Source organism: Heloderma suspectum, chromosome 1 (genome assembly GCF_057233095.1).
Source record: "Heloderma suspectum isolate Gila_16-S chromosome 1, 16-S_ref, whole genome shotgun sequence".
NCBI lineage: Eukaryota > Metazoa > Chordata > Lepidosauria > Squamata > Helodermatidae > Heloderma > Heloderma suspectum.
The window spans coordinates 87472054-87616232 of NC_139458.1; positions in this window are offsets into that span (position 1 = coordinate 87472054).

Genomic DNA, 144179 nt, shown 5'->3' on the forward strand with positions numbered 1-144179 from the left:
ACAAGGGGGTGTACATCTTATGGCAGTGAAAAACCTGCAAGGGGGGCAAACGCTCCACTATAAACCACTATATTTGAGGATGGCAAGGGACTGCAGCAGTCCTAAAAGTAGATCTATGAAAATAAATGCATGCCAATTTAAAAAGTTCAATAACACACAAATTTACACATGTATAAAACCACATGTGTAAACATATATACAAACAGTTCTCCGGGCTCACCATGATCCCGTTCAGTGAGCACCCAACATTTTTGCACCTTTGATTTCTATGTAAAAAGGAAGTTTTAAAAAATTACATATTTAAATATGTGCAGTTTGGAGCTGGGAAAGCTAAATAAGCACAATATTAGTGGTATAATTGTGCTTATTTAACTTTCCCAGCTCCAAACTGCGCATATTTAAATATGCACATTTTTTAAAACTTTTTTTTTTAACTTCCTGTTCTAGGTAGAAATCAAAGGTGCAAAAATGGCAGGCACTTACCAAACAGGATTGTGGTGAGTCCTGGAGAGCGCAAGCGGGCATGAGAGGGGGGTGAACAAGGAGTGTCTTGGCAAGTGCAGTCTGGGGGTTGCAAGCAAGGGGAGCCCGATGAATTCCCAGACCCAGCCAGGCATCCGCAACATCCCTACTTAAAGGGCACCCATTTAAAACTAACTGATAACAGTGAATTCTTTAAAAACATTACCAGTATTACAGCAAATCAAACATATAATGGCCAAACTTACTTTCTTTCTTTCTTTCTTTCTTTCTTTCTTTCTTTCTTTCTTTCTTGCTTTCTTTCTCTTTCTTTCTCCCTCCCTCCCTCCCTCCCTCCCTCCCTCCCTCCCTCCCTCCCTCCCTTTCTTTCTTTCTTTCTTTCTCTATCTACAAAGCACTATTGATAATGGTCCATCTTAATGTATGACCACCCAATTCATCTCTTCATTTTGGGCTTTAAAGTAAAAATCCAGAACAGTTCCCACTGTATGTGGTGCAACTGTTGTCCTTGAGTGACTTTGTCCAACCAGCAGAACTTCAAATCACTGAGATTATGTTCACATTCCAGGAAGTGTTGAACAAGGGGGGCTTACCCTATGATTTCTTATACAGCTTCTGTGTTCACTAATCCTGGTCTTAATGGCTCTTGTGGTCATTCCCACATATATTTTTTTGCAAGGGCAAATAATGGCATATATTATGCCTCTAGTATTGCAATTAAAGTAACCTCAGTATGGATATCATGCATTGTCTATAGGGTTAACAAACATTTTGCCTCTAACACAGTTGACACAAACACTGCAATGACCACATGGAAAGTTCCCTTTAACTTCTTCCCCTAGAAGTGTACTGTCTACTAATTTGGGCTTAGGTCTGCAGGTACCATGTACCAAATATCCCTGAGGTTCTGTTTTCTTTTATATGCAAAAATAGGACCCCCCTGACATCCAGGTATATCTTTCAAGAGGTGCCAATAACTGCGTTATAAACTAGACCACTGAGGAAGACATGTATGTCAAAACACATTTGGTTTATTTGGTATTGGTTACTTTTGGTATGGTTAGGCATATACAGCACAACACATTGTATATTCTCGCTTATTGGTTTCATGTATGTTTCTTTTACAGCATGAGAGTAGCATACTTTCTTGTATTGTTTTGATGTATATTTTTAAACTATATAGATAAAAAAAAAATCACTAGATTTCGCACCATACATATTTATTATCACCAATAAGCTGAATCCAGTTGTTTTAGTGGCTGCATTTCGTAAGGTTGGGGGATATTATCATATTTCCTGTTTTCTGTTTGGTCTGCATTGCAGTAACCAGTCCCTGGGCATTCTGAACTGGGCCAACTGCTTCAGATCTCATATCCTATCCATGCAACCCGCAGGATGTACTACTGCCCCCTGATTCCAATGACTGGAGCTTGGGCTCCTTTAGTGACCAGGGGGACCCTAAGGAGCAGTCCCCATCCAACTCATCATTCCTCCAACCTTTACTCCCCAACACTTACAGAAAAAGTTGCTAGCCCTTTAACAGCCACATGCAGCATCTGATGCGGTGGGGCTTCCAGAAAAACTCTCCTGGCCTGACTATAAATCCCTGCCAGTTACTGTCAGTACACTAGGAGAACTGCTGTCCTGAAATCAACTCAAAGTCCTGGTACCTGCAGGGCTGGCCATGTTACTAAAAGTGTTCCTGATTTAGCTGGTCATAGCCTTCCCAATACTTATTTATTTGTGTTAGTATGTTTATGAAATGTCTCATAATACTAGTTGTCTAGATTTGTTCAATAGTTAAACATTAATAATAATAATAATAATTAAATTTTTAACATTCCAGGTTTTTTTTTTTTTTTTTAGCTCTGCTGTCATAAATCTGCTGTTGTGTTTTAATATCTGCGCTGTTGCTAGTTTTACTCTGGTTGTATTTTTATTCTGTAATTTTAATCTATTATATTTTATATCGTATTTTCTGTTGTATTTTTGTGGTTTTAATTTAGTGAACCACCCAGAGAGCTTCGGCTACTGGGTGGTATAAAAATAAATAAATAAATAAATAACAATAAAGCAGACTTTCCCAACCTAGTACACTCTGTTTGACTGAGGTGTTTGACTAAAGCTCCCACCATCTTCAGTCAGCCCATGCAATTGCTATGGTATCTGGGCATAATGGGAATTGTAATCCAACACATCTGGATGGCACCGGGTTGGGAAAGGCTGCAATATATAACTGAAATCCAGAACAGTGTAACAACCCAATAAACACATACCAATGCAGCACAATAAAATACAGTTCAAAATACAAAACTAAAACAAAACATAAGGAGCTAAAACTATTGCACAGGGGCTACATTCCATTTTCCTAAGGATGTATGAGAATTCTGGTTTTGCTCACAAAATATGCCAGGCTGGCCCATTCAAAGCTCCTAATGCAAGCGCGAGCACATGTCTGCTGAAGGTATTTGCAAACTGTCAAAGACGTGCTCACATTCATCTAGTTCCCAATTCCAAGTTCGCTTTGTGCAAATTTCCTCAATAGACTGAATCAGCCTTGCTTTAGTCTATGGAGAAAAGTTGAGCAAATTTGAGGACATTTGCACAAATGTCCCATTTGATCACTGCTTGATTTGCACAAGTTTCCCATTTGCACAAAGTGAGCAGCAAACACAAATGGGAATTGAGCTTGAGAAGAGTGATGAGACAATGTTCGGAGAATCCTAGCATTCTCCAGCATCGTTTGTTCACCCATCCCTGCATTTTACATAGCAAAAAGATGATTCAAGCTCTGGCCTCTACAAATGTGTGTATAGAACAGGAAAAGGTTGTCAGTGGATACCTGTTAATACTATAGAGTTCAAAAACAATGTATAGTGATCACATGCAAGTGTGAAGCATTTGTGTCGCATTTTAAACATTGTTCAAGTTCATCAGCAAACCAAGAAGCTTGAGTTCTAGGATATATTGCCTTGTTGGTAAGTATGGACAACTGGACATGTATTTCAGTGAGACTTTTTCATTAGGCAAGCCTCACACAGATGGCTGTTTTTTTATTATATAATAAACATGTAGGTTGGTACAAGGGATCATTCACAATTCCTCTGCCTACGGCATCTGTTGTGAGGAAGTGGCACTTTCCATTTAATAAATGCCAGAGTTTTGCCAGTGGGATTTCTTTCCTCAGCTAGCATTTCCATTCCTGACATGAGTTCCTTGTGTGCAATGGTTGCATAAGTATCATGGACACCTGCTGGCTGACGCTTGTGTCATCGGAGTGACCAAGAATGGCACACTCTTTCCTATGTCCAGTCCATTTTGAGAAGTAAAACAAGTGAATCTACCTACTGAGAGGATGTGACTGTCTTACTGAAACTGGCTTCTGGTGTGTTTCCAGTAGGGATGTCGGAGAAACGTGCAACAGAACCAGAGTTCGGATTTTTATGAATCCGACCCGTGGATTCCACAGCAAACCAGCTTTCCCCCTGTCTGGCACTTTCTGCAGACTTGTGGACTGTTTTTCTAACCTTCAGGAATTTTGCACAAATTTCATCATTGAAAAATATGTGAAATAAGAAAAAAACTGCCTGAAAATGCACATTTCCCCCATTGGCTAAAGTGTCAAAATGCGCATTTTAGAGGGATTTGCTCATTTTGGAGGGATTTTCACATTTTTGCACATACGAATTCATGCAAATTTGGAAATTAGAAAAAATCCTATCCAATTGATGGGCAGACAATGGAATGAAAGGAGCCTGACGACCTGAGAAGCACAGACTGAATGGATTTTATACCATCGGTACATCCCTAGTTTCTAAGCCCAATTCAAAATGTTGGTGAAGACATTTAAAGCTGTTTTCATATTGGGACCAGGATATCTGAAGGACCATCTTCTCTTGAATGAGCCTGCACGCATATTAGGACCATCAGCAGAGACCCTCTTTCATATCCCAATGACCCCTGAATCCCTGGTTGCAGCTACTGAAAAAGCCCTGATTGGAATGAAGGAGAAGGACCTTTCAGTAACTGAAACCAGGTGTTGGAATCCCCTCCCTACTTTCCTCTGTATTTAATAGCATTTTACCACATTGTAAAGACCTTCCTTTTAGATAGGCTTTGGAAACTGTTTTCATTGTTTTATTGGTGCTGTTTGATTATTATTTGAATCTCTTCTGCTTTTATAATTTGTTGATTTTGCACCCCCACCCCTGATTAAAAAGACAAGTAGAGATGGGCAAAGCCCCCGATGTCCAATCTGGTGGGTGCCTGCCATGGGGAAATCTCGACCACTTGGGCCCCTGCAGATTTCCTCATAGCCCAGTTCATCCACCGCAAACAGCTTCAATTTACATAGAAGTAGGTGCTTTATGGCCGCAAATGGTGAAAATGCTGTGCCATCTGTCACTGGTTACTGGTGTGTTTCTGAGCCCAATTCAAACTGCTGGTTTTGACCTTTAAAGCCTTTAATGGTTTGGGACCAAGTAACTTGAAGGACCGCCTTCATGCATATCAGCCTGCTGGCACTTTAAGATCAGAAAGAGAGGCCCTTCTCATTTGCCCACCCATGAGAGCGGTCAGGTGGGTGACCACACATGAGAGGGCCTTCTCTGCAATGGCCCCACACTTTTGGAATAAGTTGCCATAAGAGATCCTCCATGCTTGCTCATTGTAGGCTTTTAAGAAGGCCTTGAAAACATTATTTTGCCATGGCCTTCTCTTGATATGACTGCTATTGTTACTGCTGTTAACATTGTTGCTGGTTTTATTGTTGACTTTTATTGTTGTTTAAATTATTTAAATGTTTTTATCACTTTTAATATTTTAACTGTTTTTATGTATTTTTGTCAGGAACGCCCTAGCTGCCTCTTACAGTCCCCTCCAACAGCCAACTCAAGACACAGACGACAAGGATTCTTTCCAAGGCTTTATTCCTTTATTACTTAATGACTCTTACAGATACTGATCACTAGCAACTAAGCAAGAAACTGCACTGGGGTAGATAGCAGAGTAGCCTAAGCTCCAGGTAAGGCAGTTGGTCCCCATTTGAAGGACAGCTGCGGGAAGACTCTGAACTTATGGGCTATGGAGAGATCCTCCCTCTTTCCCTTGGGTCCTCGGGACGTGACCATTGTTTTAGTGCCAAACAAGCAGAGTGCCTCCTTTCAGCGCCCTCCATCTGTCTCCGCTCCCTGCGTCTGCGCCGAGTGTCCAGAAAACACCCCTCCCCTGGTCTCTCACTGCCAGGGTCACTATCTCTCTCAGGAATGCTGGCAACTGCCATAATGGCAACTGCCATTAGCCTATTGCACCTTTTATAATGCTGGAGAGACACCCTGTTGGAAATCCGAAGGCCCTGGAGGTGAGGAAGCCAATCCACTGTGGACTCCACAGGTTGGATTCTTGGGAATCTGGCCTCATCAGAGCCTGCAGTGGATTTCTCCAGCATCCCAAGAGGCAAGACAACATTTGTTGGGGTTTTTGAGTTTTTCTGGTTTTTTCTGGTATTTCATTCTTTTAATTGGCTCTTGTTAGATGCTTTGAAGTCTTTTTGAGGAATGGTGGGATAGAATTGTATTTAACATTTTTAATTAAATAAATAAAGTAACATTTCAAGAAGACTAGGACAGTTTTACAGTGATGTTCATGCTAGCCCTGATTTTTACAGTCCAGTCCATTTCAGCCTATTTCTATTACTCAGACGTAAGTTCATAGAGTGAAATGAGAATTCCCAACTAGGGATATGTGAACTCACCCCCGTCCAGGTTCTCCAGAGTCCTGCCCAGCCCTGCCCCTGCTTGCTGGTCCCTGGACTGTGCTTGAGCCCCTCCCGCTCTTGGCGAGCAGCCTGTTCTCACCCCAGTGGCCTCGCTGAGCTCCACGGTCTCCATTTCTAAAAAATATAAAATACCGATCGCAAAAATTGGCATGTTTTTGTAGGTGTGAAAATGCACATTTTTGTGAATGTGTCTATTCTCAGGTGTGAAATGTGCATTTTGGCAAAGGCATACATTAGTGTGTGTACAAAAATGTGCATTTTTTAAATTAAATACTCATTTTCGCTCATACGCAAATGCACGCATTTGCAAAATGTGCATTTTCTTGTGTGTGCAAATTTGTGCATTTTTGTGATTGCCATTTTATTTCTCAGAAAATGGTGACCATGAAGCTTGACAAAGCTGCCCGGGTGAGTGTAGGCTATTAGTCAAGCAAAGGGCGAGCAGGGCTCAGGGGTGCTGGCAGGAGCAGGTCTGCCAGTTTCCCGGACTGAATCGGGTGCCCGTGCCATCCCTATTCCCAACAATCACTGTAAAGATTGCCAGCTTAGTTCTGAGTAGTATGTATTTATCTTGCTTTCTCTTGGGGTAGTATTTTTTTTTCGCATCATCAGCATGCCTGTGGCTGAAAGGCAGTATGAAAAAAACACAGGGAGAGACAGCTCTCTAGCTAGTGCTTGAAAGTACCAATTCATTTGATAGTTCACTGCAAAGCAGTATATACATTGATGTCATAAATAAAAATAAATAAATACACCTAAAATATACTGGCATTTCGGTCACACCCTTTTTGCCTTAGTCCCCACCCATGACTGGAATGTGGCCCCCAAGAGCATCACTGAAATGGAATTCAGCTCTCGGACTGAAAGCGTGTCTGTCCTGAGGCCTGCCACTTTCTTTGATGTATGTGTGTGTGTATGTGTGTGCTGCCATACTTTCTTAATGTACAAAAGCAGTGGTAGTTTTGCTAGAGCTGTGCACAAATGGCCTCTAAAAAATTCTCCACCTTATTTGCAGGCAGATATATTTGGGAGAAAATTTCACTGAGTTTCTCCAGGGGGACGAGATATTCTCAACTGTTTCTCATAGGAAAGGTTCCCCAATGGCAGGGCTTGTAACACAGCTTCTTTCTTTTTTCCATAAGGGGGTTTGGGTTTTTGTTACGGCAACAGTGTCAACAGTATTGGCAGAGTGGCCCCCATTTTGCATTCACTACAATGAGTGTGTGTGCATGCATGCATGTGTGTGTGGGGGGGGGCAGTGTTGTATCTAGCTGAAGGAAAGAGGTACAGTTTGTGCTGAGCCAAAATTTTTCCTCTAGTTTCCTGGAAGTTTTCTTTTCCCATCAAAGAGGCTTCCATTGTTCTGCCTCATTCTCAGAGCATTTTATAATTCTTTTTTTTTGTGTGTGTGGTGCTTCTGAGCTTACCTAATCACTGCTACCCTCCCAGGCTGCCTGCACCTCCTGATCTGAAAAGGCCCTATGGGAGGAATTACCTCATGATGCCTTCCACTGAGCTTCAATTGAAGTGAAGGAAGCTGAGGAGGCTACAGGCTGCCAGAGAGAGGATTGTACAATGAAAAACAGGACACTTGTGCTCACTCCTCGGCCACCTCCTACATAAGGTAAGCCCAAGAAACGCAAACCCGACCTTTGAGAATTTCTCTGAAATTTCTTCACCATTGGATTTCTTCTCGAAAGCAATTTCTCTTCTATCAAATTAAGTGAGAATGGTCAAAAAAATGTGGGGGAAATTTTCAGCACAGCACTAAGTTTTACCTACTTAGTGTTTCTGTTATCTGCCTAGAGCATCTTCCATGCTTCCCAGCCCTGCTGCCCAGTCTACTATAGAACTAAGAAGGGCAATAGTTGTAGCTACCCTTCCATTCCTCTTAGCCAAAGGAAAAAGAATGGTTCCTTCCTGAAAGATTATTCTCAGGATTTCTATTTCTCTCTGAAATCACTGCAGAAATCTATTTTCCATTTAGTAATTGAAGAAATTGAGTCCACACTTGATTGAGAGAAGCAGCGGCAACACATCTTAATGTGAATGTTGTGAAACAGCTGACATTTCCACGACAGTCGAGGAACTGTTGTCATCTCTACAGGTGCACCTTGATGGATGAAACTTAAATTACATCAGCCAAAAACATGTTTTGATACTAGATCTAACTGAGTTGTATCAGCAGAGCTTGAAGTTCTCAACATTCAAGACCAGCAAATGCAAATGTAAATGTATTTGAATTTCAGAAATCCATCACATTTTTAATGTGGGTAGCATGTTTAGACACTAGTATTTACATTATTTATGCACCAGCTATACCGGACTAAAGTATACTAAGGGCACAATTTTATGCATATTTACACAGAAAAAAGTCCTACAACTCCCAGTATTCCCCAGTCAGCCACTCTGTCTAGGGAATGCTGGGAGTTATAGGACCATTTCCTGCCTGACATGTATAGGTTTGCACCTTTAATATTTTAGCCAGTTCAGTCTTCTCCCAGGTCCTTTCATCGATTCATAACATTATTCCCTAGATTATTATTATTTTTATAGACCATTATTCCCTATAAGAAACCATTTTTTTTGAAATAGTTATTAGACAGATCATACTAAGAGCGATCAGTTTAGGGGTGTCCTCAAAAATGGCTTGTTCCATTTGTACAGTTTGAATAAAGGATTCCATTTCACCAGTCCCAGAAATACAGACCATTGATTGACTTGACTAATCCTCCTTATCTTTTGTGTCCTGAAGGGAAGAAGATGAATAAAATAGAAAAACTCATTCAGACACACACACACTCATGCACACACAAGTCAGTTTTCTTAGAAATCTTTTCTACAGTTATTGTGTACTTCTAAATATCTGAGTTGACAACGCTAAAGCCTTTGATTGTGTGGATCACAACAAACTGTGGCAAATTCTTAAAGAGACGGGAGTACCAGACCACCTTACCTGTCTCCTGAGAAACCTGTACGAGGGTCAAGAAGCAACACACAGTAAGAACCGGACATGGAACAACTGATTGTTCAAAATTGGGAAAGGAGTATGACAAGGGTGCATATTGTCACCCTGCTTATTTAACTTATATGCAGAGTACATCATGAGAAACACTGGGTTGGATGTATCACAGCTCGGAATTAAGACTGCCGGGAGAATTATCAACAACCTCAGATATGCAGACGACACCACCCTAATGGCAGAAAGCAAAGAGGATCTCAAGAGCCTCTTGTTGAGGGTGAAAGAGGAGAGTGCAAAAGCTGATTTGAAACTCAGCATTTTAAAAAAAAGATCATGGCATCTGGCCCCATCACTTCCTGGCATATTGAAGGGGAAGAAATGGAAGCAGTGATAGATTTTATTTTCTTGGGCTCCAAGATCACCACAGACGGTGACTGTAGCCATGAAATTAAAAGACGCTTGCTCCTTGGGAGGAAAGCTATGGCAAACCTAGACAGCATAGTAAGAAGTAGAGACATCACCTTGTCGACAAAGGTCCGTTAGGGGTGCACGAAAGCCACTTACCTGGTCTCGCAGCTTTTCGCGGTGGGGGGGAGGCGCTTCGCTGCTCCCCCTGCGAAGTTCAGGCCTGGGGGGGAGGCTTCCCACCTCACCCGGCCGAAATTCAGGCCGGGGAGGAAGCGCCTCGCCTCGCCCGGCCGCGAAATTAAAAGTTAAAAAAAAAAACGCCCCCGTGATAGGCTACGTGACGATTAACGTAGCCTATCACGGCTGACTTTGCAAATCTAGCCATGATAGGCTACGTTAATCGTCACGTAGCCTATCACGGGGGCATTTTTTTTTTCTTTTATTGGAATGGCGGTGGCGGCAGCCGGTCGAAAGACTGGCTGCCGCTCCTGCCACGGACGAAGACCCGATGAACCGCCGGCCGGACCCACCGCCGGGAGGGACATTCGCCAAAGGTAAGTCCCGTCCCGGGGGGGGGGGGTGCGGAGAATTTCTCCCCGAAACTTGTTCGGGGGGCCGAACATGTTGGGACTTGGCCCCCCGAAGTTTCGGGGAGAAATTCTCCGCCATCCCTAAGGTCCGTATAATCAAAGCTATGGTTTTCCCAGTAGTAATGTATGGCTGTGAGAGAGAGCTGGACTATAAGGAAGGCTGAGTGCCGAAGAATTGATGCTTTCGAACTGTGGTGCTGGAGAAGACTCTTACAAGTCCCCTGGACTGCAAGGAGGTCAAATCAGTCAATCCTAAAGGAAATCAACCCTGACTGGTCATTGGAAGGACAGATACTGAAACTGAAGCTCAAATATTTTGGCCACCTAATGCGAAGAGAAAACTCCCTGGAAAAGACCCTGATGCTGGGAAAGATTGAAGGCAAAAGGACAAGGGGACGGCAGAGGATGAGATGGCTAGATAGCATCACCGATGCAATGAATATGAACTTGAGCACACTCTGGGAGAGAGCACAGGACAGGAAGGCCTGGCGTGCTATGGTCCATGGGGTCATGAAGAGTTGGACATGACTTAACGACTGAACAACAACAACATATCTGAGTGTTTGAATAAAGTGTGGGGAATAGAGTGTGACTCCTCTTTAAGATTTCTTTGATTCTCACTGGAAGTGAGCTTAAAATCCCATATATTTTGCTTCTGGCAAACCTACTTGGTGGAAGGGTCTCTAAATTTCCTGGCAAAGATTTACTAAATGTTTTGGCTATTGGGTGGTATACAAACAAATGAACAAGTAATTGCAGTGCTTATGTTGAACCTGCTGCCCATTCATCCATGATGGGTTTGAATGTCTTCAGGTAAATGATGACTTGCATGTCTGAAACAGACATCTCAGGTACACACACACACACATACAGAGGGAGAGGGAGAGGGAGAGAAAGTGAGAGGGAGAGCAGCGGAGGCTGGTGGCTCCGGATTTGGTGGGGCTGTGAATCCACTCTGGGTTTCAGTCAGACCCAGCCAGAACTCTAAAGGAGCTATCCAAGGTGCTGAACCCTATCCCCAAAATAGGTTCAGTACCTTGGATAGCTCCTTTTGAGTTCTGGCTTGTTCTGACTAAAACCCAGAGCGGATTCACAGCCCCACCAAAAGCAGAGCTATCAGTATCCACTGAGGGATAATGTTTATAAAAAGCATGACGCCATCTCTCCAGGCCAGGGGTGGGGAACCTCTTTCAGTCTGAGGGCCAGTTTGGGAGAAACTCTTGGTGGCTGCATTCCAGTGGCAGGCATGGCAGAATGCAAAAGGGGTGGGGCCAAAGGCAAAAGTGGGCAGGGCCAAATATCAGTATATTTTAGCTTAAATCTCTTACTGCCAGTTACTCAGCCTAAGGATAGGCATTCTAATCCTTTGGAATGGGGAGGGGGAATAGCAAAAAGCTAGAAAAGCACCAAACAATGTGTGATTGGAGGGAAGGGGTCATGGCCATCTGGGGAGGCATGCAGGGCTGGGTGGGCTGAATTTGGGCCCCAGACCTGAGGTTCCCCACCCGTGCTTTAGGTCTATCAATATCTCTTAGCCATCATAGCTTAAAATGGAACTTCCATATTCAGAGGCAGGATGGGGGGGGCAGCTCAGTGTGACAGAGCACATGCTTGGCTTGCAGAAGGTCCCAGTTTCAATCCCCGGCTTCTCCAGGTGGGGTGTGAGGAAAGAACCCTGCCTGAAACCCTGGAGAGCTGCTGCCGGTCAGTGTTGACAATACCGGGCTAGAAGGGCCAATGGCCTGACTCAGTATAAAGTAGCTTCCTATGTTCCTATATCTATATATCTATCTATACCTCCAATTACAGGAATGGTTATCCCCATTCAGTCCTGCTTTTGGACCTCCCAAGCATCTCTGGTTGGTTACTGCTAAACAGAGCCCTGGACTAGTAGTAAATAAATAGATCTTTGATCTATAATAGACCCAGGAAAATTCATGTCTTCATATATGCTTTCTAAGTGGCTGGGATGGCATTCTGGAAGACTGTGGGCTGTTTCACTTTATCTCACACTCGATGGGCATCCCATGCCACCAAGTGGCAAGCAATTCCAAAGGATGTTGGATGCAGGTAGATTCCCATATATATTAGTACATAAAAGCAATGTGTCTTATCTGCACAAGGCCCAAACCGTTTGGAAAATACTTCATTTTTTTCTTTTTCTTTTTCTGTTTGCTGTTTTGTGGATATAAAAGCTAAATGCAAAAAAAATTTCACTTTGGTTTGGTTCATGTTCCTATTTCCAAATCCATCTTCTCTGGGAAGAGGGGCACTAAGGAAAAATGTATAGGTGCATCAACACTTAATACTGATGAAAGTATATCTGCACTTGAAGATTAGAAATGCATAATAAGTTGAGCTCCACAGAGCTGGTTGACATCATCAATATTGTTCAGTGGAATTCTTTAAAGAAGAGGAACAAGGGTAAGCTAGGGATAGATGAATCTGTCAATTTGATTTTTCTAAGTTTCTCATTTTTCCAATCCTAAGTTCAGTTTGTCTCGAACTTTGCAAATTTCTCTAGTCTTACATTTAATTCATCCCAAATACTGAAAATGTCTTTTTAAAGTTTGAATGAAAATCCTAAGCATTTTCTGCACATTTCTCCTAATTAGGGATGTCCGGGAATTTCTCCACAGACTCCATTGAGGCTGGATTCTTTTGAATCTGGCCTCTGGAGTCCATGGCGGAACAGGTTCACTTACCTCTGCCTCCTGCCAGACCTGCGTGGAGCCAGTTCCTCCTCACCAGCTGGCTCTGTACAGCAAGCGATACGGTTGCCATTGCCGTGTGTATTGCTCAGCACTCACTGCAAGAAGGGATCCGGATGCAAATGGTGTCCACTATGCCATTTGCGGATGTAAAGGTCTTAGATTAAACTAAATGCAGCTGTAAATGGCTTCATTCAGGTCAATCTAACAGCTTTACAGCTGCAAATGGCATCCACTATGCCATTTGCGGATGTAAAGGTCTTAGATTAAGCTAAATGCAGCTGTAAATGGCTTTATTCAGGTCAATCTAACAGCATTACAGCTGCAGATGGCGTCCGCTACGCCATTTGCGTCCCTGTTTTTTACGTGATAGGCTACACAATAAGATTTACGTAGATATTTGCGTACCTTATCGTGTGAAAAAATAGGGATGCAAATGGCATAGCAGACACCATTTGTGTAAGGATCCCTTCCTGCAGTGAGTGCTCAGCGATACGGCACAGCAATGGTGGCCTTATCGCTTGCTGTAAGGAGCCAGCTGGTGGCTCCATGGATTCGCCGCTGAGCGGAGCTGGCTGGCCAAGATTCCAGGGGGAGGAACGGATCACCTCCCCCCTTGCGGACCCCCTCCCCTGGACTGGCAGGTAGGGGATTCATACATCCCTACTCCTAATACATGCATTTTTCTATGCATATTTGCCTAAGATGCACACTGTCGTTTTGACTGGAAAACTAGGGATGGCAGAGAATTCTGCCACGGATTTCAGTGAGGCTGAATGCACTGGCATTTGCCCCACTGAAATCCGTGGTGGAACAGCCTGCCTCCCCCGCCCCCCCCCGCAGATTCCCCCCAGGACGAAGCTTACCTGGGGCGGATGTTCCGGATGGCGGCGGCTCTGGCAGCGGAGGCTGGTCTTTTGACCAGCTGCCGCGGCTGCCATTTGCATCCTGGCCTTTGCTGTGATAGGCTGTATAAGTATTTACGTAGCCTATCATGGCAAGCCAAGCTATTTGCGTTCCTTTTTTTCGCCCCGTTTTAGCCTACATAAATATTTACGTAAGCTATTATGGTGGAAAAAAAAAAGGAACGCAAATAGCGTCCACTACGCTATTTGCATTCCCCTTTTTTTCACTGTATTAGCCTATGTAAATACTTACGTAAGATAAAACGGCAAAAAATAGGGAACGCAAATGGCGGCCGCTGTAGCCGCCGCCATTTGCTTATGCTATTGTTGTTTTTTTGCCCAGCTGTGATAGGCTACGTAAATACTTACGTAGCCTATCACGGCAGCCTGGCTGGACACAAATGGCAGCCGCTGTGGCGGCTGCCATTTGCATCCACAGCAGCCCGTCCACAGCTGGAACTCCGGCTGCGGACGGCCCTGGCCAGCTGCTCCACGGAGCCACTGCGGAGCGGAGCTGGCCGGGCAGGATTCCGGGGGGGAGGACCGGATCGCCTCCCCCCCATCAAGGATTCCAGGGGGAGGGATGGAGTGCCTCCCCCCCACCGCAAATCAATTCCTTGAAAAGGTAAGTGACTTTTGTACATCCCCATGGAAAACCTCATTGCAAAATTCGCAACAGTGCAAATTTCAAAGAAGAACTGAGTTTCAGTTTGCGTACTGGTTCAAAAGTGCAAAATTAGGTAAATTTACATTAAAATGTGAACTGCACAAATCCCCTCCCTCTGCATACCTAGTGTAAAAAGATTGGCACTAAATGTAGAGAAAGATATTCTTCTTTGTAATTGGGGCAGTTCTTGATAAGCTGGTTGTTTATATGCAAGACATCTGCAGCTCCTGCCTTCAGGAACAGCTAATTAGTAATTAGTACAGCTAATTCAAATTCTGGGTAAAATCCAACAGAAGCCCCACTTAGAGTACACCCATTGAAATGAATGGGACTTAAGTTAGTCATGACTAACTTAACTCCCATTCATTCCAATAGGTCTACTCTAAGTAGGTCTTCTGTTGGCTCTTATCATCTGTGTCCAAGAGCCTGGCATTTTATGACATTAACACTTCTGGAACAAGAGCATGGTTCTCAGCATTCCTGAACATTGGCCTTGGTAGCTAGGGCTGATAGGACTTGGGGGGGGGCAGTTTGGAGGGCACCATTTTGGGGAAAGCTGCTGCACTGCAATGGTTCTTCAAGATATCCAAAGCCATCACAAGTCTGATGCGATGCAACTATGTAAGTGTACTCATGGCCAGCCTCATTGACCTCAATGGTACTTCGCTGCTCCTTCTGCACTTCATGACAAAATATCTCCTGAGTGATTGGCAAATGTCCATATGCATACACCATCTGCCATCCATATGCGTCCACCTGCAGTATGAAGCTGGTAGCTGGAAGTGAAGTGTGTTGGCACTACGCTGTTGCATTAATAAGCAATAACAAGTAAACAATATTTCTGAAGCTTGTCTTCAGAAATAAAAACACCACTGTCTGCATCTATTAATAATTACTGGAGTATGCTAAACACAGCTTTCAGGTTTTTCTTAGACGCTAGGAGCTAATTTCAGATGCTGGCCTTTTTATTACTCTCACCCATGGAGATTGGTGAAGACTAGGGATGGTGGAGAATTTCTCCACGAATCTCGGGGAGGCTGAATGCCAACGCATTCAGCCCCCTGAAATTGGCGGTGAAATTCTCCCCCCCCCCAAGGATGGGATTTACCTCCCTTGAATGTCCCTCTCAGCGGCGGGTCCCGGCGGCAGTTCGGCGGCGTTTCGGCGGGGGCGGGGGCGGCGGCCGGTCTTCCGACCGGCTGCCGCCACCGCCATTTGCAGTCTTGTCTTTTTCTTTTTTTTTACAAGACGTGATAGGCTACATAAAGATTTACATAGCCTATCATGGCCGGGTTTAAAAAAAAACAAAACAAAACCACGTACGCAAATGGCGGCGGCTACGGCTGCTGCCATTTGCGTTCCTTATTTTTGGCCATCTTAGTCTACGTAAATATTTACGTAGACTAAGATGGTGAAAATAAGGGGAACACAAATAGTGTAGCGGACGTACAAACAAACAAACAAACGTACGTGCATTTTTTTTTTTAAAGCCAGACGTGATAGGCTACGTAAGTCTTTACGTAGCCTATCACAGCTGACTACAGGGACACAAACGGCAGCAGCTACAGCTGCCACCATTTGCGTCCCTGCTAGCCAGTGGCTGGATGTTCGGCTGCTGGTGGAGCTGGCCGGCGGCTCCTTGGAATCCCCACGGAGCGGAGCCGGCCAGCCATGATTCCGGGGGGGGAGGCGTGGAGCGCCTCCCCCCCAGCGAGGATTCCAGGGGGAGGGACGGAGCGCCTCCCCCCCCAGCGGAACCCGGCGGAGCCAGGTAAGGGGGATTTCGTACATCCCTAAACATGCTGCAAAGATAGCTAGTGCTCTAGGAATTTTACTTTGTGTAAAGCTGACATGTGATCAGACAGCTCGAGACCAGCTGCTGGTGTAAAACCTTCGTAATTCCACATAGGTTGCTTCTTTGGCCTCTTGTTCCAAAGCTGGGTGCACACTGTCTGCCAACACAGCCCTGCCTATCACGTCATGTCACTTAATTTCCAACAGAACAGAGTGCTTCCTTGTATGTATACATTTTTGACACTGAGCAAGTGTAAGTTTACTGAAAAGCAACTCGGGTTAATTTATTAGGGAAGCAAAACAGGCAATGGTCTGTATCTGTATTTCAGCCTTCCATGCTCATTACATCTTCCTAAAAATGGCACAATAAAATGGACCAATAGCACAACCCTATGGATGTTTGCTCAGAAAAGAGCTGATGACAAGTAAGTGTGTGTAGGACTGCAGCCTAAAACATGGCACTAAGTAGGCTGAAGGAGGAAATCCTGTTGTTTTGTCTTCTTCACTGAGGCCACTCATTGGATCCTTTCTTCTTTTGGGCTTGACAGCTTTCATTGACATATGCTCAGATTTGAAGACTGTAATTGGCTTTTTTTTTTTTTTAGGACAGCTGTCTTTTTGTGACAAATGGCTGCTTCATGTATAGGTTTCATCTGAACTTACCCGGATGAATTCACCCTAACTCACTGGGAAGATATAGCAGAGTAAGTAATTGCTTGATCAATGTCAGTGGATTCTTTTAGTAGCTACTTCCAATGAACTGCCATTAGGGTGAATTCACCCCGGCATATTCATTAGTCAGTGGTCACAGCATATGGTAGCCATGAATCATATATCAGTGGTGGAGATTTCATACCACCTTACATTATGCCAAAGAAAACTTTTTTTTGAAGGTAGGATATGAATTTTCAGCTTAACCCCATTTAGATCCACTTGAAGAGAGCAAGAAGGGAGAGCAAAGGATAACAACTGCATGTTTTCTTTCTTGTCAGAAGGTTCAGCATGGTCCCTTCCTGGTGGTTACACTACTGGCATATTTCACAGATGTGTGCCAAACAGGGATGGATGGACCCACCCCCATCCCAAATATTGCATCATATCCAACATTAGTCCTACTTCAAGTAAACCAACTGAAATGAATAGGACTTAAATTAGATGAACATGGGGTACAACTCTCTAAGGGTGCAATCCTATGCAAGTTTAGACAGAAAACAGGCCTACAACTCCCAGCATGCCTCAGACAGAGCATGCCTATAACTCCCAGCATGCCCCACCCAGAGGCTGGCTAGGATATGCTGGGAGTTGTAGGCTTTTTTCTGTCTAAACTTGCATAGGATTGCATCCTAATATGCTGTACATTTTTACATCCTTTGCTGGCTGAAAGAACATGAGTGTAGAAACATGAGCTTGGTGACATGTTCCTCAAAAAGCTTGTACTGCTGAGCCTTCCTGACTCAACAACCAAGAATGCTTTATCATTTAACACACATGGAGATTTGTCTTAACAGCAGCTGGATATAACTGGGTGAAACATCACCAAGGTTCTCTGCATAACAGCTTCCTTTATGTCCTCAAGTCTGGGTTCTAAACTTTGAATATGCCAAAAAAGACCTTTCTCTAATTATAATTTCACACTGATTTTTTTTAATCATTCATCATCTTCTTAATCACTTTTTCACATCATTAGTGGTGCGTGTCTTGAATCTAGCTGAAGTTTTATTAGGAAACTCCAAGAAGGTGAGCTTTGCCTGACAGAGAGGATTCTGCAAGACAAGTTTTGTTTTCCATATGATTATTGCTCTTTGGCTTTCAAAGATAAGGAAAGGAAATGGAGCAAAATGCTGAAACTAGTAGGGAGAAAAAAAACTTTACTAATCAAGATACCTAGAGGCTGTGTTCCCCTGACCCTTTTCATCTGAGTGGGAGGGCTGAATATGAAATAAGAAAAAGTGTGGAATGTCTAAAAGAAAGTACATTCCCTATGTTTTTGATTAATATTTAATATCCTTAAGCTTTTTTTTTTAAGAGATGATTGTCTAACAACATGGATATTTCAGTATTTTACCATCAAAGAACAGGAACAAGCTGCTCAAACCTGATAGGTGTTTTTCTCCATTACCAAGGACTTGTTCTCTCACTGACAAGTCTGTGTCATGTATGCAGAGCTTATGTGAACAATAAAGTATTCCATTTCCAGCTTCAGAGACTCCACAGGCAGTAGATGATTACCTTCCCCCAATGACTATGTTTGAAAACTACAGACAGTTTTTCAATGACTATAGTTATTCTTCAGAGTAAAAGGAGAAGGAAGAACAAAAGAAAGATATCCAGTTCTTGGGTTGGATCCAGATTTGATCATAAATTCCACAATGTAAACAGGTTCTAAGGCTAAAGCCTGGTGGCCTCTGGGTATTTCCTAATTTTGTTGATTTCTCTCTGATGGAAAATGTCGCCATCAGCTTGACTTATTTGGTGTATCTCTTTCTGGGGAAAAAGAACCAGGATCCTAAGGGCTCCAAGTGAAATGCTTCCTGCATATGAATCCTTCCAGAACTCTTCAGGACCCCCTTTCTGCTACATTCTTCATGCCTGTGAAAAGATGTTCCTGAAGGTTAGGGGTGTTAAGAACGGTACTTTGCTAGTGTTATAAATTTATAGTTACAGTATTTAGGAAGACTTTTCCAGTCTATCACCTGTAGCTGATTCATACACAATTCTACAAAGGATTCACCAAAGGTTGCTCAAGGCTGGCCTTCTTCCAGTGAAATGGAAACTACTAGCAGAATGAGTTTCCCTTCCTCCCTGCAGCTCCCTACAGGCCCCCCAAATCTGCTCCAGAGGGTCACCCAAACCTCCAAAGCAATTTGGGGGGTATGTGGGGAGCTGCAGGGGGAGGACAGCAAGCAGAAATCTGGTTGTTTGAGTGTAGATTCACTCATGCAACATGGATTTAACCCCAAGAATTGTTTGGTGGATTCAGTTCTGGGTTTGTGCCAGGAAGAATCCTTGAATCCATTTTTCATTTTCATTCTTAAATCTACTTCTTCCAATAAAACATAAACATCACAAAATAACATATACCATAAGATAAAAACAGAACAATAGTTCCCAAACATCCCCTGTAGCTAAAGCTTTTAAGATCTTAATAGGAAAGCTTTTATCTAAGTCCCAGGTATCTCACTACAACTTTTCATAAGACTGCTCCAGCTGAAAGTACACAGCCATGGAACTTCAGATGTTAAGGAAGCTGACATGATGCTAGATCCAACCCTTCCAAGGGAGGAAGCCCACTTGTACAATGGGACTTTTGCTCATGTTACAGGACTTCCCCATCCTCTCCTTTCCCTGCAGTCCCCTATGCATGGCCCAAATATGCTCTGGAGGGTCAAGGCCAGCCCTAGGATAAATAGTGCCCTGGGCAAAGAGTGCCTTTGGTGCCCCCCTCTGTGATAAGCTTTGCAGGGCCACCCAGAGGTTTTATGGGGCCTGGTGCAGGTGTGATGTCCATCAAGAATGACATTGCTCAAAACCTTGATCTCTCAGCCATTGTGCTACAGTTTGCACAAGCCAAGCTCAGGAAAAACCACATTCAGAGCAGTGGAATGCACTATGCAACACAGCAGAACTATCACAGATTTTACTTTTAATATTTTTTTTTTGTAGCAGTTCCTATCTTTTGGTAAGCATTTTTTATTTTAGAATATCCATTATTTTTTATCTTTAAAAGTAATGCAAAAGTTACAAATAAAAAAGATACCCAGCTGACCTCTTTCAGTTGTTGTTGTTGTTGTTGTTGTTATTATTGTGCTTATAGTGTTTACAGTATTTGAAGTACTAAGTGCTCGGTAACATTGCCTCAAAGTAAAGCTGTGTTCCACTGATTTTTACCTGATGCAAATGACATTCAAGCAGAAATTGAAAAGGAAACACACTTTAAAGCCATTTGAAGGAAGATCATTTTTGTAGTTAGTACCCAAACAACCTGTATGTCAGGAGTGCCCTAGTGGCCTCTTTCAGTAGACTCCAATAGCCAACTCAAGACATAGACGAAAGAATTCTTTTTAAAGCTTTAATCCTTTTACAACTTATTGACTCTTTCAGATGCTATCACCAGCGACTAAGCAATGAACAGCGGAGTAGCCTATGCTCCGGGTAGGCCGTTGGTCCCCATTTGAAGGAGAATCACTTGAAGACCCTGAACTTATGGGCTAGGGAGAGATCCTCCCTCTTTCCCTCAGGTCCACGGGAGGTGGCCATTGCTTGTGCACCAAATGGGTGCTATGCCTCCTTTGCGCGCCCTCCATCGCTCGTCGCTCCCTGCGTCTGCATCGAGCATCTAGCAAGCCCCCCTCCCGCACTCTCTCACTGCCTGGGTCACTATCTATCTCAGGAATGCCAGCAGGAGGAATCTCTGCCAGCTGCTGTGCCTGTGAGGGATGAGCTGCCTCGTCTCCCACGGATTGCTGATCCTCCTCAGAATCAGAACTGCTCTGGGGTTCTATCAGCTCAGTTTCCACCCTGACACTGTAGATCCTTGAAAAAAAGGTTACAGACACTTGCTTTTTGCCACTCTAGCTCACTGCAGACAATACATTCACACACACACACACACACACACACACAGCTACTGAGCTCAGCTTGCCCCCTTTCCACTCAGGTTGGTGCCCTCCTGAGCTCAGCTCAGTGCCCCAGGCAGCTTGCCCATCCCTAAGGCTGGCCCTATATGAAACTCACTGCTATGGTTTTTAATAGTTCCCAGTTAGTCTTCACCGTTAGGGAAGGGAGCCCTGCGGAGGGTCCCCCAACCCTCTAGATTAGATTTGGCTACATGGGGAGCTGCAGGGGGGAAGGGGAAATCCATTCTGCCAACACAGTTCCTTTCCGCTGGTGGAACAACACAATTGGATACAAGCCAGATCTGGGAATTAGTTAATTTTTATACATGTTTTTTGCTCAAGGATTACCTCATATTGTCATCTTCTCATACCTATCTTATTTATTAATTTATTAATTAATTTATTGAATTTATTAATCGCCCATCTGGCTGGACACCCAGCCACTCTGGGCGATGTACAATAATAAAAACAATTTAAAACAATAAAATTCTACATTTAAAAACATATTTCTAAAAATACCCTAACCCACCCCAAATGCCTGCCTGAACAACCATGTTTTTAATGCATGGTGGAAGCTCATTAAAGAGGGGGCATGGCAGAGTTCCCTAGGGAGGGAGTTCCACAGAGTGGGAGCCACCACAGAGAAGGCCCTCTCCCTCATCCTCACCAGTCTAGCTGTCCTGGCTGATGGGACAGAGAGAAGGCCATCCAAGGCTGATCTTCGCCCCAGGTAAGCTTTCATCCCGGGGGGAATTCTGCAGGTGTGTGTGTGTTCCGCCACGGGTTTCGGGAGGCCGAATGCCAGTGCATTCGGCCTCACTGAAATCTGTGGCAGAATTCTCCGCCATCCCTAATTTTTCTACAACTAAATTTGTGTAAAATTCCAGAAAGTAAAAAAAAAAAAAAAAGAAGTCCAAAGGTCTACAGAATCTGTGCAAATTGAGAAAAGCTGGTCTGCTGCAAAATCCATGAATCAGATCCATAGCAATACAAACTCATTTGGTTCCATTGCAGATTTCTCCAACATCCCTGCATCATTGACCATTAATTATTGACCATTAACTGATGAGAAAAGGTTTAAGTACACTTTTGCTCTTGAATGATAGATTGGCTATCCAATAGGGATGGGGGAGAATTCCACCACGGACCCCAACAAGGCCGGATTCCAAAAATCCGCCCCCTTTGGGGCCCATGGTGAAATGGAACACTCACCTCCATGCCCCTCCAGAATCCGTGCAGGTCGGCTCCCTCTGTGTGTTGATCCTGCAGAGCCGGCCACCGGCTCTGCTGGCGATACGGCCAGCCACCATTGCCGTGGTGTATCGCTGGGGTAGGGTAAGTGAGTCTCCAGACACAAATGGTGTAGTGGGCACCATTTGCTGCCATAAAGCTGCATATTTGCGTAGCCTATCGTGGGGAAAAACGTATTTGCATTAGGGATGGTGGAGCATTCTGCCATGGGTCTCAGTGAGGCTGAATGCTGGTGCATTCGCCCCCCCTCATAATCCTTGGCAGAACAAAGCCCCCCCTCCCCACCACCCCATGAAAGGCACGCGAAATGGAGCACCTACCTGGTGCCGTTTGCTCTGCTTTGTGAATCGCGGCGGCATCTGCGGCCGCCATTTGCTTCATGATTTTTCCTGTGATAGGCTACGTAAATACTTACACAGTTTTTGCATCCCTGCAGAGGCCGTGATAGGCTACGTAAATATTTACATAGCCTATCACGGGAAAAAAAGGGAACACAAATGGCGGCTGCCATAGCCGCTGCCATTTGCGTTCCCTTTTTTCCCTGTGATAGACTACGTAAATATTTACGTAGCCTATCATGGTGAAAAAAAGGGAACGCAAATGGTGGCAGCTATGGTGGCTGCCATTTGCGTCCCAGCGCAGCCCAGCAGCGGCGAGATGTCGCTGCAGGTGGCCCTGGCCAGCGGCTCCGAGGAGTTGCCACAGAGCAGAGTTGGCCAGCGAGGATTTCAGGGGGAGGGACAGAGCGCCTCCCCCCCACCGTGGATGTCATCAAATGGAACAGGTAAGTCGTTTCATACATCCCTAATTTAAGTAGCCTATTGTGGGGAAAAATATTTGCGTAGCCTATCGTGGGGAAAAACAGGGATGCAAATGGCATAGTGGACCCCATTTGTGGCTGTAAAGCTGGTAGATTAGCGTAAATGCAGCCATTTAAGGATGCATTTAGGCTAATCTACCAGCTTTACGGCCGCAAATTGCACCCTCTACGTTGTTTGTGTCCGGAGACTCACTTACCCTACCCCAGCGATATGGCACGGCAATGGCGGCCAGCCATATCACCAGCGGAGCGGAGCCGGTGGCTGGCTGCACAGGATTGCCACAGAGCAGAGCCGGCCTGCAAGGATTCCGAGGGGGAGGGATGGATCGCCTCCCCCCCATGGAACCTCCGTGGACTCAAGGTAAGGGGGTTTCACACACTATCCAACAAACTTCAGATAAACTTGTGACCTTGAACATTAAGAATTTTATAATTTATCTTTGAGTGAGTGATAGGTTTTTAAGTCTACGTTATTCTTTCTTTCATAGAAGTTCTTGTGCATCCATTTTTATACAAGTTACCAAGAATTCACTGTGAACTTGCATTATGTCTTTATGTCTCCCTTTAATACAATCACCACTTTTTACTTATTCATATATTCAAATTGTTAATTATTTCTCATTAAGCATTTTCAGTTTACTTGGCATTTCACGTGGCATTTCATAACAAGGCATTTCATATCATTCTGAGAGAGGTGAACTAGCAAATCCTCCAGTAACCTTACTTAGCCCATCTAGAAATGCTTGCTAAATCAGCAGTTCCATCAAAATCTATATCAGGGGAACATCTAGAATGTCATGCAATGTCATCATGCAAGCGGCTGCAGAGAAATGGGAAAATCAGGTAACCCCAGCCCATCTCCTGTGCATGTGAGAGGACTGTTTGTGTGCACATACAAGCCACTTCCAATCTTCGTCAAGAGTGCTATCCAGGACCACAAATATGAGTGATATGTGTGCAGAACTCAGAAAATCCATTTTCTGGTCATTCATATTCTGCTGAGAAGTACATAAGATGTTCTAGCCTTTTCTATGTTCACTCCCATTGTAAGCCGAGTGCAAATATTGGTGTTATTTGTGTTTTTGTAAAATTATTTACAAGTATAAAAGCTAGAGATGAGGAAGCAATCAGCAAGATAGTACTATTATTTAAAGCAGCATTTGTTTCTGCCAAAGAAAGTTACTTTTGGAACCTCTTCCCCAGTTGCTTCTTATGATCCATATATATGTGTGTGTGTGTGTGTGTGTGTGTGAGAGAGAGAGAGAGAGAGAGAGAGAGAGAGAGAGAGAGAATGGTGTGGGCGGGTGTGTGATAGCCATTAATATAGGGGTGGGCAACTTATGGCCCTCCAAGTGTTTTGGCCTACAACTCACATAATCCCACACCATTGGCTATGCTGGCTAGGACTGATGGGATTTCTGGGCCAGAACATCTGGAGGGCAACACCCTGAATTAATACTTAACAAAGGCCTAGATTATTTTTAAACATCTCCTTAAGTGATTAAAACAATACACTAGAAGCCTTGAAGGATTAAAAATATGAAGTTATTCTCTTTTTCCCACTCTCCCACGGGTCTCAGGTATTAACTAGATTATTGTTTGATTTTCATTAAGGGATTATATGATGGGGATTCCTACCGATGAAAAACCAACTTGCATGCTGGTGAAGTTGTGATGTTCTTAATATTAAAATAACCTCTGAGCTTGCATGTGTTGTTCTGGAGAAATGTGGGCAATGGAATTGCCAAGAGTGTAATTTACAGCAACTGGATCTAGCCTCCCCAGTCACCCTTCTAACACTAATGAGAAGGCACCTCCAGGGAAGAATCGATGGCTGGAAGGGGATGTTCGACCTTTTTCTGAAAATACCCCCCCCCCACACACACACACCATTTTTCCAAGCTGGGCTCTGACACCAAAGTAAGAGGAAACACAGTCTGGGATGGGATATTTTTAGGGAAGAATCTGTGAGTGTGAAAGGCACCTTTTCCTCTCAGCTGCCAATCCCCCCTGCCCCCCGTGAATGCTTCTGACTCCCCATATTCCTAGCAAACATGGGTTTTGGAATACCTATTTTCCTAGTTCCTTAGTTATCTTCGTCTGCAAATAAGTTTCAAGATGAAGATGATGAGGAATCTTTGCAATGCAATTGGATGGCCCTGTCTTTTTGGAACTCTCTTTCCAGGGAGATAATAATATCCCTCTTTATTGGTTTTTAGGAGAACCATTAAAAACGTTTTATTTTAATTATAATTCTGGTCACCTTTTGGATGGTTTTAGGGTTAATTTGATAAGTAGTTTATCTGCTGCTGTTATTTTATATTGCTATATATTGTACATTGTTATGTGATTATTTTTAATAATTGGTCATTGGCATTGGTTGTTATAAGCTTTTCTGTGAGGCGAGACACCATAAAGGGCTGGGCATTAAATAAATCTATTAAATAAATAAATGCGAAATAATTCTAGAGTTAAACTTCTTTTAGCCACAGATTCAATATCACTGCATGTTTCAGAAGCAGCATTTCCAGAGAGAGAGAGAGAACATGAATATTTCATTTTATTCATAATACTTAATCAGTAGTCTTATTAATCAAGGTTCACATTTTCTGCAGTTTCCCTTGGGCTGACAGGTGTGTTTGTGGGGATTTTAATGAGGGTCAGATTACATGTTCCTCATCAGGTTGTTCATAAATACTTTTTTTTTTCCTGCTTAGCTAAAAATGTAAATGTTTGCTCCTGATGGAATTTCAAACCTGCTGTTCTGGAGGGTGGGATCCAATTGTTATTAGAGTATCTATTGTTGCTGCTGCTGCTCATGCTCACTCCTCTATACTTGGCTCCAAAAGAACGAGAAGGATAGTTATTGTATTTTAAATTCATACGAATTTACTTTCCCATCAAGTTATATTTGACCATCATCTCTACCAGTGCTGATCAGTGTCAGCTGAAATGCTGATCATGTCAGCTGAAGTTTATATACAACTTGCTTGTGGTTTGTTGTCCAGGTTGTCAAACCCAGGCTGAACATTTCATATTGCTCAGTTCAATATCAATCTTGTCACAGAGTCAGCAACAGTTTAACCTGATGTGAATCATTTACACACATCTAGGGATGTATGAAAATCACTTACCTTTCGAGGATTATGCTAATGGTGGGGGGGAGGTGCTCCGTCCCTCCCCCCAGAATTCTGGAAGGGGGGGAGGCGCTCTGTTCCTCCCCCCCCTGGAATCCTGGCCGGCCAGTTGTGCTCCGCAGTGATTCTGCGGAGCCGCCAGCCGGCTCCACCAGCAGCCGGACATCCAGCTGATGGCTAGCAGGGACGCAAATGGTGGCGGCCGTAGCCGCCGCCGTTTGCATCCCTGCAGTCAGCCGTGATAGGCTATGTAAATGTTTACGTAGCCTATCATGGCTGACTTAAAAAAAACAGCAACGCGCATACGCAAATGGCAGCACCCATGGGCGCCGCCATTTGCGTTCCTTATTTTGGCACATCTTAGTCTATGTAAACATTTACATAGACTAAGATGGCGAAAAGGGGAACACAAATAGCGTAGCATCTACGCTATTTGTGTTCCCCTTATTTTCGCCATCTTAGTCTACGTAAATGTTTACGTAGACTAAGACGTGCCAAAATAAGGAATGCAAATGGTGGTGGCCATGGCCGCCGCCATTTGCGTACGCGCGGGTTTTTTTGTTTTAAGTCAGCCGTGATAGGCTATGTAAACATTTACGTAGCCTATCACGTTTTTTTTTTTTTAAAAAAACTTAGCTGTGATAGGCTACGTAAATCTTTACGTAGCCTATCACTTTTTTTTTTTAACGAAATGGCGGTGGCGGCAGCCGGCCGGAAGACCGGCCGCCACAGCCGCCGGAGCCGCCGCCACCACCACCACCAGGAAGATCCGCCCAAGGTAAGTCTCATCCCGGGGGGGGGTGGCAGGCCATTCTGCCACCGATTTCGGGGGGCCAAATGCGCTGGCATTCGGCCTCCCCGAGATCCGTGGTGGAACTTTCGTACATCCCTACACACATCTTGATCCAGTAGCTGTGCTATGTACAGAGGAAGTCCATCAGTCACAGATCTCTGAGTATGCACCTTTGCAAAGTTTGCATTGTGCCCGTCGTGTTTAGGCTACTCGTGGGCAAACTGGATTTCAAACAAATGATTAAAACTAGGGATGTTGCAGGAGTCCAAGTGGGGGGTGGAGTCTGGAGGACTCCCCTGATCCCCTCCACTCAGCCTCCCAGACCCCAGTCCGCAGACCGCCTCCACTTACCTGCCCGTTTGACTCCCTGGGTGAGCCACTGGGTGGTCCATGGGCACCTGGCATGTGGCTGCTCCATGTCTTAGCAAGCCACCATTTTGCATTCATGCCCGTAATCTTGTGTAAATGGCTACTTTACAGCCACCATTTGCATAAAAGACCTTTTATGTAAAACAACAGGATCCCTTTTTTATGCAAAATGGCAGCTTGTTGAGGGGTCTGGCAGCTGTGTGCCACTCACCGGTCACTGGGCACCTGCTCACCACTCACCAGATGACCATAGACCATGCAGCAGCTCATCCAGTGAGCTGAACAGGGGCAGGTACGTGGCGGTGGTCTGGCGAGCAGTGTGTGGGGCGGGCATGAACATCTAATTCAAGAACCTGAAAGTATAAAAAGCAACAAACAGATTTATTAAATAAATAAGGTAATTGAGAACTAGTCATTGGTTCTATTACATTCACTAACATGTTCAGATTTAGTAGGGTCTGAATACTGATGCATTTCTTTTAGAGAATTTCTATACTGCTTTTCATTACTTAAACAAATAAATAAATCCCAAAGCAGTTTACAAGATAAAATCATGATACAATAAAACTGCTCATTAAACAAGAAAACAATGATAAAAACCATGTCATTAAAATAACCAGGGGTAGCTGACAATGCTAGTGTCAGGAAACACCCAGGCAAATAAGTGTGTCTTCAGTTGTCAGCAGAAGCACTCCACACTAGGAGAGTCCACCAAATCTGAATGGGAGACCATTCCACATCGTAAGCACCACAATTGAGAAGGCCCTGCTCTGTACCATGGCCAAATGAACCTCAGTAGGTTCTCTACTGTCTTCCCCATCATGTAGACAGTGGGACAGCCTATAAGGGAACTTCCCCAGCTTGTAATGTTCAGATGTATTCTGAGGAAAATTCTGTTGTCCTAACATACTTACTGTGCTTGGAATGAAAATGAGACCATTGCAAGTTTATGTGTTGCAGTTGGCATCCATTGGGCTAGGCACTCATGTCTGGGAGTGGCTGTTGGTGCATGCTCTGAGGGATTACTTTAACCCCTTATTCCTCATGCCATTGATTGCTGAAACTGATTAAAATAAAACTTTTTTTTTTAAGGGAATGAAATGTACTGAACAATACTTTAGCTCCTGAGCAATCCATTGGCCCAGGGATTTCCAAATCTGAAAAAGTCAGGTACTCCCCAAGGGCATGTAGCATACAAATGTGACCTTTAAAGTAATGCACAAGCCTTTCTGTTGGAAGAAAAACCCTTGCCTTGCTAACTTCAAAATAACTGATATTAAAGTTTGAAAAAGTTATATACATGTCAACGTGCCAACCTAGAACAACCAGTCTTGTAGGGAGCATAGTAAACTGCATGAAAGAGACAGTGATGAATGAAGAGAATATTTGTAGGAGGAGCCATCTGCCTGCCAGAGGCAGTGTGGGAAGAAGAACACAGATTTTGTTGTTGGCTGTTGTTGTTCAAGGCTCTAGGCCTCTATTGTGTATTATACTCAAATAAATAGGAAAGGAAAGGTTCCTCCTGTGCAAGCACCGGGTCATTACTGACCCCTAGAGGGACGCCGCTTGCGCTGGCGTTTTCCTGGCAGACTATAGCGGGGTGGTTTGCCATTGCCTTCCCCAGTCATGGCTACCTTTCCCCCAGCAGGCTGGGTGCTCATTTTACTGACCTCGGAAGGATGGAGGGCTGAGTCAACTTGAGCCGGCTACCTGGGACCCAGCTTCCGCTGGGATTGAACTCAGGTCGTTGGGAGAGTTTTGGTTGCAATACTGCTGCCTACCACTCTGTGCCACACGAGGCTCTACTCAAATGAATAGTTTAAGTTAATTCCTGTCACAGTGGCTATTCTCAGTGGACGCCAATGAACACTACTGAATCTCTGTTACAACAAGAAGGGCGGAAATCTGAGCAAGGAAGCAATATTTTCCAATTGCTACATTCTATGGATGTTTTAGGGTAGGGCTGTAGCTCAGTGGAAGAGAAAATACTTAGCAAACAATTCCTGTTGAGCCCCGACTGGTAACCAGCAATTGCCCATACTCAGTCTTATCCAGGGAGGGTAGGTGCTGATCAAATGGCAAATGCTGGGGCAGGGAAATGGAGCTGGCATATATAGCCCCTGTCAGCCCACCCCTGACATCCTCACACTAGGACCCTCACGTGCCCACCTCTCAGATTGTAAAGCAATCTGTACCAGACTTTAAGGGTGCAATCCTATGCATGTTTAGACAGAGAAAAGACCTACAACTCCCAGCATGCCCCAGCATGATGGCTGGGGCATGCTGGGAGTTGTAGGACTTTTCTCTGTCTAAACATGCATAGGATTGCACTCTAAATGACTATTTTTCAGCTACAAACTTTTTGCTTTTTTTACTTAAGCAGCTGATGATATATCCAGCAAAAGTTTACTTGTTAATGAGTGTCAGGGATATTCATATTTAAATTCCATGACATGTTTCTGCTATTACATGAGAAAATTATTTTTAATGCCTCATTTAATGGAAATGAATCAGTCAGTCAGATATACCCAGGATAATAGGAGTGCTGCAATTACAAGGCCTGTATCAGGAGGGTTTTTTTTTTTCTTTTTAATAAAACAACAACTTAATCGGAGCATCCTTTCCTCAGTGTGGATTTTCAATTACCCTGCATTGATGTGGCATATAATGCATACACATTTTTACTGAGAAGCACTCTCTCTCTCCCTCCTCTGGCTGATGAAATGCAGCAGATTGAAGAATTATTTGAATCTGATATGCAAAGGGTGATTCTTCAAAGGACTAGGCCACATTAGCTAATTTAGAATCTGAATAATAATTTAAAAATTCTTATACTATTCAGATATGTCATAGTCCCGATCAGTGGAGACATATGCACTTGATTTGGTGGTTAGTCATGTGTTCATGTTTTTGGGGGATGAGGAACTTTGAGTTGGGCTTCCCATTATTGTCACAGTAAGCAGACCTGGTAACAGGGGCCAGTATCTATGCGCACCTGCTAAGACCCATGCCTCATCAGGGGGCCGACTGCCAAGCACTAGAGACCCCCTGTTCCTAGCACAATGTGGGATTCTTCCCCTCCACAAAGCAAATACAAGCTTCAGAAGGGGCTCAGGACCATAGCATGAGATAAAAGGGATAAATTTCTTCTCCATACCAGCTCAAGTCCCATTAATTGTGGCTTAGTGGTTAAGATGCTGAACTGCAGACTGGAAGGTCCGCAGGTCAGCAGTTCGAGACCTGAGTGCTGCGTGACGGAGTGAGCTCCCGTCTTCAGTCCCAGCTTCTGCCAACCTAGCAGTTCGAAAGCAAGAAATTGCAAGTAGATAAATAGGTACCGCCTCGGCGGGAAAGGTAACAGCGTTCCGTGCACCTCGGTGTTCAGTCATGCCGGCCACATGACCATGGAAGCATCTTCGGACAGCGCTGGCTCTTCGGCTTAGAAACAGGGATGAGCACCGCACCCTAGAGTCGGACACGACTGGTTGGGGACACCTTTACCTTTTTTTAATTTGCATTTAAAAGCCAAAGTTCACTTTAAATGCAAGAACACATTTAACACCACGTAAAACTTGGCCCTAAGATGCATAATTTTTTAAAAAGCCTTAGTTTTAAGGATTACATTTTCAGAAAATATTACCTTCCAAAGTAGTTCCACAGGTTTAACAAGACAAATCAAAAGTGCTACCCAAAATAGAAGGGTTTTTTTGTTTAATGCCAATTTTCTTGCATGGCAGGAAAATCCCAATAATCATTTAGATCGCATTGGGTTGGATCCAGATGAGTTACCTCTACTAGGGATGTATGAAATGTACTTACCTTTCTGTGGATTACGTTTATGGTGGGCGGGGGAGGCGTTCCGTCCCTCTCCCTGGAATCCTTGACGGGGGGAGGCAGTCTGTTCCTCCCCCCCGGAATTCTTGATGGCCGGCTGTGCTCCGTGGCGGCTCTGCAGAGCAGCCAGCCAGCCAGGCCCAGGCCAGCACCGTCCGCAGCCGGATTTCTGGCCGCGGAGGGCTCTGGGTAAACAAAAAACAAAAAAAACCCTGCATACGCAAATAGCGGCGGCTACAGCCGCCGCCATTTGTGTTCCTTATTTTTGGCCGTCTTAGTCTATGTAAATATTTACATAGACTATGACAGCGAAAATAAAGGGGAATGCAAATAGCGCAGTGGGCGCTATTTGAGTCCCTTTTTGATTTGCCGTTTTAGCCTATGTAAATATTTAAGTAGGCTAAAACGGCGAATCAAAAAGGGACGCAAATAGCACCCGCTACGCTATTTGTGTTCCCCTTATTTTCACCATCTTAGTCTACATAAATATTTACGTAGACTAAGACACCAAAAATAAGGAACGCAAATGGCGGCGGCCATAGCCGCCGCCATTTGCGTACGTGGGGTTTTGTTTTGTTTTTTACCCAGCCATGATAGGCTATGTAAATCTTTACGTAGCCTATCATGTCTTGAAGTAAACAAACAAACAAACAAACACCACAAGTCTGCAAATGGCAGCGGCGGCAGCCGGTCAGAAGACCAGCCACCGCAGCCACTGCAGCCGTCACCGGAGCTGCTGCCTGGAAGATCCGCCCCAGGTAAGTCTCGTCCCGGGGGGGATCCGCGAGGGGGTGGGGGGGTGGCAGGCCATTCCGCCACAGATTTCGGGATCTCACCGAGATCCGTGGCAGAATTCTCTGCCATCCCTACCTCTAACAGAGAAAGTTGCCTTCTGATGTATAAAGCTCTTCCGCCTCTTCCAGGTCCAACTAATTGACTCTATTATCTATACTATGTAGTCTGGAAATAGTTATTATTATTTTGTTTAAGAGCCGAGGTGATAAGAAAAAGCTGTCATTTCCCATGGTGAGTACCAGCTTTCCCCAGCCTGGTGCCCTCTACTTTTTGTACTTCAATTTCCATCAGCCCCAGCCATCACAGCCAATATGTTGGTATATAAATTCATTTCTGTGATGCTACTGTTACCTTTGGTCAAAAAGGTTTTACAAGTTTTGAAAGCTCGACAGAAATGTGCAAATCAGATTAATGGAGATGACAGTGTACACATTAGGGATGTGTGAACCCACCCCTGTCTGGGTTCTCTGGGCACCCACCCAGCCCCTGCTCCTACTCACTAGTTCCTGGACCATGTTCAAGCCCCACCTGCTCAGTGAGCTGCCCTCACTCACCCCAGCAGCCTCGTCAAGCTACGCAGTTGCCATTTTTTGAAAAAATAAAATGGTGATCACAAAAATGCGCATATTTGCGTATGTGCAAAAATGTGCATTTTTGCAACTGCAAATATTTGTGTATGTGTGAAAATGAGCATTTTGGCAAAATGCGCATATTCGCGCATACACAAATACGCACATTTTTGCAATTGCCATTTTATTTTTCAAAAAATGGTGACTGCGGAGCTCACCGAGGCCACTGGGGTGAGTGCAGGCTGCCTGATTCTGGACAGAATCGGGTGCCTGTGCCATCCCTACTCCACACTGAGTAACGTACATAATCAGTGTACGAGAGCACTGATCCCTCTTTCAACCATCTCCAGCCCTCTGTCCCAGCTGTCTTCCGTCTTAGTGAACTGATGTAAGATTAAAGCTTATTGTCAGCTTTGTCAGAGTAGGAGTAAAATTCTCTTTCAGGTTTATTCCTCTTTTTGAGGAATGCAAAACAATATGGCCCTATTTAGAAATCCCCTCCAGTAGGGAAGCTGGAGAAATTCAAGATGAACTAAAATGAGCTCGGATTTCTAAGGATCCAACCTGTGGAATCCACTGTGGAGCAACTCCCTCAGGCCGCATGGAGTCCATGGACTTTTGGATTTTTTTTTTTTGTTTACTTTCCTGAAAGTTAAGCATATTTATTCATAGGAAAATATGCAAGTTTCTGCTGAGGAAAAGTTGAATGGAATGGGGGATAATACACTAAATGTTACATACTAAGGTAAAGTATGTAAATTCCTACAAAATCTCTTATGTAATTATTTGCGTACTTTTCTGCATGATGAAAAAAAAAATCCACATCCATCTGTGAATGGACGATGGAACGAAAGGTGCCTAACAATCCATGAAACATGGACGGAGCAGAGTTTACACGCTCCGTACAATCTAGCAGGTGGTGGTGTAGAATATCAATATGCCTTCAAGAATGATGCTTGCATGTCTTTCTTCCCTGAGGTTGACTTGGTAACGCCACAAAAGTGTTGCTACAATGATTGAAAGCCCAGTTACCAAAAGAGCAAATGATGAATCATGACAACTTCTTTCTTAAACACGGTAATTAAATCTCAAGTTCTATTGTAGGTTGAGAGTACTACTTTGGAAGGTGCTGTACCACAATGAGCTCTAAGGATGAAGCAGAGTTCACCATCATTTATCAGAATTCATGAAGCCAAGAGTCTGAAGGCCAAGCTAGACATGAAATTATTATCTTTAGCCCTTGTGTGTGGCTGTTTATTTTTATTAAATAGCCAGTGTGGATGGGAATTAGCTTTCCTCCCATTGCAAATATCAGCATGTGGCCCTCCAATTGAGATTTGGACTGTGGCAAAGCATTAAAATAGGGGTGAGCAGGATGGAAGCCAAATGTCTTCCCTGCTGCCACTGGTGCAGCCCCTGCCATCTCCCCCAATTATTATTTTTAATGAACAAAATTATGTCCGAAGCAACAACAGAGCACCAAAAGGCTCTGTAGCACCACAGAACAGTTTGCTCCTGAATTCCAGGGGCAAATGGGTGGTTTATTAAATCATTTATTTATTTATTTATTTATTATTATTAAATTTATTAATCGCCCATCTGGCTGGTCACCCAGCCACTCTGGGCGATGTACAACATACAAGAAAACAGTTTAAAACAAAAAAATTCTACAATAAAAACATTTTCTAAAATACCCTAACCCATCCCAAATGCCTGCCTGAACAACCACGTTTTTAATGCATGACGGAAGCTCATTAAAGAGGGGGCATGATGGAGTTCCCTAGGGAGGGAGTTCCACAGAGTGGGGGCCACCACAGAAAAGGCCCTCTCTCTCGTCCACACCAGTCTAGCTGTCCTGGCTGATGGGACAGAGAGAAGGCCATCCGAGGCTGATCTTGTTAAGCGGCCTGTCTGGTGCTGCTGGAGGCGCTCCTTAAGATAGGCTGGGATAGCATATAGGGTTTTAAAGGTCAAAACCAACCCCTTGAATTTGGCCTGGAAAACAACTGGTAACCAGTGCAACTCCTTCAGCACTGGAGTGATGTGATCTCGCCAGCGACTGCCTTTAATCAGGAAAGCCGCCGTGTTCTGTACCAGCTGCAGCTTCCGAACCGTCTTCAAGGGTAACCCCACGTAGAGCGCATTACAGTAGTCTAAACGAGAGGAGACCAGGGCATGTACTACTGATGGGAGCAGATGTTCAGGAAGGAAGGGGCGCAGCCGCCGTATCAGATGGAGTTGATACAGCTCTGTCCGGCTCACAGCTGACACCTGAGCCTCCATGGACAGCTGGGAGTCCAAAATGACCCCCGGGTTGCGGACCTGGTCTTTCAAGGGTAGCCGTACCCCATTCAACACCAGGTCAACATCCCCTAGCCTCCTCTTGTCTCCCACCAAAAGTATCTTGGTCTTGTCAGGGTTCAGCTTCAGCTTATTCCTCCCCATCCAGCCACTCACTGTCTCCAGACATTTGGACAGGGATTCTACGGCCAACCTTGGTGAAGATTTGAATGAGAGGTAGAGCTGCGTGTCATCCGCATATTGATGACACTGCACCCCAAACCTCCTGATGATAGCCCCCAGCGGCTTCACATAGATGTTAAATAGCATCGGGGATGCTATTTATTTGTACCCTGCCTTTCTACCAAAAAAATACCACTCAAGGCAGTGGATTCAAATGGCTTTGGATTCTCTGAACACCACCTGCATCCATGCATTAGTGCAAGTGTGCGTTAGCACTAACTAGCAAAAGTACAATGGAATTTAGTTAAAAAATAAATAAAATCCAATTCTATCAATGAACAGATGAAAGAACACAAGATGTCTGGAAATCTGGGAAACACAGATGGAATGGGTTTAACAAAATCTGCACACCTCTTGGCACCTCACAAACTGTGGAGTACCCATGGAGTGTGGCCCTTGGGGGGAACTCCAGGGGGTAAAAATGGCATCTGGATCCCCTGCAGCTGCCCACCCCTGGATTAAATCATCTCTGTACCCCCCTCCCCTCCTGTGGTCCTAATCTGTCTCTTCTCCCACACACAGCACTGGCTAGCTATTAAAAAAACAATCAATCGTGCAATGGCTAAAGATGTAAATAATGTCATTGTCAAGTCTAGTTTGTCCCTGAAAAGAATTACAAATCTAAAGGAGGAATCATAGAACACAAAGTCAACATTAGTTAATGTGGGAATTGCTGTCCTGAAAGAGAGAGGTATCATTTTATTTTCATCCCCTTCCATTCTCCACTGCTATCCCTATTGTGTGATCTCCAGGGAGGAAGGTGGAAGTTAAAAGTAAGGCAAGGTGAAATAATGAATGTCAATTATGTACATCTACGGAGAGAAGAAGACAACAAAGTTAATAGAAAACTTCTACGGTGTTTTACGGTGATTTTCACTTTTACGGTGATTCACGGTGGGGGGGAGGTGCTCCGTCCCTCCCCCTGGAATCCTCGACAGGGGGGAGGTGATCCGGTCTTCCCCCCCAGAATCCTGCCTGGCTGGCTCCGCTCTGCGGTGGCTCCACGGAGCAGCCAGCCAGGGCCATCCGCAGCCGGAGTTCCGGCTGCAGACTGGCTGCTGCGGATGCAAATGGCAGCTGCCATAGCGGCCACCATTTGCATCCAGCCAGGCTGCCGTGATAGGCTACGTAAGTATTTACGTAGCCTATCACGGCAGGAAAAAAAAAACTGCGTACACAAATGGCGGCGGCTATGGCAGCAGCCTAGGGATGGCGGAGAATTTCTCCCCGAATCTTTGGGGGGCTGAGTGCCAATGCATTCGGCCCCCTGAAATCGGCAGTGAAATTCTCCGCCCCCCCACACCCCCCGGGATGGAAGTTACCTTTGGCGAATGTCCCTCCCGGCGGCGGGTCCCGGTGGCGGTTCGGCGGCCTTTCGTCGGGGGCAGGGGCGGCAGCCAGTCTTCCGACCGGCTGCTGCCGCCACCATTACAAAGTAAAGTGTAAAAAACAAACAAACCCCGTGATAGGCTACGTAACGATTAACGTAGCCTATCACGGCTAGATTTCCAAACTCAGCCGTGATAGGCTACGTAAATCGTTACGTAGCCTATCACGGGTGACTTTGAAAAAAAAAAAAAGAGGGCGTACGCAAATCTTTATGTAAATCTTTACGTAGACTACCGGGACCAAATAAGGAACACAAATGGCGGCGCCCATAGGGCACCGCCATTTGCGTACGCGCTTTTTTTTTTTCAAAGTCACCCATGATAGGCTACGTAATGATTTACGTAGCCTATCACAGCTGACTTTGGAAATCTAGCTGTGATAGGCTGCGTTAATCGTTACGTAGCCTATCATGGGGTGTTTTTTTGGGTTTTTTTTTACACTTTTTGTTTCACGGCCGGGGAGACGGGGCGCTTCTCCCCGGCCTGAATTTCGGCCGGGCGAGGTGGGGCACCTCCTCCCTCGGCCTGAATTTCGGCCGGGCTAGGCGGGACACCTCCCCCCCTCGCCTGAAATTCAGGGGGAGAAGCGAAGCCCCTCCCCCCCACCATGAAGCACTCCTGCGAAAAGGTATGTGACTTTCGTACATCCCTACGGCAGCCACCATTTGCGTTCCCTATTTTTCACCATTTTAGCCTACATAAATATTTACGTAGGCTATTACGGCGAAAAAAAGGGGAACGCAAATAGCGTAGTGGGTGCTATTTGCGTTCCCCTTTTTTCCCGCCGTAATAGCCTATGTAAATATTTACGTAGGCTAAAATGGCAAAAAAAGGGAATGCAAATGGCGGCCGCCGTAGCCGCTGCCATTTGCGTACGCTGTTTTTTTTTTTTGCTTGCCGTGATAGGCTACGTAAATACTTACATAGCTTATCACGGCAAACAGCAGATGCAAATGGTGGCCGTGGCAGCTGGTCGAAAGACCAGCTGCCGCCACCACCGGAGCCACCGCCGGAGCCGCTGCCGGAGCCGCCGCCACTGCTGCAGCCACCGCTAGAACATCCACCCCAGGTAAGCTTCATCCCGGGGGGAATCCGTGGGGGATGGGTGGGGGGGAGGCTGTTCCACCATGGTTTTTGGGGGGCTGAATGCCAGTGCATTCGGCCTCACTGAAATCCGTGGCGGAATTCTCTGCCATCCCTACCTCCTGCCTGTTCAGCCATCAAGGACCACTAGCCATCTCCTGCTCGTGAGGAGGAGATGGCTAGTTAGTGGCTGGAGCATGTGCTGCCCTGCTGATTGGCTGTCCTTGACAGCTGACCAGGTAGGAGGAGGAGGCACAGTTCACACCCCTGCTGCTAGCTGTCTCCCGCTTACGAGGAGGAGACAGCTAGTGACTGAGGCGTCCTCCTCCTCCTCCTCCTGCCTGGCCTGGGTGATTCACGGTGCTTTTTGCTTATAAGTCTATGTGCATACATAGACTTATACACAAAAAGTGCTGTGAATCGCCCATATACTCAAGATTCACAGTGCTTTTCAAGTAGAAATCTATGTGTACATAGACTTCTAATCACCATGTTTTTAAAAAACATGGTGATCACAGCAGAGGTGGAGGGACTGGTGAGCGGAGCAGGAGCTGGATAGGCAGGCAGGGGGAGGTTCCCACATCCCTAAGTAACACCACCAGAATGATCTCTGTCTCTGAAATGCAGCCATCTTTCTCCAGTTATTCAGTCTCCCCCCCCCTTCCACCACTGTCACTGATTTGGAGATGGCTGGGTTATGTTCAGTCCTGATTTGGCAACTAGAGTTGCCATTCACCAAAGGTCTCTCCCTCCTCCTCCCCCTCCCCCTCCCTTCCCTGCTTGCTCCTCCTCAACCCCTTGCTGAACTTTCTCAAGTCAATACCTTTGGCGCCAGGCTGTCTGGGCTGCTAAGAACAAATCACCAAGTTGGGCGAGGTGCTTCGTATACAAGCCACTTCACTTTGGGGTACCTTGTTGCTGTTCTGCTCTGCGTCCTATCACATTGAAGCACATCTGAAGCAGCCCTCTTTGAGTCATTATTCGGGTTTTGGACTGAAGCAGTGCACAGCCCTACCTAGGACACAGTAAATGAACTGCAATTAACAGAACTGCTGGTAAAATGTCAACACATGCCAGGCTTTTTTGACATTTACCATAACATATATGAAATCTGTAATTCCTCCCTAATGCCTGCTCTAGCTAGGGGTGGATGAAAGTCACTTACCTGTCCTCGAAGATTTCCCACGGTGGGGGGGAGGCGCTTAGTTGCTCCCCCCGCGAAGTTCAAGGCCAGGGGGGGAGGCTTCCCGCCTTGCCCGGCCGAAATTCAGGCCAGGGGGGAGGCTTCCCGCCTTGCCCGGCCGAAATTCAGGCCGGGGAGGAGGCGCCTCGCCTTGCCCGGCCGCAAACTAAAAAGTAAAAAAAAAACAACGCCCCCGTGATAGGCTACGTGACGATTAACATAGCCTATCACGGCTAGATCTGCAAAGTCAGCCGTGATAGGCTACGTAAATCGCCACGTAGCCTATCACGGGTGACTTTAAAAAAAAAAAAAAGCGCGTATGCAAATGGCATAGACTACGGCGAAAATAAGGGCAACGCAAATAGCGTTGCCCTTATTTTCGCCGTAGTCTACGTAAACATTTACATAGACTACAGTGACCAAATAAGGAACGGGAATGGCGGCTCCCTATGGGGGCCGCCATTATCTGTACGCGCTTTTTTTTTTAAGTCACCCGTGATAGGCTAAGTGACGATTTACGTAGCCTATCACGGCTGACTTTTTTTTCTTTTATTGTGATGGCGGCGGCGGCAGCTGGTCGAAAGATCAGCTGCCGCCCCCGCCCCTGACGAAGACCCGACGAACCGCCGGCCGGACCCGCCGTCGGGAGGGACATTCACCAAAGGTAAGTCCCGTCCCGGGGGGGGGTGCGGGGTGTGGGGGGGGTGGAGAATTTCTCCCCGAAACTTATTTGGGGGGCCAAACACGTTGGCGCTCAGTCCCCTGAAGTTTCAGGGAGAAATTCTCCGCCATCCCCTAGAATGAGAGATCTGGCAGCCTTTCTGGAGAGCCACCAAAGCCCAAATCCTGTGATTTGAAGGGTCTTTACTAAGCAATGCAAGGCATTGCAGGTTAGTAGGGATGTACGAAAGTCACTTACCTGTTCGCGGATTATGTTGATGGTGGGGGGGGTATTCCGTCCCTCCCCCCAGAATCCTCACCGGGGGGGAGGCGCTCCATTCCTCCCCCCCGGAATTCTCCGAGGCTGGCTGTGCTCCACGGCAGCTCCGCGGAGCAGCCGCCCCGTCCCGTCCAGGCCAGACCCGTCCGCAGCTGGATTTCCGGCCGCGGAGGGCTCTGGGTAAAAAAAAACACAAAAAAATGCATACACAAATGGCGACGGCTACGGCCGCTGCCATTTGCATTTCTTATTTTTGCCCTCTTAATCTACGTAAATATTTACGTAGACGATGATGGTGAAAATCAAGGGGAACGCAAATAGCATAGCAGGCACTATTTGCATCCCTTTTTGATTCCCTGTTTTAGCCTACATAAATATTTTTTTTTTTAACCCACCCAGCCATGATAGGCTACGTAAAGATTTACGTAGCCTATCATGTCATGTGTTTTTTTTAAAAACGTAGTCATGATAGGCTACATAAATCTTTATGTAGCCTATCACGTCTTTCTTTCTTTCTTTCTTTCTTTCTTTCTTTCTTTCTTTCTTTTTCTTTCTTTTTTTTTCTTTTACAAGAGTGGAAATGGTGGCGTCGGCAGCCGGCCGGAAGACTGGCCGCCACAGCCGCTGCTGCCGCAGCTGCTGCCACAGCCGCCGCCGCCGCAGCTGCCTCCACAGCCGCCGCAGCTGCCGCCACAGCCGCTGCCGCCCGGAAGATCCCCCCAGGTGTCTTGTCCTGGGGGGGGATCCACGGGTGGCGGTGGGTGGCTGGCCGTTCCGCCATGGAGTTCGGGGGTCTGAATGCACTGGCATTCGGCCTCACCGTGATCCATGGCGGAATTCTCTGCCATCCCTATAGGTTAGTTTCCCCTGGAGACTGCCTGCACAGGCTGTCTCCAGGGCTACCATGCCCACAATGCCTCGTCTTGAGGAAGGACCCCTCAAAGTGCAGCATTAAGACCTGGGCAGCTCACCAGATAAGCTGCCCTCCCAACTCTCTCATGTTGAGTAATGGGGCAAGCAGCTTCTCCAGGGAGCCCACCTGCCCAATCTCCCAGCCTCCAAGAGTGAGCGAACTCTCTGGGAGAGTTCTTAGAGTGAAATGGGGGTGGGGTGCTCCAAAGCATCCTGATGGCCACTGTCCTGCTGTGGCATTTGCCACAGCAGAAGGGCATGGCCAGTGCAATAACAGCTGTGGCAGTGCCCACAGGGACCCTGCCAGAAAGCCCTCCTGATCTGCTGTCTGAGCAGGGATTTCACCTTGCCTCATGGGAGGGCTAGCCCTGCTCCTCCCCTCAAGTAAATGCACTCACCAGGAGCAACTATATTCCTTACTAAGGCTTACTTCAATTGTGTCCTTTAGTACAGAGCTTTAGTTTCTTCCATTCACTTCTGTGGGGGGAAGTAGAGCTGCATTTGGGGTCACAACTGTGCCAGGGAGAAAGCCTGTTCCTTGGCACTGGGCAGTTTGTCCTTCAGTGAGTAGGGATGTCAGAGAATTTTGCCACGAATGTTGGGGAGGCTGAATGCCAGCGCATTCAGCCCCCCGAAATTGGTGGCGAAACGGTCTGCCCCCCCACCCCACCCGGGATGGGACTTACCTTGGGTGAATCTCCCTGGCGGTGGCGGTGGCTCCGGCGGTGGTTCGGCAGCGGCGGCAGCGGCAGCCGGTCTTTTGACCGGCTGCTGCCACTGCCATTTCCAAGTTAAAAAAAAAAAAAAAAAGTGATAGGCTACGTAAAGATTTACATAGCCTATCACGGCTAGATTTTTAAAAAAATACTGTGATAGGCTACATAAATCTTTACGTAGCCTATCATGGCTGAGTAAAACAAAAAACCAAAAACCGCGCGTATGCAAATGGCGGCGCCCATGGGCGCCACCATTTGCGTTCCTTATTTTGGCACGTCTAATCTACATAAACATTTATGTAGACTACGGCGAAAATAAGGGGAACGCAAATAGCATAGCGTCTACGCTATTTCTTTCCCCTTATTTTCGCCGTAGTCTGCGTAAATGTTTACGTAGACTAGACGTGCCAAAATAAGGAATGCAAATGGCGGTGCCCATCGGCGCCGCCATTTGCATACGCGCGGTTTTTGGTTTTTGGTTTTACTCAGCCATGATAGGCTACGTAAAGATTTACGTAGCCTATCACGGCTGACTGCAGGGACGCAAATGGCTACGGCCACCACCATTTGTAGACCCGGCCGGTCAGGATTTGTGGCGGGAGGGACGGGGCAACTCCCCCCCGGCCAGAATTTGGGGGGGAGGGACAGGGCGCCTCCCCCCACAGCCAGAATTTCGGGGGGAGGGACGGGGCGCCTCCCCCCCACCTCGAATCACATTTCGTCAAAAGGTAAGTGATTTTCGTACATTCCTATCAGTGAGAATAGTCCCATGGGAGCCCAGTGCTCCAGTCTTCTGCCACTCCACACTGGTCATGGTAGAATTTCACAACTGGAACATGGTGAGAAAAGTTGCATTTTGCTAGTGTGCATAAAAGTGCCGTAGTACAATTGCTCCCCCTTCATGGATCACTGCCTTGTTGTGGCGAAGGGGCTTGTGTAACTCAGTGAAGCCATAAGCTATGCCGTGCAGGGTCACCCAAGACAGACAGGCCATGGCAGAGAGTTCTGACAAAATGTGGTCCACTGGAGAAGGAAATGTCAATCCATTCCAGTATCCTTGCCAAGAAAACCCCATGGAATGTATCACAAGGCTAAAAGATATGACACTGGAAGATGAGCCCTCGGGTCAGAAGGTGTCCAATATACTACTGGGGAAGAGCAGAGGGAATTTCCAAGTAGCGCCAGAAAGAGTGAAGCGGCTGGGCCAAAGCCGAAAGGACACCCAGCTGTGGATGTGTCTGGTGGTGAAAAGAAAGTCCAATGCTGTAAAGAACAATATTGTTTAGGAATCTGGAATGTAAGGTCAATGAACCAAGGTAAGCTGGAGGTGGTCTAACATGAGATGGCAAGATTGAACATCGACATCTTGGGAATCAGCGAACTAAAATGGACAAGCATTTAAACCACAAATACAGCTTATAAACAATATAAAATATAAAAGCTTAAAACTACAATATAGCAGTACAACCAGAATAAAACCTACCAGCAATGCAGAGATTTAAAATACAGTAACAAATTTAAAACAACAGATCTAAAGGACTAGAATGTTAAAATGCTAAAACTCCTGGGAAAATAAAAAGGTCTTCACCTGGCACTGGAAAGAGTACAACGTAGGCACCAGGCGAACTTCCCTTGGGAACTTAATCCTCAATCAGGGTGCCACAGCACACATCATAAGCACAGCTCACATCATACACATCAATGAAAATATAGGTATTTTCTTTGGAAATGCTCTCTTGATATATGCCTTTGCTAGTAGCTCTTGGTTTTTCAATTTGCTTAGCATATATTGATATCCTATTGGAATATTTGGATATTAAGTATTAGGTTGAAATGGAGCTCAGATAGATAGATTATAGACAGACAGATGATAGATAGATGGATAGATAGATAGAGAGATAGATAGAGAGATAGAATCAAATGCAAAAGGTAAACATAATATCCATTGTAGGTGACAGAATATGTGCATTTGGAAATCATTTTTCTTCAAGTAATGTTAAAAAAAGTCTACCTATTGATCAACCTGGGAAGATCTGTAAACAACTCATTCTTCAAGAACAATACTGCTGCTGATAAGGATGGGTGTGAGAGAAGCTCCTCTTTGCTTCCCATTTTGATTTGGTCTGCTCATGGGTTATGGAGGAACAGAGACGTTATGTGATATCTGCACAATTTCATTGCTGTCATTGGGAAATATACATTATGTGTGAGTGTGTGTGTGTGTGTGTGTGTGCACGTGTGCATGTGCGGGGGGGGGATATAAATCCACAACAGGGAGAGAATAAGTATGTGTACACCTTTCCTAGTTTGCACATGTGTGTGTACAAAAGCAAGTAGCACACAGTTCATCTATAGCTTGCAGGCAAAGCTTAGCGAATAGGAGAAGTGGAAAATCTTTCTTTACCCCTCCCAGCTGGTCAGGAGAAGAGGAACATGCAGGCAGGGGTCACATGTAACACTGGGACAGCTAGATGGATGTACGAGAGATGGATTTCCAGTTGAGAGTAAGGGATATTACATGCCCACCGGCCATCTGGGCACTGGGAGGCAGTGAAGAGGGCTCCATCTGGTCCCTCCTGCATTCATAACTGTACCTCTGGTGATGAGCATTGCACATATGCATTTCTGCATTCTCAATAGGAAATTTTAAAATTGACAGTGTACTGGAGTGAAAAAGATCCCGCATCCCTGAAATAAAATGTGTGCTCTTATACTATTTATTTAGTCACATGGCATCCCAGTAATCTGTAGTGCTTCCCAAAACCCTTTCGATTACATTTGATAGGATTAGTAAAACAGCCGCCCAAATGTATGTATGTGCTTTACTTATTTTTCCACCTTTATGAATTTTAAGATTGCCCTTTGGCCCCCCCAAAATACAAAATTGAGGTCTTCAGGATTATTGGAGATGAGAGCACACATCATGGGAAATGTTATTTTCTTCCCAAGGCTGTTTGCGATTGCTGTATCTGTTGGATTAAGAAAAATCTGAATTTGATGTCTGTTGCTGCAAATTGAGAATGCTTTCTTAATTAAGGATTTACAAGATGATTGCATTTGATTAAAACATAGTGAGCTCAGTTTCACTTGATTGGTAATTAAAGATTTTTTTCTGGCTGTTCCAGTTTCCATTAGCATTTAGTGGTTAATCACTCTGCAGTATCCTGGAACTGGAAAGTTTAAATATAAAACCAGGGGCAGGTGAGTGAGGTAGATTTTGTACAAAACACAGAGAAATCACATGGTTTCTACCCAGCAGGTTTTCAGCCTACATAACATAGATAGGACAAGAGTGAATGATCTGACCAAAGGTTAGCAAGGACTAAGATTAATCAAAGCAAACAGTTCAGACAGATGATTCCAATGTGGTCTGTGAATTGAAACAGTATCTTGGGGAAATGGCATTTGAGGAGGGCTATAAAAGATGACAGGGAAATGGTATGGACAGAGCAGGTTGGTGCTCTAGGGCCTTCTCAGTGTTTGCACCTACATTGTGGAACATTCTTTTACCAGTAGGGATGGACGAACTTACCCATGCCTGCCCTGCACGCTGCTCACCAGTCTCCTGCCACTTGTCCAGCTCCAGCAGGCATGCAGGATGAGCCACTGGATGAGCAAGAGCTCATGGCATCCCATTCATCTGTGAGCCACCATTTTGCGAAAAACCGCAGGTAAGCTTTTTACGTAAATCGCCATTTTCCACAAAATGGCAGCTGCAAATAGCGCCATTTATGCAAAATCACAGGGGTAAATGGTCTAATTAGACTTTGGGACAAACCAAACTTAAGACTGGAAAAATGAGAAACAAAGAGAAACCAAAATGGACAGATTGGCGTATCCCTACTCAATAGTTAGTGTGCTTCAGAGTGTCACTTTGCAGGGCAATACTATGCATGTTTACTCAGAAGTCAGCCCCACTATATTTGGTAGAGCTTACTTTCAGGTAAATATGTGCCCAGGAGTGAAGCCACAATCTCACAATTGATCTGGCTGTTGTTTTATTTTCATGAAATTTTATTTTATTTTGAAATAAAGTTTACAAAATAAAGGCAACCAAAAAAAAATATACATAATAATAAATCAAGATAACTAAACAAACAAAGGAATTCAGTCATTATAATTCTTAGTCTATACCAATATGCTTATGGAACACCTACAGTAAAATGGTCTAAGTAGGAGCTAAATATCTGATGAAAGAATAAAAATACAATTTATACAGCATATAAAAGCCTAGGAGCATGTGCAAGTGTGTGTTGTTTTCTGCTTATGTGTGTATTAATCAGAAAAAAATATAGGCAACTGTTCTTTCAACAAATACAATGAATGTTATTTCTCAGGAGCCCTTATATACTGAGCCAGAGCCCAGATGGTTCTATCTACCATTCTTATAGACCAAAAATGGCCTTATGCATGTCCAGGGCCAGGGTACAATGCCCTTTAAAAGGGAGCCTTCCTTATTCTGTATTGATAACATTGCTATGGCTATTCTCTCTCTCTCTCTCTCTCTCTCTCTCTCTCACACACACACACACACACACACACACACATATATATATAGATGATTGCAAGAAATGGTCTCAAAGTATGATGGCTGGAAACTCATGTTTGCTTCCATGGGGGTGGGGTGGGGTGGGGACCATCATCTAAATCGAACTCTGCTCAGCAGAAAAGGAGGGAGGTGACTTTCATTCATTTCATTTCCCCTTCCTCCTGTGGCCCATGAGCTCCCTGAAACTCTGCTCTGGAGTGTTAGGGATCCTCTGGAATACTGGGGAATGCAGCGGGAGGAGGAACCAGGAAACATTGCGTCCCCACTTCCACCAGTGGGATCCTCTGCTGAATCTTGGTCTCTTCCATGCACAGAGGTCACCCTTCCGTTTATGGAAGCTGAGTTAGGATCCAAGCCACTAGGGGTTTTGTTTGTTTTTGACAATTTAAATTGGAATGTATCAATGATCAAGCCTTTGGATCTTCTGGAATCTTATCCCTCACCACAAAGACAACAACCTCCATCTTAACTCCACTTCTAAAATAATAATAATAATAATAATAATAATAATAATAATAATAATCTGGAAGGATGTCCACAAATGCAGGTAGGATTGCCAGAAGGAAATAAAGACAGAACAAAGGCAGATGAGTGTATGTGGACCAGAGGGAATGAAAGAAAAATAAGATGATGACTTGGGGTCTTGGATAACATTTCTTCTAAGGGAATGCTTTTAGAATGATTGCATATGGTGGTGGTGGAGAGACCACTGAACATTCACATAAAGGGCTACTAGATTTCTGCTTTCTCTTATCCTTGAATTTTTCCTTTAGGGAAAAACCAAGGAACTCATAAATATTCATGCACATGACTAGTGCCACTGGAATATTTTCCATATGTTTGCCTCCTTAGGAATCATTTCAGCACCACACACTTTAAGAGGAAATTGTTAAGTCAGAATAATTGCCCCCTGGTCTCAAGCTCAAAGATGGAGATTCTCCAGTGAAATGGAAGCTTGAAAGTGGTACCCAAAGCAAGATGGAGTCAATGCAGAGACCTACAAAAAAGGAGGAATGGCATGATCTTAATGATAGGAGAATAAGCCTGCTGAATTGGAGAAACAAAACGGAAAGCAAAGCTAGGAGAGAGGGAATTGCTGTTGAAATAAATACCCAAGGTATATATGGGTCAATAGCTGGCATGAAGCCCCTTCATGGATCACTGCCTTGTTGTGGCAAAGGGGCTTGAGTAACTCAGTGAAGCCATAAGCTATGCCGTGCAGGGCCACCCAAGATGGACAGGTCATGGCAGAGAGTTCTGACAAAATGTGGTCCACTGGAGAAGGAAATGGCAACCCACTCCAGTATTCTTGCCAAGAAAACCCCATGGAACGTATCACAAGGCTAAAAGAGATGACGCCGGAAGATGAGTCCCTCAGGTCGGAAGGTGTCCAGTATACTACTGGGGAAGAGCAGAGGGTATTTCCAAGTAGGGCCAGAAAGAGTGAAGCGGCTGGGCCAAAGCCGAAAGGACACTCAGCTGTGGATGTGTCTGGTGGTGAAAAGAAAATCCCATGCTGTAAAGAACAATATTGTTTAGGAACCTGGAATGTCAGATCAATGAATCAAGGTAAGCTGGAGGTGGTCAAACATGAGATGGCAAGATTGAACATCGACATCTTGGGAATCAGCAAACTAAAATGAACAGGAATGGGCGAATTTAATTCAGGTGACCATCATATCTACTATTGTGGCCAAGAATCCCTTAGAAGAAATGGAGTAGCACTCCTAGTCAACAAAAGGGTGGGAAAAGCAGTACTGGGGTACAATCTCAAAAATGATAGAATGATCTCAGTACGAATCCAAGGCAAACTATTCAACTTCACAGTAATTCAAGTCTATGCCCCAACCACTGATGCCGAACAAGCTGAGGTTGATCGGTTCTATGAAGACCTCCAACACCTTCTAGAACTAACACCAAAAAAAGATGTCCTCTTCATCATAGGGGACTGGAATGCTAAAGTAGGAAGTCAAGAAATCACCGGGATAACAGGCAGGCATGGCCTTGGTGTACAAAATGAAGCAGGACAAAAGCTAATAGAGTTTTGTCAAGAGAACACGCTGATCATAGCAAACACTCTTTTCCAACAGCACAAGAGACGACTCTACACATGGACATCACCAGATGGTCAATATCGAAATCTGATTGATTATGTCCTTTGCAACCAAAGATGGAGAAGCTCCATACAGTCAGTAAAAACAAGACCTGGAGCTGACTGTGGCTCAGATCATGAGCTGCTTCTTGCAAAATTTCGGCTGAAATTGAAGAACTTAGGGAAAACCACTAAACCATTCAGGTATGACCTAAATCATATCCCTTATGAATATACAGTGGAGGTGTGGAATAGATTTCAGGGATTAGACCTGATAGACAGAGTGCCTGAGGAACTATGGACGGAGGTCCGTAACATTGTTCAGGAGGCAGCAACGAAATCCATCCCCAAGAAAAAGAAATGCAAGAAAGCCAAGTGGCTGTCTGATGAGGCTTTAAAAGTAGCTGAGGAAAGAAGGGAAGCAAAAAGCAAGGGAGAAAGGGGAAGATATATCCAACTGAATGCAGAGTTCCAGAGAATAGCAAGGAGAGACAAGAAGGCCTTCTTAAATGAACAATGCAAGGAAATGGAGGAAAACCACAGAATGGGAAAGACTAGAGATCTCTTCAAGAAAATTGGAGATCTCAAGGGAACGTTTTGTGCAAAGACGGGCATGATAAAGGACAAAGCAGGCAGGGACCTAACAGAAGCAGATGAGATTAAGGTGGAAAGGATACACAGAAGAACTATACAGGAAAGATCTTAATGTCCTTGACAGCCATGATAGTAATGTCCTTGATAGCCATGATAGTGCGGTCACTGAACTTGAGCCGGACATCCTCGAGAGTGAAGTCAAGTGGGCCTTAGGAAACATTAGTAACAACAAAGCTAGCGGAGATTACAGTATTCCAGCTGAGCTATTTAAAATCCTAAAAGATGATGCTGTTAAAGTGCTGCATTCAATATACCAACAAATTTGGAACACTCAGCAATGGCCGCAAGACTGGAAAAGGTCAGTTTACATTCTAATTCCAAAGAAGGGCAGCACCAAAGAGTGTTCAAACTACCGCACAATTGTGCTCATTTCACATGCCAGCAAGGTGATGCTCAAAATCCTACAAGCTAGGCTTCAGCAGTATGCGAACTGAGAACTACCGGAAGTACAAGCTGGGTTTCGAAGAGGCAGAGGAACTAGAGATCAAATCGCCAACATTCGCTGCATCATGGAGAAAGCAAGAGAATTCCAGAAAAACGTCTATTTCTGCTTCATTGACTACGCTAAAGTCTTTGATTGTGTGGATCACAACAAACTGTGGCAAATTCTGAAAGTGATGGGAGTACCAGACCACCTTACCTGTCTCCTGAGAAACCTGTATGAGGGTGAAGAAGCAACAGTAAGAACCGGACATGGAACAACCGAGTGGTTCAAAATTGGGAAAGGAGTACGACAAGGCTGCATATTGTCACCCTGCTTATTTAACTTATATGCAGAGTACATCATGAGAAATGCCAGGTTGGATGAATCAGAGGTCGGAATTAAGATTGCCGGGAGAATTATCAACAGCTTCCGATATGCAGACGATACCACCCTAATGGCAGAAAGTGAAGAGGATCTCAAGAGCCTCTTGTTGAGGGTGAAAGAGGAGAGTGCAAAAGCTGGTTTGAAACTCAACATTACAAAAACTAAGATCATGGCATCTGGCCCTATCACTTCCTGGCATATAGAAGGGGAAGAAATGGAAGCAGTGACAGATTTTACTTTCTTGGGCTCCAAGATCACCGCAGTCGGTGACTGTAGCCATGAAATTAAAAGACGCTTGATCCTTGGGAGGAAAGCTATGGCAAACCTAGACAGCATAGTAAGAAGCAGAGACATCACCTTGCCGACAAAGGTCCGTCTAATCAAAGCTATGGTTTTCCCAGTATGGCTGTGAGAGCTGGACTATAAGGAAGGCTGAGCGCCGAAGAATTGATGCTTTCGAACTGTGGTGCTGGAGAAGACTCTTACGAGTCCCCTGGACTGCAAGGAGGTCAAATCAGTCAATCCTAAAGGAAATCAACCCTGAGTGCTCATTGGAAGGACAGATACTGAAGCTGAAGCTCAAATATTTTGGCCACCTAATGCGAAGAGAAAACTCTCTGGAAAAGACCCTGATGCTGGGAAAGACTGAAGGCAAAAGGAGAAGGGGACGGCAGAGGATGAGATGGCTAGATTGCATCACCGATGCAATGAATATGAACCTGAGCACACTCCGGGAGAGTGCGCAGGACAGGAAGGCCTGGCATGCTATGGTCCATGGGGTCATGGAGAGTCAGACACGACTGAACGACTGAACAACAAGCTGGCAAAAGAAAGGAACGTATAGATTTTAGAAATACAGAAAATGAAGAGTGCAATCCTATAAACACTTTCTTGAAAATAACCCTTAATGAACACAGTGAGAGTTCTGAGTAAACATGCATAGAATTGTGATGCATGGAGCATGATTTTGCAATGAGCTTAATGCGTGTGGTGGATGTATGTAAGTGTGTGTGTGTGTGTGTGTGTGTGTGTGAAATGGAGGAGATGGCAATCCACCCTCAAGGTTTCATTTGAGATAGAGAAGACATCAATAAGTTTACCACAGTAGAGAAATGGAAGAATTAATTCATTGTTTGCAATTGACTTTACTCATCAGTACATTAAGATTGGATTATATCTCTTGTATCTCTGATAGTGCTCATTCTATTTAAGGGAAGGAACTCCACTAAACAGCACCACAGAGAGTCACTATGAATTAGTAAGTGTCTGGGTTTTCTTTTAATCTATCAGTGCCTGTGTATTTAATTTTCTTATGCTCTCTTAGTTATATGACACATAATAAGACAGATACCTTCACTGTATGTATGAATTGATATTAATGAACTAATATTAGTTCATACTAATGAACTTCTTTCTATATGTAAGTCTTCATCCAAATAAAGTATTATTATTTAGGCTTTGATAATATGGTTCCTGGGAGCAATATACGTCCAGGGTTCTTAGGATGGAGAAGATTTACCTCTGCACCCATGGATAGGGAGGTTCTCAGGTGGAGAAGGAGGTCTGACTTCACAAGCCTCTGTGTAGCAGGAAAGGAAGCCTCTAATGCACTTGCCACTCTACCATCAGTGCTCTGAGGGTGGCTACAGCAAAAAGAGGGCCTTTTAGGGGCATTCCAGGGCCACATGGAGAGAGGTTTTGGATCCAGCTCTGAATGTAATGGGAAAATCACAGGGCCCAATAGTATCACAAGGCCCATTTATTCAGTGGTTGCTGTACAGGACAATAGACGGTGGCCAGATTACAGAGAGATTTTTGTGCAGAAAAAAGCTTAAATAAGCACCTCCACTTAAAAGGTCTCAGGCAACAAGGTTGGGAAAAGAACTCACCCCAAGACCCCAGAGAGCTGCTGCCCATCACAGTAGATGCACCAATGGACTGACTAGAAGACAGTTCCTGATATCCTGTTAAGAAATGCAGTATGCTTGTGTCACTCGGGAAGTATCTACAGATAGGTAATAGGTAAAAGTGTAATAAAAACCAGTGATATTTACTCCTTAATGCAGTTCCTTTTTCCAGGGCATGCACTTGCTTTGAAGATTGATTATGCTATTGTGCAAGCTTGTAAAATGTAAAGTGATTAGATGTATAGCTACTGCTTAATCCCATCTCTGTCACTCTCTTAGTCAACAGTGGCACAGTCATAGTGGCTTTGCATGTACTCGTACGGAAAGGTCACATTTAGCCATCAGCGCTGAAAAACAATCTTGAAGGGCAACTTATCTGCATTATAATGAGGGCTGGGAGCACCTTGCAGCATTCCAACTTCAAGATGATGCACAAACTTTTCTTTAAAAAGAAAATCAATATGGCGGCAATAGCATCTCTCAGTGCTCATATTGTAGCTAAGTAAATCAGGAGCTTCTCTCCTGCCTGATCCTGTCCCAATGGAAGCCATATTGTGATACCCCCATCACAGGAAGTATTTGATTTCTACACACCTATCCAACCTAGTATAGATTTCTGCCCCTATCATAGAAAACCAGTGTGGCATAGTGGTTACACTGAAGCCCAACCTACCTCATTGCGTAACCCACCACACAGGATTGTTGTGAGGCTAAACTGGGTGAGGGAAAAAAGTCACTAATACCATCCTGACTTTTTTGGAGGAAAGATGGCATAAAAAGGAAACAGAAAGGACAATAGGCAGTACATTATTCCTACAAGGAGTAATACATACTCCTTTGTATTAGAATGTACATTTCTAATACATCAGAAATATAGTCAATATTATTAGAAGGTGTGCAGTCAGATTGTATTTATATATACATACTGCCCAATAGCTGAAGCTCTCTGGGCAGTTGAAAGAAATTAAAACCACAAAGCACAGCATGACACAATATAAAATATGAAAGCTTTAAACCACAATATAACAGTACAACCAGAATAAAACCTAGTAGCAATGCAGAGTTTTAAAATACAGATTAAAACCACCAGAGCTAAAAGATTAGGAAGCTAAAATGCTGAAATACTTGGAGAATAAAAAGTCTTCACCTGGCGCTGGAAGGAGTACAACATAGGTGCCAGGCAAACCTCTCTAGGGAGCTCATTCCACAGCCGGGGGGCCACAGCAGAAAAGGCCCTCTTCTTGGTAGCCACCCAACTCACTTCCTTTGGCAGGGGCTCACAGAGAAAGACTGCTGAGGATTTTAGGGTCTGGGCTGGCACATATGGGAGGAGGTGATCCTTCAGATAACCTTGCCCCAAGGTGTTAAGGGCTTTGAATTTTTATTTATTTATTTATTTATTTTTATTTATTTATTTATTTATTTCTATACCGCCCAATAGCTGAAGCTCTTATGTTAATACCAGCACTTTGAATCGGGTCCAGAAATGGATTGGCAGCCAGTGCAGCTGGAAAAATCTCATTGGCCAGTTCCTGTTAATAATCTTACTGCCCTATTTTGGACTAGCTGAAGTTTCTGGACTGTTTTTAAAGGTAGCCTCATGTATAACATATTGTAGTAATTCAGATGAGAGATTATCAAATCATGGATTACTGTAGCTAGGCTATTTTGTCCAGATAAGGGCATAGTTGGTATACTGGCCTAAATTGGTATAGGATTGGTCCATACTTTCATCTCTAGTAGGAATGTTCAACAGTGCAGGAGGTTTGGGACATAATTGCTGATTACTGCCAGGAATATCTCTACATTAGGCCATTGGTCAGTCCTAAAGTTAGGTTTCTTCATCCTTTTGAACCTAATGACCCTGGATTCCTGTATAAAAACCTTCTAGAGCAATTATATACAGCTGCAAAGTCATGTATAGCATGTAATTGGAAATCTCCAAAGCAACCAACTAAACAGCTGTGGGTTGATAATATTTGGGAGAACATGGCTATGTATAAACTTACTCAGCAAGTGCAGCAAGCAAGGAATTCTAATTTAATATCTTAAGAAAGATATTATGTCATCTTAGTTTCTATTTATTTCCTGTGTTGAAGCCCTTCACATTTTTTATCAAATTCCAACCAAGTACAGTTGCCTATATATTTTCTGACTGATACACACACACACACACACACACACACAGGCTTCTTATATATGTTGTATAACTTGAATTTTCGTCCTTTCATTAGAGAACAGCAGTTACTTAGGCTGATTTACTGTAGATTTTTCCATAAGCATATTGATAATAGACAATGAATTATAATTAATGTTTCTTTAATGATCCTGTTCTATTATTATTTATGTTATTTTTGTTTCTTTTTTAAATTTATTTCAAAATAAAATAAATTTTCATGATAAAAATACAATAAATAGATGTCCCATAGTTGCAGCAGATCTGTTAGATTTTGACCATTTAATCAGAATATGATCAGACATATAACACATTCAGATGGCAATCCTGAACTTATTTATGTGGATTTGAGTCCCACTGAACCCATGGGGAACAGTTTGCATTTTAGGATGGGGAACAGTTTGCATTTTAATGAGAATTTACCTAATCTGCACTTCCCTGACCAATACATGAACTGAAATTCAGTTATTTGTTTGTTTGTATTCACACTTCTCTACATTTTGAGATACATTTTTAATGTATATTTTAGGGAAATGTGCATGCAAAAATGCATATATTAATGAAAGCAATTTACAAAAATGCATTAGAGAGAGAACAATTTGCAAAAAAAAATGTGCATTGGGCAAAATTGCATCAACAAGCATATATTAGGAGACATGTGCATGAAAATGGATACAAGTTTTTGTGCAGACCCTTAGAAAGAGTTTTTTGCAAACTAATGCAGAAACAGGACCAAATGAACTTAAGATGGGAAAAATGTGGAACTAAAATTGAGAGATTCATCCATCCCTAGAATTCAGTGAGGCTTACTTCTAAATAGACACATAGGAATTGCATTGTCAAGCCTGGATGTTTCGACTGCAATGCAACTTGTTCAGTGTCAGAGTATTTATACATTTCTTTCAAAGTAAGTCATTCTTGGCATATCTATACATATCTAAACATAACAGGTTTTTAAAATTAATGTAACTGCAAAGAATCCTGGCAATTCATCTCATTCATTCACATATCAAGTCACTGATAAATGTTCCCAATTCAGAGATGTGGAAGCATGGGTGAAAGTGGATGACTTGAACAACTATAATTTAAATCCAACTGATTTTTTAGCTTCTGCTGTCAAATATGCATAACATTCAGATCAGAACATAAAAATACAACACATGCCACTGCATTCAAAATATGAACAAAAGTGCATTCAAGCATGCAGAATATAAATACGGCTAACAGTTAGTAACCATCTCCTATTTTTTGTATAAAAGATATTCAATATAAAGTATAAAAACGCATGGAAAATATAACAAATACGATCTCTGTTTTAATACCCCATACATTTGATCACATCTGCCTCTTTTATGTAATGTTGGGTTCTCACAAACAGCAGATGAAATGGTAACACTTCTTTCTACACTTTACCCTTCAGACTGGGGCTCACATGATCAAATGTTCCTCTTCACAAAAACAAACAAATCACCAAACCCTGCACATTAAAAATGAAAAGAAAAAAAAGTGTGTAAGCAAGAAAACTATGCTAGTAATAGGCATAGCAAGCCCTCTGATAATTTCCATGAATTACCTCAGGCTGTATCTGGGTTTTCCAGAAGAATTTTTTTTAATGCATATGATGAAAAGGAAATCAGAAGTCTCTTGTGTTGTGTATGATATTCTGAGATACAACAGCTTGAACCCTCAAAGGCGCCTGTGACCAGTTTGCTGGCCATTTTGTGGTCAGAGTCATTCAAATACATGCCAGCTTGGATACCACTGTTTTGACTGAGTCAGAGAAGGACCGGACTAGTGTATATCTAGTCATATTGTTATGGATACTTTTCAGCTTGCGAAACCTGAGGACATGGGCAAATTGCTTGGAGAACTGAGGCCTATTATGTGCTTTTTACATCCTTGCCCATCCTGGCTTGTGAAATCAACCAGAGCTGGACTGGGTATCTGGACCTCAGAGGTGGTCCAGTTGCCTCTTTGAGGATGATGAGGTCCCTGAAGCTTCAAAAGAAGCAGTGCTGTGGCCCCTATTGAAGAAACCAAATGTAGAGCCTGCGCTTTTGGACAACTACCATGCAGTGTTTGCCATTCTTGGGCAAGGTGCTGGAGCATATGGTGACCTCTCAGCATATACTCCAGTCAGTGCTGGATGATACTGACCATTTAATTCAATTCCAGTCTGGTTTCAGACCAGGTTATGGGATGGAAACAGTCTTGATCACCCTGGTTAATGGTCAATGCTAGGGAATGGATGGGAGGAGTGCAACCCTGTTAGATCTTCTGGACCTCTCAGTGGTTTTCAGTTGCAATCAACCATGGTATCCTTCTGGACCACTTATCTGGGTTGGGCTTAAGAGGCATGGTGTTCAGATGTTTTTGATCCTTCCTGGAGGAGCAGTCTCAGAAGATGGTTCTGAGGGTCTTCTGTTTCATCTCGTGGATGTTTTACTGCTGGTGTTTGTTGGTTTTATTTCTTTTGGCTGTTTTGTCATTGTTATGGGATTTCATTAGATGGGACTTTATTGTGTAAGCCACCCTGGAAGGGCTTTTGCTTTTAAAGGTGGTTTAGAAATAATATTCCACGAGCCACTTTAGACCAGCAAAGTGCTGAGCTGATGGGCATTTTGCTAGAGGGATAAATAAATTTACAGCAGATCTACTTAAAGGTTTTAAACACTTTGGTACAATAAGGATGTCATTTACAGCTTTCCTAGATAACATAGCTCCATTTTTGTTTTCTTGAGTATGTCACCTAACTACTTCAGGCACATACATAGTTTTTATAAAAAAACCCAAGGTGCCTTGAGATCTTGACTTTAAAAAGATTCTACCGAAGCACCACATTTTATTACTTCTCTTTTAGGCATATGACGAAAGGGAAATCATAAACTGTTTTGATCTAGATAAGGAAGGTGATGTCTGACAGTTGGTAAAACAAGCAATATCCCTTGAAAAGTACAGTTTTGAAGGAATTTACATTTTGTTTGTCAGAGCATTACAAGATGAAAGTTTATTCTCGGGGGGAAAAAAACCCCAACAATGTCAAATAAACTGTAAAAACATAAGGTTCAATCTACAATATCCTCCTCATGATCTGCTGTAATAATGCAGACCATGGGGGGGTCTTTAAATGGAATTATATAGGGAAACAAACAGCAATTGTACAATTCTGAGGAGAACTTCACATTTTGCAAAAACGGAATGGTAATTAGCAATGATGACAATGTGATTTATACTAATTGAGATTAAGTCAGACAAAACGGCAACATTAGTAATCATTTGAAGTACTGTATTACTCATTATACTGTGCTTTGTAAACATCTCTCTTGAAATTAAAAAGTAATTAGTATACCATTTTAGTCATTGAATTCACTATAATCAGGATTTTAGAGAAACTACATCCTGGCTGTTGAAAGCTTTTACTGTTTGATTGGAGGAAGTCCTTTTCTTTGTTGTTGATGCTTAAAACTTTCTTTTTATATTGATACATCCTTCACAAAACGAACAACCAATTGTATAATTAGAAGCATTTCCTGGAGATGGTCAAGCATTGACATTCCAATCTATCTTAATACGATAGTGAGTTTTGGCTAGATCAAAGAAATTAAGCTTTTTCATAGCTTAATTTCAGTCAAATGAGAGAGATCAGAGAGATGGTCTTTTTGATGGTTGCTAAGATAAGTCTGCAGTTTGCCTATCTCTAAACCTACCATCAGCACAAGGGAAGATGCAGGAGTCGTAATATTACTGTTAAAGCCAATCAGTGGCTGAAAGTCATGATGGCTATATATTCAGCCGTTATCAGAAACAGTATGCCTCTTGATACCAGATGCTGGAGACAAGTTCCGAACCCTGGAACTTCCTTCCAAGGAAGGCCAGTGTAGTTCCATCTTTCTTGTCCTTCCTCCATCAGGCAAATACATTTTTATTCAGACAGGCTTTAGGCCTTTGACTTGTGTGCTGAAGTAGGTTTGTGTGGCATTCCTACCCCTTCCCAGTGAGAATTCCCTTTCTCTTAGACCTTTCTCACTCAAGCAGGAAACATCTTCTCCACACACAATCACACTACCAGAACCTTTAAGGCTTAGGTCCAAGCCTTTACTCTGTCCTTGAGCTGTGAGGACATAGTTGCTTATATTTTCGCCTATATTGTTTATATTGAAACTTTATGACCCTCTCCTTACATAGACAAGAGCAGAGGGTGTAGGATTTGGTTAAACAAATAAACTTTATTAACTACATCAAATAAATTGTTGAATAGAAAATACGTAACTCTTAATGGTTCTATTAATGTATGTTCTGTCATACACTATACTCCAGATCATACAATCAATCAATCAATCAATCACTTCACAAATCACCACAGACCTCCCTCTCTCGCTCAGTGCTCAGTGCTCAGTCCTAAAATCCTATATCCCTATGTCTGTTCTAAGCCCTGCCTGACACACAAAAGCACAGCACCCAGCTTTCATAGCACACACACCGCATCCCCCTCTCACTCACTCAGCTGATCATTTCACTCTCCCCTAGAGATACCCAGCATAAACATAGACTTATAACGGGAATACTATATATATATATACACACATTTAATGTCACAGTTTGAACTGGTGGGTGCTGGGTTTTACCCCTTATTATTGATGTGTTTCAAATTGTGTTTTTCATTGATCAGTTTTCATTGATTTATTTGCATGCTTTAATTATAATTTTGCATTTTATCTATGTTTTATGTTGTTGTTAGCCACCTTGAGTGCTGATTTTTGTGGAAAGGTGGGATATAAATAAATAAATAAATACATACATACACAAGCAGGAGGGTGGTATTGCACACATGTCTCACTTGTGGGTTCCCCATAGGCGTCTGGTTGGCAACTGTGGGAACAGAATACTAGACTAGATTGACCTTTGGTCTGATTCAGGGCCATGACAGGAGTATTGTCTGAACCGACCCACTATCAGGCTTCCATTATGTGCCTGAGAGATAAATTCCTAGGTAAGCAAAGCAGATCTTACGAAAGGGAAAAAAACATGAGTTGCCCCAGCTTTAAAAAGTTACCAAAGTGGAACTCCAGCCTCATGTTCCTGCCTTCTTGTTCATCAAGCTAACTCTAATGAGAACCAATGGAATTACCCAATAATGGCAAAACTGTTTCCTTCTCACATCCCCCAAATAATCAAGGATTCTTCTGCACTAAGGGCACATGAGAAATTTATTTCTGATAATTTTTGACAAGATATTATCCAGTTTGCATTTCCCAGAACCCAACACAGACCCAAATGCAACCCACAATCTGAAACCCATATAGTTCCAACCTTGCAATGTGATTTGTGCAAGGAAAAAGCATTTGAAAAATGTGCACATCTGAAAAATGTACACATTTTCTCATGCACATTTGAAAAATGCACGCAAGCATGCTTTAGTCAATGGGAGAAAGTTTCATACATTTAAAAAATGCACACAAATTTTCATATTGAAAAAGAAATCCCCACACAAAATTCACAATCCAATACAGATACTAGTTGGAACAAGCTTCAAGGTGGAAATTGATGAGGTCACATTTTGCCAGATTTGCACATTCCTGTTCTTCATCGAATTCTGCCTGTCATTTAGGGATGTAAGAATTCATCCTAGCTCGGTTTCTCCAGGTGCTCGCTGAAGTGGCGCCCGTGCTCGCACCCCCCCGGACCCGTGTTCGGCCCACCCACTAGCTCAGCGAGTTCAACAGGCTCACCACAATCCTATTTGGTGAGCACCTGCCATTTTTGCGCCTTTGATTTCTATGTAAAACTAGGGATGGACGAAAGTCCCTTACCTGGTCCTGCAGCTGTTTTCGGTGGGGGGGGAGGTGCTCCGTTTCTCCCCCTGAAATTCTTGGTGGGGGGGAGGCGCCCCATCACTCTCCGCCAAAATTCTGGCCGGGGGGGAGAGCCCCGCCTCTCCGGCCGTGAAAGAAAACAGTTATGTAACAACAAAAAAAAAAAAGTGATAGGCTACGTAACGATTTATGTAGCCTATCATGGCTAGATTTTCAAAGTCAGCCGTGATAGGCTATGTAAATCTTTACATAGCCTATCATGGCTGACTTTGAAAAAAAAAAGCGCGTATGCAAATGGCGGCGCACATGGGCGCCGCCATTTGTGTTCCTTATTTGGGCACGGGTAGTCTACGTAAATATTTACGTAGACTACGGCGAAAATAAGGACAACGCTATTAAACATTAAAACAATGTTTTAAACAACCCTCAACATTAAACGCTCAACACCGCAGACGGTGACTGTAGCCATGAAATTAAAAGACGCTTGATCCTTGGGAGGAAAGCTATGGCAAACCTAGACAGCATAGTAAGAAGCAGAGACATCACCTTGCCGACAAAGGTCCGTCTAATCAAAGCTATGGTTTTCCCAGTAGCAACATATGGCTGTGAGAGCTGGACTATAAGGAAGGCTGAGAGCTGAAGAATGGATGCTTTCGAACTGTGGTGCTGGAGAAGACTCTTACGAGTCCCCTGGACTGCAAGGAGGTCAAATCAGTCAATCCTAAAGGAAATCAACCCTGAGTGCTCACTGCAAGGACAGATACTGAAGCTGAAGCTCAAATATTTTGGCCACCTAATGCGAAGAGAAAAGTCACTGGAAAAGACCCTGATGCTGGGAAGGATTGAAGGCAAAAGGAGAAGGGGACGGCAGAGGATGAGATGGCTAGATAGTATCACCAATGCAATGAGTATGGATTTGAGCACACTCTGGGAGAGAGCGGAGGACAGGAAGGCCTGGCGTGCTATGGTCCATGGGATCATGAAGAGTCGGACATGACTGAACGACTGAACAACAACTGTGGAAATGCCCTTGGTATCTACTTGTCCAGTGTTGATGGATAGGTTTCAGCATCTTTTGGCTAGGATGTGGACAAACTGTTTGGCGGTTTAAATTTTGGCTGACCACATGCCTTTTCGACTCTTGCCCTTCCTGACTAATTAAATTGGCCATATGATGACTGTGATGATGAATGTTTCTTTGAAAGAGGAGCTCTCTTTCAAAACAATCTGTGCTGAAAGAGGTAATGCTGGAAATTACCGCTGGAGAAACAAAACAAAACAAATCCTTCACTGGTCTGGAACGCACATAATTCTTCCACAAGGTAAATGTGTGTGGAATGAGTGGGTTGTGATGGCCTAACATTTTGATAAGATAGGACAGGATCTCTTGATCCATTCAAGTCTGGGTTCCAGACTAGTTTTAGGACTGCAACTCCCTTGGTTGCTTAGTGTCTGACATAGAACAGGAGCTGGACAGAGCTCTGTCCTGTTGTTGGAACTTTCAGTGGACTTCAGTACCACTGGCCATTGCTTTCTTCTTGGTGGTCTGGCTAGGATGTGCTGAAAGAACACTGTTTTGCAGTAGCTTTGGTCCTATGGACAGTATGTTCCAGAACAGGTGCTGGGGGCCTGCTCTTTGGCTCCTTGGCCATTGACCTATGGGGTTCTTCACAGTTCCATCTGTCCCCCACATAAAAATACTGGAGAGGTCATATGGGGATCATCCTGCTCCATCTGAGATTCTGTCATCTGCTCTGGGTGACAGTTGACTGGATCTGGAGCAGTTTTAATACTTCAGCCAGCACCATAGATATCAGCCCAGGTCTTGAGACTGATTGCAGGAACATGGAGAGCAGTGTTGTAGCTAGAGTACTGACAAATTACACCAGCACTGACTGTGAGAAACTGGCTCACTTGCTCACTGCCTCACTGATTTACAGTCAGGCCAGGAAAGCATTTCTGAAAGCTTGGACCCCAGGTGCTGTATCTGGCTCTGGAAGTTCAATGGCCAACAGCCTTTTTCTATAAGCATTGGCTACTCCTGGGGAGTGAATGTTGGAGGAGTGAAGAAACTGCTCTTCAGGGTCTCTTCTGGAATTCAAGGTCCACCTCTCAGAGTCGAGGTTAGTGGGACCTTCTGGGCATCGCATGATTAGGTTAAGAGATCCAAGGCAGTGGATTTCAGTTCAGAAGGACCAGGGATTGGTTCCGGTGCCTCCTCAGATTCATAGGGATATATGAAAGTCACTTACCTTTTAGCGAAATTGATTCAAGGTGGGGGGGGAGGTGCTCCGTCCCTCCCCCTGAAATTCTGGCCGGGGGGGGAGGCACTCCGTCCCTCCCCCCCGAAATTCGGGTCAGCTGGCTCCATTCCTCAGGGATTCTGCGGAGCCGCTGGCCGGCTCCGCCAGCGGCCGGACATCCGGCCGCTGGCTAGCAGGGACACAAATGGCAGCAGCCATAGCCGCCGCCGTTTGCGTCCCTGCAGTCAGCCGCGATAGGCTATGTAAATGTTTATGTAGCCTATCATGGCTGATTTAAAAGGAAAAAAACATGCGTATGCAAATGGCAGCGCCCATGGGCACCGCCATTTGCGTTCCTTATTTTGGCACATCTTAGTCTACGTAAACATTTACGTAGACTAAGATGGCGAAAATTAGGGGAACGCAAATAGCGTAGCGTTTATGCTATTTGCGTTCCCCTTATTTTCGCTGTCTTAGTCTACGTAAATGTTTACGTAGACTAAGACGGCGAAAATAAGAGACGCAAATGGCGGCGCCCATGGGCGCCGCCATTTGCATACGCGTGTGTGTGTTTTTCTTTTAAATCAGCCATGATAGGCTATGTAAACATTTACGCAGCCTATCACAGTGTTTTTTAAAAAATCTAGCCATGATAGGATACGTAAATCTTTATGTAGCCTATCATGTTTTTTTTGTTCTTTGCTTTTTTTAACTGGAAATGGCAGTGGTGGCAGCCGGTTGGAAGACCGGCCGCTGCCGCTGCCAAACCGCTGCCGAACCACCACCGGAGCCGCTGCCACCAGGAAGAACTGCCCAAGGTAAGTCCTGTCCCGGGGGCGGCGGGGGGGCAGACCATTCCGCCACCGATTTCAGGGGGCCAAATGCGCTGGCATTCGGCCTCCCCGAGATTCGTGGCGAAATTCTCTGACATCCCTAATTATTGATAGAGATTTCAGTCTCTGAGGGCTTCTAGTCCTGGACTGTGATGACACGGATTTGGGGTTTGGTGCAATTGGATACCAGGGAGACAGTGGAGGTCCTGAATTGATATCTAAGCATAAATAGGTGACCTTCAGAAAATAAAAGGCTTGCCCAAATGTGGATAAGAAAAAGGAATAAAAACTAAGGCTGTGCACTGCTTCCGTCCAAAGCTCAAATAATGAGGCAAAGTGGGCTGATTTGGAGGTGCCTTGTTTTGCTACAAAACAGATCATAATAGCACCTAGGTGCTCTGAACCAAAGAGGGGCACCTACGAGTAGGGATGTTAGAGAATTCCGCCATGGATCCCAGGGTGGCCGAATTCCAGTGAATTTGGCCGCCTGGAATCCATGGCGGAATGGAGCCCCCCACCCCTCCACCCCGCGAAAGCCCCGCAAAATGGAGCCTACCTGGCTGCAGCTGTGGCTGTGGCAGTGGCGGTGGCAGCGGCGGCTCCGGCCACTGCCAGGCTGCTGCGGCCGCAAATGGCGGCCGTTGAGGCGGCTGCCATTTGCATCCCTACACCGGCCCATGATAGGCTATGTAAATATTTATGTAGCCTATCATGGGCTTGCGTAGGGATGCAAATGGCGTCCCCTACGCAGGAGACCATTTGTGTCCGCACCAGCCCAGCAGCAGCTGCAGGCCCTGCTGCAGGTTGGCCTGGCCAGTGGCTCCCCAGCTTGGCTGCGGAGTGGAGCCGGCCGGGCAGGATTCCAGGAGGGGGGAGGAACGGATCGCCTCCCCACACCTGCAGAACCCAGAGGAGCCAGGTAGGGATGGCGGAGAATTTCTCCACGAATCTTTGGGAGGCCGAGCGCCGAGGCATTCGGCCCCCTGAAAGAGTTGGGGAAATTCTCCGCCTGCCCCCTGCCCCCCCTGGGATGGGACTTACCGTGGCCGAATGTCCCTCTTGACGGTGGGTCCTGGTGGCGGTTCGGCGGCAGTTCAGCGGGGGCGGGGACGGCGGCCGGTCTCCTGACCAGCTGCTGCCGCCGCCATTACAAAATAAAAAAGTAAAAACAAAAACAAAAACACACACCCATGATAGGCTACGTGATGATTTACGTAGCCTATCACGGCTAGATTTCCAAAGTCAGCCGTGATAGGCTACGTAAATCGTCACGTAGCCTATCACGGGTGACTTTGGGGGGAAAAAAATAAAAGCGCGTACGCAAATGGCGGCGGCCCATGGGCGCCACCATTTGCATTCCTTATTTTGGCACGTCTAGTCTACGTAAAGATTTACGTAGACTATGGCGAAAATAAGGGCAACGCAAATAGCGTTGGAGATTTGGAAATCTGACTTTGGAAATCTGGCCGTGATAGGCTACGTTAATCGTTATGTAGCCTATCACGTTTTTTTTTTTCAGTTTTTCTTTCATGGCCGGGGAGATGGGGCGCTTCTCCCCGGCCTGAATTTCGGCCAGGCGAGGCGGGGCGCCTCCCCCCCAGCATGAATTTCGGCCAGGCGAGGCGGGGCACCTCCCCCCCTCGCCTGAACTTCGGGGGGAGAAGCGAAGTGCCTCCCCCCCACTGCGAAGCAAGCTGCGCGACAAGGTAAGTCCCTTTCGTACATCCCTAGAGCCAGGTAAGCAGGGTTTTGTACACCCCTACCTACGAGGCCCCTTGGTGCGCCTCATATGTTCGGAACTCTTCTTATGCCTTCTGAGCAGTCCATACAGGCTGTCTCCAAAATGTATCAACTTGTGAAAGATCATACGGTGGGGAAGAAGGAGGAGGAGGGAGGGGGAAGGGGAGAGCAGGCGGAAGCATCAAATGTATCAATTTGAGAGAGATCCAGCCACCGTGACGGGCAGAAGAAGAGGAGGGGAGGGGAGAGGAGGTGGTGGTGGTGAAGGAGGAGGAGGGAGTAAGCTTTGGTGTTAGCCTCTGTTTGTTCATTGTGAGAGAGGTGGTGTTACTGGAGAGGAGAGGACTAGAAGCTACAGCAGTCATCTCCAAACTGGAGTGCACACACCCCAGGGGGTGCACAAGGTGATCCATTGGGACGTGTGAGCCACCTGATAATTGAGCAGCCTCCCTCTGCCCTGATGAGTTGCCATTGTGTGCCATGATGGTGGTGGTGACAGCGGCAGCAGGATGGCATGGGAGCCAAGAAGAAAGCTCCATGGCATTTCTCTCTCAGCTCTAGTCCTCTGCTGCAGCCACTGACAGCAACTGTGCCGGTCTCTAGCAGGCATGGCAAAGGAAGCCGCGGCACCAGATCAGCTGGCATCCTGCCAAAGGAGAGTGGAAAGGAGATTAACTGAATGAAGCCAAGAAGAAAGTGTGTGCTATGACAGCTATGATAGTCTCCCCCCACCCCACCCTTCTGTAATAGGTTTAATATTCATTCTTCTTGTTTGTTCATTTAAAAATTGAGAAAATTTCACTATAGTTGCTTATCTCCCCCCACACTTTTTCAATTATCTCTCAATTATTAGTTTGCCATGACTTTGCTTCTGTCTGTCTGTCTGTCTGTCTGTCTATTCCTTTCCTTTCCTTTCCTTTCCTTTCCTTTCCTTTCCTTTCCTTTCCTTTCCTTTCCTTTCCTTTCCTTTCCTTTCCTTTCCTTGTTTTTGGCTCCCCTCCACCACCCCTCCTCAATGCCTGTATTCCTCCCCTTCCCATTTTTTTTTAATCTCTTTTTCCTAAAAATAAATAAATAAACATCCTTTTCTCTTCTGTTAGGATTATAGATAGTTCCCCCACCCCCCTTTGCTTGTAGTTTAGTGTTTGCTTTTCTTTTGCTCGTGTGTGTGTGTGTGTGTGTGTGTGTGAGTCCTTGTGCTGTGTGGCCAAGCAAACAGTGTGTGTCAAATGACTACACACAGTCCACATTTCCAGAAACAGTGGACAAAGCACTACACACATCAACAGCTATTATTTAAATAATATAATACTACACTGTGTGTTGCAGAGCAAGCAAGCCCAATATGGGGTCTTTGGGGTCTTGGCAGGGGCAGAGGTGGTCGAAGCACTGCTGTGCCCTCCTGGAAATGTTGCTGTGTTGCTTCCTATTTCTGTCAGTCCAGCAGACAACTGTCATTGCTCTTCATTCAAGTCAATGTGCCCACCTGGCAGGGTTGTTGTCATTGCTTCCTGCCTACCAGCCAGTGTTTTCCCAGGCAATTCAGCCAAAGTGATCCTGAGGTTATTGACTGTGAATGGAAAGTACTAGTACTATTTGCACTTCAAAGAAACGTACAGCAGAATTTAGGGATAGTGACCTCCTGACTGCTTCAACACCCCTTATGAACGTTGGTTTGAGTTTCTGAGAACAGCACATTTTACCTGCACCTTGCACAAAATCTAGTGGGCCACACTGTCAGAGATTTGGCAGGTCAGATGTCCTCCAGGGAGGTTGTACGTTCCCCAACTTTCATGCACTTCTGTATAATCAGTGAAAAGTTATAGCTCTTTGCTTTGAGAGATTTCCTTGACAAAATCAAATTTCACCTGCACCTAGCACAAAAACCAGTGGGCCAAACTGTGAGATTTGGCATGTGGGATTTCTTCCAGGGGGGAGGGGGAGAGTTCTCTAAATTTTGTGTATTTATCATGAAAAGTGAAAAAGTTATGGCCATTTGTGTTTTCCCATGCAAGTCAACGGGAAAACGCCAAAAATGAGTAATTTGGATGTCCGAATCTCACTTTGGATTTGGGTCAGAGTCAAAGCAGATGGGGTCTGAATCAGTCCAAAGAGAAGGGGGGCCACTTTGGGAGGTCTGAAGCGGCATCCAAAGTGAAGCAGCGGGTCTGTGCACAGCCCTAATTCAAACATGCCCAAAGGAAATGCACACAGGCAATGAGTAGGGATGTACAAAATCCCCCTTACCTGGCTCCACCGGGTTCCACTGGGGGGGAGGTGCTCCGTCCCTCCCCCCGGAATCCTGGCTGGGCGGCTCCGCTCCGCAGGGATTCCGCGGAGCTGCCGGCTGGCTCTGCCAGCATCCGGTCATCCGGCCACGGGCTAGCAGGGACGCAAATGGCGGCTGCCATAGCCGCCGCCGTTTGTGTCCCTGTAGTCAGCCGTGATAGGTTATGTAAATACTTATGTAGCCTATCACGTCTAGCTTAAAAAACAAACAAACGCGCGTAAGCAAATGGTGGCGGCTATGGCTGCCCCCATTTGCGTTCCTTATTTTTGGCCGTCTTAGTCTATGTAAATATTTATGTAGACTAATACGTCGAAAATAAGGGGGAACGCAAATAGCGTCCGCTACGCTATTTGCGTTCCCCTTATTTCACCGTCTTAGTCTACGTAAATATTTACGTAGACTAACACGGACAAAAATAAGGAACGCAAATGGTGGCAGCCATAGTCATCGCCATTTGCGTACACATTTTTTTTTTAAAACCAGATGTGATAGGCTATGTAAGTCTTTACGTAGCCTATCACGTCTTGTAAAAAAAGAAGACAAGACTGCAAATGGCGGTGGTGGCAGCCGGTCAGAAGACCGGCGCCGGCTGGAACATCCGCCCCAGGTAAGTCTCATCCCGGGGGGGATCCGCGGGGGGGCGGGGGGGCAGGCCGTTCCACCACAGATTTCGGGGTGCTGAATGCACTGGCATTCGGCCTCACCGAGATCCGTGGCGGAATTCTCTGCCATCCCTAGCAATGAGAGATTTTTTTTTAAAAGCATTTTGAGGAGCATATTGCCAACAACATAAAAGCCAACAATAAAAAGTTATTTAAATATATCAGAAGCTGCAAACTAGTAGGGAGGCCATTGGACTGTTGAATGGCAATGGAGTTAAAGGAATACTAAAGAAGGACAAGGAGGTTGCAGAGAAGCTGAATGAATTCTTTTTGTCTGTCTTCACTGCAGAAGTTGTAGGACAGATACCTGTGCCTGAACTGATGTTTACAGGAAGCAAATCTTATAAACTGAGCCAATTAGTGGTGACAAAAGATGAAGTTGTCACCCTTATTGAGCAATTGAAGCCTATAAATCACTGGACCCAGTTGGTATCCATCCTAGAGTTCTTAAATGTGAAATTGCTATACTTCTAACAAAAATATGTAATGGATCCTTAAGATCAGCCTCTGTACCATAGGTAGAGATGGATGGACTCACCTCTGTCCATGGTCACCAGCGTGCGCTGAGCCACCGCCATTGCCCTGGGTTGCTTGCTGCTCCACACAAGCCCCTGGATGGTTCAGCAAGCCAGTAATGTTGCTTAAATGGCCCCTCTGTGGCTGCCATTTATGCAGAATTACTTTTAGGGAGAATCTCGAGCTGCCATTTTTATGTTAAATGGGAGCTCACTAAGGGGATGGGAGACTGCTGGGTACTAATGGACCACATGAGCGCCAGGTGAATGGGCCCAGTAAGGTGAGTGGGGTCCAGGGGGGCCAAGCGTGGGAGGGGGGAGAATTCCACCAGACTCTACTGCCCTCTCGGACTCCTGCGACATACCTAACCGTAGGACTGGAGAATGGCCAATGTAACACCAATTTTAAAAATGGGGGTGGGATCTAGGAAATTACAGGCTGGTTAGCTTAATGTCTGTTCCAGGTAAATTGGTTGAATGAATTATTAAAGATAAAATTAGTAAGCCTATAGAAAGACATAGAGATGGTGTGGGTGCCTGATTCTGTCTGGGAATTTGGTGGAACCCCACTGCCCATACCCCCGAGCCCCACTCCCCAAGGCCCTGTTCCCACTCACTCCCTGCCCATGATTGGAGAGAGGACCACACTCATCCTGGCAGCCTCGTCAAGCTCTGTGGTTGCCACTTTTTGAAAAATTAAATGGTGATCACAACAGTGTGCATATTTGCATACATGTGAAAATGCACATTTGTGAATGCACATATTTGTGTATGTGTGAAAATGCACATATTTGCAAAAAAGGGCATTTTTGCTTTTGCAACTATGCACGTTCACAAAAGGCTCATTTTCGCACATGTGCAAATATGCACATTTTGGTGACACCATTTCATTTTGCAAAAAATGGCAACCACAGAGCTTGAGGAGGCCGCCAGGGGGAGTGCAGGCTGCTTGCTGAGTGCAGGAGGGGCTCGAGCACAGTCCGGGGACCAGTGAGTGGGGGCAAGGACTGGGCGATCACCCAGAGAATTTGGATGGGGGTGGGTTCACACATCCCTAGAAAGACTCTGTTTTTAACCTCCAATGAGTAGAGGACCAAGCAGGCTACTCTAGAACAATCAGAAAACTAGACACAAAAAGGGAAAAGAGACTATGGGAGGACAAGACTCTCCATGGTGGTGACCTGCAAGGGTGTGCAATGTTTGTTTCTTGCCTGAGAAAAACATGGTCTACATGTGCAACAAGTGCAAGTTCATCACACTGCTGGAAGAAAAGGTAAGAGGACTGGAGCGGCGACTGTCGACCCTCCAGGGAATAAGAGAACATGAAGAGTTCTTGAACAGAACGGTGGAACTACAGCAGCAAAGTGAAGAATAGAAGCTTGAAAAGCAACAGCAAGCTGAGGTAGGGATGTCAGAGAATTCCGCCACAGACTGAAATGGGATTGAATCCCCTTCAGTCTGTGCCACGGAATCCTCTGCAGAACGGCACCACGAGGTCCTGCAGAGCCAGCAGTCATGTGGCTTTTTTTTGTCATCTGCACAGAGTCACAAAATTTTCGTAAATAAAAATGCAAGGTAGTATATTCCGATAATGAATACGTAAGTTTTTTTTTTTAATGAATTGTGCTCACCGCCTTGTTTGTGGGTGTTCTTTTTTAATTGAAATCCTCCGTCTCCTTTTACCGTTTACAAAGCTGAGCAGAGAGGAGAACCAACTCTGTGCATGTCGACTCAGAAGTAAGTCTTACTGAGTTCAATACAACTTACTCTTACACATGTCAGCAACCCTCGAAATCCATTGCAGAATGGCCTACCACCCCCCTGCCCCCCACGGATCCCCCCTGGGATGAGACTTACTTGGGGCGGATGTTTTGGACGGTGGTAGCTCCAGCGGCGGCTTTGGCGGTGGCGGTGGCGGCGGCTGGTCTTCCGACTGGCTGCTGCCGCCGCCATTTCCAATCTGTGTTTTTTTCTCCCCCCCCAATAGACGTGATGGGCTATGTAAAGACTTACATAGCTTAGCACATCTGGGTAAAAAAAAAAGCGTACGCAAATGGCGGCGGCTACAGCCACTGCCATTTGCGTTCCTTATTTTTCGCCGTCTTAGTCTACGTAAATGTTTACGTAGACTAAGATATGCCAAAATAAGGAACCCAAATGGCAGCACCCATGGGCGCCGCCATTTGCATACGCATTTTTTTTCTTTTAAATCAGCCATGATAGGCTATGTAAACATTTACGTAGCCTATCACGGCTGACTGCAGGGACGCAAACGGCGGCGGCTACGGCCGCCACCATTTGCGGAGCCGGCCGGCCAGGATCTGGGGGGGGAGGGATGGAGCGCCCCCCCAGCCAGAATTTCGGGGGGGAGGGATGGAGCGCCTTCCCCCCTACCGCGAATGTCACCCTTCGAAAAGGTAAGTAACTTTCGTACATCCCTAGTTTTGGGAAGCCCAGAGGAGGAGGAAGTGTTTTGGCTGAAAGTAATTACTGCACGTCTCAGAGCAGGGGAAAAAATACATAAATATCTACGAAAAATAGCTTTTCTTATGGAAGTTATGCAGAATTACGGCTGTCGGTATGGATTTATCTTCGTAATTCTTGGAGCGGAAAAAAAAGAGGAGAATTCTTAGGGCTTGCGATAGGGATGGGGGAGAATTTCTCCTCGAAACTTCGGGGGGCCGAGTACCAATGTGTTCGGCCCCCTGAAGTAGTTTCGGGGAGAAATTCTCCACACACCCCCGCCCCCCGCACCCCCCCGGGACAGGACTTACCTTTCCCAAATGTCCCTCCCGGCGGCGGGTCCCGGCGGCGGTTCGTCAGGTCTTGGACGAACCTGACGAACTTTCAGGGTCGCCGCCATTCCAATAAAAGTAAAAAAAAAAACACGCCCCCGTGATAGGCTACATGACGATTCATGTAGCCTATCATGGCTGACTTTGCAGATCTAGCCGTGATAGGCTACGTTAATCGTCACGTAGCCTATCCCGGGGGCGTTTTTTTTTTTAACTTTTTATTTCGCGGCCGGGCAAGGCGAGGTGCCTCCTCCCCGGCCTGAATTTCAGCCGGGCAAGGCGGGAAGCCTCCCCCCCCCAGCCTGAACCTCGGGGGGAGCAGCGAAGCGCCTCCTCCCCACCGCGAAGCAAGCTGCGAGACCAGGTAAGTGGCTTTCGTGCACTCCTAGCTTGCGAACGACGGTACGGAGCACTGGCCGCAAACTGCGGAAGTCAAGCGGCACGGAAGGTACACAATTCGTACATCCCTAAGCTGAGGCAGAAGAGGAAAATGCTGAGGTGAGGAAAAATGAAGTAGAGGATACTCCTTGGAAAAGGAGTTAGGAGCAGAAGTACTAGAAGCCACTCTGCACCAGTAGAAGCAGTGAAGCTATGGAACCATTTCCAGGTACTTGAGGATGAGTCTGGAGGACGGCCTGCAGAGGAAGAATTACAGGGGAAGCTGCATGAGAGTGAGCGAGAGGCTGAAGGTCAGTCAAGCAGAGGCAATGAAATCATAAAATCATAGAATAGTAGGGTTGGAAGGGGCCTACAAGGCCATCGAGTCCAACCCCCTGCTCAATGCAGGAATCCAAGTCAGAGCATCCCTGACAAATGGCTGTCCAGCCTCGTCTTGAAGGCCTCCAGTGTGGGAGAGCCCACCACCTCCCCAGGTAATTGGTTCCATTGTCGTATTGCTCTGGCACTCAGGAAGTTTTTCCTGATGTTCAGCTGGAATCTGGCTTCCTGTAACTTGAGCCCATTATTCCGTGTCCTGCACTCTGGGATGGTCAAGAAGAGATCCTGGCCTTCTTCTCTGTGACAACCTTTCAAGTACTTGAAGAGTGCTATCATATCTGCCCTCAGTCTTCTCTTCTCAAGGCTAAACATGCCCAGTTCTTTCAGTCTCTCTTCATAGGGCTTTGTTTCCAGTCCCCTGATCATCTTTGTTGCTCTCCTCTGAACCCTCTCCAGTTTGTCTGCATCCTTCTTAAAGTGTGGTGCCCCAAACTGGACACAGTACTCCAGATGAGGCCTAACCAGTGCTGAGTAGAGGGGAACTAGTACTTCCCGGGATTTGGAAGCGATGCTTCTATGAATGCAGCCCAAAATAGCATTTGCCTTTTTTGCAGCCACATCACATTGTTGGCTCATATTCAGCTTGTGATCGACAACAATTCCAAGATCCTTCTCGCTCGTAGTGTGGTTGAGCCACGTATCTCCCATCTTGTAACTGTGCATCTGGTTTCTTTTTCCTAGGTGCAGAACTTGGCATTTGTCCCTATTAAATGCCATTCTGTTGTTTTCTGCCCAGTGCTCCAGTCTATCCAGATCACTTTGAATTTTGTTTCTCTCTTCCAAAGTATTCGCTATCCCTCCCAATTTTGTGTCATCTGCAAATTTGATCAGCATTCCCTGCACCTCCTCCTCCAAGTCATTAATAAAAATGTTGAAGAGCACTGGGCCCAGGACTGAGCCCTGCGGTACCCCACTCGTTACCTCTCCCCAGCTTGAGAAGGTCCCACTGATAAGCACTCTTTGAGTCCGATTCTGTAGCCAACTGTGGATCCACCGGATCGTTGTTTCATCTAGCCCACTTCGAGCTAGTTTGCTCAACAGGATATCACGGGGCACTTTGTCGAAAGCTTTGCTGAAGTCGAGGTATATGATGTCTACAGCATTCCCACGGTCTACAAGGGAGGTGACTTGATCAAAAAATGAGATCAGATTTGTCTGGCAGGACTTGTTTTTGACAAATCCATGTTGGCTTCAAGTAATCACGGCATTGTTGTCAAGGTGCTTCCAGATGGATTGCTTTATCATCTGCTCCAGAATTTTCCCAGGGATTGATGTCAGACTGACTGGTCTGTAGTTCCCAGGTTCCTCCTTTTTACCCTTTTGGAAGATAGGGACAACGTTAGCCCTCCTCCAGTCATCTGGCACTTCCCCCGTCCTCCATGATTTCTCAAAGAGAATAGACAGCGGTTCTGAGAGTTCTTCTGCCAGTTCCTTTATGACTCTAGGATGCAGTTCATCTGGCCCTGGAGATTTGAACTCATTCAAAGTAATGAGGTGTTCCTTGACCATATGCCTGTCGATCTCAACCTGTAATCCTGCCCCTTCAGCCTGTACTTCGCCTTTGCCAGGCGGGTCATAGATCCTCTTTTGCAAGAAGACTGAGCCAAAGTAGGAATTGAGCACCTCTGCCTTTTCTTTGTCATCTGTTATCATTTTTCCATCCTTATTTAATAGCTGAACCACCATTTCTTTCCTCTGCCTTTTACTATGCACATAGCTGAAGAAAGCCTTTTTGTTGTTTTTAACATCCCTTGCTAACCTCAGCTCATTCTCAGCTTTAGCCTTCCTGATGCCATCCCTGCAATTCTATGCTATCTGCCTGTACTCTTCCTTAGTTACTTGGCCTTCTTTCCACTTCCTATATGTGTCCTTTTTTGTTTTCAGGTCATCCCTAAGCTTTTTGTGAAGCCACGTTGGCTTCTTCTGTTGTCTTCCACCTTTTCTTCTTGTTGGAATTGTTTGTGATTGTGCCTTGAGAATTTCCTTTTTTAAAAGCTCCCACCCATCTTGGACTCCTTTTCTCGCTAGCATCGCTTGCCATGGGACCTTACTGTTCATTGTTCTGAGTTTATTAAAATCAGCTTTCCTAAAATCCAGGGTAATCAAGGGTAATCCAGGGTAATCAAGGCCTACAACAGCAAGAAGAGAAGAGTAGTAGTAGTGGGAGACTTTTTGCTGCGTGGGATCGAAACCCAAGTATGTTGCGAAGACCCATGGACTCGCAAAGTATGCTGTCTCCCGGAATGACAGATTAAAGAAGTGGCTGAAGGGTTGCCTGCACTCATAAAGCCCACTGACAGGCATCCCTTTCTTCTTATCCATGTGGGAACAAATGATACCACCAAGCAGAGCTACGAAGAGATCACGTCAGACTTTGAAGCCTTGGGACAGAAACTCAAGAACTTCAGGGCCCAGATAGTTTTCTCATCCATCCTTCCAGTAGTTAGAAGAGCGATAGAAAGGGAATGAAAAATACTCCACGTGAATGACTGGCTATGAAGGTGGTGCTGACAAGAGAGATTTGGATTCTGGGACCACGGGCTATTCTTCCTGGAAGATGGACTGTTGGCAAGGGACAGGTTGCACCTCACAAAGGCTGGGAAGAATGTGTTTGGCCACAGCATGAAGAACTTCATCAGGAGGGCTTTAAACTGAATCCTACTGGGAAGGGAGATGTAAAGTTGGGGGTAACAGTGGATGAAGGCTCATGCACCGCAACAGAGAGAATAGCTCTAATAGTGTCCAATAATAGTCTTCACAGACATGTAAGAAGAAAGCCAGACTATGAAGCATATGGTCTTCGATGTCTATATACTAATGCCCAGAGTATGGCAAATAAACAAAACAAACTTGAACTCTTAATACAGGAAGGAAATTATGATTTGATAGGTGTAACTGAGACTTGGTGGGGTGACTCTCATGACTGGAATACAGCAATTGAAGGATATAACTTGTTCAAAAAGAACAGGAGGAACAGAAAGGAAGGTGGGGTTGCACTATATGTTAAAAATACTTATCTCTGCACAGAAATACAGGAGGATGAACTTTGTAGCCTCATTGAAAGCATCTGGGTTAAAATAAATGGAGCAAAAAATAAAAGGAACATGGTGGTGGGATTCTAGTACCGGCTACCAAATCAAGGAGAAGATGAGGATGAACTTTTGAAAAGCAAATAGCCAATGTTTCAAGGAAGCATGATGCAGTAGTATTTTGTTGTTGTTGTTGTTGTTCAGTCATTAAATCGTGTCTGACTCTTCGTGACCCCATGGACCATAGCATGCCAGGCCTTCCTGTCCTCCGCTCTCTCCCGGAGTGTGCTCAAGTAATTCATTGTGTGCTCAAGTCATTCATTGACTTGCTCAAGTCATTCATTGCATCGGTAATGCTATCTAGCCATCTCATCCAATGCCGTCCCCTTCTCCTTTTGCCTTCAATCTTTCCCAGCATCAGGGTCGTTTTCAGGGAGTTTTCTCTTCGCATTAGGTGGCCAAAATATTTGAGCTTCAGCTTCAGTATCTGTCCTTCCAATGAGCAGTCAGGGACAGGGTTGATTTCCTTTAGGGTTGACTGATTTGACGTCCTTGCAGTCCAGGGGACTCGTAAGAGTCTTCTCCAGCACCACAGTTCGAAAGCATCAGTTCTTCAGCGCTCAGCCTTGCTTATAGTCCAGCTCTCACAGCCATACGTTGCTACTGGGAAAACCACAGCTTTGATTATATGGACCTTTGTCGGCAAGGTGATGTCTCTGCTTCTTACTATGCTGTCTAGGTTTGCCATAGCTTTCCTCCCAAGGAGCAAGCATCTTTTAATTTCATGGCTACAGTCACCATCTGTGGTGATCTTGGAGACCAAGAAAATAGAATCTGTCACTGCTTCCATTTCTTCCCCTTCTATGTGCCAGGAAGTGATGGGGCCAGATGCCATGATCTTAGTTTTTTTAATGTTGAGTTTCAAATCAGCTTTTGCACTGTCCACTTTCACCCTCAACAAGAGGCTCTTTAGATGCTCTTTGCTTTCTGCCATTAGGGTGGTATCGTCTGCATATCTGAGGTTGTTGATAATTCTCCCAGCAATCTTAATTCCGACCTGTGATTCATCCAACCCGGTGTTTCTCATGATGTACTCTTCATATAAGTTAAATAAGCAGGGTGACAATATGCAGCCTTGTCATACTCCTTTCCCAATTTTGAACCAATTTGTTGTTCTATGTCTGGTTCTTACTGTTGCTTCTTGACCCTTGTGATTTCCCTGATATTTGTTGGGAGACAAATTCCGCTAAATATGGCCCCTCCAGGAAATTCCTGACTTGTGGGGTGGATAACTTCCCCCTACAGAAAGTAGAGGAAGGAACTAGAAGACTGGCTATCCTTGACTTGATCCTAACTAACAGAGATGATTTCGTGGATAAAGTAGTAGTTACAGGAACTCTGGGAGAAAGCAGCCATCTTATACTTGAGTTCTTGGTTCTAAAAGAAGCAAAAGCCAAGTGTAGCCAAACGCGTACCCTGGATTTTAGGAAAGCTGATTTTAATAAACTCAGAACAATGATCAGTAAGATTCCATGGCAAGTGACTCTAACAAGAAAAGGAGACCAATATGGGTGGGAGTTTTTAAAAAAGGAAATTCTAAAGGCACAATTACATAGGGATGTCAGAGAATTCCACCACAGATCTCAGTGAGGCCGAATGCCAGTGCATTCGGCCCCCTGAAATCCATGGCAGAACAAAGCCCCTGCCCCCCCACCCCGCAAAAGGCAAGCGAAATGGGACACCTACCTGCTGCCATTTGCGCTGCTTTGCAAATGGTGGCCGCGTCTGCGGCCACCATTTGCTTCTTCACTATAGCCGTGATAGGCTATGTAAATACTTACACAGCCTATCACGGCAAAAAAAGGGAACGCAAATGGCGGCGGCTACGGCGGCCGCCATTTGCGTTCCTTTTTTTTTTGGCCATGAGAGCCTACGTAAATATTTACATAGGCTATTACGGCAAAAGAGAGGGGTGCAAATGGCATAGTGGCCGCCATTTGTGCCCATCCCTTTTGCCATGATAGGCTATGTAAATATTTTTGTAGCCTATCATGGCCAAAAAAAAAAGGGAACACAAATGGCGGCTGCCGTAGCTGCTGCCATTTGCATTCGCTGATTTTTAATTTTTTTTTTTGCCGTGATAGGCTACGTAAATATTTACGTAGCCTATCACGGCAAAATATAGGGATGCAAATGGCGGCAGCTACGGCAGCCGCCATTTGCGTCTCTGCAGGCTGTCCACCAGCCAGATGTCCAGCTGTGGATGGCCCCGGCCGGCGGCTCTGCAGAATCGCCATGGAGTGGAGCTGGCCAGAGAGAATTTTGGGGGTAGGGACGAAGCACCTCCCCCCCCCATGAATGTCACTCTTTGAAAAGGTAAGTGACTTTCGTACATCCCTACAATTACAAACAATTCCAACAAGAAAAAAAAAGTGGAAGCCAACAGAAGAAGCCAACATGGCTTCACAAAAAGCTTAGAGATGACCTGAAAAAAAAAAAAAGCACACATATGGGAAGTGGAAGGAAGGACAAGCAACAAAGGAAGAGTACAGGCAGGTAGCACAGAATTACAGCGATGGTGTCAGGAAGGCAAAAGCTGCGAATTAGCGGAGTCTAGCGAGGGATGCTAAAAGCAACAAAAAGGCTTTCTTCAGCTACGTGCATAGTAAAAGTAGTCAGAGGAAAGAAATGGTGGTTCAGCTATTAAATAAGGATGGAAAAATGATAACTGATTACAAGGAAAAGCAGAAGCGCTCAATTCCTACTTTGGCTCAGTCTTCTCCCAAAAGAGGGTCTATATCACCCCCCTGGGAAAGGGGAAGTACAGGCTGAAGGGGCAGGATTGCAGCTTGAGTTCGATAGGCATATGGTCAAGGAAGGAACAACACCTAATTACTTTGAATGAGTTCAAATCTCCAGATAGCATCGGTGATGCTATCTAGCCATCTCATCCTCTGCCATCCCCTTCTCCTTTTGTTTGTTCAATCCACATGTCACATTTTTAGTTGCACAGTTAAAACTAAATAGGTCATAGGTGTGCACCTAACAATGTAATGAAGTAGTTTATTTATTTATTAGATTTATTAGCCACCCATCTGGTTGTCCTACAAATATTCTGAAAGATGGAAAAATACGACGTAATTTTCCCCTTCATGCAGGGTGGATTACACAACACCCAAGGATTCATACATGCCAATTTTATATTAGCTTAAGCTAATCAAGACAAAATGTGTTTGTTTACCTAATAAGGACATAATGCTGACAAAAATGGTCAGAGATGGCAGTCTCTGACAACTGATTTGGTAGGAACATAATTTGATGGATAATAAAGAATAGTATAAAAGGCAGCAACCATGTGCTCCACACTCTTCCCTTCAGTACAGCTCAGGAATCATGACAGTGACACTAGCTTTAGTTAAGTGCTTTCTTTGCCACCCCAGAGTGAATGCTGTGAGAGAGTCAGCTTAATTTACCTCAGGACTCACGACTGGCAAAATTTCACATCGGCCCTGGATTTGCAACTGATTTGGGAAGAGAAAACCACACTGTAATGGATGAAATCCATCTTCCTTTCAATCTGAATCAGAACCTTTAATGAGAACTTATACTGGTTCAGCTTGAGGGCTTTCTTGCAGTGATACAAAGCCAAAGAATAAATTTGTATCTAACTTGAATAATGTATTTGGTACTTAGCATACTGTTAGCGCATTGCAATTAATGCAGCCTGACAAGCCAAATTGACATAATTTGTTCTGCAATAATCAAGGATCCAACTGTCAGGTTTCTTGTGCTTTGCCCCTTGCCTTGATTAAAACGAGGGCTGTATTGAAAGTTTGCCCAGTTAGATTTTCAAAATCCCCTACAATACCCAAATGTTGATGTTTTGTCATCCCTGTTTGCTGTTATTGTTTTACCCTCTGATACTGTTACTTAGGTACCTCTGGGTGTTTTTTTGCTTAAGACATATTTTTCTATGGGTTAATCTCACAAGTGGCCACTAGCCATTTGAGGATCATATTGTGACTCAGATGAAATCACAATGCTATAAAACCAATCAAAATTTGGCATCATGACAACATCATTGAGGACCAATAAAGCCACTTCAGAGTGAGGGCAGTGTTTCATTCATCAGCATTGCCCTCCTTCTCAATGGGCAAATACATTCACCTCATTTTGGAGCAGATCCTCCTCAAAGGTTGCCATAGGGGGCATGTTTTGCTGGTACCAAAATTGTTCGGGGGGAAAAAAAACCCCTTCCCCATTTCAGCACACACCTAATTAAAACACTTTCTTCATGCTACCCACATTTCTCTTCTTTCCTTATCCCAGGCAATCCTTGACCAGCTTCTGTATAGGAGATAATAGTCAGTATTTAAATAATGAATGTCAGGGCAGTGGGGCCAGGAAGGGGGCAGCAGATTCAGTCAGGATTTTAGTGGTCCTTTACATGAACCTGGTTCTTTGCCTCGGAGAAGCTGTGCTTGCTTGTAATTTTCAACACATTCATTAATGAAAAGTTCAACATTGCTCTGGTGCATCTCGGTAAAACTGCCAAGCCTATTTAGCACCTGCCAGACATGCACAAATGGGTTCATAACAAATAAACCCTGAGTCCAATTACTCTGGTGTCTTTGCAACTCACCTGAGGAGCTGAAGATCAATAGCATAAAACTGAGCTTGGTTTTTGTTGTTAATGTTAATACCTTTGTAGCAAAAATGTTATTCCATTTAACCAGAAGCAATAGAAACAAATAGGTGATTTGCAGTCGTGGTTGTGCAGAAGGAATTCTGATGTTAATGATAGCTTGTAGTTACACACGGTGGATAGGCAACTTGTGGCAGTCCAGGGGTGTTGAACGTCCTTCCACCTAAAGGACAAATTCAGTTTTGGAGAAGCTCTCAGGGACTGCATTCCAGTGCTGGATGGGGCTCCAGGGAAAAGAGGCAGGGCCCAAAATACCAGCATGTTTTCGCTTGAAGCTCTCACCACCAGTAACTAAGACTTAGGAGAGGCATTTCAACCTTTTAGACTGGGGAAACATGCTCAAAACCTGGAAACCACTAAATTGTAGATAGTCAGGGGAAAGGAGATGGCACCAGGAGAAGGTTTATGGCCATCTGGGGAAGTGGATTTGGCCCATGAGCCTGAGGTTCAACACCCCTGCTATAGACCAAAGTGAACACAAGCAGAGTTGCTGTTTGGCTTGCCAGTTGCTCAGTATCTTTCTCACTTGCCCTTACCACATTGGGTACCACTCTTAATAAGAGGAGCAGTGCTGGATCAGACCAAGGGTTCATCTAGTCCAGCATTCTGTTCACACAATGGCCAACCAGCAGCCCACAGGAAATCCACAAGCAGGGCATGAGCGCAATAGCACCCTCCCAGCCATGTTCCCCAGCAACTGGTGTACATAGGCTCACTGCCTCTGGTACTGGAGGTAGCACATAGCCATCAAGACTAGTAGCCATGGATAGCCTTCTCCTCCAGGAATTTATCCAACCCCCCTTTTAAAGCCATCCCAATTGGTGGCCATCACTACATCCTGTGGTAGCGAATTCCATAGTTTAACTATGCACTATGTGAAGAAGTACTTCTTTTTATCTGTCCTGAATCTCCCACCAATCAGTTTCACCGGATGACCCTGGGTTCTAGTATTGTGAGAGAGGGAGAAGAATGTCTCCCTATCCACATTCTCCACACAATTCATAATTTTGTAGACGTCTATCATGTCTCCCCTTACCCTCCTTTTTCCAAGCTAAACAATCCTAGATGTTTTGACCTTCACTCGTAGGGGAGATGCTCCAGCCCCTTGATCATTTTAGTTGCCCTTTTCTGCTCTTTTTCCATAACTGAGAACCTTCCTCCTTCATTAGTTAGAGTCAGTGTGATGACTTGGGGAGGGAAACTCCATTTCTTCTTCATACCTGTCCAGGTTGGACATCTACACTCTAGCTTCCTCTTCATAATGCAACCACCACTTGAAGGGAGGCAGTGGCTCCTCCCTCATTTTCCTTCTCAATTGGCCCGACCTTCCTCTTATGCCTTCCTTCCTTCACCATAACAGACTGCCCACTTCCTGTGAGCATGTGAGCTTATTCAGCCTGACTCTCTCTATCTAGATACCAGTTGGCTAAGAAAGAGTGCTGGAGTCTTGGATACTATGGTAATGAATGTTTTGAAATGTATTCTTACCATCCCTGACAACATTCTGGGATCCATGTTTTGGCTATTCAGCCTCTGTAACTATAAGTGTATGCAATCTTTGCTTTTTATGTAATTACAGTTTGGGATATTTTATACTCAGTCTTTTGATATTCTTTCTTGACATTTCATGGCAACTTGAAACATTTTCTCAGTAAAATTCAATCTGAATTACAGTCATTATTAAATCACTTCTTTGGATACCTAGAACTAAGAAAATTGTAAGGAACCTCTGTGCCCACTGATGTGAGCTTCAGCAACAACTGGAGAGGTGGGGAGAGTGGCAGCTGGTGACTCCAGTTCCAGGGGGCTGTGACTGCATTCAGGGTTGTAGTTTCTACCAGCCCAAACACTAATGGTTCTATCCAAGGTGCTGAAAGGTGCCATCAACGGTGCCAAACCTTAACCCCAAAATGGGTTCAGCACCTTGGATAACACATTTCAGCATCTTGGATAGAACCATTAGAGTTTTGGGTGGTGGTAACTAAAACCCTGAATGGAATTACAGCCCCTCCGGAACTGGAGTCACCAGCCTCCACTGGGTGGGGTGGATGGCAGTACATAGCTGCCACCTCTGAGTGATGCCCAAAAGTGAGGGGAGCCCTGAAGCCTTCCCAATGGGTGGCTTTTGGAGGCCTGCCTATCTCTCTGGTAACAGGTGATGATTGCTTCTCCCTCTGGGCAATATATCCTGGCCATCCAGACATGGGGCACACCTCCACTGTCATTCTGTGTGTGGCCAGCCCCACCAATTCTATTGTGCCAGCCATCTCCACTGTTTGCACAACCGCGATCTAGCACTTCCATGAGTGGAAATGCTCATTTTTAGAACGGAGCATGTCAGCAGACCTCCCTTATGCTCCACTGACCTGCCCCCTTCCAGAAATGAGAATTTCTGCTTATTTCAGGTTGCCCCCGGAAGCACTAAATAACTGTTGCACAAGGGATGGGTGCTGCTTCTGCAACAAAATTGGCAGGACTGGACGCATGTAGCTGGTGACTGTTAGATACTGCCATCTGGGCCCAAGTGAGTAGATGTTGGTACCAGCAGGGCGGAGGAAGAGTTGGGCCCACTCAGGATGGGGGCCACTGAGAGCATCTTGCCCAAGGGTCCTCCAAAACCTGTAACTGACACTTACATACTATGGGGGTTAGTGGCTTATGGGTGGAAGGAGCAAGGCCATGGTCAGAGAGGCTAAATCAAAACCACAACTTAGCTTAGATTTGTAATTGAAATGAAAGCTCCCTGTAAATCAGCATATATTGCAAGATTGTCACCCCTCTGAATTGTTATTTTTTACTGATTGTAAAAATAAAATAGCTACACTTCACGATGCAGGGATGGTAATTGCACTACAGTTAAATTACAGTTATGGTATCAGTCTAAAGTGCAATTCATAGAATTAACTTTGTGTTTAGGATTTTTGCAATAGCTACATGTGCCACATGTACCAATTCAGGATAATTACAAGTTAATGTATTAAGTATGACACTACTGGGGTAATTATAAGCAATTCTCTCATTTAGTTAACCTTCTTGTTTCATGAATTAGTGGCAATTACAGAGAGGAAACAAAAGCACACACAATATACATAATATTGGTAATTTCATGCCAACCCCCCTCCCAAATATGCTTAAGAAAGGTGTAGAAGGAAGACCAGTAATGCCAGAATAGGGATGTGGAGGCGCATTTGCATATGGATTCGAATGCACATCCCACTGAAAACCATTCATTATTATTTATTTCATTATTTTATTTAAAATATCTATTGGTCACCTTTCAGGGCAGGAGCCCTCCCAAGGCAGCATCCAACAAGAAAACTCACATAATAAAAATGGATGCAATAATAAAAACAGTAAAAACAGTGACAGCAGCAAACATTCTAAAAAAGACAATGAACCCCAGCATAAAACAAAATGTGAAACACACAACTGCCCCTACAACCCTGGCCGCGTCTAGTAGAACTAATTTCATTGTTTGCTCTGTAGGAGCTGCAGAATATTAGTGCTGTGAATTAACAACTGGGACAGTCGATGGGAGGGTTAATGCAGACTTACCAAGCCAGAAACTCCAATGGGCAATAGGGTTGGCAGAGAATTTCTCCCCGAAACTTCGGGGGGCCGAGCGCCAATGTGTTCGGCCCCCCGAACAAGTTTCGGGGAGAAATCCTCCGAACCCCCCCGCCCCCCACACCCCCCCCCCGGGACGGGACTTACCTTCGCCGAATGTCCCTCCCGGCGGCGGGTCCGGCCGGCGGTTCGGCGGGTGTTCGAGCGGGGCGGGAGCGGCAGCCGGTCTTTTGACCGGCTGCCGCCACCACCATTGCAATAAAAGAAAAAAAAAACGCCCCCTGATAGGCTATGTGACGATTAACGTAGCCTATCACGGCTAGATTTGCAAAGTCAGCCGTGATAGGCTACGTCAATCGTCACATAGCCTATCACGGGTGACTTTAAAAAAAAAAAAAGCGCGTACGTTAATGGTGGCCCCCATAGGGAGCCACCATTCCCATTCCTTATTTGGTCGCTGTAGTCTACGTAAAGATTTACGTAGACTACGGCGAAAATAAGGGGAACGCTATTTGCGCTGCCCTTATTTTCGCCGTAGTCTACGTAAAGATTTACGTAAAGATTTACGTAGACTACAGCGACCAAATAAGGAACGCGAATGGCGGCTCCCTATGGGGGCCGCCATTAGCGTACGCGCTTTTTTTTTTTTAAAAGTCACCCGTGATAGGCTACGTGACGATTCACGTAGCCTATCACGGCTGACTTTGCAGATCTAGCCGTGATAGGCTACGTGAATCGTCACGTAGCCTATCAGGGGGCGTTGTTTTTTTTAAAAAACTTTCGCGTTCATGGCCGGGCGAGGCTGGAAGCCTCCCCCCCGGCCTGAATTTCGGCCGGGTCGAGGCGGGAAACCTCCCTCCCCGGCCTGAACTTCGCGGGGGGAGCAGCGAAGCGCCTCCCCCCCACCGCGAACGTCCTTCGAGGACAGGTAAGGGACTTTCGTCCACCCCTAGCAATGACACATCACTGCTGCTTGGCTGTCCTTGGGAACATCTTCAACGAAGCAGGACTTGCTTATGAGCAGACGTTCATAACAAACCCTGCATACCCCACATGCACGCACACATTCCTGAGGTGGGCAGGCAAGCAGGCAGCCGCTGCCTCTGGAGATTGAGCAGGCACTGAGAGCATGAAGTGCTTCTGAGTACATGGTTATGACTATCATCCGCCCTGGCACCCCCCCTTTCTCAACTGTGCAGGTTCGAATCAACAGGCATCCACCGTTTCTCAGCTGTGTTCCTTTGTAGCTTCACATCTCCATTCTCAAACTCAACTACTTCAAGTGAGAGGCAGAGATGTGGAACTGAAGGCAATTAGTTACTTCCCAGTAGACATGTTTACCCCTCTGCTCTCCCCCCGCCCCCACCCCAGGCTACTTTCCCTTCCACCAATCAGTGCAGCTTCCACAAGCCTGCTTCTTCATGTCTCTGTAACTGTGGAGCTGCAAAGGAGGGATGTGGAGGGGTGAAAAGGCATCACATAGTGACGCCATCACTAATGACACTGCGATTTCAATCCGAGGAAGGGACAGACAGCTCAACCCCCTGCAGTGAACCTGAAGCAAGTGAAAACTTTGCAGCAAATGGACTCTGAGAAAATCTGGATTTCTCTGTGAAAACCACAATTGGGCTGCAAAGCAGCAACTGCGTCATCTGTCACAAAGATCTTCCCTTCGAAGCGTCATCAGGGCAAATGGCTCATGTAGATGGGGCCCCAGTCCACTGGGGAGGCCAGAGTAAAGCAGCAAGTTTTCATAGCCTTTCTAAAGCCCATAAACAAGACATCCCCACTGAATGTTGCATTGGGATTTTCATGGTTTCTGATCCAGGGAATGGAAACCTGCTGGATTCAATGCTAGTGTTGTTTTTAAAGAAAAAGTTGTGGAAAGATTTTCCTTCATTCACTTCAGAAAAGAGACGAGAATATCATACATCAAGCTGGCAACCTTAAAGGTCATTTTAGGATGAAAATGTTAGGCTTAATGAGTTTTATGAACTATTGTATAAACCCTATATGGGGCTAGTATGCTGTAGACTAATATATTTCTTGCCCTAGATCAATAGGTCTTGAGCAGAAGGGGAAGTAAGTGTACTTTGCACCAATAAAAGTACACTTCTCCAAAGTACATAATCCAGCCCCTCCAATTTTTGAGCAAAAAAATGGCAAAGAAACTCTATGCAGTCCCAGCTACACCACAGTCCAGTCAAGAGCAGCTTAATGATCTGCACCAAACCAACCTCTCAGCAGAATGCAGCCATGGTTATGTTTGTGAGGTTGAAGCAGAACCCGCATTTCCACCTGATGTGAATGGATGCACATTTATTGGTTTTAATTCCTTTACCAGGGAGAGAAAGATTGAACTAGATCTTTGAAGATCTAATTTTGTGTGTTCACATACCAGAGGAGCTTGGGTTGTGCTTTGTGCAGGACTTCCTCTGGCAGGAGCTTCAGCCACAGTCACAAAACCACTCGCTGGTGCTTGAGAGAGAGAGAGACTGCATTGATTAATTGGTGTTGAATGCCCTCTTGAGGTGAATCGTTATGATAAACTTGGACACAGTGATCCAATTAGAGTAATATTCTGCAAGATATGAGAGGAAGGATTGCCTTAGTTCACCCACTATGACATCCTATAGACAAAGGCATGGACAGCCTGATCCTCATAACATCATTACAGTTTCCAGGGACGCAAATGAGAGTTGAATAGACAATATTTTGGTAATTCTATCTTAGGGTGCAATCGTATGTAGCCAGCTATGCTGGCTGAAGATTGCTGGGAGCTGTAGGACTTCCTTCTGTCTAAACATGCATAGGATTGTGCCCTTCATAACTTAATCCTATGCTTTGTCTACTGAGCATGTAGGACCTGGTATATGTGGGCATGAAGGGACATATTCTTCATTCATGCGAATTTTGTACCCTGACCCAGGCCCTAGTCCCTACCCTTACCAGGCCTGTGATTCTCCTTTGATTGATATGGGTGGAAGAGCAGGAGGGTTTGTTCCGTAATCCACGGTGCACAAAACATAGCATGCAAGGTAGGCATAGCACAGGTAAGCTTTTTTGCATGTCAGTTCAGTCTGGATGTCTTTCTTAAGGGCAGGGGGGATCATAGCATGAATGGGGCAGCTTCCTGAATCTTACCTCCATGTGAAGCACCCACCACACCAGTTATTTGTGTGGTGAAGGGGATTGTGAGAAAAAGACCAGACTTCATTAACTTGGCACCCTCCAGATGTGTGGGGGATGATGGGAGTTGCAGTTCAACACATCTGGAGGTCATCAAGTTGAGAAAGACTGGCCTAGACTCTCATGTCAATGTAGTAGCACCAGTCAGCACTGCTGCACTGGGTCTTTCCCCATGATTCCATTAGGGCATTGTATGCAGCTGTGAAGTACAGACGTCACCAGGTATCCAAAACTCTAGGGTTCAGATGTGAGTTTTGGGGGTTCATAATTCTCATCTTGAAAAGAGAAAAAAAAAGAAAAAAAATCCTGACGTATTTTCCCTCTCAGGTAAAAACCTGCTCTAGAGAAGAATTCCCATCCAACCCCTCCCATGCAGCTCCTACATCCTCTTTCTAACCCATTCCCACCCCCAGTGCCCAAACCTCCTCTTTTAAACACAACTTACCTGGCTACCATACCAGGTAAGTGGCAGCAAACAGCCATGAGGAGAGGAAAAGGAGGGGCCATCTCAGAAATGGGAGAAAAGGACTCAGAAATGGGAGAAAGGAAAATACCTCCTTCTCTTCCCTCTCCCTATTGATTTGTATTGCCCCCAAGGGCAAACAGCCTGGCACAAATATGCACTAGCCATAATCACTAGAAAGGTTAAAGTCTATAGGTCTGAACTGATGATAAGTGGGATGTCTGAGCCAGCTGACTTTGTTCAACACCCCAAAAACAGAAGTGCATTTTTCCTGTGGCATGAGAGCTATTGCTTGTGTAACTGAAGCTTAAGGCAATCTAGAGTATCAGGGAGCCTACAAACAAAGACACTACAAGGACAGGATGCCAATTGTTTATGGAAAAGTGATGGCAAGTTTTCATTTTGTTCCAAAGTAGTAATCTCAACATTTAGGCTCAAATTATACATTACATGTAAAAATGTGCAATTGTAGATGGGTGGTCTTTTTGGAACAGGAAAAGCAAACTCTATGGCAAGACAGGGATCAGAGTAGGGATGGTGGAGAATTTCTCCCCGAAACTTCGGGGGGCTGAGCGCCAACGTGTTCGGCCCCCCGAACAAGTTTTGGGGAGAAATCCTCCAACCCCCCCCGCCCCCCGCACCCCCCCCGGGACGGGACTTACCTTCACCGAATGTCCCTCCCGGTGGCGGGTCTGGCCGGCGGTTCGGCGGGTGTTCGAGCGGGGCAGGAGCGGCAGCCGGTCTTTCGACCGGCTGCCACCGCCGCCATTGCAATCAAAGAAAAAAAAAACGCCCCCTGATAGGCTACGTGACGATTCACGTAGCCTATCACGGCTAGATCTGCAAAGTCAGCCGTGATAGGCTACGTGAATCGTCACGTAGCCTATCACGGGTGACTTTAAAAAAAAAAAAAAGCACGTACGGATAATGGCGGCCCCCATAGGGAGCCGCCATTCGCGTTCCTTATTTGGTCGCTGTAGTCTACGTAAATGTTTACGTAGACTACGGCGAAAATAAGGGGAACGCTATTTGCGTTGCCCTTATTTTCGCCGTAGTCTACGTAAAGATTTATGTAGACTACAGCGACTAAATAAGGAACGCGAATGGCGGCTCCCTATGGGGGCCGCCATTAGCGTACGCGCTTTTTTTTTTTAAGTCACCCGTGATAGGCTACGTGACGATTCACGTAGCCTGTCATGGCTGACTTTGCAGATCTAGCCGTGATAGGCTACATGAATCGTCACGTAGCCTATCAGGGGGCGTTTTTTTTTTTTTTTTTAACTTTCGCGTTCGCGGCCGGGCGAGGCGGGAAGCCTCCTCCCCGGCTTGAATTTCGGCCGGGGCGAGGCGGGAAGCCTCCCCCCCGGCCTGAATTTCGGCTGGGGCGAGGCGGGAAGCCTCCCCCCCCGGCCTGAACTTCACGGGGGGAGCAGCGAAGCGCCTCCCCCCCACCGCGAACGTCCTTTGACGACAGTTAAGGGACTTTTGTCCACCCCTAGATCAGAGAAAGGGTGGAGAGGATGGTGGTGCATAACCTTTCCCCACTCCAAATAACCCCCAAGTTTCCTCCTCTCCTACCACTTCTCTGTTCCCAATCACCTGTATCCAAAGTGGCTTTTTGTTTCCTGAAAGGGCCAAATCACCAGTGGACATGTTTATATGCAATGTATTGTTTGGACCTCACTTTGTACACTATAAATCTTCCTAGTTGCCCTAGAGTTTAAACCATGCTAATGTTCCAAACTATAATTCTATCACCCTGTGATCGTATTAGGAAAACCTGTGACAGCCTGTATATTTTAATGAAATGTTGTGAAGGCTTTGGGCATTCAATTTTCAATATATTTCTTGTTTACACCAAGCTGATTCTGATGGATCGCCAAAAATGTGATTATTCTTTTCACGGGATTAACGGGCAAGAGTCACCACAGTCACCCAGAGTTTTAAGGGGCCTCACAAAAGTAATTTCTATAAAATAGTGTAAGTTCTGTGCAAAACATTTTATGTAACTCAAGACTATAAATTAAATAAACTTCATTTTAGAAAGTGCTGTCATTAGATGAGTCTTTTTTTTCTGTTCCTAGTTTGAATGACTGTAATAATACCATCCTTTAGGTAATCTCTTGGACTTCCTGACATGAGGGGTCACGGTTTCAAATGCATAGAGGATATAATTTAATGAGTAGTAAATAATTTTATGGGCAGCAGTAGGTAGTGACTGCCTAACAATGAACCTGAATTCTAATGTGCTTTAAACAGATGCACTCAACTAGGCAAGTTAGAACTATGTCAGAAATTATGTATCTATATCTGCGCTACAGTCTTTTGGCTTATATTTCGGTTGACACAAATACCACCTTCTGTAAGGGAAAACCATCTCCAAATCAGGCTATTCATCACAACATTTCAAAGAAGGAGCAGTGGCGGCTGGCGAGGTGGTTCACTACTAGGTGCAACCTCCAGCAGCTACTATAGTGTGATGAGAGGAGGAGGAAGGAAATTCTCCTCTTACCTTTAAGCACCAAGATGGAGGTGGGTGTATAGCCAGCACCATGAAGTCCACAGTTCCTGAGTGAATAGGAGTCAATGCAGGACAGACTACCTCAGACAGCAAATTACTTCAGAGAACAAATCCTTCTTTCTTTTCCCACCAAACAGAAGAGCATTCGCTGGATTGGGTCCAGATTTATGCTGGATCAACCACACTGATGGAATTGGATTGCTCCCTTCTTCCCACGGTAGCCCCTCCGGCCTGATGGGGACGCTACACAGAGAGTCAGGAGACCATGCTGAGCTGTGGCATATGTGTAGGAAATGGGAGATCTCTAAAGATCGGGAGAAGCCTCTTGCAGAAGTTTTCTCTCTCTTGCAGAAGGTCCCTTTCTCTTGGGAAAGATAGATCCTGGATCCAGCCCCAGGTAGAAGGTTCATACTTCAGCCTGGTATAACATGCCCCTCCAAGTCTTTAAACTCTGTTTAAGATTAGAATGTCATTCTCCCATCAGGTGGGGGCCTTACATGAACATACAGTGGGTATTCATTTTGCTACTGAATTGAAACTTGCACCATTATTTCTAGGGCTGTGCAGGGACCGCCCGATCTGACTCGGAAGCCGCGTTGTGGCTTCGGAGGCAGGCCTGATTTGGCTGGGGCAGATTCAGGGGGCCTCTGACCTGACTCGGCCTCAAACCTGAAGTGGAATTCGGATGCCAAACCCTGCTTCAGGTCCCCCCCTGACACCCACACGAAAATCCCCTTACCTTGCTGCTGTCCTAGCTGCCACCCTGGCTGCCACCATTGCTGCCGCTGCCACTGTCTTCGCCGCCTCCACCACCACTGCCGCCGTCCTCATTGCCGCCATCCAGGAAGTTCCTGGAAGTTGCTGTTTTAAAAATGGTGACTCCCTGCAATAAGAGTCAGCTCATGTATCCAGGCCTCAGGAACTGGTGACAGCAATGATGGTGGTGGAGAAGGCGGTGGCGATGGCGATGACGGCGGTGGCAGAGGCGGTGATGATGGTGGCAAGGACGGCAGTAAGGACAGTGGTGGTGACGAGGGCAACAGAGGTGAGGATGGCGGCGGCGGCAGTGATGGCGGCGGCAGCAGAGGTGGCTGTGAGCATGACGGCGGCAGTGGTTAGGACAGCGATGGAGGCGGCAGAGGTGGCAGCGGCGGCAGCAGCTCAGGGAAGGACCTGGCATGGCTGGGCCGGGACTGCCGAAGCTTCGAAGCACACCGAGTGCTGCAGACAGCCCCCAACCTCGTCCAGGTTACTTTGTGCCCCCTCCGCTTCACCTTGTAAGAGGCTCAAGGTGACCCAAAGCAGCCCACTTCGACTTGGGGTTTGGGCCTTGGGCCGAAGCGGTGCACAGCCCTAATTAATTCCTAATTGGAAGATATTCATTTCAAGGTGGTTACTGCAGTGAGAAGTGCATTCCGTATGAAATTATAATAAAGTGCATTCCATATTGAAGTGCATTCCTGCCCAGACCCTAAGATCATCACAGGCCCTTCTCCAGGTGACCCCAGTGAATGAGGTGAGGCAGGGGGCTACTAAGGGAGGGCCTTTTCAGTGGTGGCACCCCCAGTTGTGGAATTAAATCCCCAGAGAGGCTCCCCTGGTGCCTGTGTTGTGGTCTTTTTGGTAACAACTGAAGACCTTTTTATTTTCCCAGGCTTTAAAAAATTGTGTTGCTGGGTTCTTGGATCTTTGCACTGGTGCTGGCTTTTATCTTGGTTACTCCTTCGGTGGAGGTTGGTGGCTCTGATGTCACTGGGGCTGTGAATCATTCTGGGTTTCAGTCAGAACCAGTCACTACTCTAAGGGAGCTATCCAAGGTGCTGACCCCTGTCCCCAAAATAGCTTCAGCACCTCAGATAGCTAATTTAAAGTTCTGACTGAAACCCAGAGCTGATTCACAGTCCCACTGACATTGCAGCCACCAGCCTCCACTGCCTTTGGTTTTATTCTGTTTTAAACTTATGGTTTTATATTATGTTTTATTATGTTATCGTACTTCATGGTTTTAAGCTTTGACTTATAAACCACACAGAGAGCTTTGGCTAATGGGCAGTATTGAAATGTGATTTTTTTAAAAAAATGTACTGGGGTAAGAAAGATCCAGGTTGTATCTCATTTGCAAAGAGCTTATTTTCTTTCATAATGGTCCACAGCACTTTTTACTTTTTAGCATTAGAGGAAATATCTGCTAAAATGAGTGTATTTGTAAACAGCAGAAATTACTGTGTGCACCAATTCCCTGTGGTCTACCTCTGGGAAAGATCCACGTGATTCTCATCCAGATTCATGGCAGGATTTACCCATAAAATATTCCATAATAAAGAACTTTAAAGTGAAGTATACTTGGGAGACTCTTGAACCTCCAATACCTCATTAAATGGTTATTCATACAATACACTTCCAAACCAACCACTTCATTGGTAAGATACACCACAAATGGCAAGTGATAAATCTAAGTGAATATTTCATGGCTGTCCCTGGAAATTAAGGTTTAAATGACATCTTCCATGTACAGCCTATAAAGTCAGAATCCAATGATAATTTCAGGACAGACTCAGTAGTACAAACTTTTATGGTATCGTTCCAAAAATCCCAGGAGATTAAATATGGTCTAGACTTTAGGACACCCTAAATAAAAGTGAAAACGTATCTCTTCATTCTGGCTCCTTTTCTTCGGCTCTCCTTCGATCTCAGCCCTGCCACTTCATTTTGAGGTAAGGACAATAAGTTCTTGGATGTTGCTAGACACCCACAGTAAATCATTTCAGACCCTTCAGGTTGGCTCATGTTTTCTGGAACCTGGCAAAATAGCGAAGTACTAAGAAGGAATAGAAAGACCAGCCTATCTTGGCCAATGTCGGTTTTACATGTGTTCAATCATAAGTCAGTTTCATGGCATTTTCATGTTGTTGTTGTTTTTCATACACATGTACAAACATGAAAAAGCTGGTTTGAAACTCAACATTAAAAAAACTAAGATCATGGCATCTGGCCCCATCACTTCCTGGCATATAGAAAGGGTAAATGGAAGCAGTGACAGATTTTATTTTCTTGGGCTCCAAGATCACTGCAGATGGTGACTGTAGCCATGAAATTAAAAGACGCTTGCTCCTTGGGAGGAAAGCTATGGCAAACCTAGACAGCATAGTAAGAAGCAGAGACATCACCTTGCCAACAAAGATTCATATAATCAAAGCTATGGTTTTCCCAGTAGCAACGTATGGCTGTGAGAGCTGGACTATAAGCAAGGCTGAGCGCTGAAGAACTGATGCTTTCGAACTGTGGTGCTGGAGAAGACTCTTACGAGTCCCCTGGACTGCAAGGACATCAAATCAGTCCATCCTAAAGGAAATCAACCCTGACTGCTCATTGGAAGGATAGATACTGAAGCTGAAGCGCAAATATTTTGGCCACCTAATGCAAAGAGAAAACTCCCTGGAAAAGACCCTGATGCTGGGAAAGATTGAAGGCAAAAGGAGAAGGGGACGGCAGAGGATGAGATGGCTAGACAGCATCACTGATGCAATGAATATGGATTTGAGCACACTCCGGGAGAGAGCAGAGGACAGGAAGACCTGGCGTGCTATGGTCCATGGGGTCACGAAGAGTCTGACACGACTTAATGACTGAACAACAACAACAACACACACATGAAAATATGAATTAAAACTGTATGCAGTTCCCCATAAAATATATATTTTTGTACACATTTTTGAGCTGAGAACTGCATCACAAAATGCAGAGAGGTGTGGAATCCAAAGGATAACTTCATTCTGATCCTACTATAAGTCCAAGTCGAAGAAGTGCAAAATCAGTTGATTCACTTAAAATCTAGACCAAATGGAATACACCAATATCTCTCATACTAATAACATTAAACTTCATGTAGCGGAAGTGTTTTAGGGTGCTAACATGAGGAAGCTTTATCATTTAATCCCCACATCAAGAGATTCTTATAGGAGGTGGCACTGATCAACCCCCTGGTTGTGTACAGGCTCCCTACCTGGAACTTCAGTTGGGTTTTGATAGCCCTGATGGGACCCTTTTGGAGCCCATGGTGTTCCTGAAAGTTACTTACCCTCAAGGTTATTTTCTTGGTTGTCATTGCATTAGCCAGACATGCTTCTGAACCTGGATCTTTCAGCCAACCCCAACTATGTATATTCCATCTGGACAAGGTGGTCCGCAGGCTGGACCCATCCCTTGTGCCCAAAGTAAACTGTATTCCATAGCTTACAAGAGATAATACTTCCATCTTTCTGCCTCAGACCAGTTCATCCTAAGGATGAACAAACTGGATGTTTGTAGAGCAGGGGTGCACAACCATTTCAGTCCTGAGGGCCACATAAGGTGTCTCCTGGGGTAGTGGTGGCCACACATATGTGTGCATGCACATGCGCACCCACACACACACTCACATAGAACAGAAAGATTCCCTTACACTATCTCACACACATTTCTCTCTCACAGACATCCCTTCTCACACTCATTCCAGCAGCACAGTCTTGCAGTAACAACATCAAAGTACTAAAGTCCCTTCCTTTGCCCCAACTCCATAACACAATTCCCCAAAAATGAGGAAAAATACTCTAGAAAAAGGCTGTATGGTTCCTGCCCTAGAGCAGGAACCTTATTCCTAGCATCCAGGAATTAGGCAGGAACCTTCAACCACCACTTCCTAGAATGCTTTAGGAACAAGGTCCCTGCTCTATAGCAGAAACCATAGAGCCTTTTCCTAGAGTGGTTTACCCACCACCCATTTTTTTCACTAGCTGCAGGTGCTGGGGGTTTGGAAGCCACCATATAGGGCTTCGAGGATTGCCTGCACCCTGAGGGCCACAATGTTTGCATCCCTGATGTAGAGGTTTGAGGCTTTACCTCAGGGGTGCACAATCCATTCAGTCATGAGGGCTACAATGAGTGGCTGCCAAGATGTCAGAGACTGCACATGTACATTCATTTGTGCACATACATACATGTGCATGCACACACACACACACATACTCAGAGATCAAACATAAGGGAAACCCCTGGCTACTGCTAGCAAACGAAAGCCTTCTATCATCTCTGACCTCTCAGAACAGATCTGAGATCGGGAAAGGGTTTCCCTTGTTAATGCTGGTGCTGGCATAGGGAATTCCATTCCAGGCTTCCCCCAGTTAGTGCCAGCTCTAACTAGGGAAAAACTGGGTGTGCTCGCCATGGCTCATTCCTATACATTTGCTAGGTGGCTATATGAGCTTCAGGCCACACATTCAAAAAGCATTATAGAATAGATTCTGAATCTTCTGCAGACACAACCTTTAAGGGGAGGATTTTACAGAAGGTAAAATGGATTGATACTATGGTTTATATTGTTTGTTGCCTTTTAAAATTTTGATATTTTATACAATTTTAATATTATTGATGATTTAATTATATTTTTAACTTTTGATATACTTCTATTGATATGTTTTAACTGCATAAGTTTTAATGTTATAAAGCCACCTTGAGTCCCAGTACTGGGAAAAGGTGGGATATAAATAAATAAATATAATAAATAAATAAATAAGGTTCTGGTATTAGGGTATTGGTCCATCAGGAAGCCCTCCTTCTTTTAACTGCTCTGGTACATTCAAATGATGGCAAATGCCTTCCTGCAGCCTCTGGAGAAAATTGAATTTTTCTTCCCATGATTTTCTGAGAGTCTAGGAATGCATTCACCATGCCTCTCCTTCTCAGAACAGTGTGCAGGAAGGAATTAGAGTTGATTATGGTTTCTGCCATCACCATACTGGTAGGTATTCCTGGGAGGTGTATTTTTAAACAGTAAAAATGCACATTTTTCCAAGCATACACACAAATGTACAAATTCCACCCAATAATTAAGGCGTAAAAACATGTCCTCTTTGGGAACTGTATATTTTAAAGTACACTTGTTTTTAAAGGTTGTTATTTGTGAATGTGATTGCATGGCATCAATAATGTGCAAACGTTTTCCAAAAAATGCAGTTATATTCATGCTCATGTATCGGGGTTATGAGCAGGGCATTTTCATAGGGATGTCAGAGAATTCCACGACGAATCTCGGGGAGGCCGAATGCCGGCGCATTCGGCCCCCCGAAATCGGTGGTGGAACGGTCTGCCCCCCCGCCCCCCCTGGGACAGGACTTACCTTGGGCGGATCTTCCTGGTGGTGGCGGTTCGGCAGCGGTTCGGTGGTGGTTCGGCGGCGGTTCGGCGGCAGCGGCTGCGGCGGCCGGTCTTCCGACCGCCTGCCACCGCCGCCATATCCAGTTAAAAAACAAACAAACAAAAAAACGTGATAGGCTACATAAAGATTTACGTAGCCTATCACGGCTAGATTTTTAAAAAAAACACCATGATAGGCTACATAAATGTTTACATAGCCTGTCACGGCTGATTTAAAAGAAAAAAAACGCATGTATGCAAATTGCGGCGCCCATAGGCGCCGCCATATGCGTTCCTTATTTTGGCACGTCTTAATCTACGTAAACATTTACGTAGACTAAGACGGCGAAAATAAGGGGAACGCAAATAGCGTAGCGTCTACGCTATTTGCGTTCCCCTTATTTTCGCCGTCTTAGTCTACGTAAATGTTTACATAGACTAAGACGTGCCAAAACAAGGAACACAAATGGCGGCGCCCATGGGCGCCACAATTTGCATACGTGCATTTTTTTCTTTCTTTTAAATCAGCTGTGATAGGCTACGTAAACATTTACGTAGCCTATCACGGCTGACTGCAGGGACGCAAATGGTGGCGGCTATGGCCACTGCCATTTGCGTCCCTGCTAGCCAGCGGCCGGATGTCCGGCCGCTGGTGGAGGCGGTCGGCGGCTCCGTAGAATCCCTGCGAAGTGGAGCCGGCCGGCCAGGATTCGGGGGGGAGGGGGGGAGTGCCTCCCCCCCGGAGAGGATTCCGGGGGGAGGGATGGAGTGTCTCCCCCTCCAGCCAGAATTTCGGGGGGAGGGATGGAGCACCTCTCCCCCACCACGAATGTCACCCTTCGAAAAGGTAAGTGACTTTTGTACATCCCTACGTTTTCATCAATTTTTTGGACAGTGATAAAATTTTCATACATTCCAAATATGGTTGAACAGAAGAGAGCCTAGTATAAACTATTCTACTCTATGGGCTGCACTTGATCACACCCTTGCAGTCTTGATTAGACCACACTTACCTACAGTGATTGTAGCACTGAAGAGTGCAAGCGAGCGAGAGCGAAAGAGATTTCATATTCAAGGAATGTTTAGGAAAAGGTGGATTATACTAGTAAACTACATAAGAAACTTATTGGTCTGTCCGGCATGTGTGCAGCTTGCTGATTTAGTTATGAGTTGATTGTATCAGAGCTTCATGTCAAAGCTTTCTAAACTATCTAGTGAGACTAGGGATGGGGGAGAATTTCTCCCCGGAACTTTGGGGGGCCGAGCGCCAACGCATTCGGTCCTCCGAAGGTTCGGGGAGAAATTCTCCGCCACCCCCCCGGGATGGGACTTACCTTTCACGAATGTTGCTCCCGGCGGTGGGTCCCGGCGGCTGTTCGGCAGGTCTTTGTCAGGGGCAGGGGCGGCAGCTGGTCTTTTGACCGGCTGCCGCCGCCGCCATTACAAGAAAAGTAAATAACAAAACAAAAAACGCCCCTGTGATAGGCTACATAATGATTAACGTAGCCTATCACGGCTAGATTTGCAAAGTCAGCCGTGCTAGGCTACGTTAATCGTCACGTAGCCTATCACAGGTGACTTAAAAAAAAAAAAGCGCGTACGCTGATGGCGGCCCCCATAGGGAGCTGCCATTCGTGTTCCTTATTTGGTCCCTGTAGTCTACGTAAAGATTTACGGAGACTACAGCGAAAATAAGGGCAACGCAAATAGCCTCCCCCCCCCGGCCTGAACTTCGGGTGGAGAAGCTAAGCGCCTCCCCCCCACTGCGAAGCAAGCTGCGAGACCAGGTAAGTGACTTTCGTACATCCCTAAATGAGACTAGGGATGTCAGAGAATTCCGCGACGGATCTCGGTGAGGCCGAATGCCATTGCATTCAGTCCCCCTGAAATCCATCACGGAACGAAGCCCCCGACCCCCAACCCATGAAAGGCGTGTGGGACAAAGTCCCCGCCGCCCCTACCCCATGAACGGCATGCAAAACGGAGCACATACCTGCTCCCGTTTGCGCTGCTTTGTGAATGGCGGCCGTCCTGGCCACCATTCGCTTCCTCCTCTTCCTAGCCGTAATAGGCTACGTAAATACTTACGTAGCCTATCACGGCCTCCGCAGGGATGCAAATGGCCTGCGTTAGCCGTGATAGGCTACGTAAGTATTTATGTAGCCTATCATGGCGGGGGGGGGGGGAAACCCCAGCGTACGCAAATGGTGGTGGCTACCGCCATTTGCGTACACTGGTTTCCCCCTCCCCTGCCGTAATAGGCTACGTAAGTATTTACGTAGCCTATCACGGCGGGGGGGGGGGACCCCATCATACACAAATGGTGGCGGCTACCGCCATTTGTGTACACTGGGGTTTTTCCCACTGCTGTGATAGGCTACGTAAATATTTATGTAGCCTATCACAGCTCAATACAGGAACGCAAATGGCGGCGGCTACGACAGCCGCCATTTGTGTCCCTGCCCGGCTGCCCAGTGGCCAGATGTCTGGCTGAGGACAACTGGAGCTGGCTGGCAGCTCCGCGGCTTGGCTGCAGAGTGGAGCCGGCCGGGCAGGATTCCGAGGGGATGGACGAGCGCCTCCCCCGCACCGCAGATGCCCCTGCGCGGAGCCAGGTAAGGGATTCGTACATCCCTAAGTGAGACATACAAAACATCTCCTTTTCTTTTCTATCCTCCTTACCCCGAATGATGAGAAAGGAGGAAAGGAAAACACCACAGTTCAGATAAACTAAGTCTCTAATCTTTACAGACTTGTCTTAGGGGGCCAGTAACACAGACTGATAAAGCTAATAAATGGTTATGTTTCTCAGAAAAACCGAAGATAAATGTAGGACAATGAATTTCCCTTGCCTTTTCCTGCATTTTTAAAGCCCTGTGTGGGCACAACAAAACATCTCATGAAATGAGATGGGATTCAGCATGTTTTTCAGCCTCTTTGTGCTGACAAAGACCACACGGATGCCATAGGGCAGTCTTCAAGCCACACTGTTGCTGTGTATGGGAATAAGGTGCTAGGGTCAGGTGGCAAAAGCCTTAAATTCTGCTGGTGCCCTGCCCTCATAGAGACTTTATTTTCTCTTACCCACATAAAATGGTTTAATCTCAGAGTTAGTCCCTGGCATCTCTTATTAGAAAGATCAGATAGTAGTAGGTGACTGGGAAAAAAAGATCTCTCTCTGAGGTCTCACGGAGTCACCATCAGTCAGAGTAGATAATATGCACTAGAAGCTCAATAAGGAATATCTGCAAGATCTTGGAGAGAGAACTCTCCCATCACTGCTACCTGTTCTTTGAGGTAGACAAGTAATCTGGCATTGCCTGTCATAGTGATCGGCTATGTAAATCGTCACGTAGCCTATAACGGGTGACTTTGAAAAAAAAAAAAGTGCGTATGCAAATGGCGGCGCCCATGGGGCACCGCCATTTGCATTCCTTAGTTTGGCACGTCTAGTCTACATAAAGATTTACGTAGACTACGGCGAAAATAAGGGAACGCTATTTGCGTTCCCCTTATTTTTGCCATAGTCTATGGAAATCTTTACGTAGTCTAGACATGCCAAAATAAGGAATGGAAATGGCGGCACCCAATGGGCGCCGCCATTTGTGTACGCGCTTTTTTTTTTTTCAAAGTCACCCGTGATAGGCTATGTGACGATTTACGTAGCCTATCACGGCTGACTTTGGAAATCTAGCCGTGATAGGCTACGTAAATCGTCATGTAGCCTATCACGGGTGTGTGTGTGTGTTTTTTCCTTTCCTTTTTTATTTTGCAACGGCGGTGGCGGCAGCCGGTCAGAAGACGTGCCGCCGCTGCCGCCCCCGCCGAACCACCGCCGAACCGCCGCCAGGACCCGCCGCCGAGAGGGACATTTGCACGAGGTAAGTCCCATCCCGGGGGGGGCGGGGGGCCGGTGGAGAATTTCACCACCAATTTCGGGGGGCTGAATGCGTTGGCATTCGGCCTCCCGGAGATTCGTGGAGAAATTCTACGCCATCCCTACCTGTTAGCCAGCGGCCAGATGTCCGGCTGCTGGCGGAGCCGGTCAGCGGCTCTGCAGAATTGCTGCGGAGCGGAGCCTGCCGGCCAGGATTCAGGGGGGGAGGAACGGAGCTCCTGCCCCCCCGGCCAGGATTCCGGGGGGAGGGATGGAACACCTCCCCCCCACCATCAACATAATCCATGGAAAGGTAAGTCACTTTCGTACATTCCTAAATCTAATTTTAACTTTCTTCATGTAAGCGAGGATGGCAAGAATACACTGAACTGTGGATCTTAGTGGAAGTTCTGGTATTACTGGTCCTAGGAGGGGGGGAAAGGCAGAAAGATAACTAAATGCTGTGTTCTAGCACAGTGGCATAGGAATGCAGGGATCTGTGATGTCAGAAGGTAATGATGATCCAAAAATGACAATGAGATCATTTCTTAAGCAGATCAGCTGATTCCAGGCCAGTACAAAACATTCAGTCTTGTAATATGCATATTAGGGATGTGGGAACCAACCCCATCTGGGTTCTCTGGGCACTTGCCCAGTCCCTGCCCTTGCTTGCCGACAAAAATTTGCATTTTTGCACATAAAACAATTGGATGCATTCTCAAAGTGCTTATTTTCACATACACAAATGTGCACATTTTTACGATCACCATTTTATTTTTCAAAAAATGGCAACTGTGGAGTTTGACGAGGCTGCCAGGGTGAGTGTGGGCCGCCCATTGTGCATTGGCAGGGGGCGAGTGGGGCTGGGGGCTTGGCTAGCAGGGTTCAACAGTGTGGGAAGGGGGTTCCACCAGATTCCCAGACACAATTGGGCGCCCACGCCATCCCTATGTGTATTGGACCAATTATTATTTTTGGATAGAAACCAGCTTTGTTGCCCCAAAGTCCCAACTGATGGTGCTGTGGATTTAGTATCTCCTGTGTACTTGCTTCTGTAACCCCTGCTCAATTAGGGCCGCCGCCGCTGGAGCATCCACCCCAGGTAAGCTTCATCCTGGGGGGATTCCGCAGGGTAGTGTGGGGTGGGAAGCCATTCCGCCATGGGTTTCGGGGGGCTGAATGCCAGTGCATTCGGCCTCACTGAAATCCGTGGTGGAATTCTCCGCCATCCCTATGCTCAATGGTTTGTGTAAATTAGGGGAGAAATCTACAATGGATTCCAATGAGGATTCCACAGCTGCCTGGCTTTTTCAAAGTCATGCAGATACCACAGACTTGTGGACCAGTTTTGTGAGTTCTTTTAAAGATTGGGAGAGGGATTTGCACAAATTTGTGCTTGCACTTACGCCACGTACACTAATGTGGATTAGTGGAAGTAGAACAAAATTCTTGTACTTCCCTAAAAAACATCCAATTCCATCAATGAGCAGATGACTGAATCAAAGATACCTGACCATCTGTGAAACACAGACAAAATGGATTTAACAATCCCTAGTGTAGATGAACGGACATTACGAAGGTACTATAAAATGTTATAATCCTTGCTTCTCCAAAAGAAACACAACCTGTAAAACCTGCCCTGAAATTCTCACTACTTCACAGGAGGTGAAGCACAAAGCAGTATTGAATGCGTGTTAATAATCCCTTTAACAGTTGATCATACAAAGATATTATTATTATTATTATTATTATTATTATTATTATTATTATTATTATCCCAACTTTTCCCCAGTACTGGGACTCAAGGCAGCTTTACAATGTTAAAACTTATACAATTAAAACCTTTAAATAGAAATATAGATACAACTATACAAAAGTAAAAAATATAATTAAATCATCAATATTAAAATTGTAAAAATATTAAAACATTAAAAGACAACAACAAAAATAGTATCCATATGTCACATTTTCACAGGTCCAGACTAGTTATCCCAAAGGCCTGCTGGAACAAAAACGTTTTTACATGCCTACGAAAGCATATCAAGGAAGGTGCCACTCTCGCCTCCCTGGGAAGGGAGTTCCAGAACCTTGGGGCAGCCACCGAGAAGGCCCTCTCCCGCGCTCCCACCAGGCGTGCCTGTGATGGTGGCAGGATGGCAAGAAGGGCTTCCCCTGAAGATCTCAGGGCACGAGTAGGTTCATAGGGGAGAATACGGTAGGGATGGACGAAAGGAATTACCTGGTCCCGCAGCTTGCTTCGCGGTGGGGGGGAGGCGCTTCAGTTCTCCCCCCGAAGTTCAGGCGAGGGGGGGAGGCACCCTGCCTCGCCCGGCCGAAATTCAGGCCAGGGGGGGAGGCGCCCCATCCCTCGCCGGCGAAATTCAGGCCGGGGAGGAGCACCCCATCTCCCCAGCTGCAAAAAAAAAAGTAAAAACAAAACAAAACACACACCCATGATAGGCTACGTAACGATTTGCGTAGCCTGTCACGGCTAGATTTCCAAAGTCAGCCATGATAGGCTACGTGACGATTTACATAGCCTATCACAGCTGACTTTGGAAATCTAGCCATGATAGGCTACGTAAATCGTCACATAGCCTATCACGGGTGTGTGTGTGTGTGTCTTTACTTTTTTTTTTTGTAATGGCGGTGGTGGCAGCCGGTCGGGAGACTGGCCGCCCCCCCCGCCCCCCCAAACGCTGCCGAAACGCCGCCAGGACCCGCCGCCGAGAGGGACATTCGCCGAAGGTAAGTCCCATCCCGGGGGGGGGGGCGGGGGGGCCGGCGGAGAATTTCCCCAACAGTTTCGGGGGGCCGAATGCGTCGGCACTTGGCCTCCCGAAGATTCGTGGAGAAATTCTCCGCCATCCCTAGAATACGGTCTTTCAGATAACCTGGACCCGAGCTGTATAGGGCTTTATAGGACATGACCAGCAGCACTTTGAATTGAGCCTGGAAACAGAGCAGGAGCCAGTGAAGCTGTTTTAATAGTGGAGTTGTATGCTCCCTATAACCAACCCCAGTCAGCAGTCTGGCAGCAGGTCTTTGAACCAGCTGAAGTTTCCGAACATTGTTCTGAGGCAGCCCCACGTAGAGTGCGTTACAGTAATCCAAACAGGATGTAACGATGGTGTGTGTCACTGTGGCCAAGTCAGACATCTCAAGGAATGGGCACAGCTGGCACACTAGCTTTAACTGTGCAAATGCACTCCTGGCCACCGCTGAAACCTGGGCATCCAGGCTCAGGGGCAGGGCTGAATCCAGAAGTACACCCAAGCTGCAAACCTGTGTCTTCAGAGGGAGTGTAACCCCATCTAGCACAAGCTGTATCCCTATTCCCTGATCTACCTTTCGACTGACCAGGAGCACCTCTGTCTTGTCTGGATTAAGCTTCAATTTGTTTGCCCTCATCCAGTCCATTACTGCCGACAGACACCCATTCAGCACCCCAACAGCTTCCTTGGAATTAGATGGAAAAGAAAAGTAGAGTTGGGTGTAGGGGTGTACGAAAGTCACTTACCTTCTCACAGCTTGGATTCATGGGAGGTGCTCCGTCCCTGCCCCCGGAATCCTCCCTGGGCAGGCTCTGCTCCGTGGCGGCTCCGCAGAGCCGCCGTCCAGGGCTGTCCACAGCCGGAGTTCCGGCCACAGCTGGCTGCTGCAGACACAAATGGTGGCCGCCGTAGTGGCCACCATTTGCGTCTGGCCAGGCTGCCATGTTAGGCTACCTAAGTATTTACGTAGACTATCAAGGCAAAGAGCAGGGGTGCAAATGGCGGCTGCTACGCTGTTTGCGCCGCTGCTCTTTCCATGATAGGCTACGTAAGTATTTATGTAGCCTATCATGGCAAAGGCCGTGATAGGCTACGTAAATACTTACGTAGCCTATCACGGAAAGAGCAGTGGCACAAATGGCATAGAGGCCGCCATTTGCACCCCTGCTCTTTGCCGTGATAGGCTACGTAAATACTTAGGTAGCCTATCATGGCAGCCTGGCAGGACGCAAATGGTGGCTGCTATGGCGGCCGCCATTTGCGTCCGCAGCTGCCAGCTGAGAGACCAGCTGCTGCCGCCACCGCTGGAGCCGCCACCGGAGCCGCCACTGCCAGAACATCCATCCCAGGTAAGCCTTGTCCTGGGGGGGATTCCGTGGGGGGGTGGGGGGTGGGAGGCCATTCCGCCACGAGTTTTGGGGGGCCAAATGCCGGTGCATTCAGCCTCAGTGAAATCCGTGGCAGAATTCTCTGCCATCCTTAGTTGGGTGTCATCAGCGTACTGGTGACACTGAACCCCAAAACTCCAGACAATCTCTCCCAGTGGCTTCATGTATATGCTAAATAGCATGGGGGACAGAACAGAACCCTGAGGGACGCCACAAGCCAATGGCCAGGGGGTTGAACAGGAGTCCCAAAGCACCACCTTCTGGGTCCGCCCCTCCAGGAAAGAATGGAGCCACTGTAAAACAATGCCTCCAAGTCCCATCCCAGCAAGGCGGCCCAGAAGGATAGCATGGTTGATTGTATCGAAAGCCGCTGAGAGGTCCAGCAGAACCAACAGGGACTCACTCCCACTGTGTAGTTCCCAGTCATCCACCAAGGCGACCAAAGCTGTTTCTGTCCCATAACCTGGTCTGAAGCCAGATTGAGATGGATATAGATAATCTGTCTCATCCAGGAATCCCCGGAGTTGGGAGGCCACCATGCGCTCCAATATCTTGCCCAGAAATGGAATATTGGAGACTTGCCAATAATTATCCAATATGGTGGGGTTCAGGGAGGGCTTTTTTAAACAGAGGTCTCACCACAGCCCCCTTCAGGCAGGCTGGAAGTCTGCCTTGACTAAGGGAGGCATTAACCACTCCACTTACCCACTTGGCCAGTCCACCTCTGGCTGCTTTTATGAGCCAGGAAGGGCAAGGATCTAGAACACACGTGGTGGCTCTCACCTCTCCCAGGATCCTGTCCACATCCTCAAGCTGTACAAATTGAAAAGAATCCAACAACACTGGACAAGCAGAGGCCAAAGTTACATCCACTGGGTCTGTATCAACTATAGCATCCAAGTCAGAGCGGATCACCAAAGGTCACCAAAGATCATTCTTGGTCCAAAAATGCTGTTCTTTTTCAGATTTCTTGCTAAGAGATAATTTAGTAGGCTGTGTAATCTCTGTTAAACCAGATGCTTTCTTACTTGCAGAATTTCCAGACACGCCCCCAAATGACAGTTCTGCTTTACTTTTTGACAGTAAAAACAAATGCATGAAACAGTTATATTTTAGAAACAATTGTTCCAAATGCACATTTGTTTTCTTCCAGTTTCTTCAGACAAGGATTGCCAGAGGAAACTAATTACAACCATGCTCCTGCTCATTGTCTGGAGACTCCTCTCTTCACTATTTACTATCCAAACTGTTTGTCATTGAAAAGCCCTCAGGCTTCTGACTTTGATCTCATCAGCTTCCACCAAATCCTGTTGTCTTTTGTTCCCTGGTAGCAATCAACATGGTTTTGTACCAGTTTTGAACAGGGCCATGGCAGTATTTGCCTTGCTACTCTGCACAACACATTTTGCTAGGGATGGTGGAGAAATCAGCTACGGACTCCAGAGAGAGTCTCCTGGAGTCTGTGGCGGAATGGACTGCTCCCCCGCCCGCCACCCCGCGAAGTCTGGTAGGGACGGACCCTAACTGGCGCCGGCCGGTCTGGGTCTGTCTGCTGCCGTCCACAGCCATCCACTGCCAGTCTGAGGATGCAAATGGCATCTGGTGTAGCAGATGCCATTTGCGTCCCTGCTAGGGATGTTGGAGAATTCTACCATGGACTCCAGTGAGGCCAGATTCTTTAGAATCCGCCCCCTGGGAGTCCATGGCAGAATGGGGCAATCCCCACCCCCCACCCCATAGAATCCCCCCGGGACAAAGAATACCTGGAGGCGGTTGCCGCTCCAGTGGCATCGACTCCGGCGGCGGCAGCTCCGGTGGCAGCTCCAGCGGCTGCAGTGGCTCCAGGTTGTCTTCCGGCTGCTGTCGGGCTGCGGCTGCAAATGGCGGCCTCTACACTGGCTGCCATTTGAATACCTGCCAAGCCGTGATAGGCTATGTGAGTATCTATGTAGCCTATTATGGCCTCTGCAAGGATGCAAATGGCGGCCGCTATGGCGGCCGCCATTTGCAGCTGGCGCAGCCCAGGAGCGGATGGAAGTCTGGCTGCAGGTGGCCCTGGCCAGTGGCTCTGCGGAGTCACCGTGGAGCGGAGCCAGCCGGGGGTGATTCTGGGGGGAGGGACGGAGTGCCTCCCCCTCTCCAACGGATGCTGCCACTGGAATAAGGTAATGGAATCGTACATCCCTAGTCCCTGCCCTTGGCTGTGATAGGCTATGTAAATATTTATGTAGCCTACCATGGCAAAGAGCAGGGATGCAAATGGCGTAGCAGACATCATTTGCGTGGCAGCGGATGGAAGTCCAGCTGCGGACGGGCCCAGCCAGCAGCTCCGCAGACTTGCCACAGAGCGGAGCTGGCCAGGAAGGATTATGGGGGGAGGGACAGATCGCATCCCCCCCCCCAGTGGATGCCCCAGACTGGATTGGTGAGTGGGGTTCATACACCCCTAAGTAATGAGATACGGTAGAAGTAGAAAACACACAGATTTGTGCCATAATCATCTAGCACACTTAAGATGTTCTTGCTATCCCTTCAATCTGTCCCATGTTTGATCCTGGCAGGCATCAGATTTGTCTCTTGAACCAGTTGTTTGGACAAACTGCTGTCATGTTGGCTGAAGCAATTTGCAGCTTCTGGCATAGTCCCAGGAATTCAAGCAGGTTTAATGTTGGTTTCAAGATAAAAATGCAATGTACATATGTTTTAAATTGATGCTTTTATTTGAGATGAGTCAAATGGAAAGTACACCCGGCATTACCATTCTCAAAGTTTTGTCAAATTTTACAATAGTCATGGACAACAGGAGCTGTCCAGCCTAGAGTCTCTTTATCAAGTTTAATAGTAGTAGTAGAAGGAGGAGGAAGCCAAGGAAATAGCATCAATTTGTAACAAAGTTGAGCATTACAAGCTTAGAAAAAAATGCATATTGAACTAGATAATTATGACTTTTGGAGAAATCACTACTTGCATTGCTATACCATGGGCTGGATCCAGGATCAGCCTTAAGAATATGAGAATATAAGAAAAGCAATCTGGATCAAACCAAGGGTCCATCTTGTCTAGCATTCTCTTTGCACAGTGGCCAACCAACTGCCTGTGGGAAAGTCACAAGTAGGGATGGGCACCCCCCATCCAGGTTCTCCAGGCACCTGCCAAGCCCCTGACCCCACTCATGCTCTCCTAGACCTGTGCTCAACCTCCCCCCCTTGCCAAGCAACCTGTGCTCACCCAGGACCTGCCCATAAGCACCACAATCACCATTTTGCAGAAGAAAATGGTGATCGCAAATACGCACACATCTAATCTTATGCAAAATGGCACCAGGAATAGCCCATATATGCAAGAGCCAGGGTGGTGTAGTGGCTAGAGTGTTTGATTGGGAGTCTGGATATCCAGGTTCTAGTCCCCACTCGGCCATGGAAGCTGGGCCAGTCACAAACTCTCAGCCCAACCTACCTCTAGGGGTGTACAAAACCCCACTTACCTGGCTCCGCCAGGTTCTGCTGGGGGGAAAGGTACTCCGTCCCTCCCCCCAGAAACCTCACTGGGGGGGAGGCACTCCGCGCCTCCCCCCGGAATCCTCGCCGGCCGGCTCCGCTCTGCGAGGATTCCGTAGAGCCGCCAGCCGGCTCCACCAGCAGCCGGAAGGGATGTCAGAGAATTCCACCACGGATCATGGTGAGGCCAAATGCCAGTGCATTCAGCCCCCCGAACTCTGTGGCAGAATGGCCTGCTCCCCCGCCCCCCCATGGATCCCCCCTGGGACGAGACTCACCTAGGGCAGATCTTCCAGGCGGCGGCGGCTCCGGTGGCGGGTTCGCCATATCCACTCTGGTAAAAAAGAAGAAAAAAAGAAAAGGAAAGACGTGATAGGCTACGTAAAGATATACATAGCCTATCATGACTAGGTTTTAAAAAAAAAAAGCGACGTGATAGGCTACGTAAAACTTTACGTAGCCTATCATGGCTGGGCGGATAAAACAAAACAAAAAAACCGGATTTCCGGCCGCGGAGGGCTCTGGGTAAAAAAAAAAACGTGTACGCAAATGGCAGCGGCTACAGCCACCACCATTTGCGTTCCTTATTTTTACCCCCTTAATCTACGTAAATATTTACGTAGACTATGATTGCAAAAATCAAGGGGAATGCAAATAGCGTAGCGGGCGCTATTTGCATCCCTTTTTGATTCCCTGTTTTAGCCTATGTAAATACTGACGTAGGTTAAAACGGGGAATCAAAAAGGGACGCAAATAGGATCCACTACGCTATTTGTGTTCCCCTTGATTTTCGCCGTCATAGTCTACGTAAATATTTACGTAGATTAAGAGGGCAAAAATAAGGAATGCAAATGGCGGCGGCCGTAGCCACCGCCATTTGCGTACACGTTTTTTTTTTTACCCAGAGCCCTCCGCGGCCGGAAATCTGGCTGTGGACGGCTCTGGCCTGGACGGGCCTGGTCAGCTGCTCCGCGGAGTTGCTGCAGAGCACAGCCAGCCTCGGAGGATTCTGGGAGGTAGGGATGTCAGAGAAATTCTCTCGAAAGTGAAATGGGCTCGAAAACAGTCACTTTCGGTTCGCCGAACCCTTTCCTGAGACGAGGCGCTCAGGTCTACCCGAACGCGAGCTCACGCGACCCTTTTTTTTTTTAATCTGCTGAAAGTTTTACGAAGGTATTTACGAAGGCAACTTCGCAAATTAGGACGAAAGATGGCGAAAGGGATTTCACGAAACTATTTAATAAACATGCAGTTTCCTTTCCTGCTACGACGCGGCTTTCTTTTGCTGGGAGGGACGGGGTCACGAAGTGCACGTAGCCTGCCTGCCCTGAGGCTGAGCTGCATAGCCTCATCTTTTGTTTTATACTTTTATTGTATGTGTGAGGTCAGGTTCAGGTCAGGTGAGGTCACCTGAGCGAGATCCCTCCAGGCCACCCCCCCACCCCACCAGGAAGATAATTGAGGGGAGGGAACTCATCGACCATTTATCCCCTGGATTCCCGCCTTTAGTTCACAACAGGACGGCGGTCGTGCAGCAGCCTCACTTGCTCCAAGCTAGACTCCAGAGTCCAGAGACAGACTAGAACAGGCGCCGCTGCTGCTCCGTCCCAGCTGCTGCAACTTTCTTTCTCTGTATCCCTGTGTTCTATGGCACTGCAGTTCAACCTTTTTTCTTTTCTTTATTACAGTGAAGGTATGTTTACTTTACCTGAATGTGCCCTTATGCTTAGTGATTTTGGGGTGAGATGGAGGAGCAGGGGGAACCCATGTGCCTGCCTGCCTATGCAATTCTTTCTGGGGAGGGGGGAGGGGGAAGGGCGAGGGGGGAGGGGGAAGCTGCAAGGCCTCCATCCATCCCCCATCCTCCTGGGCTTCCCAGGATTCACCCATGTGCCTGCCTGCCTATGCAATTCTTTCTGGGGAGGGGGGAAGGCCTCCTGCAAGGACTCCATCCCCCATCCTCCTGGGCTTCCCAGGATTCACCCATGTGCCTGCCTGCCTATGCAATTCTTTCTGGGGAGGGGGGAGGGGGAAGGGGGAGGGGGGAGCTGCAAGGCCTCCATCCATCCCCCATCCTCCTGGGCTTCCCAGGATTCACCCATGTGCCTGCCTGCCTATGCAATTCTTTCTGGGGAGGGGGGAGGGGGGAGGGGAGGGGGGAGGGGGGAGCTGCAAGGCCTCCATCCATCCCCCATCCTCTTGGGCATGGATGGGCCACATCCTCCATCCTGGGCTTTTCAGCCTAGTCTGCTGTACAATATGCCCCTGTTCAGTTAGCACTGAATGGCTGGATTGGAGGGTAACTACTTCTACACTGTACTATATCTGTGATTAGGCTGTTCACATGATTTCAGCTTTGCCACATGCATTTATGTCTCCTTCTGCCCAGAGACATGAACATGGAGAAAAGAGGAACCCGTGGTCAATCCGGCACTCAGAAGAGGCGTGGGCGCCCGGCAAGAACATACACCGCTGAGGTTGCATTTCAGCGGTATTTTAATAATGAGATGGAAGTGAAGGAAGCCCAAGGTGTGACCAGCAGCGACAGCGGCCCCAGCCCACCCCGCACCCGTAAGCAGCGCACACCGCCAATTTCCGCTACAGAAAGTGACACAGGCACAACCAGCCACAACTCCAGAGGAAGAGGAAGAAAGTCCTTGGATGGTGAGCGGAAGGGCAGTGTCTCCAAACCCAAAGCGGATGAAAATGTCCCCAAGGAGACTCTGCAGCGGCGGGATGAAAGTCAAGATATCTACCTCATTCCAAAGGATGAATCTGGTAAGACTCTGTCACCACAGGTGCTTGTGAATATCTGGATACAAACAAATGTCTTTGAATATTTGAATAGTCCCTACATTAGCCTTCTGCAACCTGCAGCCTTCCAGATGTTTTGGGCTACAACTCCCATCATTATTGACCATTGGTCATGCCGGCTTGGCCTGATGGGATTTGAAGTCCAAAACCTTTGGAGGGGAGCATTTGGGGAAGGGATCTTCTTCTTCAACACAACAAAACATACACGACTGTTTTACATTCATCCATATTCATTGCTGTGAACATATTTCATATTATTTAAATGTTACATGGTGCTCCAGTACGAAAGAAAACCCCAAGTCTTTAAAAGAACTGCAATACTTTCTCAAACAATACACCTTTTCGGTGGGAAACCCTTCAGTGTTTTGTGCTCGCTTGTTTCCAAAGCCATTCATCATAGTTTGCTGTCTTTTTTGGGCTTGATCTCTTTTAACTAGAGCTGCGATGTGAATTGATTAAGCAATTTCATTTCTGAGGATGGTTTTTAAAATGTTGCAGAAATCTTGAGTCAGAGACTTATTTAGTCCCTTTAGTCTGACCCCCGATATGGCTACTACAAAAAGAGGGCCTGACTAATCAGGCACTGCTCCTGGGGGACCACAAATGCACCCTTGAAAAAGGCAGTGGGATTCGCCAAGTATGTGCTCAGGTCAGGACCAGCCCTATCGTTAGGGAGCCTTGCAGCTCCTCAGCCAGCTTGTTGTCCTCTGGTGTGGTGGAAGAGGCTTTCCCATTGTCACTGTTCAAGTAAGAGATTCAGCTATCGCCCTATGTAGGATGGAGGGGTGCCATTTTACCCTTTGCCTCAGGAAGCAAAACGCATTGGGCCAGCCCTGTGGGGGATGAGTCCCACACAATGGTATAATAGAGCTGATGAAAGGAGTGGACCTTGCAAGGGAGCCACATATCTCCTCCCCCATGCTTTTCATGTTTTCACCATTGAGGACACGTTTAGATAACTCTCGTTGAGTTTCCCAGTCTGTACAGTACCTTTTTTTTGCACCTAATGTGTTTTCTCAGTGCTCAGTAGTGCAGGAGTAGCTTACAACTGCACCTTGTGTCATGTGGATTGATTGCGAGTCCTCCAAGCTATGTTTCATAGATTGCTACAACAACACAGTTTTATTTGCTTGGCTATTACTCATGTGTAAAAGTCGCATTTCTCATGAAACTCTGCTTCTATGTATTTTGAATCTTTACAGAGACGCCCACAACCATCCTCCCTGCATCCGACAGCGGAAGTGGGACAGGTGAACCAGGTCCACAGCTGCCTGCTGATGATCACCTCGTGGGCGGCGGCTCAGGTGATTTTGAAAAAAATGCTGGAGGACTTAGCGTCATCAGTGATCCGGACAGCGAAGATGATGAGGAGCTCTTCAATATCAATGATGTCCCTGCTGAGACTGGGTCTGACTCTGTTCTCCACTTCCAGCCTTCTGCGTTCTGCGGGACCAATCCCAAACCTCAGGAACAAACATCCCCTGCCAAGCACTGGTCAGCACCATCAACAACACCATCCACAGATGAGTGGGAACATGCAGCTCCAGCTGCCACCTCATCTGGAACCGAAGGCCCCATTCCCCAAAGAAGAAATGGTGGTGGCAGGGTGAGCTCCTATGTGTGGCGCTTCTTCAAATATGCAGAGAACGACCGCTATGTCGTGATGTGCGATATTTGTCGAAGCCGTGTGCGGCTAGGAAAAGAAGGGGGCTGTCCACGAGTGGGCACGTCTGCCATGAGGCGACACATGGAGGTGCATCATCCGCTTCTTGTGCCCAAAGATAGTGACGGGAAGCCACAACCATCCAAAAAGAACAGTACCGCCTTTGCCTCATCTTCCAAAGACCTCACGCACAGTGGTCTGGGTGGGAAGGGCACAGAAGGTAGCTTTGCTAAGAGGCAGGTCTCACTGGAGAAATGCCTTGCGCTGACACAGAAATTACCCTCTGACAGCGCCCAGGCACGACAGTGGAATCACCTCCTGACAGTGGCCATTGCAGCACGTATGCTTCCCTTCTCCCTGGTGGAAGATGAAGACTTTTTGGCCTTCATTAAGAGCATCTGCCCTCGGTGGGATGTCCCCTCTCGTCACTACATTAGTGGCGTAGCCATTCCAGCCCTGGCTTCTGCAATCAGACGGGTGATCCAACAGGATTTGAAATGTGCAGTTGGAGGAAGTGTACATTTAACGAGTGACACATGGACAAGTAACCAAACAAAGTCTTATCTGTGTGTCACTGCGCACTGGGTATCCATCAGTGCGAGCAGCCGACTGAGTCGTAGAACAGCGACATTGTCCCTCACAATGCTCTCTGGGACACACACAGCGGAAAATGTCAGCAGCAGCATCAGTGGTGTTGTTCAGTCCTGGTTGGCCCCCTTAAATCTTACAGTGGGCTGTGTAGCAACAGACAATGCCTCAAACTACCTAAAAGCAGCCCGCATTGCACGGCTAAACCACGTTCCGTGCGTTGCGCACTGCTTGAACCTTGTGGTGCATTCTGGATTGAGCAACGCCTCCCCAAAAATTGGCAAGCTACTTAAGGTGGCCCGATCCATTTGCACCCACTTCCGGCAGTCCTGCTCAGCAATGGAGGCAATCGGCGCCATCCAACGTAGCCGTGGCCTTCCAGAACACAAATTCATTTTGGATGTGTCCACACGCTGGAACAGCACATTGCATATGCTTCAGAGACTCTGTGAGCAGAGACCAGCTATAAATGACTACATCACTGAGAAGCAACACCACTCCAAATTTTTTGTCACACAACATCAGTGGCTCTGGATGCAAGACCTGGTGGACATTTTAAAAATTTTCAATGAATGCACAGCAGTACTGAGTGCAGACTATGCCACACTGGGCCAAGTGCTACCTGTGCTAAGGATCATAGAGGGGGTGCTGAGAAAACGCCATTCTGAGATTTGTGAGCGCACCAGTGCTGGAGGCAGGGAATTATTCCCCAATCCTGCAGTTAGGCTTGCAGAATTCCTTCTGCAGGAGCTGGGCACCAACAAACACATAACTTCAATCAGGGGGGACATGAAATACGTTGCTGCTGCATTCCTTGAACCACGGTTCAGGGATAGCTCAACAAGTGCGGAGCCTACAAACAACAACCCTGAGTTCCAAAGTTTAAAAAAATATTTGACTGAGAAAGTCATGGAGTGCTTCCAGAGAGATGGGCTGGATGAGAAGGAGCTGGGTGAGGCTAGTAGGACCACTACCTCCCCTGAAGACAATATCTGCAGCAGTAGCACCATCACCAGCAGGAGGGGCAATGATGACGCCACAGCAGCTGCACCACCAACAGAGTCAGACACAGGGGCATCTTGTCTCAAGTTCAGCTTGTACTCCTCAATGGCAGTGGAGCTTGGTGTAAGTGGGCGCAGGCGGGGGGAATGTGCCAAAGCAGCCAGGAAAGCATCAGCCTATGATGTGCTTGTCCGGGAACTTGAAGGTTATTCAAGAGAGAGTTTCTCGGGAACACAGATCAGCCCAGAGAGTGATCCTCTCCTATACTGGGATACAAAATGTGGCGTTTGGCCACATCTGAGCAAAGTCGCCATTTGGCATCTATCTTGCCCTCCCTCAAGTGTGGCCTCTGAAAGGCTTTTCTCCACCACAGGCAACATTGTCACCGCCCACCGAAGCAGACTCACGCCACAACATGTCTCCACCCTCACCTTCATACGCTCCAACAGGGGATGGATTCCCAAGGAGCACCTCCCCCCAGCTGTCAGCAGCAGAGTAGAGCAGTCATCAAGTGACGAGGAGGAACCCTGGGATGATGACACTGCTGCTAGTGTGAGCCAGAGTTCTGAGGGACAATGAGGCAGAATGATACAACTTGTGAGTGGTCACACGGAGGTGTCCCTCAGAACTTTGTCCAAACCTGCAGTCCCTGTCTGGCCTGGGCAGAGCCCAAAGCACTGGCGATATGTGGCAGAGCTTAATAATACCTCATATGCAGAATCCAGTTGCGCTACCCGACTGTGTGGCGGACTATGCAACAGCGTACATCGCTACTACACACACACACACACACACACACACACACAGAGTTCTCTGTGCGGATGTACTCCGCTATCGACTGTATATGTGTATCTTTACTCCTCTGAATGTTAGTATGATTCTGATTCCCCAAATGTATGTATAGTTCTATTTCTCTTGATGTTGATGTATGCTTTTAATTCATTTAAAATTCTTTCATAAATCATGGAATTGCTTTCAAAGACCTTGTTGTGGTCTCTCCCTGGACTCCCTCAGCTTTTGGGTTTTCCTAAGGACTGAGAGCTCTATGTGAAAAGATCCCTCTGGTATGCGTCCAGTTTACATGTATGTGATATGCACCTACACGTAAAACAAAGCATACTTCATAGAATCGTTGAGCCACAGAACCATGGGGTTGGAAGGGGCCTACAAAGCCATCGAGTCCAACCCCCTGCTCAAATTAAGGTGTCCAAGTCAGAGCATCCCTGGCAGATGGCTGTCCAGCCTCGTCTTGAATGCACTCATTCATAACATGAGGGATGTGGACTGTCCATCTCCCTATGAGGGAAGCTGTTCTTGTTTGGCTGGGATTCTGGGGAGGCATTCTTGTTGTGGTTAACAGTAAGCAAACACAGAGATCATTGTGTACAATGATCTAGATTTAAGAAATTATATCTGTGGACTTGAACCAAGGAATTGTAACCTATTTTTTAGAAAGAACTTTATATACAAACAGAACAGATCAAGACAAAACACAGAAACAATTCAACAATTCAAAAACAATGTTGGGCTGGCTGGCTGTGGCTGCAGGCCTCAGCTCGTAGGAGGAGGATGGCTTTCCCGCTCCAGGGCCTCCACCCTCCTTCGAAGGTCGTCACCTGTGTGTAGAAAGAAAGAGAAGAATAAAGCACAATGGTAATATGCATCTTGCAGGCAGAGGTGTTAGCTCAGGTCAGGTGCCATTCTGTAGTACTACTTACAGGTCCTCCTGAGCATCCGGACGTCTCTTATCAGACGCGTCAGGATCACAAGAGGAGGGGCTTCATCTGTGTAAGAAGGGTGGCCTTCCTCCACAGATGCTGCTCCTCTTGCTGCTGGCTCTTCCTCTTCCTCTTCCTCCTCCTCTTCCTCCTCCTCCTCCTCCTCTGTCCTGTCCCTCTCCGCGGCCCTCAGTGCCTCCTCCACCAGCAAGGCACGATGCGCAGCTGTGGGATGTCACAGTAACAGAATGAATGCCTTTATATATGTGGTGAGTGAACAAAACCACAGTCACTGATCTGTCTATCACCATCCCCACTACCATAAGGACCACTGATTCTGTCCTCCCACCACAAGGTCTAATGATGAGGGGATAATTAGGGAGGCAGATTATACAGTACTGACAGTTTTGGTGTGATGGGGACTGTTGGACTTCTGTAAACATGCACAGGATTGCACTTCTAGTCACCCCACTTCTACATTTGCAATGCCATGGTATCTGTTCATTCTAGTGATGCATTGCATAAATGCCACCTTTTTTCCTAACACAAGGAACCCAAGGCGGCTCACATTAGCCTCTTCCTCTCCATTTAATGCTCACAACAACAACACTGAGGTAGGCTGGGGCTTTCTGACTGGGCCAAAGTCACCCAGCGAGCTTCCATGGCTGAGTGGACTATACCCAGATCTCCAAGGTCTCAGATGAACACTTGCTCATGAGTTGACTGGAGTGCCAATGTCTTGGTAGAAAGTGGGGTGGGTGGGGTGCAAAAATTCAGCAATCACTACATGAAGAAGGAAGACGACACCGAGAGGCTGGCCCTGTTGCTGCTGGGCTGGTGCCAGTCCCCCTGTGTGCACTGCAGAGACCGGCAGCAGCAGCATTTCCCTGGAAATGGACAGTGTGTCAGTGTGTAATATGAGTTGTAGTAGCCAGGCCCGCATAATCCTATGCATGTGGTTGTACAGGGAAAAACAACGCAGTTCCCAGCATCCCTTCTTCAACCAGCCAAAGTGGCTGGAAGATGATGGGACCTTTTTCTGTCAAAAGTTCAGCAAGCATAGGATTGCAGGCTAAAAATGTCAGGATTTGTTTGTTTCTCCATGAGAGAGACCACAAAGAGATAGTTTCATTTTCGGTACACATCCTTGTCTTCATATTTAGTTGAGCTTGATGATGGGATAACTATAACTTACCAGGCATACACCTCTGCAAAAATGTGGGCCGGCCTGCTTGGACCCACACTCTGCGGATGCGCCAGTAGTAGGCGGGGGGGTTGGACAGCGGTGCCCTCCGCTCGGCAGCAGCAATCCCCTCTCTGACGAAGGACTGCTTGAGCGCCTTCCATTTGGACCTCAGTTGTCCAACTGTGCGATAGTGGCCCGCTCGCTCCATCCTCCTCTTTATCTGGGCCCAATAAAGTTCAAGTAAAGGAGCTGCCAAACAGCACTGCCACCGCCTCGCTGCGCTTAATGTTGCTGAGGAGGGCCTTGGTCTCCTCATGGTCCCACCTCCTGCCATGCACTGGTGCAGCCATTTTGCAATTTGCACACAAACACACACACCAAGACAGCCACGTGCACAACCACCACTTAACTACACACACACAGACCAAACCATACAAAAACACCACAATGCACAATTACACACACACACACAGACCAGACAAAACCACAACAATAAACAAACAACAGAGGAAATCCAATAATAAGCAAGCACCACCACTAACACAACACCACCACCACACCACAGAACTCCACCCACAAATCCCCACGCAGACGCAAGCGCAAATGCAGACGACATTCAGGAAGTTAGCAGGAAGTTGACGACAGATTTTGCGGAAGCGGAGCTGCAGCCCCGTTTTTTTTTATTGTGACTGTGTGAGGCGGTTAGGTTAACAACAAGACCAGTAAACGCGAGGATCATTAAGCACAAATACACAGAAATTAATAAAATCCCTGTCCCTGTCCGAGAAAAGAAGACACCGGGGGAGCGCACAGAAGGCGGGAAAGTGGGAAACATATTTCGGGCAGCAACGAAAAATACGTAAATAATTAAGAGAATAGTGGAAAAGTTCTGGCCAAGGCAATCCACCTTCCGAGAGTACGGCAGAAGCAACGGGGGGATTCCCCCCTACGGAGGAAATCACAACGTAATATTTACAATATTTTACAATAACGTTGTCCTTATTTTCGCCGTGGTCTCCGTAAAGATTTACGGAGACTATGGGGGTCAAATAAGGACAACGCAAATAAAGTTGTCCTTATTTTCGCCGTAGTCTACGTAAACATTTACGTAGACTACAGCAACTAAATAAGGAACGCGAATGGCGGCTCCCTATGGGGGCCGCCATTCGCGTATGCGCTTTTTTTTTTTTCTAAAGTCACCCGTGATAGGCTACGTGACGATTCACGTAGCCTATCACGGCTGACTTTCCAGATCTAGCCATGATAGGCTACGTGAATCGTCACATAGCCTATCAGGGGACTTTTTTTTTTTTTACTTTCGTGTTCGCGGCCGGGCGAGGCGGGAAGCCTCCTCCCTGGCCTGAATTTCGGCCGGGCGAGGCGGGAAGACTCCTCCCCAGCCTGAATTTCGGCCGGGCGAGGCGGGAAGCCTCCCCCCCCGGCCTGAACTTCGCGGGGGGAGCAGCGAAGCGCTCCCCCCCACCGCGAACAAGCTGCGAGAAAAGGTAAGTGACTTTCGTCCACCCCTACTGGGAGGGAGGAATGGAGTGCCTCCTCCCCCGGCGAGGATCCCGAGGGGTGGAACGGAGCGCTCCCCCATCAACATTATCCGCAAACAGGTAAGTGACTTTCATACATCCCTTTCATACATAATTTCATACATAATTTTCATACATAATTCAGGTGACCATCATATCTACTACTGTGGGCAAGAATCCCTTAGAAGAAATGGAGTAGCACACATAGTCAACAAAAGGGTGGGAAAAGCAGTACTGGGGTACAATCTTAAAAACGATAGAATGATCTCAGTACGAATCCAAGGCAAACCATTCAAGATCACAGTAATTCAAGCCTATGCCCCAGCCACTGATGCCGAAGAAGCTGAGGTTGATCGGTTCTATGAAGACCTCCAACACCTTCTAGAACTAACACCAAAAAAAGATGTCCTCTTCATCATAGGGGATTGGAATGCTCAAGTAAGAAGTCAAGAAATCACCGGCAAACACTCTTTTCCAACAGCACAAGAGACGACTCTACACATGGACATCACCAGATAGTCAATATCGAAATCAGATTGATTATGTCCTTTGCAGCCAAAGATGGAGAAGCTATATACAGCCAGTAAAAACAAGACCTGGAGCTGACTGTGGCTCAGATCATGAGCTTCTTGTTGCAAAATTTCGGCTTAAATTGAAGAACATAGGGAAAACCACTAAACCATTCAGGTATGACCTAAATCATATCCCTTATGAATACATAGTGGAGGTGATGAATAGATTTCGGCTTAAATTGAAGAACGTAGGGAAAACCACTAAACCATTCAGGTATGACCTAAATCATATCCCTTATGAATATACAGTGGAGGTGAGGAATAGATTTCAGGGATTAGACCTGATAGACAGAGTGCCTGAGGAACTATGGACGGAGGTCCGTAACATTGTTCAGGAGGCAGCAACTCAATCCATCCCAAAGAAAAAGAAATGCAAGAAAGCCAAGTGGCTGTCTGATGAGGCTTTACAAGTAGTTGATGAAAGAAGGGAAGTGAAAAGCAAGGGAGAAAGGGGAAGATATATCCAACTGAATGCAGAGTTCCAGAGAATAGCAAGGAGAGACAAGAAGGCCTTCTTCAATGAACAATGCAAAGAAATCGAGGAAAACAACAGAATGGGAAAGACTAGAGAACTCTTCAAGAAAATCGGAGATCTTAAGGGAACGTTTTGTGCAAAGACTGGCATGATAAAGGACAAAGAAGGCAGGGACCTAACAGAAGCAGATGAGATTAAGAAGAGGTGGCAAGAATACACAGAAGAACTATACAGGAAAGATCTTAATGTCCCTGATAGCCATGATAGTGCAGCCACTGAACTTGAGCTGGACATCCTCGAGAGTGAAGTCAAGTGGGCCTTAGGAAGCAATACTAACAACAAAGCTAGCGGAGATGACAGTATTCCAGCTGAGCTATTTAAAATCCTAAAAGATGATGCTGTTAAAGTGCTGTACTCAATATGCCAACAAATTTGGAACACTCAACAGTGGCCACAAGACTGGAAAAGGTCAGTTTACATTCCAGTTCCAAAGAAGGGCAATGCCAAAGAGTGTTCAAACTACCGCACAATTGCGTTCATTTCACATGCCAGCAAGGTGATGCTCAAAATCCTACAAGCTAGGCTTCAGCAGTATGCCAACCGAGAACTACTGGAAGTACAAGCGGGGTTTCGAAGAGGCAGAGGAACTAGAGATCAAATCGCCAGCGTTTGCTGCATCATGGAGAAAGCAAGAGAATTCCAGAAAAACGTCTATTTCTGTTTCATTGACTACGCTAAAGCCTTTGATTGTGTGGATCACAACAAACTGTGGCAAATTCTTAAAGAGATGGGAGTACCAGACCACCTTACCTGTCTCCTGAGAAACCTGTATGAGGGTCAAGAAGCAACAGTAAGAACTGGACATGGAACAACCGATTGGTTCAAAATTGGGAGAGGAGTACGACAAGGCTGCATATTGTCGCCCTGCTTATTTATTTTATATGCATAGTACATCATGAGAAACACTGGGTTGGATGAATCACAGGTCGGAATTAAGATTGCTGGGAGAATTATCAACAAGCTCAGATATGCAGACGATACCACCCTAATGGCAGAAAGCGAAGAGGATCTCAAGAGCCTCTTGTTGAGGGTGAAAGAGGAGAGTGCAAAAGCTGATTTGAAACTCAACATTAAAAAAACAAAGATCATGGCATCTAGCCCCATCACTTCCTGGCATATAGAAGGGGAAGAAATGGAAGCAGTGACAGATTTTATTTTCTTGGGCTCCAAGATCACCGCAGATGCTGACTGTAGCCCTGAAATCAAAAGATGCTTGCTCCTTGGGAGAAAAGGTATGGCAAACCTAGACAGCATAGTAAGAAGCAGAGACATCACCTTGCCAACAAAGGTCCGTCTAATCAAAGCTATGGTTTTCCCAGTAGTAATGTATGGCTGTGAGAGCTGGACTATAAGGAAGGCTGAGCACCGAAGAATTGATGCTTTCACACTGTGGTTCTGGAGAAGACTCTTACAAGTCCCCTGGACTGCAAGGAGGTCAAATCACGTAGGGATGGTGGAGAATTTCTCCACAAATCTCCAGGAGAATTTGGTGGAGAAACGGTCCGCCACCCTCCCGCCACCCCCCCGGTCTGGGACTTACCTTGAGCGAATGTCCCTGGTGGCGGCGGCTCCCCGCGGCGGTGCAGTGGTGGTGCAGCGGCTATGCGGCGACGTCGGTGGCCGGTCTTCCAACCGGCTGCCGCTGCCTCCATTTCCAAGTAAAAAGCAACAACAACCAACGTGATAGGCTACGTAAAGATTTACGTAGCCTATCACGGCTAGATTTTCAAAAAACACCGTGATGGGCTACGTAAATGTTTACGTAGCCTATCACGGGTGACTTTGGGGGAAAAAAAAAAGCGCATATGCAAATGGCAGTGCCATTTGGGTGCTGCCATTTTCGTACGCGCTTTTTTTTTTCTTCAAAGTCAGCCGTGATAGGCTACGTAAACATTTACGTAGCCTATCACGGCTGACTGCAGGCCAGGGACGCAAACGGCGGCGGCTACGGCCGCCACCATTTGCGTCCCATCAGGAGAAGAGGTTTCGCGGCTGGAGAGACGGGGCGCTCCCCCCCGGCCAGAATTTCAGCGGGGAGGGACGGGGCGCCTCCTCCCCGGCCAGAATTTCGGGGGGAGGGAAGGAGCACCTCCCCCCCACTGCAAAGCAAGCTTCAGGATCAGGTAAGTGACTTTCATCCATCCCTAAAATAAAAAATCTCCACGCAGCACAGTCATTTTACACTCATTCCTGCAATTCCCTCCCCCCGCCTTCCTGATTCTCAGGTATGTAGAGCTTTATTGATTTTAAAAGCTGATGGCCGCCAAATAAGCAGAATCCCTCCAGGACCATCATTGTTGTTGTTGCTGCTGCTGCTGCTCAGTCATTCACAACATCGCTTTTGCGGAGGAGCGTTGTTGCACACTTAGGAGCACTGCTGCCACCAGAGGGACAGAGATGGGTGGGTGGGAGGATGTTTGCACATCTGTTCAGAAGAAACTCCTCCGTTGCTTGCAAGGCAGGGGGAGCCTGTTAATCCAAAGCTGCATGGGGGGGGACTAGAGAGAGCCAGTGTGGTGTAGTGGCTACAGTGCTGGACTGGGAGTCAGGAGATCTGGGTTCTAGTCCTCACTCGGCCATGGAAACAGTTGGTGACTTTGGGCCAGTCCCAGACTCTCAGCCCAACCCACCTCACAGGGTTGTCGTTGTGAGGATAAAATGGAGGAGGAGGATTATGTACACCGCCCTGAGTTCCTTGGAGGAAAAAAGGTGGGATATAAATGTAATAAAATAAATAAATAAATAAATAAATAAATAAGGGCTAAAAAATGGAGATGTGCAGCTATGCAGAGCTTTATTGATTTTGAACTGATGGTTTGAATATGCACATAAATGGGATCAACCCCTTCTCTTCCATTTCACTTGACTGAGGACAGAAAGGAGAACAGGGCAGAAGTAACTCAGTGTCTTCTATTGACTTCACAAGGCACAGGAGTGCAGAGAGCTGGGTGTCAAGGGCTCCTTGGAGGGCTCTCTCAGTCTAATCCAGTAGCCAAGTCCAGATGCAGACAAAGGGATTCTTTTCAAAGCTTTATTCTTCTCTTACAACTAGGGGTGGACGAAAGTCACTTACCTGTCGTCGAAGGCCGTTCGCGGTGGGGGGGAGGCGCTCCGCTGCTCCCCCCGCGAAGTTCAGGCCGGGGGGGGAGGCTTCCCGCCTCGCCCGGCCGAAATTCAGGCCGGGGGGGAGGCTTCCCGCCTCGCCCGGCCGAAATTCAGGCCGGGGAGGAGGCACCTCGCCTCGCCCGGCCGCGAACGCAAAAGTAAAAACAAAAAACAAAAAACGCCCCCTGATAGGCTACGTGATGATTCACGTAGCCTATCACAGCTAGATCTGCAAAGTCAGCCGTGATAGGCTACGTGAATCGTCACGTAGCCTATCAGGGGGCGTTTTTTTTTTTCTTTCATTGTAATGGCGGTGGCGGCAGCTGGTCGAAAGACCGGCTGCCGCTCCCGCCTCGCTCGAACACCCGCCGAACTGCCGGCCGGACCAGCCACCGGGAGGGACATTCGGTGAAGGTAAGTCCCGTCCCGGGGGAGGTGTGGGGTGCGGGGGGGTGCGGAGGATTTCTCCCTGAAACTTGTTCGGGGGGCCAAACACGTTGGTGCTCGGCCCCCCGAAGTTTCGGGGAGAAATTCTCCGCCATCCCTACTTACAACTTAATAACTCTACAGGTAGCAACTAGATCTGAGCAGCAGCATCCCTGTGCCCTACGTTGGAACAGTTGGTCCCCGTTTGAAAGGCAATTACTGGCAGACCCCTGAATATAAGGACTAGGGAGAATCCCTCCCCTTTTCCCTTGGATCCTCTGGGCGCAACCGTTCTTTGAGCGCCAACCGGGCGCTACGCCTCCTTTCCGCGCTCTCCATTTGACGCCGCTCTCTGCGTCTGCGCCGCGCATCCAACCAGTCTGCTATCGGTGCTGGGTCACTCTCTGGACTGCTTTCTAATCTAGGAATGTTGATGGGAGGAATCTCTGTCAGCTGTGGGCCCTGGGGAAAAGGGGCGCGCTCCTCTCCCAGGAGCGACTGCTCTTCCTCCGAATCAGAACTACTCTGGGATTCTATGGGCTCAGTGTCCACCCTGACATCCTCCCCGCTCCCATGAGGCCCCCCTCCTGCTCCTCCCCTGGGGCCCCGGGCTTGTGGGGGTATAGCTGGTGGAAGTGCCGCAGCAGCAACAGAGCATGCACATTTTCTGTGGGTTCCCAGGATCACTCATGAGGCCCGTACCCCTTCCAGTCCACCAGATATTGCAAGCAGCCACGAGAAAGGCGGGAGTCCAGAATCTCCGTGATCTCAAACTCCTCCTCCCCCTCCACCAGCACTGGCAGTGGGGGGGGGGAGCCGACTGAGCGATGAGGATTGCCAGAAACCAGGGTGGACAACAAGGACCGGTGAAAAACAGGATGGATCTTCATGGAGGGGGGGAGAGCCAGGCGAAAAGCAACAGGGTTAATCTGGGCCGTAACCTGGAAAGGCCCCGTGCGGCAAGGCACGAGCTTCCGTGCGGGCGAGTGAGAGGGGAGGTATTGGGTGGACAACCAAACCCAGTCTCCCGGTTGCAGAGATGGACCCGGCTGGTGCCGCCAGTCTGCCAAGGCCTTGTAGGCTGTCTTGGCTTGCTCGAGGGAGTCCCGTAAGAGGTGGTGTACTGCTCACAACTCCTCTAAAAAAGTCCTGGGCCGCTGGCACCAAAGAGGGAGCTAGGGTGGACGGGAAAGCCTTGGGGTGGTAACCAAAATGGGCGAAAAATGGAGTTTGGTGGGTGGAAGCATGGCAGGCATTGTTATAAGCAAATTCTGTGAGAGGCAGCAAAGAAACCCAGTCATCTTGCTGGTAATTGACATAACAGCGCAGATATTGTTCCAGAGTCGCATTGGTGCACTCGGTCTGACCGTCAGTCTGTGGATGGTGGGTGGAGGAAAGATGGAGTATCACATGGAGCAACGCCAGTAGCTCCCTCCAGAAATGGGCAGTGAATTGGGCCCCCCTATCAGAAATGAGGCCCACGGGCCATCCGTGGAGGCGGAAAACATGTGTCGCGAACAGCTCCGCCGTCTCCCTGGCTGTGGGCAACCCTGAGCAGGGGATGAAATGGCCATCTTAGAAAACAAATCCACCACCACCAGAATAGTGGTCTTACCATGTGAGCGAGGCAAGTCAGTGATGAAGTCAAGGGAGAGCAGCTTCCAAGGTCCTGAGGGGGTAGGCAGGGGGTGAAGCAAGCCTGTGGGCTTGCCTGAGGGGGCCTTCGCTCGCTGGCAGGTTGGGCAGGAGGCGACATAGGACTTGACATCCTGACACACACGAGGCCACCAAAAATCCCTCGTCACTCCATGCAGGGTCTTGGCGACGCCAAAATGCCCCACCATGGGGGAGTCGCGGGACTGATGGAGGACCCTCTCGCGGAGGGGTCTAGAAGGCACATAGACCTGGCCGGAATGGTAAAGCAGGCCACCTCACAAAGAAAAGGGGGTAGAGTGGGGGGGCAGAGGCTAGCCCCAATTCCTGCACCTTTGTGCGAACAAAATCATCCTGAGCCTGTGCAGAGTGAAGGAGCTCTTCCCAAGAGTGAGGCACCGCAGCTGCCGCCAGGCCTTGGGGGGGAAGCCGGTCGGTCTCCTTCTTGTCAAACACATGCCGAAAAGCTGCAGACTTCTCTGGGAGGATGACGGTAGCTGAAGGACTGCCAGAAGCAGAGAAGGAGGGGGGAAGGGTGAAAGCCTGGGCAGGGACTGGCGCCTCCTCCTTGAGGCAATGCTCCCAGCAGTAGGGAGATGCAAACTCCATTTGGCGAAACCCCCAAGAAATCTGAGGGTTGTGCTTAGAGAGCCAGGAAAAACCCAGCACAATAGGGTATAAGGGAACCTTGGCTAAGTGAAATTGAATCTGCTCAACGTGGGACTGGGTGCGTAGAGTGATTGGAACTGTAATACGGGTCACCTCACCCGAAGAGAGAGGACGCCCATCAATGGTCTGCACTGCGAAGGGGGCAGGAAGGGGCAGGGTAGGAATCCCATGTAAGAGGGCGAAGGTCTCATCCATGAAACTGGTCATAGCCCCCGAGTCCACTAAAGCTAGTGCCTCCACCTCACCCCGCTGTGGGGAGAGGAGGTGAACATGCAACCACAGATGGGAGGGTGGGGGGGGGTTGGGGAAGGCACCAAGCCAGTGGGGAGCTGACCCCCACACTGGAGGCCCCCAACAAGCTTGGGGGGCAGTCTAGTCAAGCTCTTGGATGAGGAGGAGGAGGAGGGAGAAGGAGAGGAGGAGGAGGCAGCAGAGCCGTGGATTTAACTGGGCAGGTCTTGGCGAAATGTCCTAGACTTCCACATCGAAAGCATCGGCGCTCAACTCACCGGCGCTGAAGCTCCTCTGGTGGCAGTGAGGCTTGGGTAGCCCACAGCTGCATCGGGGTCTCCTCCACCCCCAGCACCGGAGCGGGGGGTGGGGAAGGAGGCAGGAAACGTGGGGGAATGGGAGGAGGAAAATCCCGGTTCCCGGCGCCCCGCTGGGTCTGGCGGCGCCCCTCCAGACAACTATCTATCTGAAGGCAGGTCTGGATGAGCTCCTCCAAAGTAGGCGGGCAGGGCGTGCGCGCCAACTCATCTAAGATCTCGTCGTTCAAACCATCCAAAAACTGAGCCACTAGCGCGGCATCATTCCATTGTAAATCCTGCATCAGCAAGCGAAAGGTTGTCGCGTAGCTGGAAACTGAGTCCTTACCCTGCTGGAGGCGGTGAATCTCCCGAGAAGCCGTCTGCGTGCACAGGGGGTCACCGAAAAAATGTGACATGGCTGTCATGAAACTTTGATAGTCCCCGAGCAGGGGGTCATTAGCGAGAAGAAGTCCCGAAGCCCATTTAGCTGCCATGCCCGACAGCAGGTTAATAACAAAACCCACACAAACCTGTTCCGTCTGGAAATCCTCAGGTCTAAGACGCATGTACAGCTCTGACTGGGCCCTGAAAATCTGAAAAAGTCCTCTCTCACCAGAAAACTTCTCTGGCAATGCCACCGGGCACTTGCGGCGTGAGGGAATTGGAGGTGGGGGGGTTGAAACGTTGCATGTAGATTCTGCATGGCAGCCGTCAGTTGAGCCATCTGATCACGGAGCATCTGGTTCTCTTGTGCCAGAGCTTGCACCACTGGGTTCCCGGCACCCTCCATAAGGCAGTAGGAGAAAAGAGGGAGAGAGGAGAGAAAAAAAAAGAGGAACGGGGACCAAGCTGTCAAGGGCTCCTTGGAGGGCTCTCTCAGTCTAATCCAGTAGCCAAGTCCAGATGCAGACAAAGGGATTCTTTTCAAAGCTTTATTCTTCTCTTACAACTTAATAACTCTACAGGTAGCAACTAGATCTGAGCAGCAGCATCCCTGTGCCCTAAGTTGGAACAGTTGGTCCCCGTTTGAAAGGCAATTACTGGCAGACCCCTGAATATAAGGACTAGGGAGAATCCCTCCCCTTTTCCCTTGGATCCTCTGGGCGCAACCGTTCTTTGAGCGCCAACTGGGCGCTACGCCTCCTTTCCGCGATCTCCATTTGGCACCGCTCTCTGCATCTGTGCCGTGCAACCAAACCAGTCTGCTATCAGTGCTGGGTCACTCCCTGGACTGCTTTCTAATCTAGGAATGTTGGCGGGAGGAATCTCTGTCAGCTGCGGGCCCTGGGAAAAAGGGGCGCGCTCCTCTCCCAGGAGCGACTGCTCTTCCTCCGAATCAGAACTACTCTGAGATTCTATGGGCTCAGTGTCCACCCTGACACGGGGGGGGGGGAGGACAAGCCTGTCTTGCAATTTAATTCAAGTACTTTAATTCACTCTGACTTCCCCTGAGAGAGGGAGCAGGTGACGGGAGGCACTTGCTAAAGTGCCTACTCAGAAGTAGGGATGTATGGATTCCCCACCTTCTGTTCTGGTGGGGAATCCACCCGGGGGGGCAATCCATCCCCCCCCCCCGGAATCTCTGGAGTGGCTCTGCAAGTATTCCGCAGAGCTGCCCAGCTTGAGGGAGGTTTACCTGGCCCATTCACCTCTGCACTGATCGCCATTTTTATTTAAAAAATGATGATTGGAAGGATGTGCCCATAGACTTATATGCAACATTCATAGCTCTATTTCGCGTATAAGTCTATGGGCACATCCTGCCGACTGCCATTTTTTAAAGACTTATATGCAAGATTCATGGCTCTATTTTGCATATAAGTCTATGGGCACATCCTGCCGATCACCATTTTTAAAAGAAAAATGGCGATCGGTGCGGAGGTGAACGGGTCTAGTTAAGGCCTCAAGCCGAGTGCTGTTCTGGACAGAATCCTCTAGGGGCGGAAGAAAGTGGAGCTGTCCCACCGCAGATTTGGGAGGCTGGATTCCAAAGAATCTGGCCTCATTTGAATCCGCAGTGGATTTCTCTGACATCCCTACTCAGAAGTAAGTCATGCACATCCATTGCACTTGACTGAGCAAGGGGTGGCGAGCAAGGCTCCACTCATTCACTGCCCCACACCTACGCAATTCATGAGGTCATTCTACTCACCCACCCAAACCCAAATTAATGCAGCTTCAGGTGCTGTTTGCCCAGTGCAAGCTGTTCTACATTGCTTTGCTGGCTACCATGTGCTCTCAGGGAAGCAAATCCAAACTTATGAAAGACTGGATTAAACCTGAAACAGATTGTGAAGTGTCTCCATGTGGATGGAGCCTTAGCGTATTGTTCCCCATTCCACTAAACTTTTCCCCATGTATATTTACCAGTCTCTGTAGAAACTTGTGTATTTTCCTACTAATACATATGCATACATTTAGGGAAAGTAAAAACAAAAGATCTGGAAGTCCACAGACTCTGCATGGCCTGAGGAGGTTGGTCTACACCAGATTCCACAGGTCAGATCCTTAGAAATCTGAGCTCATTTTAGTCTGTCTTGAATTTCTCCATCATCCCTAATCAGCATACTGCCTCTGATAGTGCATTCTGTGGATGGAAGGGCTCCGCTCTTCGAGGGTACTTATCACTTGATTTTCAGGGATCCTCCATCTCTTCCCTACACCACAGCTCACCCCATTAAGCAAGGTCCCCTTGATCCATTGTGTAGTATTTCCAGGGGGCTGGAAGAGCTGCCACGGGGAGGAGGGGTGTGGAAATCTGCATCTACCAATCCAGTTACATGAGCCCAAACCTGGATACAATCCCACAAAAGCAATGGGGCAAGCCTTGGTTGGTTTTGCTATTTTTCTCTGCAATCTAGCCAGCTTCCCATGGTAACTCTGGTAGGCACAGAATATTGATAGCACAAATGAGTCATCACCACCATGGGGCATGCAGACAGCCCAAAGTTATAGGGATGTACGAAACCACTTACCTGTTTCATAAGTGGCATCTGTGGTGGGGGCAGAGGCGCCCCATCCCTCCCCCCCAGAATCCTCCCTGGCCAGCTCTGCTGTGACTCTGCAGAGCCACTGGCCGGGTGCATCTGCAGCCGGACATCCGGCTGCAGCAGGTCTGCAGACGCTAATGGCAGCCGGCGTAGCAGCAGCCACTTGCATCCCTTCACTGAGCCGTGATAGGCTACATAAATATTTACGTAGCCTATCATGGCAAAGAGCAGGGACGCAAATGGCATAGCAGACGCCATTTGGGTCCCTGCTCTTTGCTGTGATAGGCTATGTAAACATTTACATAGCCTATCACGGCTCAGTGAAGGGATGCAAATGGTGGCTGGTGTAGCGGCCGCCATTTGCGGCTGCAGCTCGGCAACAGCCGGAGTCACCGCCGCCACCGGAGCCGCCGCTGGAGCTGCTGCCGCCGCCGCCGCAGCCAGGTAGCTTCTGTTCCGGGGGGCTTCCGCAGGGTGGTGGGGCGGGTTGCTCTGTTCTGCCACGATTTCCGGGGGGCCGAATTCACTGGAATTCGGCCTCCCTGGGATCCGTGGCAGAATTGTCTGACATCCCTACAAAGTTAGCTATAATCATTAAAGGTATTTCAATACTTGCATACCTACATTACTTAAGAACATCTTAAGCAGATAAGAGCATCTGCTTATTGAGCTGGAAGTTCTAGAATGCTCAGCTGCCACATCTGACTGGAAGATGAACACCTAAAAAAGAGTTATTCCATGTGAAATGAAATTGGCATGAGCTTGTCCTTTATAAATTCACATGTGCTGGAATACCCACTGGGCAACGGGTGGAGAAGAGAGAAGAAAGAGACATTTTTATTGCAAGATGGATGCTCATCCATCAATGCACTTGCACGCCTTTTGAGTATTTGCATAAATTATTTGGTAATTAGTAGCTTTAATTGCTTTCCGACACTAAGAATTAGTTTGGCTGCCCCTGCTATGCATTCTCAGTCAGAACCATTACTTTTCATGCCACTGGAGTTTATTTCAAGGCTATGTTTATCATCTGGTTTCTCTTTCATTAAGTAGGCTCAGATGACACACAGCACCCCACGATGGTTGCTTAATGCTTATATTCTTGCTGCATGGCAGTTTTTTCCACAAGCCAGTCATCTGTTAGTGACTGATCACAAGGTGTCATCCACCTTACCATGTCCTTGCTATTTCCCCCTTTTAGTGTAATACTGTGGTAAAGTCAGCTGTAACAGTCCATTTCTAGTTTTTAAAAGAGAAAAGAATTGCAGCCTGCAAACCCCAGTCCTCAAATTCCTTCTTTTGTGTCGGTATTCTAGATCTGTGTGGGTAGGGAGGGATGGACACATCTTCCAATTTTGTTTCTTCTCAGTTTCTCATTTTTTCCAATCTTTAATTCAGTTTGTCTCAAACGTTGAGACTGTTTCCAGTTCATCCTGAACCCTGAGGATTTTGGTTAAAAAAAAAAAGCATGAAAATTCATAAGCATTTTTGTGCGCATTTCTCCTAATACTATAAACTGCTCAGAGATCTTATGATATCAAGCAGTATATAAGTAATAAAAATAAATACATGCATTTTAATGTATTTTTGCCCAATATGTATATTTTTGCAAACAATGTTCCTAAAGCAACACATAGTTGAACATTATTTTCTCTAAGATATGCACTTTGTTTCACAGTTTTTGGTTGGAGAACTGCATTGCAAAATTGAAAAAAGTGTGAATTTCAAAGGAGAATTGAGTTTTGCTTTGCGGAGTGGCTTAAACATCCCAAATTCACAATGAGAATTTTGTGAATTCATTGTGAATTCATTCATTGTGAACACTGTGAATTCAGTCCACTATGTGGACTGAATGAATTTCTCCCCCATCCCTGTGTATGAGTATTTTATGGCTTTCGGCAATGATTTCTTACCTGAGCATGCAACAGACAAGTCACATTTCTAAACATTTGTTCTTTTGCAGAATCAGTGGTTTACACTTAAGACAATAATGTCTTGTAGACTGAATCTCTTTGGTGATGCTCTATGTCCCTTCCCACTAAGAAAGTGTGTGTTGCCAAAAGGTTCTTTAAAGATTCAGAGACAATGAACTCACCAATGGGTGAAGGCTAAAGATTTTATTAATCTCAAACAAGCTGCAAAGGACTAAACTAAAAAGCAAAACCAAGCAAACAAGATTAAAATGCATATGTTCCTTCAGTCACTGGGAACCCCCTCAGAATGGAACGAACTGACCCCAGTAACGACCTGATACATAGCACCTTTCCCAGGTATTGGTCTGCATTGAAGTCCCAAATGGGGAGTATTCCAGAGACTTATATACCATTATGTCCACATTAATCACACCTGTATTTTGGTTATATTCCAACAACTTCGAGAATGTTTATTAGAGTTGGAGGGACTCAACAGCTCCTGGCTTACTCGGGTGCTTGCCGAGCCACTGCCACCACCTGCCCCTGCTTGCAGAGCTGTGCGGGCTTCTAAATGGCCCTGGCAAGCCACTTACCCTTCTGGCGAGCCACCATTGTGTGCAACCATGGTGGCTCTAAAATGTCTGTATTTTTTATGTTGCATAATTGGTGGCCATAAAGACACCATTTACCTAACATTAAAAATACGGATGTTCTGGAGCCGCCATTGTGCACACAATTGTGGCTGCAAGGGTCCCCGTTAGGGAGAACAAGGGGTTAAGGGCAATTCCTGTCTCTGCTGCCTCGCAAGGCTTGCCAGGTGGGAGTGGTAGGAGTCACACCTCCTGCTTGTTCTCAGCTCCTTGCAAGGAGGGAAGCTGAAGGGGTTGAGGGTGACTCCTGTCTCCACGCCTTGCCAGGCTTGCCAGGCGGGAGGAGCCGGACTTGCACCTCCTACTTGTTCCCTGCCCCTGGCAAGGGGGGGGGAGAACATGCTGGACCCACTCTCCGGGCACAGGGCTGCTCGGTGAGCAGGTCCAGGTGTGCATACAGGCTCGGTGAACCAGTGGGGGATACATGAGCAAGGGGGAGTCTGCTGGACTGCACCCACTTCCCAGACTCTCACGACATCCCTCATGTTTATACACCCTTGCAAAGTGAGAGGATTAGCTCTAGCAAGGGGCAAGCGGACATCAAAGATAACTATATGACCATCCCAGATACTCCCGTAACAGGTGGACAACCTTGAAATCTTGCCAAGGACAATCTAAAGGTAATTAATAGACTTCCAAGCTGTACCATTTTGGACAGATAGCTGGCTAAGAGAAACAATAAGAAAATAAGCATAGCTGACCATTTAAAGAATCCAGGGCCAAAAGGAGATCTTGGCATGAAAAGAGCAATTGCTGGTCACCATTAACTCCTTGAAATTACAATGGCCTTCTGCATTTCCACCATACAGGGTTGATCAACTTGTGGCTCTCAAGGTTTTTGGCCTACAACTCCTATTATCCCTCACCATTGGCTATGCTGGCTAGGGTTCATGGGAGTTGTAGGTCAAACAACTGGAGGGCCACAGGTTGCCTACCCCAGCAACAAAGCCTTTAAACTCCCCTAATAGAAGCTTGTTAAAACTCTTAAAACCTCTGCTTTCACAGCCATGAGTAGGGATGTACGAAAGTCACTTACCTTTTAACGAAATTTAAAAGAAAAAAAACCGTGCGTATGCAAATGGTGGCGCCCATGGGCGCCGCCATTTGCGTTCCCCTTATTTTCGCCGTCTTAGTCTACATAAATGTTTACGTAGACTAAGACGTGTCAAAATAAGGAACGCAAATGGCGGCGCCCATGGGCGCAGCCATTTGCGTACGCGCTTTTTTTCTTTTAAATCAGCCGTGATAGGCTACGTAAACATTTACGTAGCCTATCATGGTATTTTTTAAAAATCTAGCCGTGATAGGCTATGCAAATCTTTACATAGCCTATCACGTTTTTTTGTGTTTTTTTTTACTGGAAATGGCGGCGGCAGCAGCCGGTCGGAAGACTGGCCGCCGCCGCTGAACCGGCGCCGGAGCCGCCGCCACAAGGAAGATTCGCCCAAGGTAAGTCCCATCCCGGGGGGGCGGGGGGGGCAGACCGTTTCTCCACCAATTTCGGGGGGCCGAATGCGCTGGCATTCGGCCTCCCCGAGATTCGTGGCGAAATTCTCTGACATCCCTAGCCATGAGTTCTGCTGGAAGTCTTTCCTGCTTCACCACTCATGGCCCCTAGGCCTTGCCATGAGCCTTTCTCTCCCAGACACTGAGCATCACTTAGAGAGCCTCCTTTCAATATGTTGCAAGGTATAAAGCACTTAGTACATTGCAAGCATGTTGTAAACATGATAATAATAATGTTTCCTGACAGCAAATTAAAACAAACCACACTCCTCTGACTATGTAATACCAAGTTCATTCACAATGGAGGATATGGCTGTGTCCAAGCCTGAACAATGGTAAAAGCAATCCATATTGGGAAGCCTCAGATGAGGTTGTTGATAAGTAATACTTGTTTTTGTTCCTTTTAAAAGAAATTCACTGAATTCTGTATACCTAAATTGTGCAGATAACGTTAGGGTTGGCGGAGAATTTCTCCCCGAAACTTTGGGGGGCTGAGCACCAACGTGTTTGGCCCCCCGAAGAAGTTTCGGGGAGAAATTCTCCGCACCCCCCACCCCCCACCCGGGATGGGACTTACCTTTCCCGAATGTCCCTCCCGGCAGCGGGTCCCGGCGGCGGTTCGTCGGGTCTTCGTCAGGGGCGGGGGCGGCAGCCGATCTTTTGACCGGCTGCCACCGCCGCCATTCCAATAAAACTAAAAAAAAACACACGCCCCCGTGATAGGCTATGTGACGATTAACGTAGCCTATCACGGCTAGATTTGCAAAGTCAGCCGTGATAGGCTACATAAATCGTCACGTAGCCTATCACGGGTGACTTTAAAAAAAAAAGAAAAGCGTGTACGGCTAATGGCGGCCCCCATAGGGAGCCGCCATTCACGTTCTTTATTTGGTCGCTGTAGTCTACGTAAAGATTACGTAGACTACGGCGAAAATAAGGGCAACGCTATTTGCGTTGCCCTTATTTTCGCCGTAGTCTATTTAAAGATTTACGTAGACTACAGCGACCAAATAAGGAACGTGAATGGCGGCTCCCTATGGGGGCCGCCATTTGCGTACGCTTTTTTTTTTTTTAAGTCACCCGTGATAGGCTACGTGACGATTTACGTAGCCTATCATGGCTGACTTTGCAGATCTAGCCATGATAGGCTATGTTAATCGTCACGTAGCCTATCACGGGGGCTTTTTTTTTTAACTTTTTATTTCGCGGCCGGGCGAGGCGAGGTGCCTCCTCCCCGGCCTGAATTTCGGCCGGTTGAGGCGGGAAGCCTCTCCCCCGGCCTGAATTTTGGCCGGGCGAGGCAGGAAGCCTCCCCCCCCCGGCCTGAACTTCGGGGGGAGAGCAGCGAAGCACCTCCCCCCCACCGCGAAAAGCTGCGAGACCAGGTAAGTGGCTTTCGTGCACTCCTAGATAATGTGCCAATTTGATACATTAACATACCATTTTTACTTTGCTGTCCTGAGTTTATAATGCCACCAGATGCAATTGCAACATTTTTATGTGCAATTGGCTGCATAATTCTCTCCATTATTATTCTGATTGTTGTTATTATTAGTCAGGTCTGATTAGCTTCTTCACCTTGAGATAATATGACATTTCAGTGCTATGGGAAATCAATGGGGCAAAAATTTCTCATGCTACCACAAACAATTACTGTTGATTTAAGTACAAAGACTAAATACCACATAGACAATATGGATAAAGAGATTAGAGGGGGTGAGGAGAAGCCATCCCTTATTGGGAATCTGCTAAGTCATTTTTAAAACAAATGTGTTGTGCAGAAAGGGGGAAAAATACCATATTGACCGACTATAACCCAAGTGAAAGTTGCTTTCAACGTAATTAGCTACAGCCTTTCTCCTGATAATGGTTCCAAACTTCAGATTTAATTAGAGCACAATTGCTCTTTTAAATTGTCTCAGAGTTTGCTGTGTCTGCATATTCTCAATCCCTTTTTGAATTTCTTTCTATAAAACTGTGGCTTTCCATTTGATTTTCCCTACAAAATCAAATGACGATAGTAACGATAGTTACATCGTGTATCACTGCTAGTCCAACCATTTTATTGAATATATTTAATTTTTATGTATACTGCCCTTAAATCTTTTTGGGGGGTGGGGGATGAAGGTGTGGTTTAATTTGGTTAAATAAAATAAAAACTAAAATACATGTGATTATGTATGTGGTGTGGGACACGTCACCAAATATTTGCACATTTATGGGTGCTTTTACTCACTGCATTCTGGAGTCCCTCCAATCCACATTCTTCACCGATGACACCCAAATGTCAGTCCATTGTCCAGGTTCCTTGATGTCCCCACCAGTTTCTGGGCAAGTTAATTCACCACCAGCACATCCCTTCCACTATATGACTGGAACCCAGCAGGAGGCCAAGATGAGCCCACCATCATCACAGTGCCTAGCTACCTCCCTCCTCACCTGGGAAAGCAGTCGGGGTAAGGAGACTGTTCACACAGCAGGGACACAGTAAGCAGCAATAGCCAACCACACAGATCAAGTCCAGTGTCTCCATTAGAGCTGTGCATAAATGGTGTCTCAAAATTCTCCAGCCTATTTGTGGGCAGAGAAATTGAGAGGACAATTTCACCAAATTTCTCCTAGGGGAGGAGAAATTCTTCAACAGTTTCTCACAGTTAGGGCATGCTATTGGCAGGGGCTGTAGCACAGGTTTCTTTTTTTCCTAAGGGTTTTTGGTTTATTGCACTGCTCCTGCAAGTGGCAACAGTATTAAGCATGTTGAAGCTTCCACTTTTCTGAGGCAGAATTTTGAATTTCCTTTGGTTTTTGAGCTTACCTAATCACTGCAAGGTGGCCAAGGGTGCTATGGGTGTTTTCTCTCTCTATTACATATTTTTCAATTGCTCTGCAGCCTCCCATGCCACCTGCCATTCCTGAACTGAAAAAGTCATGTGGGAGGAATTACCTCATGAGGTGTTCCTCATGAGGTGTTCCTCATGATAGCTTTAATTGAAGTGTGGGAAGCTGAGGAGGCTACAGGCTGCCACAGAGACTATTGTACAAGGAAGACAGGACAATCACACACACTCCATGGCCACTTCATGAGTAAAGTAAGGACAAGAACCCCAAACCCAACCCATGAAAATTTCTCTGAAATGTCTTCTCCTTTGAATTTCTTTTCGAAAGCAATTAATTTTCAATCAAATTGAATGAGAATGGTTGAAAAAGTGTGGAAGACATTTTTGGCACAGCACTAGTCTGTCTCTAATGGTGGGTCTGGTCATGTTGTCAGTCTTGCCCCATGTATGTTTCTCTCTCTTGCATGATGGCATATAGTGTTCGTGTTTTCTACATTCGTAATTCCTTATTTAATTCCTTGACCATAAGAATGCAGCTGTGTGCTTTGATCTGCAGTCTGTGTGGTCTGCTCAACTCCTTGTAGGTTTTTGTTTTCTTCTCCTGATTGTGGTGCAAGCAGTTGTCATCTGGATTGTATTGATTTGTGCAGTGTGCGTCGGTGGTATTGCTTGGCAAGAGTGTAGTTGTAAGCACATGTAAAAGCTGTACACCAGCTGAATGGCACGAAGGGCTGGATGTGCCTGATCTTGTTTCATCTCGGAAGCTAAGCAGGGTCAGCCCCGGTTAGTACCTGGATGAGAGACCACCTGGGAATCAGGTTTCCTGCATTGAGCAGGGGGTTGGACTCGATGGTCTTGTAGGCCCCTTCCAACCCCATGATTCTAATTCTAATTCAATTCAATTTGTCTGTGGTGTCTTCTCCCAGACACATGCAGGCTCCACCCCTAGTTCCATCCAGGTCCCACCCAGGTACTTGTTTGTTTTAATTATTATAACATTTCGTAATTATATCCCTACTAGCGCTGTTTGGGCATGAGCTATGGCTACTCTTTAGCAAGCACAGTGTGAGACAGGACCCAGAGAACCAAAGTTCTAGGACTTCTTGATTAGTAGGGATGATGATGTCATTTGCCAACCCTCAGGCTTCCCTCTTTCCTTTGAGCTTAGCTGCAATCCTCACAGTAGCTAGGAGAAAATGCATTTTCCAAGCAACAGTATATTATTGTGAGCTATGCCTGTTGTAATAACAGAGTATTTGGGTTGGTGGTGGCGTGGTCTTAGGGATGTACAAAACCCCGCTTACCTGGCTCCACCAGGTTCCGCTGGGGGGGGAGGCGCTCCGTCCCTCCCCCCGGAATCCTCACCGGGGGGGGGGAGGCAATCTGCGCCTCCCCTCAGAATCCTGGCCAGTCGGCTCCACTCCGTGGCCATTCTGTGGAGCTGCCGGCTGGGTCCGTCAGCATCTGGACATCTGGCCACTGGCTAGCAGGGACGCAAATGGTGGCGACCATAGCCACCACTGTTTGCGTCCCTGAATTCAGCCATGAAAGGCTACATAAAGACTTACGTAGCCTATCACGTCTGGGTTTAAAAAAAACGTGTATGCAAATGGCAGTGGCTACGGCCGCCACCATTTGCATTCCTTATTTTTGGCTGTCTTAATCTACGTTAATATTTACGTAGACTAAGACGAAGACAAGAAAGGGGAACGCAAATAGCATAGCGGACGCTATTTGTGTTCCCCTTTATTTTCACCGTCTTATTCTATGCAAATATTTACGTAGACCAAGGCGGCGAAAATAAGGGGGAATGCAAATAGCGTCCGCTACGCTATTTGCGTTCCCCCTTATTTTCGCCGTCTTAGTCTATGTAAATATTTACGTAGACTAAGATGGCCAAAAATAAGGAACGCAAATGGCGGCGGCCATAGCTGCCACCATTTGCGTATGCATTTTTTTTTTTAACCCAGATGTGATAGGCTACATAAGTCTTTATGTAGCCTATCACAAATGGGGGGGGGGAACAGACTGCAAATGGTGGCGGCAGCTGGTCGGAAGACCAGCCGCCGCCGCAGCCACCGCCGCCATCCGGAACATCCGCCCCAGATAAGTCTCGTCCCGGGGGGGATCCGCGGGGGGGCCAGCCCTTCTGCCACAGAGTTCGGGGGGGCAAATGCACTGGCATTTGGCCTCACCGAGATCCGTAGTGGAATTCTCTGACATCCCTACTTGGTCTCGACTGGGCACTTAAGACATTAAGGGCATTAGGTTTACAAAAGATGTGCTCCAGGTGAAAATGAAAACTGCTAGATATGAATCAACACAGCAGCTTGAATTTAGAGATGTACGAATCCCTTACCTGGCTCCGCACAGGGGCATCTGCGGTGGGGAGGAGACGCTCCGTCCCTCCCCCCAGAATCCTGCCCGGCCGGCTCCGCTCTGTGGCCAAGCCGCGGAGCCGCCGGCCGACTCCGGCTGCCCACAGCCAGACATCCAGCCACTGGGCAGCCCTGCAGGGACGCAAATGGTGGCTGTCATAGCCACCGCCATTTGCGTCCCTGTATTGAGCCATGATAGGCTACATAAATATTTATGTAGCCTATCATGGCAGGGGGAAAAATCTGCCATTTGTGTACACTGGGTTCCCCCCCCCCCTGCCGTGATAGGCTACGTAAATACTTACGTAGCCTATCACGGCCTCTGCAGGGACGCAAATGGCTGCGTTAGCTGTGAAAAGGTACGTCAGTAGGTACATAGCCTATCACGGCTAGGAAGAAGAGGAAGCGAATGGCGGCCAGGATGGCCGCCATTCACAAAGCAGAGCAGACAGGAGCAGGTAAGTGCTCCATTTTGCACGCCTTTCGTGGGGTGGGGGCGGTGGGGACTTCGTCCCGCATGCCTTTCGTGGGGTGGGGGGGGGCTTCATTCCACAATGGATTTCAGGGGGCCGAATGCACTGGCATTCGGCCTCACCGAGATCCGTCGCAGAATTCTCTGACATCCCTACTTGCATTTTTGGACTCTCCTTGGGAGTGTAGCTATGGACTCTGTCATGATGATCACATGGACTTCAAAATTTACCACTACTAGCAAGAGAGAAGAATAGAAAGAGAGACGGAGAAGGAAAACGGTTCCTGAGGTGTGCCTAATCATTGGGTGATCACCAACACTGGAGCTTTGTGCACTTTGACTCAAATTAATCCCCAAGGAATAAGGCCTATTCTTTCTTCTGTATAGTATTATTTCCATATTGGTTTAAAGCCTAGCAGTGGCATCACATAGGATTAAGAGAGCAGGGTGGAGTTCTTGGTTTGTTTGTAGCTTGCACTGGAACGTTGTTATTTCTGAAGGGAAAATACGTTGGCTTTCATAGCCCCCAGGGAACTAGTCAAGATTCTGTCACCTTTTGATTTATAGAGTTCCTTTTGACTAAGTAATCAAAAAGAGACAGAGATGTGTATCATGGGAGAACAAGATTTATGAAACATGAAATCCACCCTCCCCTTTTTTTGTTGATAGCATCAGGATGAGAACTCAGGTGAGGAGGGAGACAGAAGGGTTGGAGTTGGGATATAAAAGCCGGTACATGATTTATAACTTCTCAGGGCTGAATACAGATGTATGCATGCACAACCTTTCCCTCTTAATGCTTGAGACCTATGTCAAAATCTGCTGGGAAAGTCCGTGAATACCAGCTGGGACATTCTGACATTCAGCGGAGCTGCAATTACATGCGCTGGGGACCAATGGCAGGTTCAAAACAATTAAATATTAAAGGGAATGAAGGACAGCAAAGGAGAAGGAGGCCTTAGGCTATTTTTTCTTACCCTGCAGTAATGAAAGGTAGATGTTTAAAATGGGGGGAATGCCCCTAGAGCACCAATGGCTGTTTTCTGTCCCTTAACTCTGTAAAAGGTTTGGAAAAGGCATCCATCTTCAGAAATGCAGCCTGACATGATTGTTCCTAGTCATTCACAAACTGAATTTACATTCTTCCACTCCTTCATTTGAAAGAGAACCATTTTGTGTGATTGTGTGTTAGTATGTGTGAGAGAGAAACATATATTGTTGTTGGACATAACATGCCAATTTTCAAAGACCTACCATAACTACGAAGCTTTATGTTAGTAAATGCTTTAAAGTAAGCAACTACCAGGAAGCTTTAAAAAAATTCAAAAGTACACTTGACCATATTTCAAATATAGTTCTGCTTTTTGTTTAATAAAACTCTTCCTTTTTACTGCAGTAACATTCAACAGAGGTAAAGTTCTGCATTTCGGCACCAAAACACACACACTCACACACACGCACACATGCACACACGCACACACCAAAGGCACAATATAGAGTGGGTGAGATCTGACTTGTCAGCAGTACATGTGAAAAGGACCAAGGTGATTTAGTGGATGATCACAAAACTGAGCATGAGCCAGCTGTCTCATACAGCTCCTAAAAAAGCTAATACGGTTAAAGCTGTATTAACAGAAGCATAGTGTCCAGGCCACAGAAAGTCATAGTTTTACTCTGTAGTGGTTGAACACATTTGGGGTACGGTGTACAATTCTGGGCACCACATTTTAAGAAGTAGATTTAGGGATGGCGGAGAATTTCTCCCCGAAACTTCGGGGGGCCAAGCGCCAACGTGTTCGGCCCCCCGAACAAGTTTCGGGGAGAAATCCTCCGCCCCCCCGCCCCCCCCGGGACGGGACTTACCTTCCCTGAATGTCCCTCCCGGCGGCGGGTCCGGCTGGCGGTTCGTCCGGTGTTCGAGCGGGGCGGGAGCGGCAGCCAGTCTTTCGACCGGCTGCCGCCCCCGCCATTGCAATCAAAGAAAAAAAAAAACTGTCCCCTGATAGGCTACGTGATGATTCACGTAGCCTATCACGGCTAGATTTGCAAAGTCAGCCATGATAGGCTACGTGAATCGTCACGTAGCCTATCACGGGTGACTTAAAAAAAAAAAAAAAAAAGCGCGTACGCGAATGGCGGCCCCCATAGGGAGCCGCCATTCCCCTTCCTTATTTGGTCGCTGTAGTCTACGTCAATGTTTACATAGACTACGGCGAAAATAAGGGCAACGCTATTTGCGTTGCCCTTATTTTCGCCGTAGTCTACGTAAACATTGACGTAGACTACAGCAACTAAATAAGGAACGCGAATGGCGGCTCCCTATGGGGGCCGCCATTCGCGTACGCGCTTTTTTTTTTTTTTAAGTCACCCGTGATAGGCTACGTGACGATTGACGTAGCCTATCACGGCTGACTTTGCAGATCTAGCCGTGATAGGCTACGTGAATCGTCACGTAGCCTATCAGGGGACGTTTTTTTTTTTTTTACTTTCGTGTTCGCGGCCGGGCGAGGCGGGAAGCCTCCTCCCCGGCCTGAATTTCGGCCGGGCGAGGCGGGAAGCCTCCCCCCCGGCCTGAATTTCGGCCGGGCGAGGCGGGAAGCCTCCCCCCCCGGCCTGAACTTCGCGGGGGGAGCAGCAAAGCGCTCCCCCCCACCATGAAAAAGCTGCGAGAAAAGGTAAGTGACTTTCGTTCACCCCTAAGTAGATTGTCCAGAGGGTAAGCAAGATGGTGAGGGGTCTTGAACCCAGTTCCTATGAGGAACAATTGAAAGAGCTGGGCACGTTTAGCCTGGAGATGAGAGGATGAAGGAATGACAGACATAATAACATTCTTCAAATATCTGAAGGCCTGTCACATGGAAGATGGAGCATGGTTTTTGTCTGTTGTTCCAGAGGGCAGAACTAGAATGAATAGGTGGAAATTTCAAGGAAGCAGATTTTGGCTAAATGTTATGTGAAACTTTCCAATGTTCAGCAGTGAAATTGACTCCCATCGATGGGGTCTCCTTCACTGGAGGTATTTAAACAGAGGCTGGACAGCCAGGGGTCCTGTAGATGCATCCTGCATTGCAGATCCTACATGACCTCCAAGTTTCATTCCAACTTGATTCTGTGATTCCAGTGTACGGATGTGAACAATCTTAAAAAAGAAAAGAGATTCTGTGGTGAATGTTTCTGTCTTGCTTATACTGCTCTCTCTTCATGGGCACTTCACAAGTGCAAAGAGATGCACGGTGTCAGTACATTACTAATGGAGAAAGATTTCAGCCTGGTGCATAACACAGCACCCCTTCCCCACATTTGGTGATGATGTGTGCAGATCCAGATTTGCCAACAGACCAAGGACTCAATTTTTGAAGGGCCTCAAAAACTCTGAAAGAAAAGACACAGGTACCATGCAAAAATTCAGCTGAGACAACCCCCCTTTTAATTTAAAGTTTATTGAGAAGGGTTAATACATAGAAATAACATCAATCATGATCCACAATTTACCCACATGATCACAAAATTACCCCTCCTCACCCTGAATAATTAACACTACCTATTTATCATCAACAAGTATCTACAACATAAATCCCCTTTACAGTATGACATAAATCCCCCTATGCATTACTCAGAAGTAATACTACATTCAATGGGAGCCACTCCCAGGTAAGCATATATAGGATTGTAGCCTTAATGGATTAATGTTAACAATAAGACAGTACTGAAGAACACCTTGCTGGCGTATTGGGAATTTCAGCCCACATCTTCATACTGGTATCAAAATAACCCAAATTAAATTGGAAAGGGAGCTGGCCTTGGCTTCCAGCCCAAGCTCTTTTTTTTTTTTAAAAAAAGCATGTATACATACAAGGCAATACAATTACTTCTCCCCCATGTGTACTCTGCATAATGGTTCACAGAACTAACATGTAAAGCTGTGTGGAGAGAGAGAGAGAGAGAGAGAGAGAAGGCTACCAAATGTCAGGAACCGGTATTGTACTATTATCTTATATGTATAATTAAAAGTTGGAAGTTAGTTGGTCATCCCTTTTTGACTGTCTTCCTGTTGACTGATTTTCATGGAACACACCTCACTGGAAAGCTCTTGAAAGGCAGATTCCAAGAACAACAACAGTTTTGACTATAATTCAAAGTCAGGAGTTTGTTTATGTTCATAAAGCTTTTTTTTTTTAAGAATTAGGCTATCTTCTATAACAATGTGCTATAAAGTTTTATTTTTAATGTCAAAAAAGTCAAGCATAATTAAACAAACATAATTAATTGCAAATTTGAGTAAAATGAAATACAAACACACAAAAAGTCTCTGCACGCCTTTATAAACAGAGGTGCAGGCCAAAGTACAATGATATGCCAGTAACATGTGTCCTGTAAACAAATCATGAAGTGATTAAGAAACACCTACAGTTAAAAGTAACCCAGTCAAAGTTTAGTTATTACTCAGAAAGAAAGTTTCTATCTGTCAAATTTAACAAAATAATATTTAAACGTCTCTGTACAGCTTTATAAACACAAGTGCAGGCCAACGTACAATGATATGCCAGTAACATATGACCTGTAAACTAGGGATGTATGAAAGTCACTTACCTTTTCGACGGGGTGATTCGCGGTGGAGGGAAGGCGCTCCGCACCTCCCCCCGAAATCCTAACCCGGCTGGCTCCGCTCCGCGTAGATTCCACAGAGCCGCCGGCCAGGGCCACCAGCAGCTGGACATCCAGCCGCTGGGCAGCCTGCAGGAAAACAACAACAGCGTATGCAAATGGCGGCGGCTACGGCCGCCGCCATTTGCGTTCCCTTTTTTTCGCTGTTTTAGCCTACGTAAATATTTACGTAAGCTATTATGGCAAAAAAAAAAGGAACGCAAATAGCGCCCACTATGCTATTTGCATTCCCCTTTTTTTCGCTGTAATAGCTTACGTAAATATTTATGTAGGCTAAAACAGTGGGGAAAAAAGGGAATGCAAATGGTGGCTGCCATAGCTGCCGCCATTTGTGTACGCTGTTGTTGTTTTTTTTAGCTTGCCATGATAGGCTACGTAAATACTTACGTAGCCTATCACGGCCTCTGCAGGGACGCAAAAGGCATCCCTGTGTTAGCTGTGATAGGCTACATAAGTATTTACGTAGCCTATCATGGCTATGATGAAGAAGCGAATGTTTGAGAATCACCCTATGATGAAGAAGTGAATGTTTGAGAATCATCCACAAGTCAGCGCGGACGGCAGCAGGTAAGTGTTCTGTTTCGTGTGCCTTTCGTGGGTTGGGGGGCGGGGGCTTTGTTCCACCACGGATTTCGGGGGGCCGAATGCACTGGCATTTGGCCTCACTGAGATCCATGGCGGAATTCTCTGACATCCCTACTGTAAACAGATCATTTTTATTTGTTTATTAAATTTCTTAATTGCCCATCTGGCTGGATACCCGGCCACTCTGGGCGATGTACAATAATACGAGACTTTAAAACAATAAAATTCCACATTAAAACATTGTATTTCTAAAAATACCTTAACCCACCCCAAATGCCTGCCTGAACAACCATGTTTTCAATGCGTGGTGGAAGCTCATTAAAGAGGGGGCATGGCGGAGTTCCCTAGGGAGGGAGTTCCACAGAGTGGGGGCCACCACAGAGAAGGCCCTCTCCCTTGTCCTCACCAGCCTAGCTGTCCTGGCTGATGGGACAGACAGAAGGCCATCTGAGGCTGATCTTCTTGAGCGGCCTGTCTGGTGTTGCTGGAGGTGCTCCTTGAGATAGGCTGGGCTGGAACCATATAGGGCTTTAAAGGTCAAAACTAGCACCTTGAATTTGGTCCAGAAAACAACTGGTAACCAGTGCAACTCCTTCAGCACTGGAGTGATGTGATCACGCCAGTGGCTGCCTTTAATCAGGCAAGCCACCGCATTCTGCACCAGCTGCAGCTTCTGAACCTTCTTCAAGGGTAACCCCATGTAGAGCACATTACAGTAGTCTAGACAAGGGATCTACATTGCCATGGGTTGTGTGCACTCATTGGCAAACCTCAAGATTCAACTTGTTGATGAACCACAACAAGGATGTTACAGTGGCTGCCCTGGAATTTACACCAAGAACATGGTATTTAAGGAAGTTTTGTAAGGATAAAAGATTAACACTTTGAATGTTTCAATAAACATAGTGAAGTTAAACCTTTCATTAGATTTGATTTTTCAGATCTAATTAGTGGGTAACCAACTGGTTGTTATGATAAGAAAGCTCACTGTGAAAGAGCTTATTTGCATGTTTGGTGGAGTTGCAACATACATTGTAAAATGGTCTTAAGGAACAAATTGTTGGTTGGGACACTTGTGGTTCCTCTCTAGCCACCCTTACCAAGTAAGAGTCTGGGTGCTACGCCACCCTGATCATAGGGGAACTGATCTGGTCAGGAGAGGAGCCTCAAATTGGGAATTATTCTTTTCTGTAGAGTGAGGATTTAAAAGCTATTTGGTATACCTTGTTCCAACAAGGTCTATAAGAGATGAACTACTTTTGTGCTGAATGTTTGTAATACAGATGTACTAAGCTTTGCACTAGAGATCCTAAAATAATGCTGTAATTCCTATTGACCGAAATCACATATATGGGCTCATTCTTCCTGGTTGAAATCATTACTAGGATGGGAGGTTTTTGAACTACACAAAGCAACTGGGATCTTGCTTTGCAGGTCCTATTGGCTGAAGCTACAGAGACCAAAATGAGCTACAGGAATTGTTTTGCTGCTAACTGCTGTTCAGAATATTGCAACAAATCCAATTTGCTGCGCCGACCTGCTGGAATCCTCTCAATGTTTTCATCTTGGTGGACTCCGCAAGGGACTCCACCTCACCAGCTGCCTCCTTGAATTAACTGTGACATAGACTTTCATTGGCATATGACCTTGGGAAGAGGTGTGGAGTTGTGAACTTTGGGATATCTTTGTGGTTTTGCATCAGTTTGTATGTGTGTAGGCTTTTTGAATATATTATGCTGAATAAGAATAGGGGAGGGAGTCAGTCGGCATGATGTGCTCCCTCCATACACGCCTTCCATCTATACACAACATGCAATGTCTGCACAGCCTGGTACATATTTGATCAAATTGGGATAATAGATATAGATCAGGAAAAAAAATGAGACACTGTTTTTACTAAACTGAAAGGGTTATGGGACGGCTGGGG